Source organism: Bacillus rossius, chromosome 1, assembly GCF_032445375.1.
Source record: "Bacillus rossius redtenbacheri isolate Brsri chromosome 1, Brsri_v3, whole genome shotgun sequence".
NCBI classification, from domain to species: Eukaryota; Metazoa; Arthropoda; class Insecta; order Phasmatodea; family Bacillidae; genus Bacillus; species Bacillus rossius.
The window spans coordinates 13,130,145-13,257,503 of NC_086330.1; the positions used below are offsets into that span (position 1 = coordinate 13,130,145).

Here is a 127,359-nt window from a genome sequence, read left to right on the forward strand (position 1 = left end):
TCACCCAACCTCTGATTAAGGCCTGGGAGGTACCTGACGGGCGCTCCGGGCGTCGTGGTGCTGCTGATGTCCGGGGGGCGCCAGGCTAGTGCGATACTAGGCCATTGATGGTGGGTCGTGGGTACTCTGCCCTCGCGTGCCCCGCCAAGTACGCGGCTTGAAACCTATCCTGAGTTGCGGCGCTCGGCCGTGTGGTGGACGGAAGGGTGCAGAATGAAAATAGACGACACAGTTTATATTAAACGGTGTTTAATTCACGTATTTTCCGGTGGTACGCGTGGGTATCTGGTAGGCCCTACACGTACACTACGCGGTACAAAGTCGCTACATAAACCACGCTAATGTGCTGTGCGGCATCTACGCCGTATTACATTTACACTACAACAACCCTAGGATTTTACCGCAGCACTCTCGCGGGAACGTGATTAACGTTACCTGGACACTGCCAGCACCGAGAGGTAATGAGTCTGGGAGGGCTCGACGAGCGTGACCCTAAATTAGCTGTAACATTTACGTGACGTTGGAGCCGGCAGGCGTATGCGCCGCGAATTAATTAAAAAACACTGCGTCTGGAGGCGGCCAGTACCGTAAGTGGTGTGATCCGCGACGCGATGTGGAATCACTAAAAAGACGGTCGGGATAGGCCCGGTTACGCGTAATACACGTCGAGTCGACGTGAGCAGCAGCGAATTAGAATGTTACGTGATTACATTACTTACAGAAGGAGCGATCGGTGAGCACAAAGGTGAAAGCTGCTCACGGACGAACACGTCTTGACCCGGCGCGGAGTGGTTCGAGACTGCCGAACATGACCGTCTCGCGTGTGATTGGGGGGGTGGGGGGAACTTTCACTTCCCTTGTGAGACGGTGCCAAAAACTTATATTATATTAATTGCTTGAATTATAAAAAAAAAAAAACAAATTCCAGGAGCATAGATAAAATCTAGCACCTGGTAATTGGGTGCTTAAGGCTTGACAGCTGTTTTGTATTATTTAATGATTTGAAATGTCGCACCAAGTTGGCGACTGTCAATATAGTGACAAATTGTCTCAATGTAAATTGTTTAGGTTGGATTTCCCCTAACCTGACTTGATCAGGTTCACGGATACTGTAATTAAGTCCAGTGGCCACGGCGACTGGAAATGAGGTTCGTTGCTCACTCTGTGCGTGTGGTGCTCGCATGGATTACCTACAATGCACTTGCTTAATGCTTATGGATAATTACTATTGTTCTAGTGTCTCATTCATTGATTGTTATTTTATGAAATCGAGTCTCCGGGGTCTCGTGTCGTGAAGTTTATTCGAGTTTATTGAGGTCACGCCCGAGGTGCTCGTTTGACTCATTCCGGATGGGCTAGGGGCGAGCTCCGAAAATGGGATCCGGTACTGGCGGTGCGGAGCACAGGCTAAGAGGCCATGGTCGGTACGACGTCAAGGCATTTGGGATATGCCTGGCTCGGCAGAAATGAGCCAGGGATGTGTGGGGAGCTAAAAAGAGAAGGTTCAGGTTAGTCGAATATAGTTACCAGAATGAAGAAATCAGTGAATATTAAAATGCAGGCTTTCCAAGGGACAGCACTGCTGCCCTGGAACTTGGCCTGAAGGAAGAATGCTGGTTGCTGGAATGGTCATGGGGGAGTGGGTAAAATCACCCCACGCAAAAAAAAAAGTATAAGGCCGATATTCCGAGACAAAAAATTTCAATGCTACAATTACTGACATTACTGACATTAGTAAACACAATTAGTCGACACTATGAATTAAAACAGGCTCAAGACATAAATTTATTATTGGCGTTCGTTACTCACGATGCCTTAAGGGGCCAACACACATGTCTCATGGTGCACTTCCCTTTATGTGTGCTATGGAGAAGAAATTACATTACTTTAACTCTTGTGAGAATTATTTAAGAACACATGATATAGGGAATAATACTGACGCCGTCCACGCTGCCTGTCCTGAAATTATGCTAATTAAATTACGTGAAAGTATTTTTGGTCTCGAGGGCGGGGTTCTTTGCCTCGATACTGCATGTAGGGACGCGTCTTCAAAGGGCCCCCCGGGCTGTTAAGGCCACCTAGGATGTCGTGCTATTAAAATGACACACGTGAACTTAACTGATTTATTACTGAAACACACGTTACAATACTTCACGTCGCATAATACACTTTCACGCGACTGGCCGTATCGTCATCGACCTCCTCTCGGCCTACATGGCCCTCAAATGGCGGTACTGGTTAGCGTCTGGCGGTATTCCGGGAGAATACCACATCGAGGGGTGCAGGCTACCCTGAGAGCTATGGTGACGATGATTCGAGTGAGTGGCAAGGCTAGTGCTTAGCACGTGGCAGTCTGTACGGTGCTTAACACAGAAGGTATGCTAATAACTGAATGGTGAATTACACATAGCACTGAAATGGACACGTACGTAAGATTGATGGCGAACACTAACCCTAACACTGAAATCCAACACTAAAGTCACTACGAGCAAGTCCCGGGCTCGGGGTGGTTTCAGGCCCCTCGTTCAGGGGAATTACGTAAATCGAGGCTCGTCCTCGTGGTGGCGTGGGCCACGTAAAGCTGGGTACGGGCGCGACGGAACCCTTTGTGGTATCTCGTCCGCGACAGTAGCACATCCCAGGAAATGATGCGTTCTGAATTTCACTTTAGCGTTAGGCTCAATGCCGCCCCGCGTGGGCTATGTACAAGTTCTCCGTAGAGAGTTAAAGAGGCGTGAAGCGCAGGCACCTCGGCGGGCTGCCTAAAAACACTATCATTTACTGTTCCAAGGATAACTCGGCGTTGACGATTTCACGAGCATCTTTTATTGACGTTTTAGAGCCTGCCGCAGCCTGGCGGAACCGTCGCGGAGCAAGCGCCCTTCCCGCGGCGACCCGGACTTCCGTAAGACCGCACTGTCCGTTAAGACGTCCTGACACGGATTGGGAATTTTCCAACGTAATACTGACCCTGTTTAAGGTTATTCCGCGAAGAAGCGCAATGCGTGCGAGGCCCGTTACGTAACGTTTCGTAAAGACGACGTAAGTTCAGAGACCCGTAATTGCACGTCCGCGTTCTGGAACTCTCGACTGGTAACGCCCCTCGAAAGACTCGTAAATTCAGTAAGATGACGAATGACTCGCGGAGGCAGCTCGGCTGCCACGACAATCCATGAACTAAAACGTACGACTGGCCACGAGCTCAAGGTACGCGCCTCGCGAGCAGCGCGGAGCGGCGTACACGACTGTCTTGGTTCGAGCACTGAACACGACTGACTCTCCCCACCCGCCAGCGGGCCGGAGCCCGCGGGCTGCGGGGGAGGGGAGGAGAAATCAGCCGGCGTGGGAGAGGTCCCACCCCGCGGCGCGCCAGGCTGCAATTACATACTAGCACACTTGAGAACACAGAATATTTACACAGCTAAACGAAACATTAATCACAAGCAAATTTACAGAATTAATAAATTATGATTACATTATTTACATCCTCGTTGAGGCCCGTGACCATTTGGGAAAAATATACAAACACAAAATTATCAATTGCAAAAAAAGGCTCACTGGCACGCTAGGGCGCACGCGGGTGTGTCCCTGGCCGTCGCACTTCACCGATATTGCACTGGGGAAAACACACTACCTCAGGCCCACGTCGGTGGCCAGGTACGGCCTCTGCACCTGGGAGGGTACGACGACTGTCCTCAGGCTCATTAAGAGTTTTAGTTTGTGTTTGTTAATTGAATTACATATGCAATGGATTCTCTGTGCTCATTGCCACACCCGGCCGGGTACTTTGTACACCTAGCCGGCCGTGACTGACGTCACGCCGTTCGAGGCACTGCACTATGCTACATGCGCGGGCGTGTTCGGCGCACTGACACTGGTTCAGGTGTTGAGAACACATAACGGCCTGTGCTCTCAGAGGGAGCACCGACGGCGGCGTCAATACATGCACCATTTATACATTACTTGCATGTTGACACTATTATTCATTAGACTCATGCGGGCTTGATGGGAGGGTGCCTACCTGGAGGAGGTGGGGACTTGCAGTAACTGCCACAAGTGGTCTGACAACATTTATAAAAATTAAGCATGAAGAAAACTGGAAATTCCTGGTAGTTTTTTTCTTGCATGTAAATTATATATTACTAATGTCCATTTTATCAATCATAAATACCTTGGCAAATAAAAGTTCTGTGACAAAACCCACAAATTATTATTAGTAAATTTAAAAAGTTGAGAAATATGTTTGACTAGTAATATTTTTGTTTTGCTAAATGATAATTTACAGCTTTCATGTAGTTCGTAAAATTCGTATTTTTAGTACAGGATTTTCAAAATTGGCAAGTAAGCTCGTCTAATGTTTTTCTTACATAGTCAACTCGTTTTTCGATTTAGAATAAAATTGGAATGTTATTTTATTGAATTTAAATAGATTTTGCAATAAATATTTATTTATATAGATGAAAAGTTTTCTCTTCAAAAATATTATATATTTTTCATATATTATTAATCGTTTTCAATAACTAATGTTTGTCTTCTTCATACTTTATTTTGTATATTGTATTAAATAACTCTATTGATAAATATTGTAATTTTCATCTAATTAAAAAATATTTCTGTTATATTTAAATTTAATAATACTATTCTTTGCTTTTTATTTTAAATTGGCGGCTATACCGCGGTAAAAATGAAATGACCAATAAAATCAGTACATTTTATTTTTAAATTACAATACACAATTTTATATCTAAAACAGCTTGTTATTGTTATGTGACAGATGCAGTTAACTTTAACGATGTATTTTGATAAAATATTGTGAAATACTTAAGCCAAGAATTTTCTTAAAGACCATGAAATTTCCTCAAAAGCTTTGGGAGATTATCAATAGTTGTGAGACAAATGCAATTCAATGGAGTGACAAAGGATCAACTATTCTTATCGATTATAGTAATTTCCAAGATCAGTATCTTAGATCTGGTAGTTCTATCTTCAAGACAAGAAATATTAATAGTTTTGTGAGACAGCTAAATATGTATGGTTTTCGCAAAGTAACATCAGCTTATCGAGATCCTGTATGGAACTTGCATAATCCCAATATTCATGAATTTTATCACAAAAATTTTTGTGCCACCAGAAAACATTTGTTGGTTGATGTTGTAAGGAAAGCTAAGCATTCCAAAAAACTTAGCAAACATTTCATGATTGACCATCATTCATCTTCACATGCAGAAAATAAATTTTCTGCTGTATCAAGTGACCTTTTGTTCCAAAACAAGCCTGGTGAATCAATCGCTGCAAAATACTATTTAAGTGTAAAACAGAACAAACCTGAAGAGATGTGCTTTGTTCACACATCTGAAACATCAAATGCAAGATTAGCAGTAGCACGGGTAAATTACCTAGTGTAATATTAACAGTAAGGTTATCATATGTTGTTGCCATAGGTCTATCACATTTATTTACCTACTCTCTAATTGATTCTGTTTTTTTTTCCATTTATTATATCCTTCTCAGTTAATGTTTTCAAAAATGTTATGATCCTCATAGCTAAGGCAAGCCTTGTTACGCAAGGCTAATACCAATAGTAACCTTTCAAGCTTTTGCATAAGTCAAGGCCTATAGTAATGGTTACTTCATAAGCTCAAGTACGAGTTGTATAAAATTATTAACACAGTGAAAGGAACAAATCAAAGTGGTTCAAAACCCTTTTTATTTATTTTGTAAGGCACTTTAACCAAACTACTATGTTATTGGTTATTTTTGATCATTATTGTCCTATAGGATATAGCAAAACAATAGCCAGTACCTAACTAAATGATTTGCAGCTCAGAAACCAATTCATTTTCTAGCCTCATCATTGTTGGTTCTGTTGGGTAGTACAGAAATATTTCTGCATCCATACTTCATTATTATTAAAAATAGCATTTAAGTGTATCTTTTATGGAATGTTGTGCAACTGAAGATTGCACATGTGAATTTGACAGAATTAAAAAAAAGTTCTTACAGCTACCTATTAAAACTGTGACACCTTTGTTAAAAATAATTTTGTATCTAGAGAATCATACAATTAAAATGCTTAAAAATTATTAGGTGTTTGGGTCCTTTACAACAAAGTCTTAATGAACCACTAAAAGGGTTTACAAAACTAACTACTTTTACTTCGGTATGATTAACAGCTAAATGAAACTATTCAAATTTTATTATAAAAGTTTATACAACCAATCAGAAATGTATAAAATAATTTAACAAGTTATTGTCAAATTTGAAATAACATATCTCTCCAATCATTTATAGGCAATATGTATGTCTAGTAATTATATTTAAAAAATAATGAGAACTAGCTAATGTTATTTTACCACACCTGCTTTCCCCAGTTGTTATGCCACTGACCATAATTACATTAACTAGTAGAGACAACCACAGTGACATTATACTGAAGCAATTGTGAAAACATTGAATATATTTTCTTAATGAAACTTTAACCAAAGAGGAGAGTAAAAATCTTAAAACCACACTCAATTAGGAGAACTTGCTGACAATGGTATCTCTGAATCAGGAGTCATCGGAGGAAATATTCTAGTTGTAATAATTTCTTAATGTTAGCAAAACACTTTTCAAGGAATCAAAATTTCATGTTTTATTTACAGACTGCATTACGAAAAGCATTAGAGGATGCATCAGCAAAGAGTTTACCTTACATATCTTCCTATATTAAAGAAGAATTCTGTGAAGACAATGGTAACTATTGTTGCATTTAATAACATCATTTAAATGATTCAGATGATATCAATAGCTTACAATGTATTTACTTTGATGTAGTACAAACAAATAGATGTGTGTAGGTGTGTACATGTAGACCACACATCTATTACCAATATAATGAGAGGATAAACAGCACACACAATCATAATACTGTCTACTATCATGTAAAGAGAATAAAAGGAAAAATGTTGAACTCATTCACTCCACATTGCTTGCTGGTAGTTAATTTGTGCTTGCAATCAGATGAACAATGCTGCAACCAGTGAAGACCATGTTGAAATGAAAACAGGCCACAAATAATTTCTGACGTAATCAAAAAACATTGTTACGAGCTTCACTAATTCAGAGCAAACAATATTTCCAACAATTCAGACTAAACAAGCTTCTACAAAAATAGTTAGTAGTTTAAGATGTACATGATGATTTTGGAAGCACTTTTAGGACAAAGTAGAAATACTCTGAATTGTTTTAAAGTTGGGTGAAACAGTTCAAGTTTAGTTTGTTCTGAACTATTAGAAGTTTATTATTAGATAAATATGCAGTATTTATTTACATATTTTATTTATTTATTTGTAGAGATGTGCGAATCCTTGATTTTCAGTTCGGTTTGAATCCAATTCGAATCCCTGGCAATATTTGAGATATGAATCCGATTCCGAATATGAAGCACAGAATAATTAAAAATAACTTATTAATTTAAAAATAATTTGCGTTCTCTTTGTCTAACTGTAACTACTGGCAATTATTTATTACACTGAGATTGAAACATTTATAATTATGTAAACTTAATTAATAAACACTTTAAAATATGAAAACCAAAACATATTCGATTCTCCAACTCAATCGTAATAAATTGCACGCCACAGGGAAATCTCAGTTTTATAAACGTTTCAGCAAACGAAACCATTTTTTCTCCAATATATAGCCAAGATGTTTTTTTCTTGTAGGTATGTAATTGTTTTTAGTTTATAGTTTGCTATACGAGGAAATTCGTACTTATAGTTTAAGCTCTCGAAATCTCGAAATTCTTTTAATGTCACTGTGTTAATTATTTAATTTATATATCTTTCTTGGATACATCATATTATAAATACTTACGTAATAGTAGCCTAATTTTATTTGTCACTGCTAGTATTTTCGAGCCGTATTAAATTAATTTATAACTTTTGTGAATATTCGTAATACTGTTCGAATCCATGTACGTACAACGATTCCGGGTTCGGGTATTTGTGGATTCGAACCTTACCCGAAAATATTGGGTACTCGCACATCCCTATTTATTTGAATGCCAGCCATACAGAATGAAATGTCTAAACCAGTAATGTAACGAAGAAAAAATTTAACTGTGTTGTGTCTCAGGGAGGAACTACCTAAAAAATTAAGATGAAGTACACGTCAACTATTCACATCATAGGCTCATGGTACACATCCCCAAGCACAGTTTCATTCAGATTCATTGCGTCGTGGAGGCGTGATTGGGTTATGGAGTACAGTGAGTGCTCTTTCATCTGGTATTCATTTGCTGAGCACATCCTGCAATCCAGCAACGATGAAGCTACTGGTGTTTGGATTCAGACATTTGAAATCCCATCAAAAACTGAAGTTTGATTGAACAAATTTTTCCTAGCTAACAATAACTGTAGGGGTCACTAGAGTGGTTAAAATTAAAGTTCTTTTTTATTTTATTGTAAATTTCCATCTCAGAACATGTTCAAATAATTTTTCCATTTGAAGCTTATGAAAATGTATTTTACGCAATCATTTCACTAAAACCTAATTTTCATTCGGTGCATACTTTTAGTTTTTTGGAACAATTCTTTGAATATTACCATCTGTGTAACCTTTTTGTTGAATATGCTAGCGGTTAGTACAATAAATTTACTCATTTTCTTGTAACAGGCTACTGAAAATGCACTTTGTGCTGGCTACTCTAGAAACATTTTGCACAACTCATGTTCATGCCCTTATATACTCACTCCTAAAGAAATTATTAATTTGGAACAAGTGCTGTATTTAAATAACTTAATGTTTCAGTAACAAACCATCTAACTTTTCTGTGTGGAAATCTTAACAATTTAACTGAGTGAGTTTACATGCTTTATTAGCCTTAGTATTGCAAGCACATTTTCTTTGTAAGTTTAATATTCCTGATAATCCAGCAAAATTGTGTTCCCAAACATGTTGGAGTAGAGTCCTTTCACTATATCTGTTTTATATAGTAATACTTTTGAATTACAGCAAAGAGAAGTATTTAGCTGCCACACCACAGATAGCCAAACTTCCTGTTTAGTCTGTGGAAATGCTCCCTACCTTTATGGATAATTAACCATACAGTAGAGATTCATCCCCAATAGGGCCGAGGTCTGTGGTCTGAACCCTCCTTCCAGGATTCAAAATGGGTATAAAAGCAGGCAAAGACGGTTAAAAAAAATTAAAGCTACTTTGCTACATAAGGTTACAGAGAGATTATTTTAGAAGATAGTTACTTGCTCCCAATTTCAGCCCAACGTCCTCAAACTTGACATGTGTGTTTCTTGTATTAAATAGCGTGTTGTAATGCCAATAGGCATAAGGACGGGGTAGGACGCCATAGCATGGCAGGGATTGAGAACAGGTATTTGTAACACAACAACAGAATTCACCTTTAATACATACTGCTTTAATTAGGCCAAAAAAAATAACAAACAACAAATTGATTAACAAAGACCAATATGGTCCACATTATTAGAGTGGTTGTACACAAAAGTTCAAGTGAACGAGCCATCATCAAGGCCACAAAAAATAGAAGTTATGCCGGCACAACGTGGTGCGAAACATGCGCTGTCCCATTACGGGCCATCAAAAGGGGGCGTCACAAGGTAGACGCATTGAAACTGCTAAATTACAATATTGTCAATATGCAGAGAGAACCCACTACATTATGCGCATTACATGCGTTGCAAAAGTAAGTTACATTTTCTTAAAACATTTTAATTATAGTACGTTTTACGTACGTCGACGTCTCAGGGGAGAACAGTTACCAACTGAAGTTAAATTAAATTAAGTTAAATCAAATTAAATCCAAACAAGATTTTTTTAGGTGGCGATCGAAAGGGAATTTAGACAAAATAATCAAACATTAACAAACGTTTACATTATGGCAAGGGCCACCGCCTCACTCCAACTTACATTTTCTTTTCCCCCGAGGTCGCGCACGTCGCACAAATTTAAGCCTAACTTACTGACTACATGCCAGATTACAAACTACTCGAGCTCTCGAAAGAGACTAAGACGAACAAGACCGAATTTAGGCTTTACAGCCATATATAAGGCATAGGTTTGGTGCAGCGCGCATGCGCCGACCGGAGGAGGGGAGGCGGGGAGCAAGCAAGCACACACTAGGAGGGGGAAGGAAGGAGGGGACGACGTGCCATCGCCAGCGCTGACGCGCGGATTTTGAACGAAGCAGCGATCCTGACGCTTCAGTGTATATGTCTTGTTTTAATGAAACCATCAAACAGTTTACTTAAAAAAAAAAGGATTAAAAGCAATAAAATAAATATTCTAAATATAAAATATTCAGTTTTCTTTTCTCAAGCAAAATCATTATTTAAATTTACATGTGTAAATAATGGAGTTCAAACAGTCTACTATTCCCTGAGATTTTAGTGTGGCTATCAATTTTCTTTTGAAATTCAATTATTAAGAACATTTGGTAATCATCAAAAAATATACATCATGGCTATACTTGCTACAAAGTCCTAGCTACAGCCGTGACTTGACAGTTTCTTTTCCACCTGATACTGAAACAAACATGATTACTTGTCATGCACACAGAAATGTTGCGTCAGCCCACCTGCCAGGAATGTGCACGGTGTGTTTATATTGAGGTAATGATGATGTATCACAATAGGCCCTCAATTCTGATAGCATGAATAATGTACAAACTATTTTTTAAATGGTCAAAAACTACCTTTTAAACGCATTTTAAAATCCGTGTTTAAGTTCACGTATGTTCATTTATATTTAACAAAAAAAAATATAGTGGTTATAAATTTTGCCTTCATTCCTTTTGAATTTCACATGGGTGGTTTACATCTATATCCCCAGTACCTTCTGCAGTGTTCGTTATCTGCAAACAACTATTCTACACCAGAGAAGCACAAGTAAGCACTTCAGTGACAATTTATTTTACAATTCCATACGTATCCTAATCTGACAAATTAGTTTATACATTTGAATGCTCCAAACCACTTTTTTTTTATTCCAAAGCCTTCAACTACACACCTAACAGTACTGTGTATGTGTGATTTCAGCTCCTTAATGAAATAAAACCACTGCTAAGACTGTATCCCGGATCCTGTCCCGCTGTCTCTCCTCACAAACCCTCCTTCCAGAGTTCCTTCCGGGCGAGGCGTCCCCGGAGCTGACAGAGCCGGGCCTGGACAGCGACGCGACCGTCAACTGGGGAGAGAAGAGTGCCTTTCCTCTGCTGCTGAACAATGCTGAAGACCCGACTTTCCAGATACCCACCGCAGGTCATGGTACACGTACACTCTTCTTCTTACTCTGTAAACTTGTCCTCCTTAAATCTTAATATGTATAAATCCAGTGTCCTGATGTTTGTTTCCAGTGAACTCTTCACCAAGTTAACCGATTTCCATGAAAATTGGCATTTATATGCAATTTTTTCCAACTTGAGAGAGAGGATGGTTTTTATTTCGATTAATGGTCATAATAGTTTATAATTAATAATAAATAACCGATCGCCATGGGTAAAAAAAAATCATAGATCATAAACATACAAACCGTAATTGTGTGACAACACACTGTCATATAGCGCTATCCATTTTGCTTTAATTCGCAGACAATAAAGCTCCATGTGTTTAGCCCGGGCAACGCCGGGTACTGCAGCTAGTACCTCTTTATATTTCTATCTTTTTTTCTTTGGGCAAGTTGTGACACGAAGCTGATGGTTTGAATTTCTGCTATTCATAGTTTTGCAGCTCACGTTTCTTTTTATGCACAGCCTTGGCTCATGAGAGATCAAAATGTTGTGCAATAAGCTATTATTGCAAAAATAACTATTATGTTTTAAGATTATTCAGCTTCTTATCATGGAAATAAAGTTCTGTGATATAATGTACCCAGTATGTCAGACCAAGTAATATTTTATTCACACACAGAAATTTCATTCAAACCCTTGGCGACATTAACGCATAATTGAGTACACAAATAAATTTCCTCATTTACTTAAAATTATATGGAAAGCCAATAACATAAAGAACCAAAAATCAAATTTTTTAAGTGCGCTACAACGTGATATTTTTTTAAAATTAATGATTGAAAAAGGCTTGTAAAAAATAGTAAGTTGTTTCATCAAAACGTAGACACGTAAAATATAAATAATTAGGGAAACTGGTTACAGAAATAATTTAATGTAAAACATTAAACAACTGCAGAGCTTTGTAGTAATTTGCCATAGTTTCTGCAACAAAATATTAGCAGTGCAATGGATGTTGAATGTTAAAATTTGGTTACTCCATCACTTACCCAATCATAAAAACCATTTAAAACCAGTGGCGTAGCCAGGATTTGTGTATGGGGGGTGTTAAGAAGCATCCCCCCCCCCCCAAAGCAGGGGGTCCGGGGGTCCTCCCCCGGAAAATTTGGATTTTAAGGTGTAAAATAGTGCTATTTTAGCAGTTTTTGGTACTTGAATTTAAATATTGTAATGGTAAAAATTTTATTAATTTTAATATGAAATTTGTTTGAGTGATGAATAAGAAATTAATTAAAGATTTGGTGCTAGAGGGAGGGGGGGAGGGGGGGGGGGGGTTGAAAGTGAAAAACAAACCCCTGGCTGCGCCCCTGTTTAAAACAAACATGATTGGCTGAGATCTACTGTGATGCTCAACAATCAGTAAAGCAGTAGTAGTAGGGTCACACTTCATGAAATTTAACTAAGGTGACCCTGGTTTGAATTTTCAAAAAAAAAATATTCATAGATTGATAATCAGCACAGTAAAGAAATTCCTGGCAATTTTAAATGGGTTTATTAAAAATTTAAAATAAATTAAATTAAATTTTTCCAAGCTTTTTTTAAAGCCTTTTGATTTTTTATATTATCTATCACCACACTATTACATTAAATCAAAGTAAAATTTATTTTTAAGATTCTCGCAAGCCAATTGCAAATCACAAGTGTTAAAGCTCAATAAATAGTTTTAACTAAACACAGTGAAACATATATAACATTCCCCTTTATGAAAATTTCATGTTTAATTACGATTTTATCTGCACAAATGAAGTAGTACATCAGTACAACTTAATTTTTTTTCTTAACTTTTTAAAATAATTTCTTAGTACTACTGTGAAAGGTCTTTCATATGAAACATTAGACACACACCCATGTTGGATTAGTGATTTTTCCTGATTATCAATAAAGTTCTAACAGGAATGCCAAAGTAAAATTAAAATGCAGTACAATTGTATTTTAAACCAGTAATAATAACCTGCTCTATAGAAAAAATAATACAGACTAGCGTTAGGTATAAAAAGTTTATATCATAGCTTCTTCGCAAAATCATTACATAAATGTGCCCATGAATTGAAATTTAACCTGCTACAAATAGAAAAAACTGTTTTTAAATGAAAAAAAAAAAAACAGTAATGATAAAATCTTGAGCAAACTAAAAATGCAGGCAGCGCAAATATGCAACCTGGTGACCATGGTCAAAAGATTGAATCCACCCGAAAAAATCTGAACGCGGGCATCTCGTTTGTTGCTAGTTTAAATAATGTGAGGAACCATAGAATACCAGATAAAGACCTTTCACAATACTTATGTTTGTACATCGACAGTGGACTTGACAATTCTTGATGTCTGTTGCTCCTGAACAATCAGCCACGACGTTCGACAAACTGCAAGGAACAGCAGCGTGGACTGCCGAAGACTTGCCCCTGCCCGCCGACTTCTCGTTCAACGACATCGGCCAACACGCGGAGCTGCTGCTGCAGAGCACGTAAGTGTACGTAAGTGCAGTTAGCGCAAGGCGCACGGCACGTAGCTAGCGCAACGTACTGCCCACGACCCCTGTAGCCTGGAATGCCTCTTCAAACACTTTTCATTAAAAACGCTCTCATTGTGACGAGTCACGTACTTGGAAATGTTTTAATTCAGATGCATGAACTTTCTGTGCGCCTGGAACTAGTGAGACAGAATTAGAACTACTTGTGTAATCCAATGGGAACACACAACCTTAGCAGATACTTGTATAGTGGCTGCTTACTTGGCTCCACACATTAACAGAAGAAAAATTATAGTTTAAATTTTTCCAAAAGGAAGGTTTGCATTAAATAAGCTATGAACAGTAACATTGATGTAACATTGATATATTTTTCTTCAAAACAACTAAACCATTACTTTGGTTATTTTGCTTCACCAACATTTTTAGGAAATGACTTGATTTTAAAAACATTGAAACCATTAAAAATAATAATACAGATGTAGTCATTAAAAAAATTAAATACTAAATGCCAATGACTCCACAAGGTAAACTATTTGGTAACAGCCAGAAATTATTAACATAGCCATTCCACTAATTATATACTATGCCGTAGCAAAGCCAAATTTTGTAAATTAAATGAATCATGCAAACATAAAGAACACTTATCTTAATCCGTAAGAGTCCCGGCCATCTCTCCTTCCGCAACAAGCCCCTGTTTACATTTGCTTCCAATGGCAACACCCCTCTTCTGGCACTCCCACCAACATGGCGTGCAGTCAACCTTCGCGTCGCCGCCACCCGGCGCTACTGAAACCTTCAGGAGTCGACACTCCACGGTGCATCGTGTTTCTGCGGCCAACCGTCAGCAGTTACACGCAGTGTTGTGATGCAGCCGATACCAGAACTTTGTGATGACGACAAATACAAGGTAGGAGAAATCAGTCCGGGCAGACCTCAAATGAGACAACCGTCGTACTTTCATCTCTATGTCGTGGCTCCCAGATCAACAACTAACAGCCGGTAAGAGCGGAACTCGATCATCGGTCACAGAGAGGCGGGTGAGTCGCAATCAACTGCTGAATCATTGTCTTGATAGGGATTATCTGCGAGCGTTCACAGGGGCAGCTGTCTCGTCTCGAGCAATAGTTGCTCGCAGTTGCTCTTCTTTCAGTCGCCTGCCACAGCCGACAACCACTGTTCCAGTCGGAGCTTTCACACGGGCAACTGTCTCTCGTCAACTTTCCTAATTTTCTACTGCAAAACATTTGTACTACGTTAGATACAAACAACACATATTAGTATCTTCTACTTCAATACCAGTTTCAAAATTTGGCACAGTTCATTCAACGTTACAAAGTAGTTTAAAAAATGGAGTTAAAAAGAAAATATGAAAGAAAAGGCTCGCTCCTTCCTTCAGTCTGACAGCGTTGATAGAATGCGTCCCTAACTCCCTTTTTCGTGAGTACTTTTTGATGTGTAACACCTGAGCTCTCGGTACACATCATTTGGTAGGAGTAATTTCGCGAATGTAGCAGAAGTCACATGGAACGGGAATATGTAACCACAGTGCTGCCATCTGTGGCAGATGGCATGTACAAAAGTTCACAGAGACAAAGAGAAACTTCATAGTTTTAACTTTTCAGTGAGTTTTAACAAGATGGGCAGTATTTAAAAAAAAAATCCTTGCCGAAAATAATGTTGAAAGCTGGGAATAAACATTTTTTCAGGTACTTTTCACTTTTATCGGAGCCATTTCAATAAATAGTTTAAATTTCCCTCTGCAAATCGATTTCATTCAATAGTTGAAGTTGCTGCTGCGGCCAACAAACTCTAGCGGCGGACGCAGAAATGTAGTTGAAAACACAATTTTTGTATGTTTATGATGCTCAGCAATATTTAAAAGAATTCTACATTAAATTTTGTGTCAGAGTGTCATCATAAGTATATTTACTACATGAGAACACATGAATTTGCTCCTTACTGAGGTTAGATTTTACACATCACTGGGGAGTACTCTAAGACTCGTTTACATTTTCTTCTTACGGACACATTCACCCACTATCAATGTTCAACCCCACAGCACAAGTGAACAGTTGAACACTGGATAAAGTCGACTGGAAACTCCTCTGCAATCGGGCAACCATCGTTGAAAAGTTTCCAGCGCTGCAACTGCAGTTGCCATGTCTCTGCAACTTGTGAGCGATCGATCGATCGTCGGCAACTCAGTTGCCAATGTGAAAGGGCTTTGAGACCTGATAAGTTGCAACTGTCGTTTTAATGAGGATTCAATTATCTGTCGCATTTGATTAGTAATTTCTGTTCACAGCAGGTTCCGTCACATGTACCGTAAAGGGAAATTAGAGCCTCAATTGAATTCAAACTGATGCTTAGTAGGCATGGCTATTTTATTGAGCTCAAAGTTGTACATTTAGGTGGAAAAAAACCATATTTTTGAGTAATATTTTTTGTCTTGATACATGTACAAGGATAGCTGAAAAGAGAAAATCCATAACTTTATCTCAACATGTATACATATGCAGATTTTGTAGCACAATATTTAAGCAGATCAGCAAGTTACTTAAACAGTATCATGTGCTCTTGTTAACTGAATAATGTACAACAGGATGAATTTTCCTACTGATACTGTCAACAATGACCAGCAGTTTGGGCAACAGGACGGCAGCACAATCGCTCACAACTTCATGGATCTGATCGACTTGCCAACTTTCACACTAGCAAACAAGGTAAATAACTTCTTACGCTCCCATCTTTGAAATTAGAATAAACTTTATAAAGAAGTTCTTGCTAAGTCATTTCTTGCAGTTAGAGATGACAGGGGCATGTGAAACCAAGAACGCACTCACCCTAATTCGTGGTCTGTCAGCTCAAAAACAAGACAGGATATTTTTCAGTCTAATTTTGTGAAATCATTGCCAGAAATGACTATCTGAAGTTTAATCCAAAATGTTATAATAAGCTAGAATACATTTGGCCTTAGAATGTATTATGTCCTATAACTATAAGACACTACATACAAGCAACAAATTAATTATCTTATGTTTATTGTCAACAATTTTCTTTTGTAGAACAATCACAAGAATAATTATAACTATACTCACAAATAGATGAAGTGATGTATTGCTGAACGGCATTAAGCTGAAAAAGGATTTTCCATCAATGTGATGTTTAACTAAAGTAATTTAAAAAGATGTTTAATACATATAACAACAAGCTCAATTAATAATTACGTAATTGCACTTGTAAGGCAATAATTTAATACCATACAGTAAAACTCACTTAAGATGTTCCTACATAACATATTTTCCCGTTCATAACGTTTAAATAATTATTTCCCTGATCACTTCCATGTACCCCTATGTTAATTTTTTCCATATTCAAAACATTTGCATTTTATAGATGCTTCCAACATATAACGTTCTTCATTTAAGGAAAAAAAATAATGTAATAAAGTTTATCTTTACACTCTTAAACTACATTTATGGTTTAACTATTAACAATTGTTTCAAAACAATAACAAACATGACCGTCAAAACCTTTGCCACACGTTATCCGAGAATTTGTAGCATGTGCTTTCTCAGTAATTTCACAATATATTTTGTTTATAATCCCTCTAACATGGCATTGACTTTGGTTATCTGTGACCCAATATGTTCATGGCGCTTCATTGCTGTGTAAAAAACAACTGTGGTCAGTAGCCATTACATTCATGTTTTTTTTAGTCCCATCACGGCACACATGTTATGCACAGGTAATCCATAAATAAAATATTTATAAATTTTGTAATACTTTTGAAGCAAAATCAAACAATGCTGGGAAAAAAAATAACTGCAGAGGTTAACACCGGTACCAGTGTACTGTGTTGCAGTTACCTCTATCCACTGGATCTTGGGACAGCAGCCTACGTAATTGAACTCGTAATTGAATTCGTAATTGAAGGCAAATTCTGTCCCAGTTTTTATTCTTTTACATCAAAATGTGCAGCGATGCCGATAGACCTGAAACATAAGGTCCTTCCTACAGATGTCTATTACCAAAAAAAAAAAAAAAATAATAAAAAAAATCAAATTTGAGAGGCAACCACCATACAGGTTGCACCAGTCTCTGAGGGCCTCCGATGTGTGGTTTTCATTGTAACTTAAGATGTAATTCATAAATTTTAATAATTACATAAGTCTAATAATAAACATTTAAAAGTTAAATGCAAGGCTTATTTTAAACCACAAATATTCGTGGTGGTGGAATCCCCACAAACGGACCAATTGTAAAAGAGAAAGCTGAGCAAATAGCACACAGTATGCATAAGTATGTCATTTGAGTGATTTTTTTATGTGCAAATGATCTGTATCATTTTCCTTTCAAGACGTTTTCCCTGTTAATAAGGCTTTAACATACAGTCCCTTGAAAAATGTTTTAACATGGTTTTACTGTATTTGTTGTTGCAGTCTCAAGACTACCTGCAGACTTACACAGCCAGCTAGATCTACTCTTCATGTTAGGAAGCCTGTTTAATATTCCTCACGACTACAAGTATCTTCGAAGAATGTTACGTATTAGAGCTGAAGAATTAAGTTTTCTTCACAATGTATGCATGTGAACACTTATTGCCTCAAAGGTTAATGTTAACTAAGAATTTATAAATTTTTTTTTGAAAAATTACAAATTTAGTAAAAAATAATAAGTTGGCTAGTAAATGGAAGATTAAACAAAATAATAAAATATTAACACAGATTAGTGATCAACTTTGAAATGTAATGATTGTTACAAATAATTTTTAAGTATTAAAATATTTGCACCAGTAAACAGTGTGTACATTTAATATATATGCTGTATCTTGTAAGTGCAAACCATCAAACATATAAAATAAAGTTGTGTGTATATTTCAATGCATTAATGCCAATTAAACATTATTTTAAGGCCTGTTTAGAATCAGTATAAGGCTAATATATAAACCACAAGTTTTGTGAAATAAAACATTTTCTAGCTTAAAAACAAAGCAATTTATTTTAATGTACATAAAAATTACATTGTTAACAACCACCCTGTTTTCATTTTTATTTCTTTTGCTTTTTCTTCTCTGCTTCCTCTTCTTTCTCCTTCTCTATTTCGGACACATACTCCTCAATCTTATCCCCATCCAGCATCTAGGAGAACACATTCCGGAGAATGCAACAGTGTTGTCAATGATCTGGATTTTCTAACACAACAGCACATCACAATCAGACAAATGCATTGATTCACACAATTAATAACCAGATTAAATTAATTGCAACTGGCAATTATTGAAAACCCTTATTAATGCTGAATACAATGTTCACTACAACTTCACAAACGTTTCCCTGCCAATAGCGCCAGTATGTATTCTACTGGCATAAAAAAAATGGTTCCGCTATCTTTCTGTTTAAATTTTCTATGTTTTATTTCTCGACTAGACTATGTATTTTTTTGTTCTGCAGCAATAAATGAGACGAGATAAATTTTTTCATGTCATGCAAATTCGGAAGCAGAGATTAAAACCAAACAACTACAGTTAAAGCAAATGGTGGCAAGATCCACGGACGGCACAGACAGTCAGCTACGCAGGGGCCGGAGGGGCGAGGATCACCTGCATGGGCTCCCCGCGACGCATCACCGCAATCTCCAGGTTCTTGCGTCCCGACTGCACCACCTCCAGCAGGGCCCTGATCGCCAGCTTCACCGTCCCCTTCTCCGAGCTCACCACCTCCGGCGTGTAGTACTTCTCCAGGAACTCCCGCACCGTCTTGGCGCTGCGCCCCGTCGCGTTCGCCTGCGAGCACGCAACGCTGTTCCTCCCGGCCCACTCGCTCCCTCGCGCGGGGGCTCTGGCTGCACTGTGCTCACCTTCCACTCGTAGTAGATGCCGGAGGGCTCCGTCTGGTACAGGTGGGGCACCCCGTCGTAGTCGAAACCGGTGAGAAGGCAAGATATGCCAAAGGGCCTCCTGCCATTACTTTGGGTGTATTTCTGCTTCAGGCCTAAAAAGATGATGATGATCCAATGAAAAGTGTTTCAAATACATGATTTCAGGCTTATTATAACATGCACAAATTGACATTACCTAAGATGTTATAGTAGAAAATTACAAACTTAACCAGTTTTCTTTGTGCATTACATAAGGTTTCAAAAGCCAACATTAGGAAGATTAAGGGGCAAGAATGGAATTACATTCATGGCTTGAAACACACCTCAAGGCAGGCTTGACCAAGGCCATCATTTTAATTCCACCCAGTGATAAGGACAAAATCTCCGTGAAGGCAGCATGCCATGTGAGAAAAATAACTTAAATAAAAGTCCGGACAATAAAAGAGTTTTACATGGCCAGGCAAAGAAATAATATCAGGGTTCAGTGAAGTTGAAGTCTTTTGACGTGACGTCTAATCGATGAACATCGGCTGCACGCATGAAAAATTGTCCCGTAACGCATATTGTCCCACTACGGATGTGTCCTGTTATGCTCATTGTACGCATGCGTGGCATCTCTCTTCCACTCGATTGGAACAACCATCAATTTGACTTTTCAATCATATTTTCGTCGTTTGAATTATTAATATTATGTAATTTAACGATCATCCACCGATTTTCAGCACAATCGGTACGGTTATTTAAAAGTAATGTTGAATATTCAAATACGTTTTTAACGAACAACGGTGTTTTACAGTTACACATAATAATACAAATTACACCCGGGATCTATTGCACAATGTTTTAGTTTGGTGTATTTGGGATGCGTATTTGTTATAAAATTGTGTTATAAAAACAAAATAATATTATTCCCCTATTGTGAACAAAAATTTTATAAATAAATATATATATATATAAAACATCTGAAACTATTATTTCTAATATGGCCTCCTGGCCAAGCGGTTAGCATCGCTGACTACCAATCCAAAGGTTGACGAATCGAATCCCCACCGTCGCTATACCTTCATTTTTGTACTTGTAAAAATAAATACGGTGCACGCGACACTACAAAAGTAATAAATATATTTGAATTAATTAGTGCAAATAAATGTAAATTTATCAATTAAATTGTAGATTTCATTTCACTCTTTCTTTGTATCCATACAAAATAGTGATAATTCAATAAAAATTAATCAATTCTATTCATAAAAGTATGCAGAAGTAGATTTTATCATACAAAAGATAGAAAAATTAAAAAAAATTACTTCCTCAAAGAATAACATATTTTTAATGCCTAAATGGTTTGGTTGCAAAAACCTATTACGGCTCAGTCTCAGGCCGAATTGGATATATCATTTTCTTCTGGATCAATCATTTCATCAATGTTTTGTTATGACGTCACGTTAAACTATCGTCTGTAAACTGACTTTACAGACAACCAATTTTTTTTTGTTTTTACCGAAGCAGTTTATAATAGTTTTAAATTTCCGTCTGCTAATTGAATGTTTCAATAGTTACCGTAGTGAACGTGCTGTTACCTGGGTGTGATTGTGGCAAACCACATTTACCATTCAGGGAGCGAATTCTAGCAGCGGGTGTGGAAAGTATGTGTCATTCGCATCCAGAAATGTACATGAAAACATATTTTGTGAATATTTATCACTCAGCACTGAAGAGCGTAACACACCGCCATACGGCTTTTCTAATGTCTGGATTCTAAACTACACAGTAAACACAAAAACCCAAAATGCAAAAAGTTCAGCAGCCAAATTCTGGAGCACCGGTTTATATACTACGCAAGGCACAATAACGCAACACAACTATTGTTCAACTTCCAACTTTCTTGCGTTTTGGCTTGTGTTTTCAATGGCAATATCTGAAGTGAAGTGCTCCAAAAACTTTTAAAGATGAAGACGTTATGGGCATAGAAAGCTATTATATTGTTTTTATTACAAACATGACATTTACATTTGTTGAACTTTTACATAGTGAAAGAAATAGAATTGAATATCATTGTAAATTTAATATGTTTTCATAATAAACATGACAATGAAAGAAGCCCAGAAAAGAAATTAGATTTTAACTGTTTTACAATATCAAGTTGTCGGGTTGGTTACGTCTTGCAATTTGCAAGCTTATAATAAATGCAGCGATTTTCTTGCATTCATGGCGTATTGCATTATTGTGTCATTACATTCCTTGGATATTTTAATATATATATTTATAAACCCAGTCTAATACGTTATAAAAATATAGTTAGTGATACAAATTTATTCCTAGAAGTTATTTGCATAAAGTGAGTATTATTAAATAAGTTCCTTAATTGATATAATAATGTTATTTCCAAATTTCTGGTTCATTCCTTTTGATGACTGTTAATTTATCCTTTTAATATTGGTACATACAAAATTAACAAATTAATTATTTAAAAAAAAAAAAAAAGAAATAACTCAATAATAATAACTTCCTGAATCTATAAAATTATGTTCATTTTTAGGTAAATTTCAAAGAAATACTACCTATTGTAGCCAATACCAGTGTGTGACTTTCAGAAAATTTATACGTAGCTTTTTGGTTCATGGTCCCTAAACCCCAAAACCATGGGTAACCCAAATCGCACACCCCCAAAGACTCATGAACTTTTTTTTAACATCATTAGCTTAGAGATCTGTAGTTTATTTACTATATATTGTCTAATTTGAATACACAATAACTTTGTGTGATAAAAACATTAAAACTAGTGCAAGTTGTTGAATATCTTAATCTCTAATGAATTAAAGCCATGTAGATAAATCAACTACTGTAAAAAAGTTTCTGAATACTAATTTTAGATCAATCACTCAAATTCCATACATTTTAAATGTATCTTTTAGTTAAAACCATTAAAAATATATTATTTCACTGCAATGATTTATTATTTAAACATTTTAAAGGAGTCACTAACAAGATTAGTAACAACAATAACCATTAGTAAGTGTACTTCAACTCACCTGCGATGTAGCGCGTTATGTACTCCAAGGTGACAGGATCCTCTACAGTTAGTTTGTGGCTCTGGCATTCAATCTGAGCTCGGTTTATCAGAATTCGAGCATCAGCAGTCAAACCTAAAAGCAACAATTTTTAGCTACACACATATTTAATATGCTTGAGACCATTTTAATTACTCTGAAGACACAGGGCTACATACCTACATGAATATAGGCGAAGTACATGACATATTTTGCAATCACAACAGCAGTAAAATACTATTTGACACACGAGTGTAGCTCAAAAGTGTTTCAGCAACGTAATCACAAATACCTGCGAATGCCATTACTACATGATCATCTAGAAGGCATATTTTGCGAACTGTTCGTTCTTCCTGCAGCTTCGCGACGGACTTCTTCTCGACCCCCAGGACCACGACGTCCGTGCCTCTAACGCCCACCTGCATGCACAAAACAAAACTCTGCAAACACTACCGAGATTGATAAATGAATGCATAGGGCTTAACGTCCCGACATCAAGATCATTAGGTACGGAAGAGGGGTGAAACAGCTGGAAAGAGCAGCCCTTGAACGCGTTGATGGGAAAAACAAAGAGTACTCTGGAAAAAAAAAATGGCTCACAGCAACACCACCAATTTTCCCCACTTGTGAAAAAAATACAGGTTTTTGACCCTTCTTAGAATCAAACCCAGATTGTCTTAGTGGGAAGAGAGTGATCAATAAAGATGTATTTTCTCACACAAACTACCTACGTAGATCAACTGCAACATAGCATAATATTGATATGTAAATATTTTATGTTCAATATTCTATGTATCAAGATAATCTATCCACTCTTGTCAGCTCAGCTTTGAATTTTTTTTTATTACATTCTTTACTATCTCAATTTTTCTACATACATTTTTGATCACTATGTACTCTTATAAAATTGTGCAATATAGTACACAAAGTATTATAAAAGAATCACGTTTGTAAAACTAGCCAATTGCAATGGATATTAAATCCACGACAATATACCCCAATAGTGCTTTTTTTATTCTAAAGAGATAAATGTCTTACTGATAGTGCAGGACTGGAATTCCATAATAGGTCCTATTAAACATGTATCAATTGTTTGAAACCACTTCTAAAAATGAATAGAACTCCAAAATACCAACAAAATGAGCAATATAAGTCAAAATAAGTGCATGTTAATAAAGGCATGTAGAGAGACTTTTTCATGACCAGTCCTTCAGTTTTGTTACATTTTTTGTAACTTTAATGTAGTCCCGTGTTCGGTGACCTGAAGATTGGAAGACGTCCAGTTGCAATTTCTGTGGCACATTGTTTCCTCCTAGGTTTCCCAGTCTCCAGCCTCCAATTCTGTTTGCAGTACCCTCTCTTTTTATTGCTACTTCACTTTTCATGTGTAGAAGGTGTGACACGACAGAGGCCATGACTGTTTCCACCCTAATTGGTTATCCACTCTAATGGTCTTAATTTTACACCTATGCATGTGGCTGGACTGGTAGTAGCATTCACGTTTACCTGGAATCTAGCCAAGAGGCAGCCCAGTTACCGCAAAGGTGAACGTAAACTGGTTAATTAATTGTGAAGTTATAGAAAATATCTGAATGCTCAGTAATTGTTCCATATCACGTATCCAAGTTTATCTCTGATCTTAATGGCATGAACCTGTACGATTGATCCTGTGGTACATGCTGCTTGCTGTTTTAATTTAGTGTCAAAATATCCTTGACATAACAAAAATATTACAATGAAACAATGTTAGGAAGTAAAAACACAATCATTTTCAGATTTTTATTTAATCTGATAATACAATCATAATTCATTTTTACATCACAAATTTTTTTGTATCCAGGATCTTTCGGTGTACTAAATTAAAACAACAAGCATCTTGTACCACAGGATCAATGTATTCACGATTATGACATTAGGATCAAAGGATAGGCTTGGATATGCGAAAAAAAAAACTTATACCGAATGCCCTCTACAGAATCATTAGAAATAAACAAGGAAATGAATGAATCCAATTTTCGGTATTTCCATTCTTTTTTTAGACAGGCACCCCTGCACTAGACAATTACTAAAGTTGCAGTATTCAACACTTATCCAAGGCTACATGTTACGATTATCTGTACAAATCTGCCAAAACCCTTACCTAAGATCATGATCGAACATAAAATTATTCTTAAGTAAACAAAATGTTTAAAATCGGCATTTTATGGGATTGTGGTTCGTTGACTAGTTCCTATGTACAAGAGCTGCATACGGTTGGGTACTATTACTTATGAAAGTCTATGTCAAAAGTTTTGCAATGGCTACCTTAACCTAACTTTCATTTTTCACACATCATAGCGTAGTTCTAATAGTATACAAATAAAAGTAAGAATAGTATAAAAATAAAAGTAAGCTAATCAAATATTACTATCAGCTTCGTAAGGCATTTAATTACTCATGTCGGTGCTGTTGGCATGACACTACATAATAATATTAATAACGACATTATTTAATTTCACACTTACTGCAGTGGAACCTTTCCTAACAGCTTCCTGGGCGTATTCAACTTGAAGTAAATGACCGTCTGGAGAAAATACTGTAATAGCTCTATCATATCTTGAACTCATGTTTAACACTTTCTGATAGAATCGTCAACAATTTTAAAAATTGTTTTTACGCTTTGTAACGTTCATAGACATGTAATATTAACCGTATAGCAACACTATGAAAACTACTACATCGTCATTACTAGAAATTACTAGAAATAGTTATAACTAAAACAACCATAGATATGAAAAACACACAACTTGAGAAATAATTATTTAAATTAAAACCAATTATGTGTAATTGAAGTTTTTTAACACCTGTAAAAATGTTATATCTGAATTTAATTTAAGCTATTGTTTCTAGAGATTTAATGCAGTTTCGAGAAAGGTTTTATTACCGTTAGGTATTGTGGCTGTTTCTTTTGATGATTATAATCAGATCTCTATAACTTTTATGCTACGAAATTTTTTTTACTTCAGTTTTTATTTTAAATTTTATTCTTTATGATTTGAACATTTTATGTAAAATAACCACCTATTTTTTTTAATTCTTTTTTATTTGTCACCATCTGTTCTTTTATTTAGAGATTATATGATTTGCAATTTTGACTGGTGTTAATAATCGTTATGTTACTAAAGACGTGATCTGTGATTGGCTAAAGAAGAAGGCACGTTATTTAGATGGGTCATGCATCTCAAGAAGAGAGTGACTTCATGTTGGATCAGGAACTAAATTTTATATTTCTGGCCAGCATTTACCACCTAATAATTTATGTATTGGCGACTTATCATCATATTAATCATAGCACATTGTTTTTGTACACCAAAGTAAATTAAAACATCCAAGTGTTAAATAATTATGCTTTTCATCCTTTTTAAAAATTGACGCCGTCCCCGCTACCTCTGATTATTTAAACGTAATTTTTGTCCAGTTCGTGTTCTCAGGGAGGGTTCGGCCTTGTGGCTAGAGGTAGGGGTCAACGCAGTAGGGCCCCCCGAGCTGTTGAGGCCACTCGGGACGCCTGAATAATAACACAAAACCTCTTCAGATAGTTGGTGAATTTAATACAGCACAGCCCAATACATGGTGCTGCCCGTTCTGGCCGTAACGGTTTGCCCGACGCGACTAGTCACACGCGCAGCTCACTTCCTCAGTGGTGGCTCACGATTCTTATGCGCGTGAGGGGCAGACTCGTATACGTGACGCGAAAGTTACAAAAGACACTGACATGGCACACGATATTTTGAAGCACAATACACTACACTAATACCTAGCTCTGGATAAACTGGGCTAGCAACACGTAGGCCCGTGTCTCCGGCGACTCTACGTGGTGACTAGGTGTGTCCCAGGGACTGAATCGTTATTAAGTTGGATGGCACGTGTTGCCTGCTGGCTGCCCCGTGCGGGCCAAAACTAAGTAGCCTGTAGGCTAGGTTGGGCGTGAAGCGCCGACGTAAAAACACATACTCTCCCCACAGTACTTACGTATGACGTAACACACTCATCTCGGAGCACTGATTGAATTAAGTTAAGTACCTCATGGTAAATTTAGGCCGACCGCGGAACTGTACAAAAGGTTGAAAAGAAATTACACTATGGAAAACTACATGTCGGTGAATGCAAAGGTTGAAGGTGCCGCGTTGCGCGCAGGCTGCCGGCCTGGTTGAGCTCTCGAAGGACACTAGCGGTGTCGCCGCGCGCGACCCCCCTCCCCCGCCAGCCCTCCCGCGGAAACGTGTGAATTTCGCGGGAAACTGAACCGGCCAGGTTCGGGACAAATCGCACATTGAAACATGATTTTGCAAAGACTTAATTATTAATTAATAAAAAACAATGTTTAATAAAATCCTGTGGAAAAACATAATTATAACAATTTGTTGTAGTGCGGCGGAAGGATATGCCACACCCGGCCGGATCCTTGCGCCGGTGTAGCACTCGTTGTATGGCGTTCGCCTCGTCGCACGAACTGCACTTTGCTGCGCGCACGGGCGCGTTCGGTGCACACGCTTTTGCGAGACGTTGATGAGGCATAGCGGTCTATGCGACAGAGGAGCATTGGCGGTCGGCGTCAAATGCCCCCCCTTCTCTGAGACCGCTATGTGCATCAACGCCTCGCTTCACACGCTGAGCACTTCACTGACGTTCGCCGCACTGCGAGCCCTACACTACGCGGCGGAGTGGATGGTGTGTTGTGATGTAAACATTCTGCCCTGAATACCTCTCCCACTCAATGAATGCTAAGGGGTTACGCCCTGACCCGTGTCCTTTCCCACCCTGGGACTGGGCAGCGACGTGCGCCGCTTCTAGCTCAATATGGTGACAAGTGGGTGGGGGGGTCAGTGTGGTCGGGGTGTGGCAGGGTGGTGGAATGGATGACGTGGGCGGGGGGAATGATAGGGGTCCGGCCACGAGTGTTGGCACACCTGGATCGCCCCTTACAGGCCGCGCCCGGGTGGAGTAGCTCGACGGGGACCTGGACCACTCGTAATCCGCCAGGTAGGCCGGGGGTCGGCGGGCCCTCTGTGGTCGTGTGGTGGGGACTGTGCTGGTAGGGGTCTCCACTGTGCAGAGTGTGGTAGGTCCCCTCGTGTCCGGTTGGGTGGTCGGGCAGCTCGCCTCCACGGCGGGGACAGGAGCGAACTCTACCGGCTCGCTGTCGTCCGCGCAGCACGTCCTGACCGGGGCCCGACGTCTGCGGGTGGGGCGCCTATCCCTACTGTCCGGCTCCTCCTCCCCCTCCTCGGGCTCGTCCACGGACACCCGGAACGTGGCGTCCGCCAGGCTGAGGTCCAGCGGCCACAGTGGCTCGTCGTCCTCCTCCTCACAGACCTCCTCCCCCTCCTCGTCAGGAAACCAGACCAACGGATTCCCCACCTCCTCGGGGACGTGCGGAACTGTGGCCAGCGGCACCGGGGACCTGCTCGGGGTGTCCCGGAGGTCGGGTTGGTTGCACTCATGTGCCTGATCAGGGCTACCCACGTCTGTGTCGCCCGTGTGCATGTCCCCCCGGGTGGTGGGTTCAGGTGCTGCTCCTTCCCGCGGCGTATCTGTGGCTTCCTGGAGTGTGGGGGATGGTGAAGAGGGGGTCGTTGGGCCAACTCTGACCCCGTGCGCGACTACGCGCAGGTCGTCCCGGTGCACTTTAGCAAGCCGCCCCCTTGGCATTCGGACCGCATAGGATAAGGGGCCCGTCCTCCACAGGACCTCCCGCGGCTCCGACCATCGGGGCGCCAACCCCGCACAAAAGTTACGCGCCCCGGACGACAAGTGGTGCTGCCTGACATATACCAGCTGACCTGGCTGGATGGGGGGTGGGGGGTGACTAGTCATGGGCGTGTGGGCCGCCAGGAATTTGGGCCTGCCGTTGTCTGGCGTGCTCCCTCCCCTCCTCATGATTGGGGCGCGCCACCGTGCCCATGGCAACATCGGCCACCCTGCTTTCCCCGGGCAAAGCCAAGTTCTTCCCGTACAGAAGCTCGGCAGGGGAATGACCGGTGACAGCGTTGGTGCGGCGCCGGAGGCAATACAACAGCTTCGGCAGGTGGACGTCCCATTTGGAGTGGTCGTCCCCCAACCTCAGCCGCAGCTGCGCCTTGACCTCCTGGTTCCGCCTCTCAGTGGGGTTGGCCTGGGGATGGTAAATGGGGGTGGTGTGGTGGTCGAGACCCCAACGGCGACAGTCAGCTCTCCAGCGCCTCCCGCTGAACTGACAGCCGTTGTCCGTCAACAGCACGCGCGCGAAACCATACCGCGGGAATATCTCGTGGTCCAGCAGGGCGGCTATGGTTCCGGCGCGCACGTTGGACACCGGGAAGGCCTCGACCCACCGGGTGAAAATGTCTGTGATGACGACCAAGAACCTCCTTCCCCGGGTGGTCCGCGGGTAGGGCCCCATTATGTCCAGGGCCAGGGTGTGAAACAGGTCGCGGGGCCGTCGGGGGCGCTGCTGCTCCACCCCGTCAGACCGCCTCGTCTTCCTCTGCTGGCACTGCTGGCAGCGCCGCACCAGGTCCCGTACGTCCCGCGTCACCCCCGGCCAATGGAAGGTCTTACGGATGTCTAACTGGGTTTGGTGCGCACCTGGGTGTCCCGCCAGCTCGTGCGTGTGGTGGAAGCCCATGACCTGCTCGCGGGCACCGAGCGGCACATGAAGGCGCCAGGCGTCCATGTCCCCTGGTACCCGGGTCTCCAACACCCCGTCCACGCACCTGTGGTAGGGGTGAACCTGCTCCCCACATGACCGCACCTCGGCCTGTGTGGGGTCGTCTGTCCGCTGGGCCTGTTTCACGAATTCCACTAATCCGCTCAGGGTCTCCACAGGCAAGACGGCGGGATGATCGGGGGCCCTTAGGATGTGGAATAAAGTTGCGGGCGCCTCCCCTGGAGTGACCGGCGGCGCGACTCCCCCTGGCGGCAACAGCCCCTCCCAGTCCTGGTCATCCTAAAACGTGTTGTGTGGGTCGGGATGGCGCGACAACTCGTCGGCGAACTGGTTGTCCCGTCCAGGGACGTGCTCGACCGCGAAGTCGAAGTTCTGGAGCATCAACGCCCACCTCGTGAACTTCGACTTGCGGCCCTGGGCGGAGTCCAGCCAGCGGAGACACTGGCTGTCCGTCCGCAGCGTGAACCGGCGGCCCTCCAGGTGGTGGCGGTAGCGGCGCATAGCCCAAACGACGGCCATGCACTCCTGCTCGTTCACATGGTACCGCCGTTCGGGCTGGCCGAACTTGGCGCTGGCGTACTCCACCACCCGGCGCACGCCTTTGTCCCCCACCTGGTATAGGACGGCCCCCATCCCCTCCTGACTGGCGTCTGTCTGAAGGAACAGGGGAAGGTCAGGCTGCAGACGGGCGAGCTGGTGGCACTCGCGGAACTGCCGTTTCACCGCATCCAGGGCGGCGTCCGCTTCGCTGGTCCACTGAAACCGGAGCTTGGGTGACAGCAAGTCCGTCATCGGGGCGGTGACGCTGGCAAAATGCGGAATGAACGAGCGCAGCCAGTTGAGAAGGCCCATCAACTTCTGCAGCTGCTTGCGGGTTCGAGGGGCGGGTTTGGACTCAATAAGGTTCAGGTGCTTTGGCAGAGGGCGGCAACCCTCCGCGTCCACCATGTGCCCTAGGTACTCCAGTTCAGCCGCGCCCACGTGGCATTTCTGGGGGGCACACGTAAGGCCGTGTCTGGCCAGCCGCTCAAGGACCAGGCCGAGGTGCCGGGCGTGGTCCTCCCACGACTGTGACCAGATGATGACGTCATCCAAGTACGCGGTGGCGAACTCGCCCGCGTAACCGTCTAACACACGCACCATCATGGCCTGGAAGGTCGCGGGGGCGTCCATCAGCCCGAACGGCATGGCACAGAACTGGAAACGCCGGCCGTCAGGGGCAGTGAACGCGGTCTTCGGGCGGTCCTCTGGACGTACCGGCACCTGCCAGTACCCGGACTTGAGGTCCAGGGACGTGAAGATGCGGACGTCGCCCAGCCCTGCCAAAGTGTCTGTTATGTTGATGAGCGGTGGTGGGGCGGGTATGGTTACTGAATTGACTGGTTTGAAATTCACACAAAAACGCATGGAGCCATCTTTCTTGTTCGCCATGACAATCTGGCAGTTGTATGGCGACTCACTGGGTTCGATGACTCCATCGCGTAGCATTTCCGTGATCTGGGTCTGGATGACGTGCCTCTCAGTGGGTCCGAACCCGTACGGTTTTACGAACTGGGGTTGGTGAGGTCGGGTGGGGATGGTGTGTTCCGTATTTTTGGTACGGCGGAGCATGTCTGTGGCCGCAAACACCTGTGGCTGTTGGGACAAGACATTGTTTATGAGTTCTACATGGGCAGCGGGCACACCATTCCTCAGGTCCGCGAGCGTGATGGGTGTCCCCTGCTCGGCGGGTGACCGATAGCCGAGGCTGTAAACTGTGCGCCGCTCGTGATGGCCAACGTGCAATCTCCCCTCCCTGACCTCCACAGTGGCGTCCTCCTGCGCCAGCCAAGGCAGTCCTAGGATCAGCGTCTCCCGTAGCCCCTCTACTACTAGTGCTGTTGTGTGGCTAACATGGTCCCTGATGGAGAGGGTGATGTTCGCGCGACCGACAATACGAGCTGTCGCCCCCTTCGTCGCTAACTGTACCTCCTCTGCACTTGAGTCAATATCCCGTACGCTCGAGCATTGAGCCGACACATACGTGTGGCTGGTGGCCCTGTCGACAAGGGCATGCACTGGCTGTCCATCCATCCTGACGGGAATCCTGAGTAAATGCCCCGCCCCAGGTTCCAACTGCCCTAATTGGAACGACTCACCGCACTGCTCCCGGGGCGCTGCCGCTGCCGTCAGGCGGTCCGCAGGTGCTGCCGATGTCGTCGGGGCCACCTGGTGTCCGGTGCGGCTCGCCGACGACCCGTTGCAGGCCGCTGACGAGTCGGGTGAGCCGCGCCCGTCCGTCCTGACGAGGCGTGCCGGTGTGTCAGCGGACACCGCAGGTGCTGCCGATGTCGCCGGGGCCACCTTGGGTACGGTGCGGCTCGCCGACGACCCGGTGCGGGCCGTTGACGGGCGGTGTGAGCCGCGCCCGTCCGTCCTGACGGGGCGCCATGGTGCGTACGTGGGGACCGCATATCGAGCAAGCCTGTCCCGGTATCACTGTAGGAATTTTACGGGGTCTTCGTGCTCCTGCCCTCCAAACTCCGGTAGTTTGAGAGTGCCGCCGGGGTGCGGTGCGATAGGAGGCGACGGCATCGCTGACGGTCTGTCCAGCGCGAGCTCGCACGCGCGGCACCTGAACAGCCCATTCCTTAAGTTGAGGAACTCCCGGGCCTCGGTGCACGAGCGGTGCCTCACGGTGCGGCACTGATGGCAGAACGCCACCTCATCGGGCCGCCGATGACACCCCCTCGCGCCGCACTTAAATGTAGAAGTCGGCCCTGGTTTTCCGCCGTCAAAGTCTGTTTTGTGCTTCTTCTCCGTGTCGCAGGTACAGGTGGCGAAAATCCCTGCCGCGGCATAATTTATCGGCAACCCTGGCAGAAGGCATGCGTGGCATACCCCATCCATGTCTATGCTTACCGCTCTGTCACGGCTCATGTTCATGCGCATAGCAGCTGCGCAGCTGCGCCACCCGATCCCTGTGTGAGGCGCGCGGACTTCCGCTCCCACAGCCGTTATCGCGCCTGGCGGGTAACTTGATGCGCGTCTGGCGCGTAACTCGACGCGCGCCTATCGCCAGGTGCCCGCTCCTTTGGCTGTCTGCGCGTCGCGTCGGTTTCCGCGCGATTCCTTTATTCCTACGCGAGCCCTTACTGGTACACTAATTTGAAACACAAAAAATTTGAAAAGTTTAGTTGGTGAATTTAATACAGCACAGCCCAATACATGGTGCTGCCGTTCTGGCCGTAACGGTTTGCCCGACGCGACTAGTCACACGCGCAGCTCACTTCCTCAGTGGCGGCTCGCGATTATAATGCGCGTGAGGGGCGGACTTGTACACGTGATGATAAAGTTACAAAATACACTCTGACATGGCGCACGATATCTTGACGAACAATACACTTCACTATTACCTAGCTCTTAATAAACTGGGCTAGCAACACGTAGGCCCGTATCTCTGGTGACTCTACGTGATGTCTAGTTGTGTCCCAGGGACTGAATCGTTATTGTTTGGCGGCTCAATGCCGTACGACGATGATACATATACCCTGACGTGACAGATAACATTTGGACAAACAACTATTTCACTAATACATTACACTTAATAAACTGGGCTAGCGACACGTAGGCCCGTGTCTCCGGCGACTCTACGTGATATCTAGACGTGTCCCAGGGACTGAATCGTTATTATGTTCGATAGCATGCGTCGCCTGCTGGCTGCCCCGTGCGGGCCAAAACTATGTAGCCGGTAGGCTAGGTTGGGGCGTGAAGCGCCGACGCAAATTCACAAAAACTCCCCACAGTACTTACGTATGACGTAGAACACTCATCTCGGAGCACTGATTTAATTAAATTAAGTACCTCATGGTAAATTTAGGCCGACCGCGGAACTGTACGTGAAAGGTTGAAAAGAAATTACACTATTGAAAACTACATGTCGGTGAAAGCAAAGGTTGAAGGTTCCGCGTTGCACGCAGGCTGCCGGCCCGGTTGAGTTCTCGAAGGACACTGCCGGTGTCGCCGCGCGTGACCCCCCCTCCCCCGCCAGCCCTCCCGCGGAAACGTGTGAATTTCGCGGGAAACTGAACCGGCCAGGTTCGGGACAAATCGCACAGTGAAACATGATTTTGCAAGGACTGAATTATTAATTAATGAAAAATAATGTTTAATAAAAACCTGTGGAAAACATAATTATAATAATCTGTTGTAGTGCGGCGGAAGGATATGCCACACCCGGCCGGATCCTTCCGCCGGCGCAGCACTCGTTGCACGGCGTTCGCCTCGACGCACGCACTACCCTTTGCTGCGCGCACGGGCGCGTTCGGTGCACACGCTTTTGCGAGGCTCTGATGAGGCATAGCGGTCTATGCGACAGAGGAGCATTGGCGGTCGGCGTCAACTTGTATGAAGTGTTTTGATATGTTATTCAAGCAAGTTTGTCCTCAAATATCCATTTAATTCAAGATAATACATTAATAATTACATGAAATCATTTTTTTTAACAAAACATATATGTACATGTTTATTAATGTAACAAAGTGTAAAAAAAAAAATTGAATCCTAGGTCAGTTTTAAAATGGTAGCGGAAAGTAATTGTAATATTACTGATTACTTCTATGTAAAGTAATTTTTACTTGTAGTTAGTTACATTATCACCACAGTAATTGTAATTGAGCCCAATTACTTTTTCCGAGTACTTTTAACAACATCACTGGAGATTACACACAATACTGATTAGTTTTTTTTTAGTCAATTAAAAATACAAAACATCTATTGTTGATAACATGGACTGGTTTACAAAACTTTCTGTAAGCACTCACAATCATCCCATCTATTAGAATTGTTGATTGTAACAACACTAAGGCCAGGATAAAGGCGAAGTTAAAAGGAATTAGAATGTGTATGCAGCAGGCAACCAAAAAATAGTGTTAATTTCTGGCAATAAGTGAGATTAAAAGCAATTTTAAAAATTTAGTAGTTGGCTTCAACATGTTTAGATTTTAATGGAAAAAAGTATGTAGGTATTACCCGAAAATGTTCTAAGCTTATAGTCTAGATATTGTTTTAGGTTATGATTATCATTAATGATACAATAAATCATCTCCTGATTTGTGCACATTTGTGCTAGTTGGACAGGGTTCACACTGGGTCACATTATAACATCTTGTGATTTGATAACTTTAAAAGCCAAGTATACTTTCCCAGCCACTTTTACAGTAATTAATATGGAAATAATAATTTTACAACTATTAATTTGAAACCATTGCCGCTAAAAAACACTCACTTGATCCTTGCACACGTTTGAAATCCACAGTCATTAATGAACCATGATGTAGTGAATGAATGGACTACTTCGACGTGAGGCTCATTAGATATGACGGATGATGTGTCTGTGGAGCATTGCTGGAATGAATGCGTGGGGAGAAATGGGAGTACGAGTGAAAAATCCAGGTTCGACCTCGCAAGTGGTATCACTAGATCACTGTAACTATTTTATGTCATTATAATTACAAACACACATTGTGTTTATCATACAGACCATATCCATAATCTTACATCAGTATTGCTTAGGTATACATATAATTTATAATTTGATATTGTTGCTGCCAAGTATCTCTTTAATAATGAAAATGCTCTACCAAACCATTTTTTTTTATTTGCAAAATAACAAAAAATTTAAATTGGTGCTTTTTTGCAGACCGTGTTATCAACAATTAGCATACGCAGGAGGGGAGGTGGTTCAGAAACAAACTGCACCGTATCACAGCGTTGTCATCCTTTACCTGTGTATGCCTCACTTTGTTCACTGAAGGGAAGCTATGCTGTACGAGAGAGGGGAACCCCCCCCCCCCCCCCTTCCACACACAAAAAAAGAGCCTGAGCACGCTGCCATTTGTAGACGTAGTAGAGAGTTCTCCCGCTAGATGGGGTTAGTAGACACCTTCACAGACAGCATCAGTTTGTAGATTAACGTTTGATCATAGTATTGTTTTTTGGTTCCTTTACAGTGAACTGCTATTTGGCCTCTCAGGAGTGGTCTGTGTTCCTCACCCTCCATATTGGCCAGGTCTAGCCCCATGCGACTTTTTCCTGTTCCTAAGAATGAAGAAAAATATAAAAGGGAAACGTTTTGATGATGTGGAGGTGGTAAAAACAGCTTCACAAAGGGCACTGGAGGATACCAAAGTTGAGTTCCAGAGGTGCTTAAAACAGTGGAAAAAAAGACTTGACAAGTGCATAGCATCTAATGGAGAGTAATTTGAAGGTGACTAAAGGAATTTTGTAAAAAAAGTTAATAAATAATTTTTTTATACAAAAATCCAGTTTTTTTGGGTTCCCCCTCATACATTTCAGTTACATACCTTGAAAAGCTCGTGTTACATCATTTATGCACAAATGATGGAAAAATCATAAATGCCCACTGCCAAACAAAATTGATGAATTAATTTTTCAATATCAAAATACCGGCAGAAGGAAGCTGTGAAATAGGAATCAAATAGTAACAAGTTTTTTCAACATTTTATTTTTGTTTTGTTGCCAAAAAATTTCTTATAATATACAGAATCATAATCAATAAATATAAATCATGATGTACGACCAAGTACAGTATATTTGAAATCAGTTATCGATAAAATCTAACACAATGTGTGTGTAAACACAGCCACCAAAAATGGGTATTTCGGAACAACACCCATTATGTTTTTCATGTGGTGATAAAATTCTAAAAGTTATCAGAGGTCACATGGCACATTCACAGCAGCTACAGCTCTCAACAAATAAAATTAAAACACATTCATAATTTATACACCCCACCAACAAACTGCAAAATAACGATTTTTATACAGGCAGTACTGTTAGCCAGTTTTTCTCATGTACAAGAACAAATAGAAAAAAATGTTAATATGACGATTTCGGTGATTAAATAAACTATACTTGATTCACAAAAAAAAATTACATTGCCTACAGCAAAAATACTGCAAACTATTTACATTAACAATTCATTCCTACAAAATTCATAAACACTTAGTACTATGATATAGTTTTGTAAATGCAAAACTCAAAGGAAATTCCACAGAGCTGGGATAAGTTTTGCCTCCTTCTGTGACATACACACATCTACATTGATCATAACAAAATATACACCATTCAGTTATCATTTTTTGGTCTCTCGTATGTTGCGCCATACTTTGTCATGTATTTTTTCACAAAATCCCTAGCTTTGTGTTTCACATTCTCGTTGCACTCGAGATCTTCAACACTGTGGCAGTGTTTCAACTCCTTCACCATCACAAAATGTGTCAGCTGCAAACAAATAAAGTAAACATAGTGAAAAACATGAGGACAGAGTCGAGAAGGGATCACACAAACGAGCACATACAAATGACTACGTATGTAATTAAATTTGTCTTGTGTCATGTGACAAGCAAAAGTTAACTGTGATTGGGTACAAGGATAAAGTTTCAAGAAGATTCAAACAGAGCAAGAATAAGACATCCAGAGTTTTTAATATTATAACAATGTGTGCAATCAATAATTATCAAGCATGTTAAGAATGTCATCCTAAGAGCGAGATGAAGCAGCAAGGGGATATATGAGCGAGCCAGGAGCTTTCAGGGCTAGTTCACCTCGCCACTACCAGGCTGCGCTAGAGCAAGTCACGTGGTGTGGGATTCCAGTGTTGCAGTTGGCAGACACGCATTTAGTAAACAGAGGTGGGAATTAAGTTAACGTTAAATAATCTTTCTTATTAATACAAAAATGCAAAGTTTATGCTGATTTAATCAAATAAAACACTGAATCAGAGCTTCTATATTAATAAAATAATGATTTCATATCTCCGAAATGTTGTTAGCTCCAACACAGTAAAGAAATGTTATGCCTAAAGGCCTATTTTACTACGTAAAAAAAAGTGACCTGTGAATTTAATATTATATTTGTGTTTTACAATGTTTATTCTTCAAATGTAGTTTAAACATTAAAAAAAAAGTACTACAAATGCATTAAACATATCATTATTACTGTACATGACTGAAATGATAGTCAACAAACAACTTCAATAGTTGGAAAAAAAAAAATATTTTGACAAACATGATTTTTTAAGGAAGAAAGTGTTTGTTTAGCACTCTATTTTCTTGGGACAAATCAGGTCAATTCTTGGAGGGGCAGGTGTACTAGCTTTTCTACACATGATCAACGTCATGAATAAATCTAGTAGTAACAAAAAATATATGAAAACCACTACAGTAATTATTCACAGTATCTAAGAATATGCAACCAATAAGCTAAATACTAAAAATTATTTGATGCAAATAAATACCAACCTTTCTCGCCAAATGCTTGAAATCTTCGGTGTTGGTGATGCGGCCGCGCGCACAGTCGGGCTTGCGATACGGGTTCAAGTACTGCACTATGACGCTGGCCATTTGCAACCGGAACTGGTCTTTGATCTTGCGAGCGGAGTCACTGGACGTGTCGGCGGCCATCGAGAGAGTCTTCTCGGAGCCGCTCCGGCTGGAGCGCTGTCGGCCCGAGCGGTGATGCCGCCTCTTGTCGTGCTCCCTCGAACGAGACTGCTCCCTCTCCTTCTTGCGACGCAGCTTCTCTTTTATCTCGCGGAAATTTATCGCGTCTGCTTTGTCCTCTTCTCGCCGAGGCTGAAACAGAAACACACAAGTGAACGCACAGAAAAAAGTACATTTACATCTGCATTTAAGCACTGTCTCTGAATACTTTGTGATTATAAACAGTTTGTAAAATATTTTTAATGTAACTGAATATGTTTAAGCTTTACGTAAGAAGGCATGAATACATGGAAGGTAAACCTTTACAAACTATTTGGTAAGATTTGTACTATCACCACACTACAGTACATTAGATCTAATCTGATCATTTTGACATACCTGTCAACAAATGCAAAAAGTGACTTCAACATGGCCTATCTTACACTCTATTCGACTGACAACATAAAAAGGCCAGGTACAGTTCCCTAATTTAACGCCTTCTTAACCGATGGGAAAACCACGGCAAGAGTTTAAAAGTGTTCAGGTCAACTGGGAAGTGCTTTTATTATGCTTATGGTGCTAGATGATCAGTGTTGTTAAGTAACGAATTACAAGTAATCGCATTACTTGTAACGATTACTTTTCAAGTAATTTGTACTTGTAACGAAATACATTTAAAAAATGTAATTCGTACTTGTAATCGGAATACATAACATTAATTGTAATCGATACATTAAGGTAATCAATACTTTATATTTATTTGCCGTTACTTTTATTCTCGGAACCTATAATGAATACAATTAAGAACAAGATCATACACTTTTGTATTAGTAAAGTTTATAATTTTACGCTTGTAGTGCTACGATCGTATGCACATCTATGGTCAAAAATAGTGACTTGCAGTGTCTCCAACATTACCCTATCCTAAAATCTGCTTTTTTAAAATTTTACACATCGCTGCTGTCAAGTGCTCCCGTTGAGCGTCTTTTTAGTGTTGGTAAAGATGTTTTTGCCATTAAGAGAGGGAATCTACCTGATGAGAACTTTAAAATGCAATTGTTTTGTAAGGTCAATTCCAAAATTTAAAGAGTGTTACTTTTATTACAGGTAGCTACTTGTATGAAGTCTTTTGATGTTATTCAAGCAAGTTTGTCCTCAAATATTATTCATTTAATTAAAGATAATAAATTTAATCATTACATGAAATAATTTTTTTAACAAAACATTTATGTTTGTATGTTTATTAATGTAACAAAGTGTAAAAAAATTGAACCGTAGGTCAGTTTTAAAATGGTAGCGGAAAGTAATTGTAATTTTACTGATTACTTCTATGTAAAGTAATTTTTACTTGTAATTAGTTACATTATCATCACAGTAATTGTAATTGAGCCCAATTACTTTTTCAGAGTACTTTTAAGAACACTGTAGATGATGTGGCAGAAATTTTAGTTCTATGTAATTAGGTTCATTTCCTAAGCACCCAAACAAGCCTGGATGCTAGATCCTGAACTAAAAGTCCAATGTATAACATAGCTGAATTTTGCAATCAGTAATATAAGATCACTTTATTGTATCACAAATACTTGCTAAAAATTTATTTTGTGGAAGTTAAATTCAAAAGAAGAGTTTGAAATACAGACAAGTTTTGCAGCAGATACAAAATACTTCCGTTCACCTCTGCAGAACAAAATACTAATGGAATAATTTTTTTAATTAAATAAAGTAAACTTGAAACTGTAGAAATGAAAGTAAGCATTCTAATTCTAAGTACAAGTACATATCTTGTTTAGTTCTTTTATTTATAACATTATCTGTAAGTTTTTACAAACACATGAATTATTGTCCGGATGTGATGTAAGTTACAACTCGGTGAACCCTACTAGAACCTGGGAAACACAGTTCATAGAAAATTAGTAGTTTTGTCATAAAGTCAACTCTACACAGTGTCTATCCTAGAAAAGACCAGCAGAGTTGCACACAACACACAATTATACTTCGATGCAGTGCGTGCAGACTTGTGATTAATGATAAAAAAACTGTAAAAAATAAAACAAAAACTTAAAACTTCAGGTGAAATTTAACTTAGTCATTAAATTTGCAACTTATTACCTGTCAACTTTGAATATTCAAAATTTTGATTAGCAAATCAAACTTCTGAAGGTACATTGGTTTTGGTGTTGAAAGGAGGCAATATGTCTTGAAAACTGTGATGACTTCACACGGTCAAGCACTGATATGCAACTACCTCTGGCCAGATGGAAAAGTTTGTTATTTACAGGAGAATCTTGCAAGAGGGAAGTAACAAATTGTAATCAGAATAGTCGGTTTCACAACACAACAAAATCACGGAAAAAAATATATTTTGCAGTTTCTCCTAACTGATCATTTTCTTCAATCCCGCAACGCGTAGCTGCTTCCATCACTACGTTATTTCATATTTGTGGTATGTCTACTGCAGTGCAATATAACTGATCAATTGGTTTTTGCATCACAAAAATAATTTTAATTTATATTTTTCAGATTTCTTTTCAGCAACTACATTTACACACCTTTTTAAGTTTTTTTTTAAATAGTATAAATGTATGTTTTGTGAATCCAAACTAAATTTTTTCACTGAAATTGTAAATTATGGACTGCTAATAACCTATGCATTATAAGTTTTCAGCTTCATGTACTAGACATGTGGCAAAAAGTCAGGAAAACGAAGCAGGTCATTAAAGAAGACTCCAAACGGCATGTGACCTAATTGTCCACTTTATATCTGTTTGGTAATTTAGCCAAAGTTTGCAGGCCATAAGATTTGTCATGCTCTACACTTTTTGCCATACAGGCTACTGCAGTAAGATACTGCTGCTTCTCTGTACTAGTCTTCCGAGTTTTTAATATTGTTATTATATATTAATAACAGTACTAAAAAAAAAAACTTTGGCAAAAATTTTTTTAGTAAATAAAATTTGGTATGCATGCAAACAAAAATTATGAAACAAATGATGACAATTATAAACACGTGTTTGGTAAATGTGTTTCTTAAAGCAAAAGAGCATGTTTCAGGATTGGTAGGTCTTGTTATTTTAATTATGTCCTATTCCTTTTTTTGCTTAAGCTTTCACAGGGAAGTATAAATGCATCATAAAGAAAGTTTTAAAGGTATACATGTTCTATAAAGGATTTATAAAATTTCCCCACAGGTGCGAACATACATGCTAAAAACCAACATTATCAGGATGGAAAAAGAAAGTACACCACACGTAAGACAAAGAGACTAAATTATAAAATGACAAATCATATTCATGTGAACAGTGTTTAATGTTTTTGCTTTTTATATAAAGATATTGAAATTCTTTTAATAATGATTTAATTCAATGAAGATAATGTATTAATTATGCTCTTTAATAACTTTTAACATTCATTACTTAACTTTTTCAGACTCTTAACTTTAACCAAATACAGTGTAAACTCTTTATAACATCACAAATGCTTGACTTTGGTTGGTTTACCTTGTTTTATATACAATAATACACTCAATATAGTGTCACGCTCACTCTATTTAACGACAACAATTTTGCATTATAAATCACTAAGCAGTACTTTCTAAGATGCCGAATTTGAATAGAACTGCAGCTGTGTATGTTCTTTTGTTTGCTGTTTTGTTGTTGTATTATCTAGCACGTGTTTACTTCAACTGACGCACCGGAGATTCTAAGAAATTTTGTCTGTTTTTGTATGATGAACTTGCACATGTTTACCTCGGTCACTAGACTTTTGTCAAGTTGATACACGTTATCATTATCGTAGTTCCTTACAGACTTTCGAACTGTAAACATGGCAAGTAAACGAAAATCTTTGTGTATTGACAAAAAAGTTTTATTAAAATGCTAAATAGCGGCGGGAGAAAAGATCAGTGATGTTGGAAGACGTTTTGGATTTAGCCGCTCTACCGTGTCTACAATATATATATATATATATATATATATATATATATATATATATATATAAATATAAATATATATATATATATATATATATATATATATATATATATATATATATAAATATATAAAGAAGAAGAAGACTATATATACGCAATAAGTGTTACTTGTACGAATATTAATGTACATGTGTAAATTATGTACTATATTAGAAAATACATTTTATTATAGAATAGTAAAATGATATATTTTATTTCTCTCCATTTAACGACCACTCTCTATAACGCCGAAAAATACTCAGTCCGTTAAGTGTCGTTTTATAGAGTTTACACTGTATATATTTTTGTTAACTTTCCAAATGACACATTTAACTTGTGAAGTTGTTTCTTGTGAGTTATGAACTGCATGCTTGTAACACTAAGTATACTGAATGTCTGCCTTCTAGAATTTTATTTATACACCCTTCTTAAGTTATATTTTTGTTAATAAACCACAATTATTAAAGTGGTAGACAACAAAAGTTATTAAAAAAAATTTTTTCTGTTAAATTTTAGTTAAGTATTTCTAGTATGTAAAAAAGTAATATATAAAAATATTCTTTTTTTAAAATTATTTTACAGTCAATTATATATATTACTTACCACATTAATCCAGTTACTAATACCTATTTAGTAAGATTTTATGTAATTAATAAAACCATTAACATTCTAATTATTTTTTGTACTGTAAATTTTTTTCATTCATGAGAAAATTATGAAAAAGCAATATTAACATGATTAACAAGTTCTGAGCAATAATTAATTTAAGTAGTTAACTTGGAAAGAAACACATCAAAAGTATAAGGTAAGAAAGAAGAAGCGAAAAAAAAACTTCAACTGCTGAACAATGAAATGTCTTTAAGCCAGCATGCTCAGGACCATAACCATGCTGCGTTATCAGGCGTAAATATACCTTTAACAGGGATACCAAACACTAAAACAAAATCTGATATGTAACCACCTAGAAAATTAAACTGAAATGAGAACTGATGGTAACAATATACGAACCTCCATAATACAAACCTGAAGAGACCATAATTTTGACACTTTGCAGTGACGATGTTTGTATTAACTAAACTATTACAAAATTTAATCAAACCTTTTATGTCACATCTAAATTCAATTAAAATAAAGTTAAAAATAATTTTTCTCATTTAGTAAATGCTTAACATAAATACAATTTCAAAGAAAACCTGCCCACAATTTTATTCAATGCCAATGTACTTTTTTTTTAAAGGAATTGTAACATACAATTTTAGGATGGCTAAACCTGTGGCTAAAAAAAAATCTCGTACTTCTACTAAGTTTTAAAATAATTCTGGAAAAATATGAAATCTATAAGCATTTTCCCCCAACCTATACTAAACCAAACAATGCATTGCTGAGCTAATCCGTATGCATGCCATTATAGATACTACGCTCCCAGAGCTCAATCTCCGTTTACATGATTCACCTTTGTTTCACGTCAATTGTAGAACGGGCCTAGGTGACACAGTTTTTAGGCAGAGTGCAGTTTTTCAACTAAGCTGTTTTCTTTTGCTAGGCAAACAGATAATTCCTGATGGTTTTAATAAATTCACGGGAATCTTAAGAATTTCCCGGTGCCAAAAAAGTTCTGTCTGATTCAAGTATTCCTAATTTTCCAGGTCGGGTGTTGTATATTTACATATGTAATTTTCTTACATTAAAACCTTCATATATGGCTTGTTACATTCACTTTTGTCTTTGATGGGAAAAGAAAATTTTGCATTTTTTGGTCAAAGCTTGAAAAAGTAACTAGTTGCTCAGACATCTTGCCTCAGAGTGTGATGATGTAAATATGTCAAAGACTATAGAATCTCTCAACTGAAGTATTAACTAAAACATGGGTATACTAAATGTAAAAAGTCTTATAAATATTTCACAAAAAATATTAATACCGAAACAATTCTTTAACAGAAAACCAAAACTGGTCATAATAGTATTAGGTAATACTTCATTGAAAAATATATTTGTGCAAAATATTTACACATGGGTAAAGATAATCTATCAGACTCCCCAAAAAATCCATCTTTAAAAAAAAAATAACGCAAAAAAATAGCAGAACTGCCAAACATGTACAAGACTGGCATGCAGTAAATAAACAGCATATAGTAATACATCACAAGCTCAACTTATTTGAATAATTTTTTTGACGTGATAACGTCTTATAAATCGATGAACGCCGGCTGCACGCACAAAAAATTGTCACGTTCTGCCTGAGCAGAGCGTGCAAGAACCGGACAACCACCGTGCGAGAAAATCTTCTACAATATCAAACAGGTTAAGGCGGGCTTTTTTAACTAATTGTTCATGATTATATTTAAACAAATTATTTAAATTAAATTTGCAAAAAACTGTAAATAATATTTTGAAAATTAAAAAGTATGCAATTTTTTCATCAATGTTTTCTTCTTATGACGTTATCACGTAAAATTATCGTCCGTAAACCGACTTTACAGACAAACACCCCCCCCCCCCCCCCCTCTTTTTTTAAACGTGACATGTGGAACATTTAGGGCTTCAAGCAGAAGAGAACTGAAGGTGTTCAGTTGCCAAGAGCTGCTTGTACCAGAATCGCTAACGGGTCAAGTGCTTCTCTACGACGGAAGTGACGGTGCGACTGGGAAACATCCGCGTGCCGGTCGTGAGGGCAGAAGGGCCTGTGACGGCCCGGGTGCAGGGGGGCAGCCAGTTCTGTTCTGCGGGCCAGCAACGCCTACAGGGGAGGCATGGGCAGGGACCACTTGCCTGTTTAAGAGCGTCAGAAGGGAGCGTGGGTGGACAGACGTCTCCCGGGCCTGGCTCCAGGCTCCTGGGCATCTCTTTCTGCAAAAGGAGGGACGCCTGCCACGGCTGCTCGGCTATTGCACAACTACACCACCAACTAACTACCTGCTGCTAACACTGCTTCCCGAACAAGTGCTCGCCCCTCAAACAAACCACTACACACGGTTAACATTACTTCAATTATTTATTTCTTACTTCACTTTTAACACATGCTTCAAAAAAAAAAATCCTACATGAAAATACTATGCTTGCTTGCCAACACAGCCTGTGGAACTTCAACACCGGAGAGAATAGGTTAAGATGCTCCCTCGCATGATCTTTCTTCAGTTATACTGTTAATAGCCTTTCTTTAACCATGAAACTATCCTAAAAGACAATGGAAGAGTAAAGACCAGTAAAGTATTTATAATACCTGCCTTACTTCATACTTCTGAGTTACCTTGCCCGCTCTTTACCTTCGTGTATCCACTGTCTGCATGTGAGCCCTTATCACACCCCATTTTTAACATCCCCGGGTAGCGGTACTGGCAAAACCTCCAACCATTTAAAATATTTGCTTCACTCTTAATCAGTTACCAGAGGCCTCTGTCCCAGCTTCCCTCACGTAACTTCAGTCAGCCATGCAAACTTGCCTACACATATTTTTTCAAGTCTACATTACATACATGTTATTTTGATTAGATCATAAATGCAGGTGGTACTGTTTGTCACATAATAACCCCTGATACTGCTATGTTATTACATAGGTAAAAAGCCAAAACTAACAAACTGCTCTGACTGCTTTCTCATGGTTCCTTAACAACCTTTATGGAAAGAACAAATCAAAACCATGCAAGATTTCTTGGGCACACATGTTTAGTGGTGTAACTTATTCTTCTGAAAATAGTAAACTAAATTGTGCAGGTATAAACAAAACATAATTAATTGGGGGTCTGTTACTACCATGGGGAAGATTTAAAATCCTACCCTTAAAATTGTACAAATTCAGATTTGTTCGCATTATTCCTGTCATTACAAATCATATAATTTTTACTTCTTACAGTAATTAATATTAATGTTTTAGTTTTACTAAAGCATTAAAGACCTACTAAGCATTTCTTTAAATAAAAGTTTATTTTCCTGTTTTTTATTTTTATTTTATTAATGTACACTTTAGGCAGGCAAGGGCTAAACAGGAAACAACTAACAGCAATCACATTGTTCACCAGGTATATCAGACAAGTAAAAGGAAGGTTAAAGTGAGCCCTGAGTCATTTGCATACTAACTCAAAGCTCATAAACGACAGTCAAGATCTAATCCATGACCCTCACTCACTAAACGAGTGTGATGCACTGTTCATATTCACCAAATACCATATCAGGTAATTAATTATGACAGAGGAGTTTTACTCAAAATACAGGGTAATTATAAAGTCCGTGAAACATTTCATATAATCGGTACAGCGAAATGGAAAAGAATAACGTAACAAATTATATACCGCGTGAAAGAACAACTCTCAAAGTTTTTTTGAATGTAGCGCCAAAAAGCTATTTTAAAAAACAACCGACAGGGGCGCTAGTGCATGTAGTTGCTGAAAATGGCTGCGAACCAGGCAGAGAAAGCCTTTTGTGTGCTTGAATACGTCCGTAACGAATCGGTAGTGAGTGTTCAAAGAGCTTTCCTTGGTAAGTTTAACAAAACACCACCAGTTTACAATAGCATAATGAAGTAGTAAAAGAAATTCGAGGAAGACGGCTGTTTGTGCGACGCAAAACGGTTGGGTCGGCCAGGCGTGTCACTACAGACAGTGGATTGTGTACGGAACGTGATGGTGCGGAGTCCCACGAAGTCAACTTATCGGGCTAGTGCAGAATTGAACATCCCTCAGCCAACAGTGTGGAAAATTTTTCGTAAGCGATTAAGAGTGAAGCCGTACAAATTGCAGCTTCTGCAAGCCATCAGCCTCGATGACAAATTGCTCCGACTGCAGTTCTGCATTGCCATGCAGAACCGTCTTGAAGACAATGACTTTGCAAGCAAATTAATCTTCAGTGACGAAGCAACTTTTCATCTCTCAGGAAGAGTCAACCGACATAACACACACATATGAGGGACACAGAATCCACATGCAACTCTCGAACACATCCGAGATTCGCCAAAAGTTAACGTGTTCTGTGCCATGTCAAACAAGACAGTTTATGGCCCCTTCTTCTTCGCTAAGAGAACTGTCACTGGTATCACCTACCTCGACATGCTGCAATTGTGGCTTATGCCACAACTTGAAGCTGATAGCAGGGTCTTCATCTTCCAACAAGATGGTGCTCCAACTCATTACCACAATGTGGTATGAGATTATCTGAATGAGACGTTGCCACATCGCTGGATGGGCCGTGGGGCGGCCGCTGACCAAGTGCTATTCCCGTGGCCACCACGATCACCGGACTTGACACCTTGCGATTTTTACTTGTGGGGATACATCAAGGATAGTGTTTATGTTCCACCTCTACCACAGAACCTTGACGAATTGAGACACCGCATCGTAGCAGCTGCTCTTACCATCACTCCTGATATTCTGGGTGGGGTATGGGCAGAATTGGACTATCGATTAGATGTGTGTCGTGTGACGCAAGGTGGACACATAGAACATTTATAACTAGTGGGGAAAAAAAAAAACTGAGAGTTTTTCTTTCACGTGGCATATAATTTGTAACATAATTCTTAGCCATTTCACTGTACCGATTTTTTGAAATGTTTCACAGACTTTATAATTACCCTGTACTAATAAGGTTAAGTATAATGCAATAGTGTCACTGTTAATGAAACTTATTGTTCAATAAACACCTTCTGCTCTTATGTCAAAGAGTTGACATTTATCTAAAGTCACATAGATCAATAAATGTACTAATTGTAGAACAATAAATTAAGCTTAAATTTTCAATACTGATAATCACACGCAGGTCTTGCTTTTAAAATGAAGTATGTATGTAAATATTATATTTATTGGTTTAATTTAACTGTAAAAAAAGACCTTTCTTTTAAAAATGTGAATTACAAAATAACAAAAAAAAGTTGTATTAAAAATAGGGCAGTGCGAACATTTTTATAAATAAAATAGGTGAACAACATAATGCCCGAGACATAGTATGTACTTTATGACTTAATTGCCAAAGCAGTTAAAACACTACAATCTGCATGCTGAAGAAGAAAGATTGAGAGAGTTGTGCACTCAGAGATACACACAGTGTGTATTTCCTTGGCACGGCTCTGCACACTGACACCTGGTCGGTGCAGTGCGCATCGTTACAACGCAAACGGAGGCCAAGTCTGCACAACAACACTCAAAGGACCAGTCAGAAAAGGTGTAAGCCAGCCAGAAATGGTAATGAGGAAAAAAGAAATGCTCCACTGCCAACTAAAATAGCACGCCCAAGTTAACAGATCATTACAGCTAGCACCTTGCATATTCAGTTTGATCACAGACATTTTGTAAGGGAGCCTGCCATCTTTTGCCGCAATACCACTGCAGACAATCATGGACAAGCACCAACAATCGTTGTCTGAATATTTAGAACAATAAGCAAACGTGTGTTAGTCTGCACCCTTAAAAAACAAGCAAATAGCTTTCCGTTGATTACAGTAAAACCTTTTTGTTGCGACCCCATTTATTGCGACCACCTCTCTATTACAACCCGATTTCGAGGAACCGTGAAAAAATTGCCGAAAATCCGAAGATAAACAGACAGAAAATAAGTTTCTTGTGGTGAGTAACGTGTTGCTGCGTTTCTCTTGCCGAGTGCTTCCTGTCGACCGCTGTCAGCGCTTAACAACCCCCATTCCACGTCCCTTTGTCGGCAGGGTGCAGATAAAGGTTTTTGTGGCAACGTGTTTACGTTTAGCTTATTGCGAGTGTCTAGTGTGGTACGCAGTTAAGGCAAAGCTACCTGCTGGATTTCTCTTGATTTTGATTACTATCGGTTGACAATACACAGCGACCGACTGGATGCACGCCCGCCTCGACTTGTTTTAACTGCCGCAGCGATGTTTATTTTGACAGCTCAAGCAATTAATTTTTCCCGTGGGTTGATAGAAAAAGGTCGCTTCACCCAGCATAAAAAAAAAGGCTACGCCACTTATTCCCCGCGCAGGAAACACACTGGCTGCCGTCTGTCTACCCCGCATTTATCTTTCTTCTAACATTCCACGTTCTCCTCTCGCGCGAGCAATAACTAGGGCCACGATTATATGGTGAATCGCGAAATCGCGAAATTTTCCGCGAATTTATATGGAAAATGCGAAAAAAGCGATTTTTAAGAAAAACCGCTAATAAACACCGAAATTACACAATACAAGTCTCTTATATTTTAATGTGAAAAGCTTAATAGTCAAGACTTGCCCGGGTCCTGGTTGATAAGCTGGAAAAATTTCCTGCCTTGCATTTCTACATGCTTCCTCTAATCAGCTTTAGGGCGCCGTCTGGTCAGCGTGTGTGTTAGTGAAGCGGGATGATAAGATCGACGCTCAATGGTAGTTCTAGCGCGGTAAAACCTCTAAGTGCAAGGCTTCTGAACTGGCGCGCAGTCATCTCGTTCCCGTCAGATAACAGTGAAATTTGAGCGGTGACCATAACATTATATGGCGGAAAAATAAAGATAAAGGTGTAATGCATTTCCCTATGATACTTTCAAGAAATTTGTAACGGGTTTTTTACACCTAAAACTTCGAAAACATGTCTTTTAGCCATTTTATCTCAAAAGAACCATTAACAAATTCTTAAATGCTTTTCGTAAACAGACTCCAGTCGGATATATAGTATAGTTTGGAAATTGCGTAGGTTTTTCGTGGCTGTGCGCGGCACACGACTGTAGTTGCCATGCGTCACGCGCCGAGAATGTTGTCCGGCAGGAAGGGCGAGTATAGTTCATTTGCGGCAAAAATGAATACTTTTACGGCCCTGCTAAATTTTTCCATTAAATAAATTTTGAAGTTTCAGTGATTTTCCTTCAGAAATAATGTTGTGTAACTAACAAACAATTTGTATCAAAACAATTAACGGTAAATGGCTGTCGCGGGGGCCCTTAAAAATTTTTCATTTTACCAGAACTGGACTATACAAACCTGGCTTTAGTCGCACACAGTTTGGTGAAGGTGAGGAAGGATGTTGACAGTTTCACATGCCAAAGGACGTTGAAGTAGGAGGGGGAGAGAGACACGATGGTTTGTATGCCTGGGAGGGATGAACCTTGAAGTCTAGACAAGGGAAGGAGAGGTAAGCCGTATGACGTCATGCATCCGCCGCCTGTGCTGCCGCCAGCCTGTCTAGACGATATTCCCGCGCTCCCACTTACGTTGCACAAGCTACTGCTGCCGTATTTTTAAAGGAAATGTCCCATTATTTTTTTGTTATTCTCACATGAACATTATTGGAAATATTAAAGCCGACACAAAAAATACGCTGTGTGTTAAAGTTAACAGATTTTAATAATCTTTCATTTTGTTTTGTTTTAAATTTTTTTTCTTCTGATTTTCACATTTTGGTCAAAATGTCCAATTTTTTGACGGTTCTCGAGAATGTATTCGTAAAATCACTGCTTCGTTAAATCCGGGGTTCGTGACATCGGGGTTCTAGTGTATTTAACTACGGCAAGCAAGAAATCGTACATGTAATCTAACCAGTAAAAATAAACTGTCTATTGACATATTTTCTTTAGAGGTGGCCTGTAGGGCGACGGACTTGTCATGAAGGTTTAAAGCACAGCCGTCTAGCATTGTGAGTGACAGCATCCTGCCATTGTATGGCTGGTTTCTTAGCGAGTAGCGGTTTGGGAAAAGGGGTTGGGGGGGGGGGGGGGGGGGGGGGGGTTGAAATCAACTGAAAATTTCGGAAAACATCTATTACGACCCCCCCTCTATTCCGACCCTATTCCTGGGAACCGTGAGGGGTCGTTTCAGAGAGGTTTGACTGTAGTTAATTATATTAAAATTTCAAATATGCATTTTAAGTCTTTTACTTACACTTATGATTCGCTCCTGTACCAATCCTTCACGCTTTTTCTCCCTGCTTTTTTCATCGGTTTGCTCTACAACTTTCTCAGTTTGTTCAGGAAGTGGTAACTGAGGCGATTCCTCAGTGGGAGCACAAACATTTGTTTCCTCTTCTAATCTCTCTTCACACAAGTCTTCCATTTCCTCATCTTCTATTTCTTCTTCATCACCACCAACCTAAGCACATGAAAAATAAATACAGTAAACTGAAAGAATGATAATTACATTTCACAAAACACAAAACAAAGTGTATAAACCAAAATACAAACATTCACTACTGACTGCCTTTGGGATGCAGAAAATTCTATAAACCCAAACATATGAAGTTCCAAATTAAGAGTTTGTCTTCATTATCATTAATAAAAAAAAAGTTGGCTATATGGACAACAATATATGTATTTAAAACAACTTACAACACTTAACAATGACTAGTTAAAAAAAAAAAAAAAAAACTTTGACATGTAGATTTGCATGTATTACCTAATTTTTCATTTCAGTAATGGTCTTTATTCCCTATCCTATTTTAACTTATATTTCCATTCAAAGTGTTATTTTATCAGAGAATCCAACTAGAGCTGAGCTGGGCAGTTAACCAATACGAAAGCCACACATGCTGATTCTCCATTTGTTTGAATCATGTTTGAAGAGCTTAAAGATGCTACTTTATCTCACATATTGGGTTGTTTTACACAACAGTAGTGACTACTTTATGTTGCTGCTGCACGGAGTTCGCACATCTGGTAGCAAGTTGCACAGAGCTCGCAAAACAGTAGCTTTAAAAGGAAAAAAAATACAGCTTGAACCTGTTATTTTTTTTTTTTTTAATTTTCACAGAGTCCAGCCAACCTTACACCTGAGTCTATGGGTGTGTGCATTTCCAGTGCTTTATCTGTAGAGCTATGTTTTTATAAAGATGTGCTGCAGAATTTAAAAACAAGATATGTAGTAGTTAAAACAAGACTTCATCCTTTATGTTTATGAAATTGCAATTTGACAAATGCCGGCCATCTTTCTGCAGTTGTGAAGCTTATTCTTAACTTGCTAATTACGTAGCGACACAGACACATTAACACGTTTGAAAGTGAGGCGCGTAAGGATAATCAGTACCCTTTCGTTCCCCTTCCTCATTATCACAGAAGCCAACGAACTCTACACTGTGTCACAGTCTGACAGTAAGTAAAACAAGAGCAGTCTCTTGTTAAAAGCTTATGGGCTTTGGACAGTTCTAGGATTACCACAGAAAGCAGCGCCTCTTCAGTCATATATTTTCCTCACAGAATGCCACCCTAATTGCATGTGTATAAACAAGTATGAGTTAGTACTTCCATGTCCAGGATCAAGAGGCCTCAGGTCTTGCAAGTCGTATGCTGGGTGTTTTGGCGTGATCACCTACTTCTGTATCGTTCAGTACATCGTGATTTTAAAATGAATAAATTATGTATCACACTACATATAACAATTATAATTGTGTATTTATAAATGATGATTGTTTTAATAAACTATTTTTATTGACATGTATTAATTTATTTACTACAAGTTATGATCTTATGTTCAAACACATACAAGCTAATTTAATTTAGCTCTCATTATTTGTGACATGATATTACCTTCAGATGAAACTTAATTTGCAATGAAATTTTTCTAGATGTCTGCTTTCGAGTCAAGTTTAAAAAAAAAATTTCTTAAGTCATTCTCTTTGTTTTTAAGAGAGTTACCAACTCTTTCTGACCTAAGTTAATTTGTGCCTTACGGTACATCCATATTACTGTAAAATAATTTTTTTTCTAACAAAAATATTAAACAAAGCCAGGCTTCAGGTGATCGGCTGATAATTATTCTTTACAATTTTCATCTTTTATGGCCACAATCATCTTGAGGAGCCGTTATGGCTGAGTGCTCCGACCACTCGCTACCCAACCAGGCAATCTGGGCTTGAATGTTTTTAAAGTGGCAGAGATTGCCATGGGCCGGTGGCTTTCCAAACCAATTCATTCTATCAATGCTCCACTCTTGTCTCATCATCCCTCGTCGCTTCCAAGTACCCCTATGGCGAGATGTTGAGTACCCTCATTCATTTTCCAATTATATTGACAAATTACTTTTTTCTTTTCTTTTAATCAAGCATTGACTTAAAGTAACACTTCCATAAAAAAAAGTAACCTACACATTTTCAGAGCTAAATACTGAACAAGAACAAATGCAAATATATTTAACCTATTGTTTGTTATTTATATAGGCAGTAAAAACATGAAATAAAATAACATTAACTAAAAAAATACATCCATTTTTGAGAAAAAAAAATTCTATGAAATAAAAATATATTTTAACAAATAGCACAAGAACACCTTTCCCAATAAATTATAACGTATACTAGCAAACCTTTTCTAGTAAACGGAAAACAAGATATTGTAAAATATTAACACAACCATCAATCTCTGTCTGTTACTGATGTACGTAAATTCAGAAACACCACACACTTCATTCAACAATAGGATTTTTTACAAACTTTGTATCATCATAAGACTTTAAAATACCACAAGCAGAAAAAATTCATAAGATATGCGGTTATTTTCTAGGGGTGTGCGAAGCTTTGGAAAATTGAAGTCAAACTGAAGACTAATTTTCTTTGTCTTAGTCTCCAGGAAGATTAAAAAACTTTGAGGATTCCGAAGATCTTTTCTTAGAGTAGTATATAGTAATAGCAGGTATTAACGCTGTTGCTTGAAGCTGCAAATAACATCACTGGTGTCCGACTAGCTGTGTTTTAACCGCGAAGAGGATCAGTCACGTTGTTAAACATGGATAAGAACTATCAGCATGATTTTCGCCGGCGATGTTTGTATTTACAGCTCTGGGAATTACCGTATATACTCGTGTATAGCGCGCCCTTTTTTCCCCTCAAGTAAAGGAAAAAAATAAGGATGCGCGCTATACACGGGAAAAAAAAAAGTCAGGCGGGGAGGAGGAGTGGAAGTCGTTAACTGCCCGGTGACGGGTGACGTTTCTGGCCAGCCCCCACACATACGCACAAGCAACAAGGCCTCTGTTTCACACACACACACACGTACGTGCGCACGCAAGCTCGCACATCATGGTCTCTTGTTTATTTTTAGACCTCCCCCTTTACAGAAAGCCAGCTCAGAAGCTAGTAAAAAAAAGAGACAGAGAGAGAGAATGTTGTCACCAGTTCCCCCCACCCCCCTCCTCTGATCGCTTTCTTCGCTTCCACCATTCCTCGTCCCAGCAGCGACCGGTGAGTCATCTAGTTCTCCGAGCCAGCTTAGCAACGTAGCGCGGCACGCCTCCCTCCCTCCCTTCCACATACCAGTTGTGACGATACAGCGCTTCATTATCTTCCATCTACACAGCAGAGTTTAAGTATTTTCCTGACGCATCACCACACATAAATTTAAATAATCAGGTACCACAAAATGTTAGTAAAATTTATTTATGGGAAAAAAAAATTTCAATTTTTTTTTCTTTGGAATTTGTTGCAAAAATCATGGTGCGCGCTATACACGAGTAAATACGGTACCTCTGCCCCCTCCGCAATTACCGGCAGGTTGACATACAAGACTGTAAGAAAACATTGGCTCGAATTACCACACCATGCATACACTGGACAGATCAAGAGGAAGTATGCTAAAGCTTCTCCTGTTTTCCTACACTGTAATTAAAACAAAAAAATAATCCATGTGTTACACTGAAAATTCTTTTAAAAGGAATTAATTTTCAGAGGATAAATAAAAAAAAAATTAAAATTAAAAAAAAAAATTAATAAATATTAGAGGTGTACAGCGTACATTATATTTTAACCATTCTCCAAATGTTTTACCATTCTGAAGGAACAGAGGAATATGAATTGCATTCTACTACTTATAATTTCGGCCATTATTTCCTTATTTGCTTAACATATTATAGTCTGTAACTGCTTTCAAAGATTTCCTTGCAAACTGAGTCTTAAATTTTTACATCTTCCTCAAAACTTAGCTTTATCTTCAAAAATTTAAGATTTTGACCCAAACAGTGTAAACTTAGAACACCTTAAAGACTCGATTTAATGGCTTCGCAACTACCCAAGCCTTAATTTTATGAAGGACATTTAAGGAAATATCTTGATTATACAGAATTAGAACTGTATGTCCCACTAATTTTTTTTTGCCGATCCTGTCCTAATTCCCAAAGGAAATAATTCTTTTCAACCCGAAAATTTTTCCATCTAAAAAATTAATCCCAGCACAACCATAAAATGTAACAAAATAAATAAAAATTAAACACCATTAGCTAACCTGGTAACAATAGTCTGACAGTTTGCTGAAAATCAAACCTTATTGTGAAAAGAGTTTATATTTTCTTTTCATGCATGAGAGAAAAATATAAAAATAAAACCAATAAATTTTGGATGTACTGGCTTTTGTATAACTTTTCCATTTTATAACTTAAACAAGAAGTTTATGTTTCCACGACCCAGCAAAATAAATACCGTATTGGCCCGAATATAAGGCGACCCCGAATATAAGGCGACCTGCAGTTTTAGGAGGCCAAACAAATGTAAAAATAATGTTTGGTAGAAATTAATGTGAAAATTCATTAGACATACATTTTGTGTTGATAAATCGTTTTTGCATGTATGTATAACAATTAATTTATATTTATCACATTACTTATTTAAAATAAGTTTGAATGGCCTACCCTAAAAGTCAAAAGAAAACAATTAGAAAATATTTACATTTTTAAGTATTACACTAGAAATTTTTTTGTATGTTTACTCTAATGAAGCTGCATAATAATTGTCATCTTCAGAGCTGTTTATTTGTCTAGAGCTCATTCCCCGCCGTTCCACCGATGTGTGATTGTTCATTTTTCACAGTTTACTGTATCTACGAATTTAAAATTTTTACAATGGCTATTAATCACTCTTAAAATACAGCATTTAACTATCCGTTTGACTTAAGCTACGTATTACCACAGAACAAGGCGTATTACTATTTAGTAGTGTGTTAAACGTAAAAAAAGCAAACAAAGAATGCATCTTGCCGGAACAAAACAAGTGGTTAGCTGACATGATGAAGCTTACGGCCATGAATAACTTCGGTTACGTGACCGCGTATATTTGTCCATATTACTCTCTGACAGAGAGAGTCTGTTCTATGAATTTGAAAGAATAATCTATCATAATTATAAAAGGTTTTTACATAAATAAAGAGTGGATTATTAAAATAGCTTTTGAAGCAACGTACCAAATTCCTGTTAATATGGCGTCTTCGTGCGTGTTCGGCAATGTTCGTTTTACAACAAAGAAATATTGTGGAAAGACAGTTGGCAGCCGTGAATTTCCAAACATTACATCCGAAATGTTTGTAAACGTAAACAATCGTTCTGAAAATAACTGTGATATTTTAGTACTAAAATTTCCATTAAAAATCTGAAGATAAATTACCGTAAATGTTAACACGCGATTGTACACAAAGTACAAATATGAATTGTGAAATAAAAGGTTGCCATTTTGAGATGCTTCAACATTCACGTTTTTACTCAAGAACAAATATTTTAATTTTCAACTTCAAACAATTGTAAATTACTGCAATATTAGGTGGATTTATCGTTTTTCCCCGTGTGAGGTAACAAAGTTTTAGTTAATATAAAAAATGTGAACGTTTTGTTAAACAATGTTTCTACTGTAGCTTTCAGCTTGGAACTAATGTTTGCGGTTCTGACGTCTTGGGTGCGAAAATAAGGCGACTTCCAATTTTTGCATCTCTCGTTTATGTAAAAATGGTCGCCTTATATTCGGACCAATACGGTAAATAAATAAATAAATAAATAAATAAATATATGCACTAAATGTTTCCTACGTTGTTCTTATTTAGTGTGCGATATGCCCATTAAACACTTACGCTAGTAACCCAAAGTTGTATTTATAGATTTTTATAAATGTATCTTCATATTTAGGTAAGTTATATTTGCCTTCAACTTCATCTTTGGCAAAAATTTAAATCTTCATTTTCAACTACAATTAAAATTTAAAAAGTCATCTTCGCACACTCCTATAATTTTTAAGCAATAATTTTATGCCATAAAACCATCTTATAGAAAGCTGATGTACCCCTGTTACCACATGCAAATTATTAGAAGTCCAAGCAATATTTAGTTCCAAAAATCCACACAAATTGATTTCACTCATTAAATTAATTACCAATACGTACAATAACATATGTTAGTTGTATATAAAGATAGCATTCAGTGCTTCTAGCCTGCAAATATGGAATTGTAGTGCATAAAGTAAAAAGTACTTACAGGTGGCATTAAACACAAATTAGCATCAAGTTACATCAAACCACAGTAATTCCATTTAAGGAAATTTAAATTAAAAAACAAACTACAGTAAAATCCAGTTGTTACAACCTCGTTTATTATGAACACCTTTCCACTACGACCATTTTTCAAGGACCTGTGAAACAAATTATTGTGTTAATATTCAATAATTTGAAGGAAATCAGCCCAAAATTCTTTTGAAGTGTATATTGTACTGCATTTCTCTTGGCGAGCACTGTACTACACATGGTGCGGTAGACAACTCCTCCCTTATCTATTCCTCTCCACCATCCTATCACAGATAATGGCACCCTGGTGCCGGGATGTCTTCCCGCTGCCCAGTCATCTATTGTGATAAGCTTGCTCTCAACATGCTACCTCTCTGTTTGCTTCTGTTATTACGACTTGGAGCTCTCCTGGTTTTGATTATTGTTTTTGGATGGATTACTGTACATTTTTCCACCCAGATTCAGTAATATTTTTGGTTTGATTTGGTGAACAATTGTGGGCGACCCACACATTTTCTTGGACTCCAATGAGACTGTACTTCAGGCTTTATTTATAGAGCTGTTTTTTTTTCTCACATCACTTAGAAATAATTTCCAAAATTTTTGGGATTATTTATGGTTATTTATGTGGAGTGTGTGTGATTTAAAATACATTTATCAATGTAAATCGAGAGAAAACTAATAACACAGTTTTACAGACATAACAATCATTGTCGGCTCACTTTATTCTACCAAGAAGAAAAGTTAAAAATATACAAGAACTGTAGGAAAACTGATAAGACTTTATACGTGTCCATAAGCTGTGTGCCCCTGATGGTTCAAATTATGGTGAAGGAAATGTGTATAGATCCAATAGAAAACATCTGGCTATAAACACAGGGATGACACTGCTTTCCTAACATTCTACGAAATGTCTTATATGTCTTTTGAGAAGATATACACAACAACCTTATGGATGAACGCCCACCCTTAACCCCCCCCCCCCCCCCCCCCCCCCGTAGTTTTATCTGCTGCCCTTAATGTTAAACTCAAGGAGCTCAGTTAATTACCCCCTACCCCAGATGTGTTGTCAAAGAAAAGTTGCTGTCACAGCACAACAAAAAAAAGTTTGTCAATTTTACCCAAGCATGACACACTGCACAGCTGCCGTCCTTCCTAACATTCCACATCTTGCCCGCTGGCGCGAGGGACAGCAAACAATGTCACAACACTTAATCTTCTTGACCCCTATGGCATGGTATAAAGTTACGGCCCTAACCTAATATATTAAAATTTTAATGATAGTTCAAATAAACTTATCGCTTGTTAAAAGATACAGTTACACTGCAAATTGCTCCTAGATTATGCTCACTTTGGTGACCGTGTCCAATATGCTTTTCTTGGGTATCTTTTCTTTTCGGAAGATGTCTGCTATTAACATAAATTTATATTTAATTTTTAAAACTTGTTACTTTCCTGCCAAAGACAACTAATCGCAGAGTGTGTGCAAAAAAAAAAGGCATATTTTACTGGATAAGGGTCGGGAGTAGGTCAATCTTTCCAAAATGTTTATTACGACCCTATTACTGGGAACCCTAAGGGTTCATAACAACAGGGTTTTATTGTACCTTGGTTAAAATCTGATTTTAATTGAAATCGTCCACTATAGACTTCCAAGTTACTCTTTCAATAACTATGTGTTTCCAGCCATCTTAAATTTGAAGAAGTCGCAAAGACTTATAGAAGATTTATGTTTCAAGCCAAAGAAGAGTGTGTTTGTGTATGCAACCTGAAAACACCACATACCTCCTCCACAGTGTTAGTAAAAGCTAGCGAAAGTCAACACATGACAAGCGGAGATGGCCAGTACTACTCTGCTTAATTACCACCTTGTCCTCTTGCTCATTCTCTTCTTCCTCCTCCTCCTCGTCAGACGAGCTCTGTTCCTCGTCTTCGTCCTCCTCGTCGTCGTCGTCCTCGTCCTCGTCGTCCTCGCTGGTCTCCGAGGAGGAGTCCGTCTCCACCTGCCGAATGGCGTCGGGCCAGGGGGGCGGCTCCCACTGCGAGACACGCTCCCTCACGTGGTAGTAATACACACGGCCCTCCGAGTCCTTGGCCGACTTCCACTTGGGAGGCAGCCTGGCGGGGACGAGTTGCTGCCGGGGCAGGGGCAGGAGGTGGGGGCGGGGTTGCGGGCCGGTGGGCAGGGGGATGAACTCTGGCAGCAGGGGCTCCGCGGGCGGCAGGGCTGGCCTCACCTCCACATACGCTCCGTGGCTCCCGCCATCGTAGGGCAGCGAGTGCCCGTGAGGGTAGTGGGGGCTATTGGGGTCGTACGCGGGCTGCAGAAGAGGTGGGGCCGGCATGTGAGGATTGCCCGGTTTGTAAATAGGAGAGGGTCGAATTTCCGGTGGCGTTAGCGAGTTTGGATCTGCAACATATTCAATCAATAAAAAAACCAGTGTTTTAAACATATTTGTAATTACTAGAGACCTGCAAAATTTGCGGATTCATCCGGTGATAGGCTAGAATTCAAACACATATACCTCTTAGATAATTTTGCTATTGGCTTACTGTTCATCTGGACGAATCTCAACCAGTTATAAACCCTCAACCAAAAAAGGATCGAATCACAGACAAACCAGATGAGATGACTTGTCGGCAGCCAATGAACTTGCATTATTTGCCTGAGTGTACAAGGGTACAGTCTATCCTGAAAATCATCGAAACCGCGAATTTTGCAGGTCTCTAGTAATTACAAGGAAACTATAAGAGAAGGATATCAACTAGTTAAGTAAAGATACTGGAACTATTCTGCTGTAACACAAAAAACATTTAAAAAGTAAGGTTTGATAGCCAGTAACAAACTAAGCTAATGGCAATCTTTGAAGCAATTTTTCAAGCATCCTCTTAAAGGAAATGACAAGCTCTGGCTTACATTTTGCAGTGTCGTGTAGTTTTTGTTAGGGATTAAATGTGAAGTGCTTTACAGTCTGGTTTTTATACCAAAAAAATATTTTAATCATGTATTTTGTTTACATGGCTTAATGTTTTTCTGACAGCTAGGTCACACTAAATAAAAAGCATCAGGGATTGGGATTGAATTAACAGTAATTAACGATCTCAGCATTGACTGCAATGATTCCTGCGTACCTTGCAAAGGCAAAACCAGATAAATTAAACGTTCTTTTAATTTAAGCACTTAATTTTATTATAAAAACTAGCTACTGCCCAGCATGCATTGCAATGCCTCTGTAATTTTTTTTTTGAAGTTTATAAACACATTCCAAGCCTCTCTATCTATCACTCTCTTTATCCCTATGTAACTCTACATATCTCTATATGTATCTTCATATCTCTCTATATCACTATATGTATCTTCATATCACTCTAAATATCTTTTTAGCTCTGTATAAATATAGCTGTAAATCTCTATACCTCTAACCCTTTATTTTTTATCTCTTTATATATCTATCTATATGTAAATATTTATATTTCTCTTAACCTATACATCTATATAAATCTCTCTCCATCACTCTGTATTTCTCTATCTCTCTATCTCTATCTCTATCCATCTCTCACTCCATCACTAATTGGAAAAACGATGCGCGAGCACATAGAAGACAAACACACAAAACATTCATTTTTATGTACAAGATTGCAGAAATGCTCTTCCAAATACATTTGCCAGTACGAAAAGAACTCCACCTACTGTAAGTCAATTGTACTATGCCTATAACCTTCGCGTAAGTGCAAGCAATAAGTTGACAAAGTTTTATCGCAAACGGATAAACGATATGGCAGCGCATAGAATACAAACAAACAAACATTCATTTTTATACATAAGACTAGCTGCCCGACCCGGCTTCGCACAGTTGTATTAATGGGGGAAAAAATGAGACCAAATTTCTTATTTACAGTTATAATAAACAAAATAAAATGAAAATTAATTAATTTTGACAAAAATTTAATACAATGCTTTGTAATGTACCGAAGAAAAAACCAATAGCACCGATAGTTTCCCGACTCTCGAGCACGCAACGTTGCCATGGAGACGAAGTACCCACTGTTTCCTAGGCTTAAACACCAATCAACATTGATAATCAGTTTATTATTAATTATTAATTATTAAGACCATTAATCGAAATAAAAACTATCCTATCTCTCAAGTTGGAAAAAATTACACATAAATGCAAATTTTCATCGAAATCGGTTGACTTGGTGAAGAGTTCACTGGAAACAAACATCAGGACACTGGATTTATATATATGTATTAAGATAACCACAGCAACACTACTCAAACTACAGTAAAACCACTATAAGAAGTTTCTCAAGATACTTAGAAATTTAGACACAATTAGGGAAATTTTATTGAAAGGGTACAAGTTGTATGTATTTATAGATGCAGTGCTAAATTTTCTAAACTTATGAAGCAGGAAATTTTCTCTAGAGGGTGTTAGTACATACATGTACATTAAAACTACTTTAAAACTCTATACTAGAGACCGGAAAAATTCGCGAATTCATTTCGCGATAGGCTAAAATACAAATGGTTATACCTCAGTGCTGCCTCTGCTATTGGCTCACAACTCACCTGGACCTAAGACTATCGAATCACAGGCTGCTACGTTGGGACGTCTCACAAGACAGCAGCCAACGAGTGGGTCACATTTGACCGAGTGTACGTAGAACTATGGAGTTCATCCTACATGTCATTGAACCCGCGAATTTTTCCGGTCCCTACTCATTACCCACGTCATGTTGCACCGACCTTGCGACGGAGGGTACGGCTGCCACATGTTGGTGCCGGGGTCGTAGAAGCAGGGGTAGCCCGTGCCGGGGTCGAAGGCGGACGTGACGCGGGGGTCCATGCCCAGAGCCATGCAGCGCTGCTCGTGCTGCTGCCACATCTCCTGCTGCTGCCTGCGCTGCCGCTCCTCTTCCTCCCGCCGCGCCACCTTCATCGCAAACAGCTGCCGGTGCTCCTCCTTGGATATGCGAGGCAGCGGCACAATCACCCTGCAACCACGCCCGACACCCACCACTCACTCTACGCTGGGGTGCATCTTGGGTCAGTCATAATACTCCAAGAACCTAAACCAGCGGTTCCCAAACGGTGGGTCGCGACCCACTAGTTGGTCACAGGTGGGTCGCAACTCAATCCTAAAAAAACTATCAGAAACCATCGAATAAACCACCAGAAAAAATTAAGAAAAATCGAAGCAAATCAAATTGTGTGCAAACACATATCTACTGTTAAATAAATGTTTTGCTACAAAATGCTTATATTCTGTCAACCATTTTAAAATCATAACACAAATTGTATATCAATAACCAATCGGTATCTTAAAAAAAGGATATATAATGGTAAATAAGGAAGGGATACGATACAAATAAGATTTTTTGCTCCACCACGGACCGATAGACACTGGAGGTATTCCTATTAGGGAAAGGTGGGTCGCCAGATGAAAAAGTTTGGGAACCACTGATCTAAACCATTTAATATATGATGAAATATTATAATTGAATCGGCACATGCTAAAAGTGCCTCAGTCACAAAAAAATGGCAAAGCGAGTTAAGCATGAAAATCGCATGTTATAGGATAGCTTCAACTATCTATGCTAAAAAGGGATTGAGTCAAAAGTGCGGGTTAGCTCATATTAGCTAGGAAAATACTGAATGTACGCTTACGCTAAAAAGGTTGCTTAAGAGACAGATTTATTCATTTTCTTCCAAACTGGGTTGCTTGGACTGAGGCCCTTTTAGCATGTGCTGATTCAATTAGGGGTGCACCAGTACCATATCTTAATGTCGAGTCAAGCAGTTACAAAAAAATTGAATATTTTCAAGTCGAGTAGTAAATTTGTTATTATTTTGTATTTCCCTTTAAAGCTCAACAGGAAATAGTGGGGAGAAAGTACACACTGAAATGGTATCTCATGATGGTTTCTGAATCACTATCATAGGGCTAACTGCATAATAGTCTACAGTCTCTAGCTACAGCATTTAGATTTACAAAGAATTTTACAACTGTTTCCATGTAATTAGCTACTTGAATTTTTTTTTATTACAAAATTTGTAAGCAACTATTATTTATTAATAAAAAAATAGAATTAACTATTTCAAAATATAATATGAAGTGAAAGGAAACTAAAATATGTTTGTCCAGTAGCACTGCAGTTACTTTGAAATTAGGATGTTATTTGAAACATTAAAATGAAAACAGTTTTTCATACTAACACTATAATTTTTATACTTTAAATATTTGCAAGTTTGTTATTGCCCAGTACAAGAATTTTCAGGGTTTATGTAAAATAATATTAAGTTAATGCTCCATGGTTGGAGTAGTGCTTTAACATTTAATATTTCCAATATATATCAGGTTCCCGTAACTATGGTACATCTGTGGTAGTTATTGTGCTTCCAGCATAACTATGGTGCTTCATCCATCTTTATTAATCACCTATATGCCATTATGTATTATTGTCAACTTGGTGGACGTAAAGTAGACATTTATTTTCTATGTTTATTACTTATGCATGGTATAAATAATATTTAAGTGAAAAAAGGATATGTCAAGATCATTTTAAGAAACAAATTTTGAGTATGGTGCTTGCTTAGTAGTTATATACACATTTTTTTTTACTATAGGTTAAAGTAAACAAAATTATGAAGATGGTACGTTAAATGAAATGTCCACACAAATATGAAAATCATAAATAGCGTGAAAATGATGTAAAATTAGCTACCAAAGCTAGCAATTTCAATACTTAACTATCTACATTGTTCATAATAATGAAACAGCAGGAGGAAACTGAAGTTACTTACATTGTAACAAATATCTTATTAATCAGTTTTACATCATCAAAACACATTTCCTACTTAACTGAATTGTATGAGGTTTACAATTACTAGCTATATAATTATTCTAAGATTACTCCAGGTTTGTATTATTGATGGTTCATGAGCATTTTATTATTTCCTTAGACCAAACAGTGAACTACTTACATTTTTGAGCTTAAAAATTAGGCTCGAATCAAGTACTTAAAACTAGACTATTTTTTTTTTTTTTTAATACTTATGCACCCCTAATTATAATCAAGAGCATCTTACATTTGAAGTATTTCTATATGAGTTTAAAAATCAAGTTTCTTTCCTTAAAGAATATTATTGACTTGAAACCAGTAAGTTATTTTCATACAAGCTACATGAAAGTTCATTAAGTGCTCAAATGTTAATTTAAGATATCTCTGAATTTTTCCATAACAATACCATGAATGAATAATCATATAACCCTATTTTTGACACATTGATTTAAATGGAGCACCATCAGTTGATGATCAACACACTCATAATGATGCACATAGTATCACAAGCCACTAGGACACTTTCATTACCAGTCCTGTCTTAGCCACTACCTTTCCTCCAGTTGAAAATGAAACAAAAAAAAAATTTGGATAGGAATGAAATGAATGACAGGCTGGCTTGTATTTCAACACATATCAATCTATCAGCAGAGGCAGTAATATATAGTGATAAAACAAAAAATAACAGAGAAATGGGAGTCAATATGCAGCTAAATTTACAAGAATTACCTGGTTGTGACCAGAAGATTACACAAAATTTTATTTGGTGATGAGGGTGGAGGAGAGGGGATAGAACCACTTTGATTGCTGTCTTAAGTTTGCATTTTGCCACCTGCATTGGCCCCTTGTGTCTATTACAATATATAATTCAATTAATAAATCTTTAGTTTAGTTTTTTTGTTTTAACTTAAATTTATTAATTTTTATATAGTTTTTTAAAATTAATTAAAAGCAGTCCAGATCTGATACCAGACAGATATCACTGAAGGTCCACACAGAAACATCACAAGGAATTATATAATGATTTAGGGCTTTTGACATTGCATACTGATTTTTGATTCATATGAATAGTATCATAATTAAGACAGCAACAGAAAGTAAAATTAATAAATTAGAAACTACGATGGTCCAAGAAATAAACTTAAAACATGCAATTAAATATTTCTTCCTGCTACTAAAAGATTATTTATACTTAAACCATTTCCTGTTTTGATACATTAAAAGTAAAACAGACCACAATTTAAGTAAATTTATATATTAATGCACAATACTGCGGGTACAGACACACAGAAATAACACCATAGAGAAACTTGTCATGGCTCCAAAACATTACACAAAAAAATGTTTAGCTGTACTATTTATTTTTATATTTATAACTTTCTACGGAACTAAGGATTATTATCGAAGCATACTGAATGCTTTAGTAGCAGTTTTTCTGTATACTATTACTGTTTCATGTAAAAATTTTAAGTGCCGTACCTCCATTTGTTGAAACAGTTGATAAATGCAATTGTGCCTAAGTAGTACTCATTATTTATCGCATTGTTTTATTTTTTAATGATAAAGATGAAATCTTCTATTTTGAAAGATTAAATATACTATTTACAACACTATAAAATCTTGGCTCTATCCCTTGCGTAATCATATTTGTTTTTTTATTTTATATAAATGCTTATTTTCAACCAATTCAATTGAACATTCATATGAAAATTATTTATGGCTGGCAGTACAAGATGATAGACATATCAAGTTCCTAAAAAGTGCACTGTACAACCCAAATCTTCTTCCTGACATCATCCATATAATATTGCAAATTAATCATGAAGAAAAAATTACACAATTAGTGTGATACATAGTCAGCCATTGAATGTACCTGTCTTCATATCTAGAGATTTTTCGACTTCTCTCCGAATCGGGGGAATCCTTAGATCTCTTTGATCTGTCGCGTGGCCTCTCATATTCACCTCGCTTCCGATGCCTGCAACAAGAGCAATGAACCAAAAATTACATCCATCTGAAAAATAATCTATGCCATAAAACTACTGATGGATTGAATCCAATTTTTCTCAAATCTGAACTCAAATTTCATTCTTAAAAGAATGCCTTGAACCCGAAGCTAAATCTTGAATGTCAGGAATAAAATAATATATGAGCAAAAACAAATAAACTTAAATTTTGAAGAAACATTCAGTCCATAAAAAATTTATTTTTAAAATAAAGTAAAAAGATACCTAAATAGGATACAATAATTTTATTTCTCATAAATGTTTCCTGAAGTGCCAAACAACACACTTCCAGAGCATTATCGTCGTTCAAAGAACAATTATTCAATATATTCTGAGATAAATAATTCAGCCATTGTCAACTGCACAGATGATAAAAATTTTATTTCTGAATTTCTTTACTCAATATATTTTCCTTTGAACTTTTTTTCCTACAAAATACCTAATTATATTAGGTGATAATTGTTCTTGGTTTTATCCACTCTGCAAAAATACACACTTCCAACTGTAACTTGCAGTATGGCAGAAACAGACCTGCCAACATTCAAATTAAAAAAATCATGAGGTCCTCGATAAAAATTTTCAGGCCCATAAATACAGGTTAGATATAAAAAACAACAAATGAGAATCTTTAAATTTAAGTGACTTACCTGTACATATGTTACATGGTCTCTGCTTCAAAATTTATTTCAACAAATTATAGGTTGCAGATTTAATTTAGTTGAACATAATTTAGCGCTTTCGTGTAGTGATCATGCAGGGCCACAAATAAAAAAAGATGTAAAATAACATTCTGCTTGTGTAACACTATTATCACTGTTCACAGCAAAATTAATTTTTTTTAATTGGAAGCAATACACTTTACGTGTTAGTTGTGTTTTTTTGTAGCGACATGTTTCACAAAGTCTCCTCTTCCACTATGCGAGATAGAAAAATCAGCACGGCACATGTTACAAAACGCAAAATTGCTTCCTTTACGTGACTCGAGTATTGATGGAAACTCGTTACTGTAAGCTACCGTAAAACTTGTTTTGTAACTTTTAAAAACAAAATCTTGGGGCCCCAAAAAATCGTGAGGAAACACTATTTTGGCTTGAGGGCGTGAGATGGACCTTAAAATCGTGAGCCTCATACCAAAATCGTGAGAGTTGGCAGGTCTGCAGAAATGTATTTGAGCAAGGAAAATTTTTAAGAACTGTATCTTCAACATTTATTATTACCTACTGCTTGAACTTTTTAATTTATTTCCAAGTAGTAATTGCATTAAAATATTTCAAATATTTACTACAGCTCCTTGAACTTAACAAATGACAGTGAATCCCAAAAGTTTATTTTAGTCAGTATCTGATAGCTCTGTCATAGAAACATTTTTTGATTAATATATACTTTGATTGACAATAGAGAACTTTTTTGATTCACCCAAAACCAGCTTGTTTGCTACGATACAATTAATTTTTCCCTGTAGTAAACATGTATGAATATGTAGGTGTTTATGTGTCTGTGTATAACTGAGGGGTTCTTAAAAACTCTTAAATTTCCAACTAAGAAGTTTCCCTTCTTTGCAAGTTAAAATAATTTTACACCTATTCTATATATTCATAATATTTAATTCTTAAAGAAATGTTTATACAGTAAGTAATAAAAAAAACACTGGAAAGACATCACAGATGGAACACATCATTGGTTTCTATTACTAATGCACAGACTTGACTTTACCAAACTTTGTAAAACTTATAGCCGGTAATTGCCAATTCTGTAACCATCACCACAGCATATTTTTGACAAGTAAATAAAAAGCAGGTGTCTCATCTATAAATGATACTGATGTATACTGCAATAGTTTACTCAAAAACACCAGTAACATCCCAGACAGGAAGAGAGTTGTTAAAATCATTTCATGGTAGTGCTAATACGGTAATTCAGCACTGGCAAGTTGTTATTCAGAAAGACAAGTCTCAAATTCTGCAATCAACATTCTATGGATACTCTGATAAATAAATAAATAAATACACACACAACATATTTTGTGTGTGTGTGTGTGTTATTTATGGTGAAAATAGTTTACCAACATAATTTCTAATATGGTAGGTGTTTGGACTTGTGTATGTTTGGACTTGTGATGTTTTTAAATTTGTGTAAATATGTTGGGACTTTGAGATATTCCTTATATCAAGACTGTGTTTGAACTTCCCGCGCTACTGGCTGCGGTAGCGCCACTAGCTGGCAGTGCCGGCAACTAGTCAGTCTTTGTTATCGCGCCGCCGCGGTAAGTCGTTCCGTCAGGAAGATGGTGTTATCAGTCCACAGTCAAAACATTTGGTCCTCCGGGCCGGATCTTGCCGGCGTGTTTAGTCTCTCAAGAAATAGTTTCGTAGGTGTTTAGTTTACTTCGTCGGCGTGCGTCGATATGCATCGTTCAGTTCGAGTGTGGTCCGTTGACGTCTGAAGTGCATTGATCATATTTGTTTTGTACTTGATGAAATTAACTTGCTCGTGTAAATGTATCAGACGTGAAGCACCCTATTGTTGTGTTTGTCACGGATTTGGAAATTATCGTATTTGTCCTGAGTGCGCAGCGCCGCGCCGTGACTTTAACCTCTCCTTTGTATTACGTCGCCGTCCTTTATCATTGTTCAGGGTCCGTGACCTTTCCCTTGTTCTCGTCTCCTTTGTCCATAGTGTCTCGTCGCTGCCTTTGTCCTTTAGTATCCTGTCGCTGCCTTTGTCCTTTAGTGTCCTGTCGCTGCCTTGTTCGCCGTATCCCGCAGTTGCCTTTGTCCGTTGCGTGACGTCACAGTTCTTTGTGTCAATGAATAAAGATTACGTGTTTTGACACAATAACAGTACATCATGGCAGACGTTCGGTCGGCGTTATTGCGCCTTAGACTTGCTGAAGACCGGGTTAAACGTGCGGCGGACCTTGCACACACTGCGGCGGGGGACCCGAATAAAAGGGGCCTATTTCTTGCAACGGCTCGTGATCTTGCTTCAGTGAAAACTGGTTTTGATGCAGACTATCTCGCTGTGGAGGCTGCAGCGGACCCAGCTACGGGTTTCGATCCTGAAGCCCATGTAGCTCGCATAATCTCATTTGAAAATTACTATTATTCAGCGATGGCCGCCGTGGAGTCCTTCACTATTGAAGAGAGGGCTAGAGACTTAAAGGAGCAAACAAAGAGTATTTCATCCGGGAATTCTCACGTTGCTCTACCAAAAATAGTGCTGCCACATTTCAATGGCAACCCTAGGGAGTGGATGAATTTTGCCAACCTGTTCACCACTCTTGTGACAACGAATGCCAACCTTACTGAGGTTGAGAGACTAGTGTATCTCAAAACCGCACTAAGTGATGAGCCACTTCAGTTGATTCAGTCGTTGACAATCACAGACGTGAATTTTAAAGTAGCCTGGAAATTACTCACTGATCGGTATGACAACAAACGCTTAATCATATCTGTTCATGTTGAAGCCCTTCTGCAGGCACCTTTTGCATCTGCTGATGCACCAGCATCACTTCGACATCTTTTAACGGTTATCACGGAAAATGTGGCAGCATTGGCCGCACTCGATGTCCCAGTCAGTCAGTGGGATTTAATATTGCTTCCTATTCTCTGCAAGAGATTAGATGTGGTACTTCAAACCCAGTGGGAAATGACACTCACCGGTCAAGACCTACCATCCTTGGCCAAGTTCACCGAATACCTGGAAAAGCACTGTCGTGCTCAAGAGGCTGTGATATCATCCAGGGGAAAGGTACCCACAACACAGATCACTCGGCAGAAAAATTTCCCCTCTTTTGCACCTGTTCGTAAGTCTGTTCTGCCTAAATACCAAAGTGCAAATACCTTCCTTGCTAAATCAGAGACACACTCCTGCCAAATGTGCAGCAGTGCTCACTCATTGTTTAAGTGCTCTAAATTCAATCAGCTTAGCCCAACAGAGAGATACTCTGTAGTCAGACAACACAGACTATGTTTGAACTGCCTTAGATCATCACATCAAGCAAAAAACTGCCTCGTGGGTTCATCTTGTCGCCATTGTGGTTCGCGTCATCATTCACTTTTACATTTTGAGGACGAAACTTGTGAGGATGAACAAGGTGATGCTGCTCCCGACTCTGCAGAGGGACAGTCGACTGTACACGATGTAAATCCAACCTCAACATTATCCACTGTCACCTCTTGTAGTGCTGTGCACTCAGTGTCAACAGTCCTGTTGTCGACAGCCCAGGTTCAGATTCATGACGTGCGTGGAAACCCACATACGTTTCGGGCCCTGCTAGACTCTGCCAGCCAGGCCAGTTTTATCAGTGAAAGATGTTTTCAGTGTTTGAGTCTGCCTCGCAAAAATGCTCACCTACCCATAGAGGGTTTATCCAATACACCAGTGAATGTTGCCAAGTCTTACACTTCTTTGGTAATTAGTCCAGTTGGTGAAGACAGTCCTCGGTTTGCTCTCGATGCCTTCATCCTTCCACGAATTGCTAATAGCTTGCCCAGTGTTCAGTTGCCTTCTGACACTCGTCAGTCTGTTGTTCACCTCAAGCTAGCGGATCCCTCATTTGATATCCCTGGTGCTGTAGATTTGCTTCTTGGAGCCGACTTGTTTCCACAATTATTGACCGGTGGTAAGTTAGAAGGCTCTCCCATGGCCCTCAACTCAGTACTGGGATGGGTCCTTATGGGAAAAGTGGAGACAGCATCTTGTAGAACTGCAACCTTTGTCACATCCATGGTGACCACCATTTCCCCCTTGGAGGAAGTAATGAAAAGGTTTTGGGAGCTGGAGGAATTTCCACACACACACTACCTCTCCCAAGATGACACTGTATGTGAAGAACTGTTCAAGAAAACACATTGTAGAAGTGCTGAGGGGGGTATAGTGTTGCCCTGCCGTTCAGGAATCCTGAACCCGAATTGGGAACCTCTCGATCCCTTGCACTGAGCAGGTTTGAGCGTTTGGAGAGGCGACTGAGTGACAATGTTCCACTTCATGGAATGTATTCAGATTTCATGAAGGATTATTTGATGGCAGGCCACATGGAAAAGGTTCCAAAGTCACAGATTGATTGCTCTACTTCCTTTTACATTCCTCATCACTGCATAATCAAGCCAGACAGTTCAACCACCAAACTTCGTGTAGTCTTCGATGCGTCAGCCAAAGGTTCAACTGGAGTATCTCTCAATGATGAACTGCTCACGGGACCCAAGCTGCAGCAAGACATTGTTAAGGTACTAAGTAACTTCCGCCTTCACCCAGTGGTGTTTACCGCTGACATAAAGCAAATGTACAGGCAGATACGTGTGCACAGAGAGCATCAAGATTTTCAACGAATTGTGTGGCGGTTCAATAAATCGGAACCAGTTGAAGATTATCGACTGAAAACCGTGACGTATGGAGTGTCCTCAGCACCTTACTTAGCAATTCGCACCCTGCATCAACTTGCTGCTGATGAGCGGGAACAGTTTCCTACTGCTTCAAGGACACTCTTGTCAGATATCTATGTGGATGATGTTGTGACGGGAGCTGACTCAGTAGATGCAGCCTTGGAACTTCAGCGAGAACTCATGACACTTCTCGATAAAGGTGGGTTCATGTTACGCAAATTCATGAGTAATAATCCTGTGCTCCTGGAGTGGCTCCCTCCCGATGCTGTTCAACTGCCAAGGCCATTCTCCATGGACCAAGACAGTGAAGTAATAGTAAAGGTACTTGGGCTGCAATGGAACCCACTCTCGGACACCTACTCGTACAATGTCCAGGCTAGCTCTGAATCACCAACTAAACGTTCTATCTTGTCTAATTTGGCTCGCGTATTTGATCCTCTTAGTTTCCTGACACCCTTGACCATGTTCGCGAAGAGCCTCATCCAGGAATTATGGCTGAAGAAACTGGATTGGGATACAGTTCCACCGCCTGAGATTGTAAGAGTGTGGGAATGTTTCAGTAAAGACTTGCCACACTTGTCGTCCCTTACAGTTCCCAGACATGTCAAAGGCTGTTCAGATTGCTCTTATGAACTTCATGGATTCTGTGACAGCTCTGAGAAGGGTTATGCAGCTGTTGTGTACCTGCGTGTGAGTTGTAAGGGTGATGTGAAAGTACATCTCTTGGTCGCGAAGTCAAAGGTCGCACCTGTCAAGGTAGTTTCATTGCCTCGTTTAGAGTTATGTGGTGCTTTAGTGTTGGCTCGGTTGCTGCAGCATACTCTGGCAATTTACAAACACCATATTAAGCTTCAGTCCATAACTGCCTGGACTGACTCCCAAGTTGTTCTGGCCTGGGTCAATACTGCGCCACATCAGTTGAAGACTTTTGTGGCAAACAGAGTAAGCGAAATTCAAGACTGCACTGAAACCTCCTGGTGGCGACATGTACGTTCCGAATACAACCCAGCAGACTGTGCCTCTCGAGGCTTGCTTCCTGTAGACTTGCTGAACCACTCGTTGTGGTGGTGTGGTCCACAGTGGCTAAGACATCAACCCTCTCAGTGGCCTGTCCAAATAGCATTTGATGACATGGCACCTGATTCAGTAGTGCTAGAGAAAAGGAACCTCACTCTCATCAGTGTTGTAACACCTCATCAGTGTGATCAACTGCTGGAACGATGTAGTCGTCTGTCAAGACTGCTTCATGTAACGTGCTACGTGTTGCGATTCATTCACAACTGCCGTGCCAAGCAGGCGAAGTTAGTAGGTCAGATTGGTACTCATGAGATAAAAGGGGCAATGATGTTTTGGGTCAAACGAGTGCAAGCTATTGTTTTTGAGGGTGATATTACAGCTCTAAAAACTGATAAGTGTACATCCCCACAGCTTCGTAAACTGGTCCCATTCCTCGATCCCTCTGGAACGGTCAGGGTGGGCGGTCGATTGCCTCAGTCTAGTTTGCCCTTTGAGCACTAACATCCCATTCTGTTGCCAAAAACTCATCGATTCACAGATCTCATCATTAGTCATTACCACGAACTTAACCAGCACCCTGGACTACAAACTCTGCAAGGCATTCTCAGAGAAACCTTCTGGATCATCGCAGACAAGCAAGCAATACGTCGTCGTTTAGGTCGTTGCCTTAAATGTTTCAAGGCTAGACCCTCTACTCAAGCCCCATTAATGGGTGATCTCCCAGCCATGAGAGTTCAACAGGTGAAGCCCTTTTCCAAGGCAGGAGTGGACTATGCCGGTCCCTTCACCATAAAAATGGCACGTATTCGTCGACCTACCCTATTAAAGGCCTACATGTGCATCTTTGTATGCTGTAAAACTAAGGCAGTGCATGTGGAACTGGCATCAGATCTGTCCACTGAAGTTTTCATTGGAGCTTACAAGCGCTTTCTTGCTCGCTGGGGCCGATCATCAGACATTTATAGTGACTGTGGGACAAATTTTGTCGGAGCTCGCAATCATTTGCAAGAATTACAGCAGCTGTTGACGTCATCAGAACACCAGAAAGGTGTTACAGAATCTCTGCAGCCACTTGGAGTGACATGGTATTTCAACCCCCCGTCTGCCCCGCACTTTGGTGGGCTATGGGAGGCAGGGGTGAAGTCCTTCAAGACACACCTCAGGCGAGTTATTGGCGAGCAGGTACTGACGTACGAGGAACTGTACACGGCCTTGGTGCAAGTGGAAGCGATCCTAAATTCAAGACCACTATGCCCACTGAGTTCAGATCCAAATGATCTGAAGGCTCTCACTCCAGGCCATTTTCTAACCCTTGAACCCTTGGTCACGCTGCCTGAACCCACCTTGGAAGCCATCCCCATTGGCCGTCTGCAGCGTTTTCAGCTGGTGGAACGTCTGCACCAAGACTTTTGGAAGCGTTGGCACCAAGACTACCTCCACACGCTGCAGCAGCGTGGCAAGTGGTCTCGACAAGACAGACCTATGGTACCAGATCAACTAGTGCTGCTCAAGGATGACAGGATCCCCCCCTTGCAGTGGCGTTTAGGACGCATCATTCAACTGCATCCAGGAAATGACAATATTCCTCGTGTTGCGACTGTCCGCACCTCTAATGGGATGGTCAAGCGTCCTGCTGTAAAACTTTGCCCCCTACCAGTTGAATTTTGAAAACAGTGTTTCAAGGTGGGCGGTTATGTTTGGACTTGTGATGTTTTTAAATTTGTGTAAATATGTTGGGACTTTGAGATATTCCTTATATCAAGACTGTGTTTGAACTTCCCGCGCTACTGGCTGCGGTAGCGCCACTAGCTGGCAGTGCCGGCAACTAGTCAGTCTTTGTTATCGCGCCGCCGCGGTAAGTCGTTCCGTCAGAAAGATGGTGTTATCAGTCCACAGTCAAAACAGTAGGAATCAATTCATCATCAATACGAGTACCTCAGTGATCTTTTGATTTTTACTAACAATTTTTGTAACAGTTTTAAACCTGTAGGCCTTATGCTAATAAATATAAGACCTTCCTGCAACTGAATATTGGAGGTAGCCTAAGTATTTTTTGGTTGCTAATTTCTTTGCAATATTCAATTTCAGGTTTTAGTATAGTCTAGAATAAAGAAGAAAACAAAGTATTGCTTCTTCTTTGATTGGCACTCTTAGGTGCCTCTAAACTGCACATCTACAGTTAATGCAAGATACTTGTCAAAGTCTGGTACAGTCACTCTCACTAAAAAGTGTGACCAGCTAGAGGTCTGGAAAAATAACTACCGTAAGTTTTGGGAATAAAAACAAATTCAGTAAAACAATGTTTTCATCACGCTTTAATGAATGATATTTAATGAGGTTTTTATAGTGATTTAATTCCTTCAGTCCTATTAAATCTGTGTTGCTACTGCAGTATTTTACAGTGGGTGAGAAAACTGGACGCAAAAAAAGAAGCTAAGAGAAAAATAAAACATAGGCAAGCATGTGTTATCAGTAGGGCCTGGAAAATTCTGGTGTTTTCAGTATGCAAAAAGCGGCACTTTCAAATTAGAAAAGCGGTGGTTTAAAGTTGGTATTTTCGTTATGCAATGGAAATTTTACCGGTATTTTAAATGTTGACTAAATTGTTCAGTTATTGAATATAATAGTTTACATATTTAATAAACAATCCATGTATACTAGGAATAAGACTAATATGCATAATAACAGCCAATTAAATCCAAAACAGTTACACAAAACAGACACCCTATAGATGTTTGCAACTACAAATTTTCTTTTTTTTCGGCTGCCGATGCCACATGCTTAGCCGACTTTAGGTGTTTGTCAATGGAATCTTTTCTTTCCCATGAAACTTTACATACAGTTGCAAAATTTGCACATCACTGTGCTATTGTCAGTACAATAAAACCCATGTTTCTGATACTTATATGCTCGGTCTCGAGCACTCAAAGTATTATTCGGCATTTTCAAACCCTAGACAGAAATATGTTGCAACATACTACATACAGGCTGTTACGAAAACAATCAACTAAACTTGGCGCGCGAATAAATATCAGCAGTGGTATGCCACTACGTTGGGAATGCTGTCGCGGCTCGTGACGTCAACAGATGCTGGCTGCATGATAGTCACGCATGCCCGCACACTACCAGTCTCGATGTGCAGACTAATTTCTATCTGCAAAATCATTATTTGCTTATTCTCTTGCTATTTACGAAGTTACATAAAATAAACAACTACGGTAAGATAAATTCATTAGCCGCTAACATACGTGTTAGCTTTACACAAAACAAAACTTCTCACAGTCTGGGAAATGTATGATCTTCGTTAAGGAAGCATTCGCTTACGTGAGAAGTTAGTAGAAGCTATGTTGGCTAACCTGGACAAACCAGGTTTGTTTTGTTTACATTTTACCGTATATGACGCAACTTGGATAAATACAAGATATTAGGTTATTCTTTTGCTTTGATATAATATTTTATACACATTTTGCAAAATACAATAAACGCGTTCTCATATCCGGCCAAGTGTGCACGGTAGTTTAGAATTCGGCATCATTATTTTTATTTTTCGTAGAGTGCAAAAGTTTGAGTTTGCTTGCATTCAATAAATACAGTATTGGCATAATGGAGTGGAGGAACATGGGGTTGCCACTTGACAAACCCTGGCGCACAAATGAGAAGAAACTTAGTGCGAACTATACCCGAGATCAATTTTGAGCATCAAAACCATACACGAACACGGCTTATGTAAAAATAAGGTAATTATGCTGAAACACAAGACTTGGGTTAAAGGATACTTTAACCTTGCGTGAGTATTAGTGATCTGCAAATACATGGTACTTTTCGGGGATATATTCGCAGTGTAATATAGAAATGTGGTTTTCGCGTATGTACTTACTTTTCGCGTTTTCATGCAAAATTCGCGTGAATTTTCGCAAACTTCGTGATCACGAAAAATTCCAGGCCCTAGTTATCAGCATCCCATCAATCATGTCTATGCAGTAAACAACTGTGGTTGAAAGAGGAACGTGTGACATAGTTTGTAGACGAGAGAGAGTAGAGTTTCAAAACCTGAGAATTTCCACACAAAAAAATCACTGCTCATTTCCAACTTTTCAATGCTTTCAGTCTGTGGCCACAGTTTTTTTTACTTAAAAGGTTATCAGTGTTGAAATTCCTTTACATAATCATTAGTTATTATTAATTTGTACATGATATTAAACATTGGTAACGATAGTAACCTATATTTGTACACTAGTACTAGTGATGGCCCGATATTCGATATCCGATATCGGAGATCAGTAATATGGGCACATTTTTCAATATCGGACATCGGTAAATACTTGCGATATTTTGATAACCGATGTTTGCTCTCGCCAATAATACTTCTCACATAACCTTAACCGTAATTCCAAGCTTATTTTCCGCGGGCGTAATTTATCTATCTTCACGTCACCATATTACCTAGTAATTTCAAGCATATTTTTCACAGAAACAATTTCAAGATTTCAAGCCTATTTCTTCTTTCTGATACTCCAATGCATCCCGACGGTACAATTCTTCCATGTGTACACAAATCCCAGTCATTAGTGCATATTTATTCGTTTCAGATATTCGCAAAATGTTTTCGCTTGATGAATTTTCGAAGTTCACTATGTGTACATAAATTGAAAACATAAACGAAAATAATTACGATATTTAATTTAATAAGTGGTGTAGCCGTAAGTAAACATGAAGAAGAATAAAGTTGCTGCTTGATATAACAGACATTTTCTTTCCGTGTCGTTTCATGGTCGCCAACTGCTGTTCTATACAAAAACATTACGTAAGTTTTTACAAAAGCTAAAATATGAAACGTGTTTACGTAGGGCAAGTTGCAGCAAAGGTATTATGTTGGCTATATTGAGTGCATTGAAAACAACATAAATAAAGATGTGTGGTTTTATAAACTCTGCAGTACGTTTCAAAGTTGTATTGAAATTACTTTTCACGTACCTATTTTTAACGTGTTTTCGCACCAATAAATGGAGTGATACACTTGAACAATGGTCACAAAATTTACTACTTGAAGACCTTCCTTTCTAGTGTGTCATTAACCGTGATGAAATTTTACAAAGGGTACAAAAGTTTGATGTTTTTCAGCGGTAGCCTACAACTCACGTAGTTTAGGTTCCCTACCACGTTCGTGCAACTTCGGATTTCTCTCAAAAATTGAAATTAAAAAAAAAATCAAAGTGTTAGGTTAGGTTATGTCAGTCACAACATGCTTGAACCTCTGATTTAGCGGCTGAAGTGGCGTTAATAAACTTCGGAAATCTTCGGAAATTCTTGCAGGGAACCGAAACTACGTGAGTTGTGGGCTTCCCGTTTTTCGGACGGTATTTTTCGTAGATTACAGTTGAGACACTGGACTCAGTACATGCAGTGGCTTGTAATTCATACATTATAAGCAAATACACTAGAGACTAATACCGGACAGCTACAATATTTCTCAACATTTCTCCACAAAAATCTGAAATTTGTTTCCTTGTAGTTACAATATGTTTTTTTTTTGCATACTTTAGGTAATACCTACACCAGAATATTGCTTTATCTGGCCTTGAAAAATAATTTAAATTTTTAAGACCTTGAATTTAGAGAGCTTATTTGTAGGCCATTATGATAAATTCATTATTAGCTTTCATTTAATGTGAATTTACTATATTTTACATTTAATAAAAATAATATACATTCACATATGTATGTTTTATTAATATTTAACATTTTTCATTATTGTCTCTAACAATACTCCAGAACCACAATTTTATAGAATCAGTGTTAGAAATGAGATAGGCCTATTATCAGAATATCGGAATATCGGGTATCGGTTATCGGATCGGTAAATTTGGAAATATCGGAATCGGTATCAGGTTTTTGGATATCGGGCCATCACTAACTAGTACTATAATTTTTTATACCTAAAGAGCACTTTGGCAATTTCTATTCATCTAATAAGCTCTTACAATAAATTATTGGAAGAAAAAAATACACATACCTGTCATATGTCTTTTGGTTATGGACTTCTTCCCGATCCAAATATTCTTTATAACCTCGATCTGAAAGCGAATCGTGTCACTGTGAGAATTCCCCAAAATCACAGTTACACCAATATCATCGTGTACAGGATAAAATTTTTGCCAATGATTTCCTAGTCTACATTTAAGTAAGTTTTGCATGTAAAAAGATTAAAAAATTTATAGTATACCTCCTAATAACCAAGCATTTTTAGAAGATGAGCCTAAGAGTTTTCCGTAACAAATAAGGTTTCAAAATTGTATGAAACAGAGTTATTTTCAATCAGCAGTATAATTTAGTAGTGGCAAAAACAATAATAGAACACATTGTAATAGCATGTTTCTGTTTAGGTTACAATGTTGTTCATGTCGTTCAATGATTATGGGATTTATTTATAATAAATTTAATCATGCATGTAGAACAAAGACAAAGCATTAAGTTTACACGTGAGAATGATTATTAAAAATGAATTTATTTTACTTAATATTCAAATCATAATTATCATACACTTAAAATTAAATAATAATGTGGTAGTAAAAGTTATCACTATCCTCTAATTAACCGAGATATACTAAATTTCTATTGTCCACACAGGGAATCGAATATAACACCCATCCTGTACGACTAAGCCAAACCTCTCAAAAAAGCAAAAAGTTAAGCTCTTAAAACTTTCTAGCTATGTCAAATATTAAAATGTTAGTGCCACTTAACTCACTGTCTCCATTAAAAACTCATTTCCAGTTGTGAGGAGAAGAAATCTAGGAGCAAACTTAAGTTTAAAAAAAGTAAAACTATGAAGTAAACTAACTTCAAACAGTTACAGCAAATCCATTCCATTTATAGCTTATTTCCAACTTGGAGTGATACATACATCCTCAAAATCCAAAACACGGAAACTCAAAATTCAGTTGTGTACAACTAAATCAACTCACCACTCCAGTTTGCAAAAAAAGGCATACTTTTCAAAATAGCTTAACCGATTTTCACAACACATTTATTTTTTGAAAGCCTAATGTTTTGACTTTACAATACACCATTATCATAAACATATCTTCAGTATTTTTTTAATTTATAATGCATTATGAATAGAAATGCAAGCAAAATGCAGGATTATGGAAGAAAAAAAAAAAAAATTGGGGATATTTAAAATTATATTACAACAAAACATTCAAGCAAAACAAACAATACTTTATTAATCAATACTTGGTATTAGAGTACTTCCCCTTGCCTTTACATCAGCTCTCATGCGGTTCCTCATAGATCTTATTAAGGTTTTGACAAATCATGGGGGATCCACTCCACTCCCCTCCAGTGCAATCTTGAGCTTGATGTTAGATGGTACCGGATTTATGGCTCGGACCCTCCGTTTGAGCTTGTCCCATAAATGCTTAATCGGATTCACATTGGGACTGAGGACTGGCTACAGTGGTATGTGCTTTATGACACCGGGCATTGTCATGCATCAACATGAAATCTTCCCCTACATATCCTGCATAGGGGGCACAACATGATCCAGGAGAATCTCTTTGATATATCGTTCGTCAGAACCCCCCCCGGCCACCACAAGGTATAAAAACAAAATCTCTTTATCCCTCAAGGAATATGCCAGCCCACAAAATGCATGAACTGCTGCCGTACAAGACTGTTTCAGAGGAACAGCACCGTAAACATCGCTCTCCTGGACGCCCATATCACCACCATGGACACACATTCTGCTCTCGTCAGTGAACACGATGGACCGCCATTGCTTGATGTTCCAATTGACGTGTTTCTGAAAAAATTCCAGTCGCGCTCTGCGGTGACACAGTCAATTCTAGGCCTCTAGCATGCCATTTTGAAGTGAGGTCGGCTATCTTCAAGCAACTTCTGACTTTCCATAGACTAACAGCTACTCCTCCAACTTGTCTCAGTTCCTGTTACACACTGACGCCCATGAGATGAGGATTTTAAGTGAAGTTAAGACGATAAAGCGGTAGTCCCTCGCAGATGTGTACCGGCGCATACCTGGCTGGTATCTGGTCTCCGAGTGAAGGTACCAGTTTCCTGAAACCTGAATACTATTGAGACAGCAGATTAGCCCCCAAGGTCAGTTGATGAGCGAGTTCTCGTGACTGCAGCCTGCTTGCAACAAAGCAACAACTTGTGACGCTTCTTCTGTCAAAGTATCCATGGTTTTGCGAAAACAATGAATGAAACTTGCAGAGATGTTTTAAGGCCATCTGAAAGTGACTGATGAGAAATATTGGTCGAATTGGCAATTGCGACGCGCAACTCGTGGTTACAGACAGAGCAGATTTTGCTATGCTTACGTTCAGATCATGTTAATTTAAATAATATTGTACAGATTTTATTGAAAAAGGAGTCCTTGTAAAGATAAAAGAATGGGCAGTCAAAAATAAAATATTCTGTGAAAATCGTAAAAGCCATTTTAAAATAATACCGTAATCACTCGCGTAATGTCCGCAGTAATTTAAACCTTTATTGGCCAAAAAATGGGGTGCGGACATTATGCGAGGAAAAATACAAAAATACAAAATTTTGTGTCTTAATTATTACTAAAAAGGCACAAAACGTATCTAAAATCAATTTGGATTTCACTAGCTATTTTAAAAGAATATTGCTGCGGGATCGCTTGCAAACAACACGGCTTAGACCATGTTTACTTTGCTGTAATTGCCACCTGTAACTGTCTCGCACCCGCCGGAACATTAAAAAAAATTACACGCTACACTGAAATAAGTGTAGTTACGTGTGTCTTATTAATTTGATTAATATGTGATGGATTAAAACGGCTATTAACGGCACGGCTGCAATATTTTAGCCGTACCATATCCTTACGTGCAGCGCGTAGGGGACCAGCAAGCTGGCAACAGCGCAGTGACTCACCAGTTCCACATCTGCTGTGCACTGTACTCCCCCCCCCCTTCTCCTAAATCTGATGGCCTTCATGACGTAGAGAAGGAGGAAGGAGGAAGGAAACATTTAGAGCGTGAGAATGGCCAAGGGAGGGATTCCAACCAAATGTAAACAAAGAGGGGTTCTGTTCTGTCCTGACACGTAAAACAGGGTACACACTAATTAAAGTTGACGTTTCTTTTACGCTGCGCTGCGTGTCTTACCTCAACAGAAAACAAGACTGATCCATGTCAGCAAATGTGATGTTAATTTTTTTTTATAAATATAACATAACATTAAAACAGTTCAAATAATGAACTTACTTACCCAAAAAAACTGATACTGCAACAGCACTCAAAATATTAATTTAGTCTGCATTTTAGTAACTGCAATTTCAAATAGGTAAATGTCACGAAAACCTAATTTAAAAGAAAATTATACACTTAAGAGTTTAAAAAAATGTAAGTCTTTCTCAACCCATCACTTTCTAATCTGCTACCGACGCGTCGCTATCATCTTCCTCGGCGTTACTGCTTTCTGCGTCAGCATCGCTCCTGTCGTTGTATCTTCCCAGATTACATCGTCTTCAGTTCCATCAAGAGCGACGGTGATGCCAGTCTCTTTGAAGCTTTTTACCACCATAGCTTCGGTGATGAGTGCCCAGCCGCGAAACTCATGCCTTGAACTTGCGTGCGTGTTGGTCAGCTGTGTTTACCGTTACCGTGCTTTGTTCAGTTCAACGAATTTCCCCACCCTTTCAGGACAGGAGAGAAAGGACAGCTCAAGGTCACGGCTTTATTTACAGAGCCGTCAACTTTCCATTCGTACTACGTCCTTTAGGGGTGGCCATAGTTGTGTTGCCCGCCGTAGACGACTGGTGGGACATTATGCGATTTTTTAATTTTTTCTTTTAAGGATATATAAATAAAGGGTGCAGACATTATGCGAGGGCGGACATTACGCGAGTGAATACGGTATGCCTTTATGTGCTCACTGGAGCGGTGAGATCATTTAGTTGCACGCAAGTAAACTAAAAAACAAAAAATTTAAACAAAAAAACTATAAATTTTCCAAACACCAATATATGCACTTTGATGCAAAATAAAATAATCCCTAACATTACATTTATGACAAAGTTCATTTAAGAATTTGCGCTTCACAATTTTATAGGTTCCCTACTAATTATTCATATACTGTAACACATCTACTTATTAACATGTTAACATTTCCCAGTTAACAGTGATATATTCCTCTGTCAGGTGCAGCATGTTTGATGAATTGCAACCATGATTAAGCTCATTCTTAAGTTATTTTAGTGAAAAATAAAATACAGGATGGTGCATTGGTTCAGCTGAGGAACTACGATACAACCTGACACTTACCTGCTTCCCGCTCGTGTTCTTTCATCTGTTCGAGTCTCTCTTTCTTTGGTATCCTGAACACCTCCTTTAAGCTTGCCCACTCGGCCAGCAAACTGGACGCAAGCTCCAAGCAGCTACTATGCTCCCCGGAATCACAGTTTCCCTCGTCACTGGCTTTCACATGTTCTTCCTTGTCGAGATCCTCTGGTTGGTCGCTCTTCACCAGCGCACTCTCTGCGCCGACCTCGTCGTCTAGATCCGCATCCAACGTCTTCACTGGCAGGTTGTTTGGCCTCTTCTCTTTGGTGACACTATCCACAAGCTGTTTCTCATTCTCGATGTCCTGTGCTGTATCCTCATCGGGAAGCTCTACGTCCGTCGGTAGGACCTGATCAAAACGGGGCTTGCTGTACGAAACGATACTTCCATCTCCACTATCTTCCTCCACGGATGACCTAAATAAGAGAATGAAAACACCTATGTGTAAAATTAACAAAAATAGGTCACTTGGCTAGATGCTAAGAGGCAATGTAAACAAGCCTAGAGGATTAGTATACTGACCAATAGTCATTTAACAGCACACTCCTAAAACAATATTTTCGAACTTTTTTTTTAACAAGTGTAACGACTTTCTACAAACCTGCAGCTATAAAGGCAACCAGTCCAGAGTATTTTGGAACAGCCAGGAAAAAGTTTATATCCAAAGAGAACAGAATGGCAATTTTAGTAGTTTGCCAATATAAAAAATTAGTGATGGGCCGAGACTCGAAAATTCGAGTCGAGTCGAGCGAGTAGCATCAGCTCGGCTCGGCTCGGCATTCGAGTTTATTTTACTCGACGGGGCGAAACTCGAAAGGAAATTCGGGTAAAACTCTATGATAAAATAAAATAAAATTGAATTACAATAAATTCTTAATATCTCCTTACGTGACTTCGGCCGACACTAAAAATTACGTACGTAAGACGGAAACACGTACTTACAAACAATGACGACAATCGGCCATATTATTTATATTTTAGTTTTACATATTGCCAACTTAACAGGTGTGACCACATAGCAAAGAAGACGAACACATTTTTAATAAACAAAACACGAATTAAATTTTATAATCACAATATCGGCAGAAATATTACTTTTTTTTTTTTTTTTTAGTAAATCCGTACTACAATCGGCGCAACGTTACAATAATAAATTAACGGTAGCGTTATATTTGTGCGCATGTTTGCGACTGATACGCCACCAATCACGAAATGGCATTTAAAAAAAACTTTGCTCCACTAATTTTAGGAAGTATAGGTTGGCGAACATGAATTTTTTTTCCGTGTTTGTTTACACTATTACGTTCGGCGAGATTGCGTTTTGTATAATTGTTTGCTATCCAAGTTAAGTGGCAAGTTAAAATTAATTATGAAGTATAAAGTATTTTATAAAGTGTAACTATTCAATACAAATACAAAAGCATGTATTTTTTGGAAGTGCCAGCTTGCGATTGGCCGGCAACGTAACGGCGTTAGTGTTGTAGCAATAATCTTTAAATGTATTATATTTGTTATGGGAACGTTTATTGTAATGTTGCGCCAATTGTAGCACAGCCTTACACTTCCCATAAGTGAAAGTTTTCAAAAATGTTCTAATGATTGTGTGAATCTTACCCTAACCTTCGCGCCAACAAGCCTAAATTAAATTCAATGTTTTTTATTGACTCGTGAATGCTACAGGCCGCAGCTAACTCGTTCGGTTCAAAATAAGATAAATATGTAGTTGAGCGGTATTTGCGAAACAAAAATGTTAAAAATCTGAAAATACTTTTATTACATGCTCTTTAAATTCCTCTTTTCATTAAAGCCGGCGAATATAAGAAATTTCAAATACTTTAGGAGATATCGAATTTTTTAATTTTCACAGTTGGGCGATATTTGTTAAATAAAATTTAAAAATTTCGAAAATACTTTTATTCTATGCTCTATACCTCATTTATTGAATTGTATTATATCAGTTAAGAATTTAACCTAAATGAATTATTTGTATTAATAAGTACTTGTATTTTAAATATATTTGATTAAGTGGGCCATGATATAACAAGACAACCATCTAAGGACTCCTAGCAATAAAGTGCAAATATTCAAGCTCGACTTAAGTGTCAAAGATTCAAATAAAAATTCAGACTCGAATCGACTCGACTTGAATTTATGATCTACAAACTCGACTCGAATCGACTCGAACTAATTATTGTAAAATTCGACTCGACTCGACTTAAAAATTTGCAGGTTCGTACATCTCTATAAAAAATGTATAACAACCCGTTTTGTCATTATTCTTTGCAAGTTGAAGGCCTTCTCGTACTATCAACATTTTTCTTAAATAGCTTGTTTGAACACTCAATAGTGGTACTGTTTTAGGAAAATGTGGAACATTTGATTCAATTTCGATCAAAAATACTCTTGAAAAGCCAATAAAACCAAAATATTAGAGTCAAATAAATCTTCAGTGCCTGTCAAATATTTATTTTGTTTGTATGCAATAACTGCACTACTTAAGAATCAATTACTAAGGACTGGAAAAAGTATAATCTACTGTTAACAGCTATTATTAGAATCTATTAATGCAAAATTAGCAGTTTTGATGCAACTTATTCGAAACAGATTGTAGGCTTTTGCCACAATTGTTTAATGAATAAGGACAAGATTATATAAGCATAAAATCTCAATAACACCGAAAAGCAAGCCAAACACTGCATAACACCGAAATGCATCATCACTCAATTGACTTATCCTTTTTTTGTTATGTAAGTACGATAGTGTGTACTTTTTATGAGTAAATAATAATGCTTTGGATAAAAGTATACTTTGGATAAAAATTACTCACTAAAAAACACATACATAAAAATTACTTTAAAGTAATCATTTTTAGATAAAATACACAAAAAGCCTCATAGTTGTGGCCAAAATCTATAGAACATTAAAAAATAATCTTCAATAAAACATTTTATGGTACAACCTGTTAAAAACAATTACAAGCTGACGTGAATAAGTGTTGTTTGTACACGTCACCTGTGTTTCCCGATGGGACCGAGATGAGCAGCATTGGGGTGGTTGTCCGAGGGACCACACAGCTTCACGGCCCACTTCTCCACCACACTGAGCACTTTGCTCTCCTGCAGAACCGTCTTGTTTGGAACTGGCAGGTTCAACAACGTCTTCAGGATCTAAACAAACACGTTTGCCGGAGTAGACACATCCACCACAGGCTACATCACAAATATCACAACTTTATTTAACTAAAACTGTGAGCAACTATTGTTAACAATTATAAAATGCATCGTTAATTAAATTATTTAATTTTATTTACCAACTTGTAAGGTCTTTAACCCGACAGACTTGGGACTCCGGCCATGCTGAATTAACAATTTTACCGACTTATTGAGCGTCAATATAGTTTTAACAGGAATATTAAAGAAAAATTAATAGACATTACAATGGCATTTGAAACAACTGGGGTCAGGACCCTTTTAAGAGGGGTGCTGGCACATTTTCAAATGTTACAACCTTTATGTATCCATCACCGTTGTGTAGTGTGTATGGAAAAGTAGTCAGTGCTAGTTGGCATCATTCATGATTGGTAACATTGATGACTGCATAGTCGAATATTGATAGCTCGCCAATTGCATGCAACGTGCAAGGTGTGCTTCGTGCCGAGTAAACCACGTTCGACAGTCAGCACTCGACGATTGTTATCGGTACATAGCGTCAGTTCCTTCTCACGTACAGGTCGCAGTTTTGGTTTAATATTTTAAGTTGATATGAAAAATGCTTTTGTAGAATGACTAATTAAATTTGCATACTATGCGTTTTAATTATATGTACTTTTCATGCACAACAAATTATAATGGTATGAAAAAATTGGCCTAAAAAAAATAATTCTTTTCAATCATACGTCGCACCCCTACTTTTCAAAATGTGCGAAACAGGGTAGGCAATGCACACCTCCATCTTCAGCGAGATGCCGTTGTCCTGATTGCCCTGACCCACGCTCATCATCCAGCTCCAGATGAGCCGCAGACCGTGGTAGTCGATGAACAGGCGCCTGCACGCCGGCTCGCCCGTCTGCAGCAGCTTCAGCAGCTGCTTGCGAGAGACGCAGTCCTCCGCCCGCACCATCAGGCGACTCAGCGTCAGGGTGTGGTTGCGGTTCTTCAGGCCGGAGGCGCACAGCTTCTCTATCTCCTCCTCCAACTGCAATACACAACACCACTCGCACCACTAGTGAGACAGCACAGTTCAACATGCCGTATTTTTCGACATATTACTCCAATTTTTTTTTTAATTTTTAGTAAACTTATCTCAATCCCGCATATTAGTATGCTACATGGTTAGAATGCTTGAAATTTATTTTCGGGCATATATTACAAAATACATCTCAGAACAGTTGACATTTGTATGCAATGCAAGTAAATGTATTTAAGAAAAAGAAAAATATATTGCCAGGATAGTATATTGTCACGTTTCAGAATTTTTCAGTATACCTAGCTGTCTTTCTTGGCTCGGTCTGGTTGGGTGTCGCCACAGCTGCGCGGTGGGCAACTCGGAAACGGGAGCACTTGGAGGGGGGCAGGCTGTGGTTGTGCTGGCTCCAGCACATTCATGTGTGTGGCTTCAGCTCGGCCGTGCATCCAGCGCTGCCTCGTGCCGATGTTTCTGGGTCACTCTGAGGTGAAACGGGGGCTTTGGCCCTCGGAGGGCGAGTGACGTGGGTCCCACTCAGCGAGTCTGTACCCCGATTGTGAAATTTGGGGACAGCGGGTCGAAACCTTTTGGAAGGGGGAGCTAGACTTTTAATTACGAGTGAGTGGAAGCCTCGGGGCTCACTCCGGCGGACGTTGGTGGAAACGAGTTCTGGAGTTCGAGATGTAGGGCCTACTAGATGGGTTGTGGCCCGTAATCAAGAATTCAAAGACTTGGAAGCGAACCGGAATCGTAGATACAAGGGACCCCCTTGTTGAAGTAAGTCTCTCTAGTTTAAGATTATTGCAGTAGGCAATGTGTCCGTTTAAGCGAATGTTAATGCTAGTAACAGTTACAGTGAGTAAAGGTGTTGATACACTCTCTTGTCCATTGGTCGTAAGGGTAAGTGTAGTAAGTGTAGTGAGTTAATGATGAAGAAATGTTAGGTCCCCTAATTTTAACTTTTCTTTATGTAAAGACTGACTGGAAACATTTTATAATTTTGGGTTGAAACCTAGTGTTAAATGATTATTTTTATGTACAGACCTTAGCTCTCATCTCTCTCCAGACATCCTGCATGGGATGTAGAAACTAGATCTGTAGAGCCGGGTATTAAAAGTATTTAGCTAATTAAGCTAGATTATGATGAGTAGATACCTCTTGCCAAGCGAGTGCAGAAAGAGTAAAGGAAAATTTAACGGAAACCCCCATCCCCTCCAGTTCTGATTTTACAGTTATTTGATCCCAAACTTCTATAGTACCTGTCTTCTATTTACCTCTATTTATTTGACTAATATTTTTGATTAAATAATTTAAACCGCGGCGTGGGACGCCCGGCTGAGCTCGCGCCACACATTGGTATTGGTATGTGTGGCGCCAGCACAATCACAACCCGTACCCGCCAAGTGCTCCCGTTTCAGAGTTGCACCACCGTGCAGCTGTGGCGACACCCAACCAGCCTGAGCCAAGAAAGACAGAAATTTACAGGCGGCTATATCGAAAAATTCTGAAACGTGACATCATAAGTAGGAACCCCAAAATTTTTTTTTACTATGTTGTACATATGTGCATAAAAAAAATAATAGTTTAGTTAATTTAGTTAATACGCATACAAACTGGTTTAAACAACTGTGTGTCATTAGGTTTTATGTACAGTAGAATCCCGCCGATGCGACCCCCCTCTGATGCGTCCATTCCGTTTATACGACCGTTTTTTGAGAAACCGTGGAAAATTTGAGCAGAGAAAGTCGAAAATTTGAGTAAAATTGGCTGAAAAACAAGTCTGTTACACTTTGTTGGGCGCTGTGTGTTCACGTTTATCTTGGCGAGCGCTGTACTGTAAGCAGGCAGACAAATGACGGCTAAAAATAGATACCACCCCTCTAGACTGTCCATGCTAGCCAATACCGGTAAACTGCGCGCATTTCCTGATAGCATCTACGTGCGCGTCTATTGCGGTCCAGGTCCCGGACCCGGTCCCGTTTGACGATTGTGACTCGTTTTTCAATTTACACGGACTCGTGGATTCGTGAAAATGAGTATAAAGCGAGCCAGTTTGTCGCTAATGAAAAATTATGAGATTATCCAGCAAGTGGATAAGAAGACAATTTCCAAGACGAAGATAGCACAGAAATATGGCATTCCGAAGTCTACTCTCTTCACGAGAGAAGAAATTATAAATGCAGTACAGAAGGAAGGCAGCAATTTGAAATTGAAAAATTTGAGGGGCGCGACGTATTAGGTGCTTCAAGTGTGCGTGAGAGATAAGATAAAGAAGGTGAAGAGGGGAGACCTGCCAGCCAATATATTTGTGGGAGGGGGAGACCGATAAAAGAGAGCGAGCCCTGCAGTAAGCGGAAGTGGTCAAGGTCGACATTTACCGTCACACTCTCGCTAGCTAACGATGCTGCTGGTCGCCATCCTCACACGCCCCCACGCACATACACACGCGCGCGCCGCCAGACGGTGGCGACTGGCGAGTAGATGCGTGCGCAGCCAGCAGTTCCGCTCTCCTTCCCCTCACTTACCCGTCCACACGTGTTTTTTTTTCCTTTTTTTTTTTTGTTTACGCTGTGAAGGGACGTGGAAAAGATAATTGCTTGAGCTGTCAAAATAAACATCGCTGACGGCAAGGACGGGAGCGCATCCTGTCGGTCTGTCGCTGTGATTATCTACTTCAAAAACATGTCACAGCATTTCAGGATAGCATTGTTCTTATATCTTTCGTTTATAGCCTAATGTTTTCTACCTGATCCACACAAGTTCCTTCGCCACGTTTTGAAACGAAAATAATCACCAGCCGGCTAACATAGCCGAACTCGCATGACGCAAATTCACTTTATAATTGGTGGTGGTGGTGGTGGTGGTGGTGGTGGTGGGGGGTGGGGGGTGGGTGATGGGGGGGGGAGGGGGTAAAATTGGCCCGAATTCTCTATTGCGACCATTCCGTTTATAAGTCCGTTTTTCCTGAAACCGTGAGGGGTCGCATCAGCGGGATTCTACTGTAGTTTGTTTAATACAAACCTCATTTTATATTGTGCCAAACTCCCTTACTGAACTGGAACAATTTTACTAGTGGTGCACCGATGCGGATACCGATGAATCGTAATCGGCGATTATGGGTACTTACCGATTAATCGTAATCGGCGATTATCTTAACGATTACTTTGCCGATTATTTACGTCCCGGCGTAATTAAGTAGGTTTTTACCGTGTAATATTTGTTACACATTTTAGGACGAAATACTGTAATATTTGTACATATTACAAAATTCTTCTAACTCCGTCATATCATAATTACAGATATTTCGTTCAGTTTAATAAATCTCGTTGCCTCGAACAATAAAAAATACATTTTTCCTACATGTTTATTTACGTTTAGTCTTTTGTTTAGTGGCCTTGTACATTACCTATAGTCAGAGACGTAAAATAGATGGCACGCAATCAAAATACCACAAACAGTTGCAGTGGATTCTATGACAATCAATCTTTTCGAGTCGTAGTAGCGGTTCAAAATCGTGGTCCCGATACCTTATAGTTTTTATCACTGTGTTTTACAAACTCGTTATGGGCGTCTTTGGTAACATTATCAGTTTGTTATTTGTATGTGACGTGAAAAGTGAAAAAGTATTTATAATTTTATATATTCAGTGAACATAAATAAAACCACATGTGCTAGAATTGGTTTTTAGTCATTTTTATATAATTATAGTGAGATGGCGAGTAGGGAGAAAAAAAGTGAAGTGTGGAAACATTTTTCTATAAACTCAAGTGAACAAAATAAAGCAGCATGTTTACATTGTTAAACGGTAATTTCTTGATGCAACCTTATGTGATAGTCGATAATAATGCTAGTTTTCCGCAACAAAAACTTACCCATTGTAAATTACAATTATTACTGTAGTTCAAGTTGTTTACAATAACAAATATAAATAGAAGTTAATTTAATTTACACTTTGCAATGACTTAATAGTGTATTTTATATATTATACTGTTGTTATGGCTGTATTCTCAATTTTACCTAATCTTGTTATTAAATTCACATGGGAATAAAATTTTTTGTGTGCATTATTATTATTACACTTAAAAAAATGTCTTCATTATAATCGGTAACTGAATCGGTATCTGCCGATTATTGCTCTCATAATCGGTAATCGGTAAAGTCATATCGGTGCACCACTAAATTTTACCATGATAAAATGTGACAGAGACAAACCAAACTCCGGGATCTAAAGATGGAACAGATGATTTTGAAAAAATGTAAAATAAGCACCAAAGCTACATAGTAAAATCCTGTAACAAAGTTTCTCAAAGGGCTAAAAATTTTATATTTACAAAAAAAGGGTTAAATAATTTGTGTTCACAGATGACAGGAAATTTATTTTGAACTTATTAAGCAGGAATATTGCTACACTGAGAACTTCTTAAAAAAGGTTTACTGTATTAGTTCAAGCATGAATATTTCAAGTTTCCGGAAGAAAATTCAAGGTACGCCAAAATAAACTACTCACGTCCATGTCGTCTAGGAACTCCCTGACTTCCTTCCTCTTCTCTTCCTTCTTTTTCTTCTCTTTCCTCTCCTTGCGCACTTGCTTCTCCTTCTCCGGGTCGCCCCCGATCCAGCCCCGACACACGGCGGCTTCGCAGTAGCAGCGCTGCGCCTCCTTGCCGTAGCGCTGCAGCTGGTAGTCGAACGTGACCTCCTCCCTGGCCGCCACGGGCCGCGTGCTGAAGAACCCGATCCTCAGCTCTCCGTTCACCGTCCACTGCAACCAACACGACAGGCCCGCTGCTGCTGCACCCGCACACACCTGCACAGCCTTCGAGTCCTCGCTCTTCCCGGCAACACGAAACATACCCATACCTCCTCTTCCAATACCAGGGCACAATCCACTAATCTATGCATACGGTATTATGAGCGATTATACAATAGCCATAAATGAATGCATTGGTTTTAAATACATATTTAAAATTTAAAATTTTCCACAAGGGTTATAGTAAAGATAGTAAAAGTATATTCTTACCAAAAAAAAATTGCTAATCAAAATAACGGCCTTATCAGATTTATGTTTGACATTTGGAGCATTTAATTTTTTTTAAAATATATTATACTGTTTTCAATCAGACTGTACATCTCAAGCATTAGGAAAACACGGGTATTTTATGTTTAAGGAAAAAACATTCAACTGATAATTTTTTTATTTAAAAATATAAAAAAAAAATAATATAAACTATTAATTTTTGTGACAAAAATTTTCCCTGAAGTGCTAAACAGCTGGTGGCAAATAAAAAAAAATTCTCCAATAGCTTTTGTCAGCAATAAACAATATATTCCTTGTCAACTAAACAGGTGCTAGGGCTTGAATATCTGAATTTCCCTTCCTCCAATATTTTACTCAGAATCCTTTTTTCCTTGAATATTTTTTTTCTTTCCAATACTTAAGAGTTGATGGCATTTTAGGGTTTTATTAGCTCACCTCTAATCTGAATACTTAAAAAAACTCATTTTCAGGTTGAGACTTTTTTCTGGCAACTATGGTATACAGCTATAGACTGTCTCACACTTAGATTGTAGTACAGAGAAAATGGTGCCAGGTTGATACTACACAGCTTGTTAGCAATACAATTCTTATTTTGTATATTATAGTATTTGGAATTTCTTATCTCCGCCAGGTTTAATGAAAAGAGGAAGTTAAAGAGCATATAACAAAAGTATTTTCGGATTTTTAACATTTTTTCCCCTCGCAAATACCACCCAATTACATATTTATCGAAAATTCTAATTTGGTTTTAATTAAAGCAAAATTAAGTGATAGGATTGATTCTGAATGATTAGCATAAAAAGTAATGTTTTATTTGAGCCAAGATTCTACGGGAGGAAGAATATAAATAGAAAACATGTTTAAGAAAATATAATTTAGAGTAGAATGATTCCAAGATTTTTAATGTAGGAGATTTTAGAGATTTTCAAGTTGTTTAGATTATAGTCATAATTAACTGGATGAAGTTTTCTACAGAAGGTAATTAATTATCTTAGTTTTATTTGTATTGAGAGTAACCAGACATCCCATCACTTGTTTTTACAGTTCTATGCATAAATTTATTTTTGTTTCCAGAGCTTCTGCACAAAGTAAAAGTTTTATGTTCACTCTCACATTTTATGACATTATTGTTATAAAGTGATTTCTTTGTAAATAGTCTTTGATGTAGCCAGTGGTCTCCAACATGCACTTAAAACAATCAGGGAGCCGGGAATTGATCCCACCCCCTCCAAGATATAGCACAGGCTAGCACACTGAACCTCCTCTGTTTCTGAGCACGTGAGCAGGGACAGTTTTAATTCCGATCAACACAAACTTATATTCCCTTTCTGTATCACATAAACTCAAGCACCTCTTGCATGACGTACATGTTTTCAAAAAATTCCACGTCTCAAGGCAAGGAAAAATAGACCAAATGAATTACTTTTTTTTTTGTTTCTGGCACAACACAAGTGCTTTTCCTATTCGTGTTCTTACCATACCGTGGTTCCATTATCAGCTGTTTACACAAGCTGTCATGCATTGACCTAGATTAAAATCTGAGCAACCCAGTACAAGTCTGTATGCTGAAACCATGATGAATAAAATGTTAATGCATAGAAAGTGTCATTTTTAGTTTTCTATAATCAAAGAAATTAAATTTCTAGCATTTAACACAGTATTGTAAATAAAAAATTTGATTATGTCTAAGAATACCAACAGTGGCTGAATAAATATGTTTAAATTTATGTTATGGTCTAACCAAATGCAACTTCCAATGAAATTATAGGATTTATAAGCACATTCAGCTAAATTTTTACATTTTATGCTGGTGAGTTCCACACCAAAAAACACAAATCAAAAATACTCAATAAAGAATTAATTAAAAAACTTCATTTCACAAAAACAATGTTATCAATACCTTTTGTGTTTCTGCATTCGGATCACAACTATGGTTGATGAAGCGGGAGATGTTTCCCCGCATAGTTGCATCAATTATAGCATCAGACTTGAGTGCCATGAAGTAATAATGACGGTTCTTGTCTTTCGAGTATTCCTTAGCTCTGCGACGAAACTCTTTAGGATCCAGAACTTCACCCACGTATTCCATAATAAACGTCCCACTGACGATAAAGAAAAGACACATCATCATTAACAACTTTCACCAAACAAAAATATATCAAAAATTATATCCAACACATCTGGTATGGGATGGCATACGATAGTTTTACCAAGCATTCATGACATTTTTCATATTCCCATAATAATTCCTACCCCCACCCTCCCTAATATACATATTTTTTTAAATTACTCTCTCTTATCTATCTGTACTATAAAGCTTATTTTCAATCTTTATCTTGAAAAAAAAAAGTTTAATAGATATTTATTTTAATTATATTCATCACATGCCCACTGACCGTTACAGAACTTTAATTGTTGACATGAACATAGAAACAATCAAATAATACATACGTACATATGGTAAACAAATACACAACAGAAATGAAAGTGCTACAAGTGGCTAAGCACTGAAAGCAAAGAAGAAACAAATACAGTAAAACCTAGTTTATCCAGCTTTTGTTGATCCAGATCTCGGGATAATCGGATTCAGATTTGTACACATTTTATCAAAGTAAAATATTTTCTAGAATTGTTTTTTTCTTTTTCTTTTATTAACTGTGCCAGAGTCTGATCTCTTTTAGCCGGGTGGTTTGACCTGTTACAAAATTCTTCAGCACCGCAAGAAAGCAGCTATGGCAAGTTCACTTTCCTGATGGAAAAAAGTTATAATAATTTTGAGTGAATAGAAAAAAAGTAAATGCTAAATACCAAAACATTATTGTACTTTTTAAATTGAGCTCCTATCAATCACTTGTAAATACGCATGGCAAATGCCTCTTCGACAATTAAGCCACCGTGAGTGGAAAGTAACTTTTGAATAAAACTTAAAACTATTTATTTACCTTGGCACATTCTGCAGAGCACGTAAACCAAATCCCTTCTTTTCTGTTTTAAATACTTCACACTTTGTGTATTGCTGTTTCTGGAAACGTTTATTCGCACAGCGGTCTCCGACTGGACAACGAGACCCACTGCACAACAGGAACAATAACGATTAAAAAAAAACTAATTTCACAAATGTTAACATAGCTACACAGTTAATCAGTAAGCACCTTTGCTGAATGTTGAAACCTCTGGGATTTTCACCAGTCCAATTTAATTACCACAATGCAGATAATTTAATAAACTTAAAAGAATTGCAATTTTAAGGTTTTAAAGCAAATACTTAGCTGTTCCTCAGAAAAGTGTTTTACAAAAAATTAGGTAGTGTTATAATGTTAAAATGACAAACTATAGTTAACTAGTGACCCGCCCCGGCTTTGCATGGATGCAATCTACTGTGATATTTGTTAAGATAGTAATTTAAATTACACGGTGTAAAATACAATTTTAATCCAAATTGATTGCCTAATGTAACTATTATATTTAATTGGATAAGGATTTTTATTATGTCAGTTAAAATAACTTCACAAATAACTAACTATTTTTGAACCAATTTTTAAAAAGATAATAATGGTTACTGTACACATATGCTATCGCTGACTTTTCTGTGGTTTTTTTTTTTTAAGACCTACAATTCTGTAGTACATTAATTTGATGTATAGGTCACGTATGTCGAGACAAGCCATGTAAGTACCCTAGAAACGTCTTTTTACAAGTTGTGCATGTTAGGTAGGCCATTAACTTTGGATGGCAATTATTACGGAGGGAAGATGAATTTTTAATATTTTTTGTCAGGTATTAAATAACAATTCAACTTATAAACACAATGTTTTTTTTATTTTAAATTATATTTTAAATACCTACATTTGTGTATTAACTTGCATGTATTTAATTTTTTTAAATTAAGTACAAACATAAAGAATTTCTTCCACACCTAGTGGTTAAACTCACCATTTTATTTCATACTAAGGTGATTTAAACTGCTTGGAAACATAATATATTAGACAATGAATCAACATTATACTCAATTTTATTACTGGATTTAATTCTAACATTCAAAGTAGTTGTTGTTTTTCATTTTACCTTAAAGGAATTAGTTGCAGATCATTAAATACTTCATTTTTTTTTAGCTTTAATATAGTTTATGAAGATAAAATAATGTGCTAATACCGATATTAGTTAAATGACGTCATTATAATGCTTTCGCTTTGCAGTAGGATTTTTGAGCAAATTGAATAGCACATATTCTTTCTGTGACATAAGCATTTGAAATATAAAATATACAAATTTGTAATTATGTTTGCATGTTTTTTTTTTTCAATTAAATACATATGACTACACTGCTAAGCATTTTAAATTACACACAGTACATACGTGCCAGGAATAACATGGGGGAAAAAAAAATTTTTTTACTAGACAAATTATTACACGAATAAAATATATTGGCTGAAAAAAATATAATTCAGGATAGAGTGGAAATCATTAAAATAATTACTCACCACTCAATCATGAGCAGACTGTTGAGACAATCTTCACCACATCCCATTTCCCCACGAACCATTTCCTCTTGAGAAAGAAAGCAGTCACAAATCATTCGCTTAGCCTCTTTACTTGTATGCCTGCAATAAGACCTTTACATGTTAACTGGAAGTATCTATCTCAGATGGTAATAAACAAACAAAACATATGTCACATCCATGTGTCAGAATTAGAAATTTGATTTGAGCATATAATGTAAAAACCCCAATGACATTTTTTTAACATTTAAAATTAAAATTATACTATATTATTATACTTTCAAATCATACAATGTTGAAAACATCCATTTTGATTAAAATACTTTTGGTTGGTACCTAAAATTTCTAATAATTTAATTTGAAGAGAAATGAAATAAAGACTTATAAATGTGAAAATTTCATGCCCAAGTACTTAAACTATTAATAAGAGGAAGGCGTAACCAAAACAAACTTAAAAATATATGTAATATCTAAGTAAGAATAAAAGGGTACTTCTAAGTAATATAATTTTAAAACTTTAACTAACCATTAACAATATCATTATAAGTTGCTAAAAAAATCAAAACATTGAAAGGAAAATAGATGACCATTGCATATAAAAACATTTTCTAGAAAATATTTAACGAACCACATGAACCAAATAAATGTTTTATTGGTTGCCAACGTCATCTTAAATTTTTTTGTGATTTAGAAACCACAATAATTTTTTAAAAAATAATTTCAAAAAAAACTTTTCTAATGTCGAGAAATTGATACTATTATTCATTAAAAAACAGCTTAAGAATGATTTTTACTAAAATTGTTAAGTCTTTTTAATCTTTAGTAGGGCCTATAGATTAAGTGTCTGACTTTATAACAGACTTTAGCCCGTGACTTTCTCTCTGTGGACTTCAGATTTGGATCCAGAGGGGAATGAATAAAGAGGCAAAATGAATTATTAAAAAGATAGAGGAGTAATTTGTACTGCAGTTTTGCAATTCATTGACATTATAGAGTTGCAGAACTTATATTGTTTATTAACACTCATAATTTAACGCAATATATTTCTCTATAAAACAATATAGCCTATGATTTATTATTTTCTGCCAGTAAGTATAAGTTTTGGGCACTCAATACTCTTGAACAACCAAAATATAATTTACCATGCACGCATGGAGCGCCCAAATGAATTACAAGTTTGGCCCCGGGACTTACTGTAATTGCAAATGCTGACTTTAGCAGGAATTATATGCAGCCTCTTAAATTGTACTGGAAAATTATTGGGAATCAACATAGTCCTCCTTTAGCTGCTGCGGTGAGAAGCCACCTCAATAAAGTTTCTCCCCGGCTCTGTGATCAGCCTGACACCGTTGCACAATCTCGGTAAATATGTAGTTAGGTGGTATTTGCGGAAAAAAATTTTAAAAATCCGAAAATACCTTTATTTTATGCTCTTCAACTTCCTCTTTTCATTAAAAGCGGCGGAGATAAGAAATTCCAACTAATTTAGGAGATATCGAATTTTTTTAATTTTGCAATACAAGACCTGTGGAACCATTCCAGCAACGCCATTTTTGTTATTTTGCCGTGTGTTCGTGAACACGTGAATCGTCAATGCGTAATTAATAAAATGGTTTATTAGGTCAGGTCAGTTACATTATTAATACTTTCAAACTAAGCCGACATTAAAAATAATGTAAATTAATTTTAATTATTCTTTAGTTTTAAATTATTTATAATGTAACTGACCTTACCTAACAAACCCGTAACAAAGGATGCACAGTAAGAACTCACGTAAATTTTTTTTGTTACTTATTACTTGCGCAACAATATCAAAATAACAAATAAGACTTTAAAATTAGAAACGTTAAAAACTCACCTAAATTGGAGGCGGTAATTAAACACCGTTTTAAACAATAAATGAACTAAATAATCACGTATTGGTTCGTTTGAATTCTGGCCTATCACGAACAATCACGTGACATCATTATCCAATAAAAAAAGTAGATACTCGTACCTCGTACGTAAACAAGAAACAATGTTAACCGCCACATCACGGCACTGGTATTGTGATGAAATTTAAAAATTCGATATCTCCTAAAGTATTTAGAATTTCTTATCTCCGCCGCTTTTAATGAAAAGAGGAAGTTGAAGAGCATATAATAAAGGTATTTTCGGATTTTTAACATTTTTTTCCGCAAACACCGCTCAACTACATATGATGAAATTTAAAAATTCGATATCTCCTAAAGTATTTGGAATTTCTTACCTCCGCCACTTTTAATGAAAAGAGGACGTTGAAGAGCATAAAATAAAGGTATTTTCGGATTTTTAACATTTATTTTCGCAAATACCGCCCAACTACATATTTACCCGGTGCATCAAGGTTGCACACCAGCAAAACCGGGATGCCAAGACTAACCGCCTCTGATTTTCTAATATAAAACTCAATTCACCCCTCTTTCATTCCACCGCAAAACAAGTGAATACCACAGGTACTGAGTAGATATGGTAGCGAACTCACCTGTCCGTGAGATACATGTTCTCGACGAGCGGTACGAACTGGCGCAGCTTCTCCTCGGTGTCGGTGGAGGGGTCAGGGGAGGGAGGGGCGGCAGGGGAGGGGAGGGGCGTGGGCGGGGCAGCGGGGGGGCCCTGGCGAGGGGACAGGCTGGGCGTGGGCGGACTGTCGCTGCTCCTGCTGCTGCCTCCCATCTCCAGCTCGCTGGACCGCCGCCAGCGGGACTTCACCTTCACCGGCTTCAGGCAGTCCGGGTCGGGGCCGGGCGCCGCCGGCGGCAGGCTCGCGGGCACGGGGACGCTCTCCCTCGGGGACGCCTTCCCGCCGTCCGGCAGCCCGGAGCCGGACACCTCCCCCTTGGGGCACCTCTGCTTGGACACCTCGATGGAGCGGATGCGAGAGCTGCGCCGGACGCCGTTGCTGCAGCTCGAGCTGCTCTCGGAGCTGGTGGTGTCGGTGCTGCCGCTGCGACTGCGGAACGCCGGCGCCTGCTGCTTCCTGTCCGCCAACTCCCCTTCCTCGTGACACTGGTCTCCTCTCGCTTCCAGCTCGTCGTCACCTTTAACTGCCGCCGGCTTCGATTTGTCCACGACTATTTCACCCACTTTCAGTTCATCCCTATCTTCTGCCTGCATTAACTCGTTTGTTTTTTTGTTCACGCAACTCGTAATACACTGGTTGTCACTATCCTCCGTTTCGTCAACATTACATTTAATTGTTATTTCCTGGCAAACCCCATCTTTTGGTTCATAAACCACTTCTTCAATTTCTCTTACGCTAACGTGGGCTTTTCCCACATCGTCAAAGTTTTTTTCATCTATTCCTTCGTCAAAAATTTTTTCAAATTTTTCTTCCACTGTTTGGTTTCCCATTTCTTCTTCTTCACAATCTGTCTCTTTTATTAGTTGTTTGCCAGTCATTGTTTCTCCAGACATATCAGTCTCATCATCATGCTTTTCTCTATTCTCATCATAACCATTCACTGCCAGATTTAATTTAATAACAGTCTCACTCTCATTTGTCTCGTCTTTACCACAGACATCTTCGACTTCAGACTGAAGGCTATTTTCGTTACAGTTAGTGAAAGGAACATCATCTTTATTTTCTATTTCATAACAACCAACATTTGTACTTTGAGTACAATTTTCTTCAATTTTTAATTTACAAACATTGTTTACCACATGCTCAATACTAGTAACAGGTATTGGATTTTCTAAACACTCTCCCCTATCTTTATGTTCTGAAATTTTTCTCTCGCCAACTGGTTCTTCATACAACTGAACAATATCACTACCGACAGTTACAGTTCCACCTAGGCTATCATATTCTATTCCTAAAACACGTGCCATTTCACTACGCTCCATGTTTGATGAAAACTGAGGGGCATCATCTCTAGGACCTACGTCATCACTACAAGTATTGCTAGTGTCTTGTTCCTTCATTTCACAATCTTGAAGCCTGTTCATCAAAACATCCTGACTGTCACACGCTGGTTCTGATTCTATTTCTAGTTCTACACCCCTCACAATAACACTATCATTACTAGCATCATCCGACACACTACGCATTGTACTAGAAATACACTCTAATCTATCTAGGCCTATCTGACTTACGTGAATCACCTCCGGAAACGTTTTCACCTCTATGATCTTTTCGCCGCCAGAAATGGAATCTGCTTCAAAATTACGAGTGGCTGCCACGTGAACTTTATCACAAAATGAATTTGGGAAAATTATGCTACCTGTTGCAGGCCTGTCGTAACAGCTATCTTGACACGTGACCTGAAAATGATCTCTGCACGCTTCTCTAAGATTGTTATTGGAACAACTATTTTTACTCGCACTAACTTTCACTACGTCGTCACAGGAGACTTGCATCACGCTTTTAACGTTAACATCGCCGGATGCGTCACGGTGATCGGCGACCCCCGACACGTCGCCGCCCACGACCACCTGCGACTCAACGTCCTCGATGCGGATCACCTCTATCTCCTCCTCCCGCATCACCACCACCTGCTCCTCCTCCAAGTACTCTATGACGCTGCCCACCTCCATCTCCTCGCACACCACCGTCTCCTCCACCACCTCCTCCCCCTCGCCCCACGACACACGCTCCTCGGCCGGCTCCACCGCGCACCTCTTGTGCACGAGCTCCGGGAACACCTCGATGGTGGTGTTGCGCAGCACCAGCTGCTTGCTGCTGCTCTCCCCTGCCCCCCGCAGCACCCTGGACCGCAGCACCAGCCCGTTCATCTTGCCGGAGTCGCGGCCCTTCCTGGGCGGCTTGGGCGCCTTCTTGCCGGCTGCCTTGGCCGCCGCCGCCTTCCTCCTGCGAGCCATGCTGCCGGCTGCTCATCCGACGCCCCTCTACAGGTCCCGGCCTCCCGTCATGCCTCCTGCAAGCAACACCCGTACTCCTCCTCTAGACAACCTCTTTGTCTCCGCAAGTTTCATCTGTATTTCTTTCCACAAGAACAAACAAAGCACCCATAACATGCCTGTGGGACCGACATGTGCACGAAAGTACACTTCACTAATCACCAAAGAAACTTACCATTCTTCATCTTTATTCCCAAAAAAAATATATTTATTTTTGTAATTAGTGCTGGAACTGGCCCACTTGCCACCAGTAGTAGACATGAAACACATCTAAAAGCATGTGTCACAACATAAAAAAAAACAGTATTTTGTGCTATCCCCCTGCAACTATCCACAGGATATTTAAAAATAACTGGTGAACCAGTTTAAGAACTTTTTTCAGTATTCTGATAATAATCTTTGTCAATGAGGCGGGATGATAAGTGCAATTCTCGCTGGTGCTTCTAGCATGGTGTCGTTCTGAACTGGTGCCCTTTCTTCTCATTGTGCAAATCACAACTATTAGTTCTGTGTGATAACCATAATATTATAATGCATAGAAATAAAGATAAAGGTGAAATTGAGTCCCTTGAGTGCTTTCATGAATTTTTACTGCATGTTTCATGCCTGAACAATACTCTGAAAGGTAATTGTTCGGTATCACGTATCCAAGTTCATCCATTGATCCTGATGGCATGATCCTGTATGATTTATCCTGTGGTACTGTTTGAATTTAGTACATCGAAAGATTCTGGACATAAAAATATTACAATACAAACAAGGTTAGGAAGTATAAAAAAAAAACCATTTTCGGGTTTTATTTGACCCGATAATACGATTATTATTCATTGTTACAACACAACTTTTGTTGTATCCAGGATCTTTAGATTTACTAAATCAAAATAGCAAGCATTATGTACCACAGGATCAATTTATTCAGGATCATGCCATTAAGATTAAGGGATGGTCTTGGATACGTGATACAAAACTTTAACCCTCTGAAAACACTACTAGTTATAGGCATTTTCACAATTCTAAAAACACAGTTTAAAAACAAAATAAAAAAATCTACTCAAACACCCTCCAGGGAATTCTTAAATGTTTTTTCATGTACAGACATCAACCTGATATCTTGAGCAGTTTTGAAACTGCATGGTTTCTTCTGAAGCTATGCACACCATAAGTGTATACAGGCATAAGTGTATACAGGTACACTGGTTCTTAATGATTGGCTTTAGCCCCAATGTTCGAGGAACATTTGAAAGTTATTTCATTAATAAGTTTTTCGACAAATCTGTCACCACATATATTTAGGTATGCTTGAATCGCAGTACAGAGTAAATTGTGACCACTACTACCCGGTGAGGAAGATAAATTGTGGATAATATTTGCATGTATTTGTAACCACGAATTTGGTTAGATATTTACTGTATTTAATACTAATGTAATTTTAATGTGTTACATATTTTAATAATAGTATCAGTTACTATCTATATGAACTTTTGTGTAAACCGCACCGACTTGGCGGAACGTTTATCGTTCATTTGCCGTGCGCACGTTACGTGTGACAGCACGAGTCGGCTGCAGCGCTGTGGACAGCTGTGCAGCGGCACAAGGCAGTGACCAGGCAGTCGTGAGCAGCCAGCGTGACGAGGAGGAAGCGATCTGCGGCGCGAGTGGTCAGGGAGAAAACGGCCGGTGGGAGCTGCAGTGACTCTGCCAGGATGTGTGGCTGGTGGTGTGTCCGGGACAAGACGACGCAAGGACAGCATCTAACTATATACTGAAGGGCATCAGGGTCTAAACTTGCTTCACGAACCCCAAGAGTGTTTACTGCACCAGTGAAGAGAGACCATTAAAAAGTAAGCAAGATCGCCTACTATTGAGTCAACTGGTACCTATGTGATATACACATGCGTGCATATTTAAATACTTTTAATAGAATTAACCTTTAATGTAACATACTTAGATATTTATTTTAAGTGAACAAAACTATGTGTTTTATGAATATTTTATCTCTGCAAAAATCTTATTAAATATTTTGCACTCAAAAACCAACCTTCTCCTTAAGCACTATCTTTTTGCAAGTTAAAACTAAGACCAGAGAAATGACTTCTACATTCCTCACGGGCTTGTTAATATTAAGTCTTATTTACATGGCATCTTAAATTATAAAAGATTTTAATATTATTTAAATTTTAAGTACCTACTGTGTGTTGATTTTTCTAAGACCATAAATTACTGTGTATTGACAATATTATTACAGTTGTAGTCATTCTGAAAGAAAAAAAAATGCAATGTTAAAACACCAATTAATATTTCACAGGAGAAAGTATTTTCAGCAGTCACTCACTATTAGTAACAATTAATTACATTAAATTATGTGCTATGCTCAAAAGAACAAAGTTGATAAAAAAGTTGACAAAAAAGTTGAAACCAAGATGGTGTCTTTCAATTAAATCTTCTTAAAAATAAAAACGGAATATTATCAGATCATGCTCTTGATAAAATACAACAGGAAAATGTACATACTTTCGAAATTCTAATTCCAAAATTTTCCTTTACAGAATACCATGTTTCAGATAGCTATATCAAGATCTTTTTCACTACTATACATTATGAAGTTGTGCCCAACACTTTTATTTGGCTATCTGGCAACAAAGTAGACAAACAAGAAGAGAGATCATCAGAAATAGTGCACTGAAACCAGAGTGTAAATGTCCATTAAAAAGAACACTGCAAACTCAGGATGAGACATGCTATAACTGAATGTGATCAATCATGGTATCCACACAAAACTGTAAAAAATTTCCCTGCCTTTCTCATGAACAAAATTATAAATTTCCCTGATAATTTCTTTAAAATAATTTGACATATATTGCAACTTCCTGAAAAATTAAAGACAATACAGCCTCTACCATCCTAATAGCTGTACTAATTCAAACAGAACTTTGCATATGCCCTTTTATAGTGTATGACTATGCACTAGATCTCCATCTGAAAAAAAAAAGTGTTCAAAGTCTGGGTCATGGCCTACATTTCCCCCTCAAATTATTATCACCAACGAATTTCCATGACTTTTCTAGGTTTTTAAGTAAATTCCCCGACTTTCCATAATCACTTTGAATTTCCCTGACTTTCCAGAATGTGGACATCCTGTCACTCCTTAGAAATGAACTGGATCCAGCTTAAGATCTTGTTGAATTTGAAGGAAAATGAAAGGTGACGAGATGGAATGAAAATACCCACAGGCGTACAGCAACATCTGTTAAGTTTCCCACTGGAGAAATATCCGGGTTCAACCCAGTTTAGGAATCAAACTCGGATCGCCTTGATGGGGAGCGAGTGATCCGACCTCTCAACCACCGTGACCCTGTCACTCTCCAAAAGTTCAATTTAACTTCTAAAGTTTGCTATTTGCAAACTGCAAATAGCAAAAAAAATATTGACATCAAACATAAACAAAGCAGAGCCTTAACCAACCGAACTACTTCATAAAATTTGTAATCAATGTGTATTGAATACTTATACAGCCGCCAAAATTATAATCAATCAAGTTTTAAGTGCATTAAGTATGTTGCAGTGTGTACAGCCATAATGCTTTATCCCAAACTCTGTGATGCAGTGAGCTTTAGTCGGAACAATTTGTCTAGTGTAAGTCGTTTAAGGTACTGACAGTTGGGACGCAGCGACAAGCAGTGAACAACAGCTGATGTCACAGCAGCTCCGCAGGTGTGTAAACCGACGAGCTAGCCTAGACAGGGGAGACCAACAGCGGTCAGACTACAGGTCACTGGACTACAGAAGCTCTGCCTGATCAAGTACTGATTCGAAAGGCTACTCGCAGGAGCGAGACTACCGAGCGAGTAGGAGAACTCGCTGCCTTCACCGCACCACTGAGCATACAGGGGTCTGGCTGGCCACTGACAAACTATTGAGCAAGTAGGATGACTCCCTGCCCCCCTGACGGACATTGAGCGAGTAGGACGACTTGCTACTGTCGGACCACTAAGAGGACTCATTGCCCACCAATGAACCACTGAGCGAGAAGGACGACTCGCTACTCGCTGATGAACAGTGAGCGAGTAGGATAACTCACTGCCCCTCAACGGACCACTGAATGAGTAGGAGACTCGCTGGGTGCTAAGGAACCACTGGGTGAGCAGCAGACTCACTGCTTTTGCTGGGTTCGTTGATCGGGTGCTGACGCGATGGACCAGTACTGCCAGTGCCAGAGCGAGTACCAATAAGACACTGGAACCAGAGCAAGTGATACGCTGCCAAACATGAAGAAATGAGGCAAGTACCAGCAGTAGTAGAGACTCTTGAATATTAAATGGTTTTGAATATTCACCCTTCAGGCTGGACCAATCATAGCTTTTACCAAAGACAACACACAATGAAAACTAATAAGAAGTTTAAATGATCTTTCATACTTCAGAAAAATTTGGTACAACGAAAGCCTTAATGTTTAAAGATTGTTAGATTGCTTGAAACAAAAATCTGGAGTGAGTTTCATGCACTCGGCTCACATGATTATGAAGACTGAAGTCAATGTTAATTCTTGGTAAATGTCTAATTTCCAACGTATATATGTGCATAGTACACGTTGGCTTGCTGTCGACTGCTGGGAAAGGAAGAAGCAGCCTACTTCAAGTTCTAAACAGAAACAGAGTATCTTTGTGATTGTTAATTATAATACTTTATTATGAATAAACCGTTTAAATTTAAAGGTGTCTTAATTTACTGGTACCCCTGTCTTCATCCAAACTTGTTTAACACCCCAACAAGTAGCTGGTTTTGTTAAGTACACTAAAATGTTACATACTTTTAATATAATATTTAATTTATCTATAATTGGTAAATATGTACAGTTACCTATGTCTCCAGATATGCACTTTTATTAAAAATAACTGCAATTACTGATCAGAGTGGCTTTCCAAGAAAAAAATGTTACATCTACTTATATATTTATAAAAATGGCATTTTCAAGAATATTTCAAGTTTTATGATAATGTAAAGGGAGTTTTTTTGCCTGAGATTATTTTTGAGTAAATTGTTTTTATTATGTGTACCATTATCTCCATGTTGAAATCAGTAAATTATATTTGTGCCACTGTTACACTAGACGCAACATAACTCCGAGCCTGGGTGACGGTTAGAAAATCGTTGTGTGTATGTGAGTCCCGACACTGGAGAAGGCAGACGTGGCGCGGCGAGCGATAATGCGTAACTTGATAACAGGGGCTACACGCTACTGCACAGAGTGAAAACTTAGTCCTTCGGTGAAATCCGACGAATATGTTGGTACTTACTAAACGTTTTCGTTTACAGTTTGGATCTGAGGTTTGTATGCATGTAGTGTATCACTTTTGTTCAGAGCCAGTGTTGCATATGTAGTGCATTACTTCAGTAAAGTACAACTTTATACATAAAATGCCTCCAGTGTTGTCAAAAGTTAAGAGTAAAAAACTGCACTCGCAGGCGCGGGAAATCGTCTATAACGTTCTGCAGTTTATGGAAAATGAAGCGCGATTTTAGGAACCCTCCATTTCACTAGAGAAAGCACAGCTGAGAACAGCTAATGCGACGGGTGTGTCTCGCACGACTGTACAAACAATATGAAAAATGGCTCACCGAACAATTAATACAAAATCTTCCACCGAACAGTGTTGTTGTGATAGATAATGCTCCCTATCACAATGTAAAAATAAATAAAACGCCTACCTCCAACTCGACAAAATTGGAAATGCAGCAGTGGTTAAGTAAGGAGAATATTTCCTTTACTAGCGACATGCTCAAACCAAACTTGTATAACCTCATAAAGAAGCACAAACCTTCGCAAGTGCAGTACTCGGCAGACAGACTATTGGTAAATAGTGGCCACACATTACTTCGTCTGCCCCCTTATCATCCGGATTTGAATCCGATAGCATATGGGCTAAAGTTAAAGGAGAAGTCGCTTCAGAAATGTTACTTGCAATTTGGCAAATGTAAAAAAACTTTGCGATGAGATATTTAACCGAATGGGTCCAGAAGATTGGATACCGATTTGCAATCACGTCAAGACACTCGAGAAAGGATGTGCGTTTTGACATTGAAATTGATAAAGTGATTGTTCAGTTAGGTGATGCAAACAGTGACAGCAGTGACATTTACACATCAGACTCTTCGGATGGAACAGTCAGTGGTGTTGAAGAACTGAGGTAGTGCTAGGAACGTCAGTGGTAAGTGGTCAATGTTTTCTGCTTTTCTCTACCTGCTGTGCAAGGTCGCCGTATCTGCTTATACCCCCTCCTCATCCACCCGACCCCCCACACGTGTTGCAGTCAACACTCCTCGTGTGTGACGTAGCTCAAGCTCGGAGTTATATTGCGCCTAGTGTATATGTAGGTATTGTGAGAATGATAAAAAAAAATAGGCGCCAATAGAACTGGTAAGAAATAATTATTCATATAGGTATTTAAAATTAATAAAATAGAGGTAGTCAATTATGTGTTTATTAGTCAATATTCTTAGGTGTGCAATATTTTAGATGTTTTCTATATGTCTAAATATTGTTTATTTAATTTAATTTGTCATTTTAAAGAATTGTTTTGTGTTTTCCAAAGTGATATGTTGGAATCAGAACCACTAAAGCTAAGACCATCAAGTTAATATTGCAATAGACATTTGTAAATTCTTTTTGTCTTTTAAAGGTTGTGAAAGAGTTTGAAGTAGGCACTGGCATGTTTAATGATTTTACAGAGCAGTTATTGTGTAGATTGTGTGATTGGGAGCATATTTATTTTAATACTTCATCGAATTAATGGTGCAATACATTTATTTGTCTAATGTTAAATGTCTAAACCAGCAAAGCTACATTAATAATGACTTTAAAAAATATATATTTTTTGGTGTATTTTTATAGTATTTTACACTGCAATCAGTTGTCTATTTTTTTAAGTTGCTGAAAATGTATTAATTAATTCTCACAATTTTTTATTTGAAATGTATTCTGGGAGTTGTGAAGGGCCTTGGAGTCTAGGAAAATTGTGTGCATTAGCACATTAAAGATGAATAAATTTTGATGTAAAATTATTGAAATTGCTACATCACTGACTCTCTCTACAACAGATTATTTCAGAATCCAGTAGGAATTCAAAAATGCCTATTTGCACGACAATTGAGCAACATTAGTAATCAAAACAATTTCATTTTTTTTTTAATTTTAAAAAAGGTAAATCCAATCTGTGAAAGCATTACAGTTTGTATAAAATACTTTTTTGGCCTAAAATGTTCAGTTACTCGTTAACAGATATGATTTTGTAAATAAAACATTATAATAATAAGTCACAATTACCTGGTTAATGTGAATGCAACATTTTCTTCATTTTAATCATGTTACAATTTGTTACCAAAAGGCTGCAGGATTTGTTACCAAACTTATATTTGGAGATTGTTTTTGAAGGAAAACCAACCACAAATACATAATTTTACAGCTCTAAATCGTAAACAAAACACATTTTTATGTAATTATTACACACAAACTACACAATGGGCGACAAATTTATGACTAAACTGAAATTAAATAGTTACCTAACAAACTACGACTAACACATCACTTAAAAAAAACGAAATATGTTAAAAATATAAGTATCAAAATAGGACGACGAGTAAGATTACGTTACTGCTCCAGCGAAGAATATCGCTAAAAAGGAATCTTAATGGCATGTGTAAATTTGAGGTTTAATGAAACCATTCGAATGCACCCCGAGCAAAAGGGATGTTATGTGTGAAAGCAGCGCGCCGCCCATATTTAGGAAAACAGCTTATGGTATATGAGAATTTTTTACTCAGCACAAACATTTAGGTATTTTCTATTTATTAGCAATTGCTATTGGGTCTATAAATGTGTTAAGACATCAATACAAAGCTAAAGGATAGTCAACAATTCCATTTAAGTCCAAGAACTAAAATATTCTTAAAGTAGTAGAACACTATTGACACCTATAAATACTTCCCATCACTATTAAAAATACAAATGGCCAATCACCTTTTATACTGTATTAATGCTCATAAAAATGGTCTAGAAACACAAAACAGACTTATCCTGCATTCACCACAATACGAGTTTTGCATTTTGTGATGATTCTGAGATCCACGCACACCTACAATCGCCATTTCTTAAACATTGTTTAACACCAAAGCCGCGGTACATTTGCGTGCAGCCATACATTCAAATACAAGTAAAAAAAAAAAAAAAGTTTTCATCCAGTATCGTTTGTATCTCCCTGGCTACATCAAAGAAAAAATAAATAAACAATCGCTTTAACCTGTAACCTATCCTCAAAAATATCAAAGTATTGAAAAAGAAAAATATATATATTAGTTCATTTAGCAATTATACAAATTACGCCGAGAATAAATTTTTCTCACATTTAAGATATACAATTGAATATCTGTATATTTCTTAATGGATATTCCTTATTTCGGGATACCTCCAAAAATGCATATTTATTTAAATATACACATGGAATATTTACACAATGGGCTCAAAGGCCGACAAGGTGACATGTTTCAAGTCAAATTATCAGGACCCTCCAGCGATTTCGTCTTTGGGGATCAGTTGCTTGTTAGTTTGCATCTTTGTCGGGTGCTTGGGGGATCAGCTCTGGACAGGTGGTGCCTTTCTGCAGATGGGGAGGCATGGAGGTTCGGAGTTGGCTATCTTGATGCGATAACATATTCTGGTGGTATCTGGAATGTGAAGGTATCTGAGTGGTGATTACTGTTGTCATACATCAGGTCCAACAGCCACAGGTATGTCATTGGCATCTTAGATGTTGTTGCCACTTAAATGGTTGAAGCTTAACAGTGGTCGTCTTGGGTAAGGTGCTTCAGGAAAAGGATAGTGAGTTGTCTGATAAAGAGGTTTGTGCTTCTTCGGCATTGTCGCATAAATTTGTCTGTGGTTTTTCAGAGTGTTTTTTGATGTTGGGTAATCCAGTCATGTCTAGGAGAGTCTGTCTCAGAGTTACTCGAGAGAGACCGAGGATTAGCCGCCTCCAAGGAAGTAGGAGCATGTGAAGGGACGGAGTTTAAAGTGGAATGAGAGGACCCAGGTAGGGTATGAGTATGTGAAATCTAAAATGGCATGTGAGATGTATATTGTGAGGTGGATATGCAGTGGGGTGCTGGATGTAGGTATTAGGATGGTGGCCAGTTGCCCAATGATGGCTCAGGATTTGGTTTGTAAGGTGGAGGGATGTGAGAGGAAGGTGAAGGAGCGATCTAGGGTAACTCTTAGTGGAGATGACTGGAGAGTGGTCTTGGTGGGGATATAAGTGGGAGAAGAGCATGGATTTTTATTTGTGTGATTAAACCCGATGCCATGGGCGATAAACAGGTTGCTGAGAAAGATGATTCCACAGCTCAGGTGGTCGCTGAGCATCAGCTCGGAGACAGAGGAGACTAGGAGACAGGTTCCATCTGAGTACTGGACTAGGTAGGTGCCAGGAGGAATTTTGAGGTCGGATATGTGTCAAGGGTGAAAAGGAAGAGGAGATGATTACCCCTTGAGATGAATCGAGGGGTTAAGAGGTTTCCCTCCACTCGAATACAGAAGGAGCGACCACCCAGGAAGGAGCAGAGGAGGCACACGGGGTTGGGTGAGAGGTCGGTATAGGAGAGTCGCTGGATCAGTTAGGAGTGGGGGACGGAGTCGAAGGCTTTGGCTAGATCGAGGAGCACCATGCTTGTGTGTTGTCTCCTGATGAATCCTTGGACCACCAGGAGTTCCACCTGGGCAATGGCATTGGTAATGGACAGACTTCAGTGGGGGTGACAAGTGGGAAGAGTGGGTTGTCGGGGATGGAGGAAGGTTACATGATGGGATAAGGAGGAAGTCTTGTCATCATCATCTGAGCACTTGGAAGGCAGGGTGGGTTGCTGGGTGGTGGTAGGCAGCGTCTGCCTCGGATCTCTCAGAAGTTATCCCGCCACTCTGGTGTTGAGAGGAGTAGTGGAGGTCGGGACTGATTAGAGGCATCTGATGTAGGACCATAGGGAGCCAGAAGTGGTGCTGAGTGATTGGAAGCACCGGGTCTCCAGTTGGGCCTTCCACTCTGCGACCATCCTTCAGCACCATCCCGCAGAAGGAAGTAGATCCTCCAATTTGACGGGGAGCAGTTTGCCTGCCAGAGGCCGTGGAAGCGGTTCCGCAGGGAAATGGTGTGCTTTCAGGGGTGAAAGGGTTGATGAGGGGTCGGGGGTTAGTTAGGGGGATGTGAGTGGAGACAGCCACAGATTTCGTCTCGGAAAAGGTGATAACATTGACATCGAACTGGGCAGAAGGTTCAAAATGGAGTGTTAGGTCCAGGGAGCCGGAGAGTGACTGTTCGAAACCACCCTAGTCGGCTTTGAAGAAGTTGTAGTGGGTAGGTTGGGGTTGGTGGGAGGTGGAAGTGGAGGGAATCTACAACAGGCAGGTGGTCAGAGGTACAGGTGGTGATGATGGAGAGGTCAAAGATTAAAAGGAGGGGGTGGAGAGGGAAAGGTCTATGATTATGAGGTGGCGATTGTGTGGATAGGGTAGATGGTGGGGATGGGAAGGGCATGGGATGAGAGGTTAGTATTCCAGAGGAGCTGAAGTAAGGAACTGCTTCGGTGGTTAATGGTGATACAGCCCCAGTGGGAGTGGGTGGTATTGAAGTCCCCGGCCAGCATGACATGGGCATTGAGCTGCCCGAAGGCCACAATGTCCATAGTGGGGAAGGCGAATTGAGATGGTAGGTAGAGTAAGACCAAGGTAAAGGTGTAAGGTAGTCTGTATAGGCGCACGGCTACAGTCTCGGCTTTGGGGTAGTGAGGAACTCGGTGGCGATGATGCGATAAGGTGTTGTGGATGAGTAGTTAAGAAGTTCTTCCTTGACTTGGTCTGGTGTTGAGGTTATTGGTAGTCATTTGATTATAATGTGGTCAGTTTTATCGTCGGTACGTAGGTGTGTGTATGGGTTGAATCCCAGCTGGTCAACTTGTCGAACAGGTACTGGTAGTCATGTGCATTTGAGGTATTTGAGGTGTAGAAGCTAGTTCTATTGTCAGTTGAAGTCAAGGTCAGCTTTCCTGTCAGTTATTTTTGCCATTGGGTAGCAGTGGAGAAATGATTCAGTGCTTGATGGAGCACGCAGCCAATAGGTGGCATGCGAGAGGGCTGAGCAGAAGGATTAGCTTTGTTGGATGCTGTTGATAAAGATGTAGCCTGGCTGTTTGAAGGTACTGTATTATTGTTCTTGGTCGCAGTTTGAAATGAAGAGGATAATTGGTGCACTTTGAAGCACTCTGTGCGGGTGGCGAGGTCTCTGGGGAGGCAGCTCTGCTGTAGTTGTCAGTGTCTGGCAAGCTGGCCAAGATTCCAACCATATTTTTAGTTGGCAAGGCGTCGGCGAAGGAGGATATTGTTACAATTTACTGCAGATAGCAGGATACAGGGGACTATATAGGATACATATATCTATTTTATGAAACAAGCACATGCGCACACTCTGCCTTATTCTTTGGTTCATCTATCTCTTTCAGTTCTAATTTTTTTTGTGGTGGACGAATTATCGCACAAAGAGGATAGTGAAACGAGCCCAGAAAAATTTATAGCATAGAGCTCTCTTTATATCTCTTTGGCCCAGTACATTTTCTCTGTCCTTTTCGCCCCAGAAAAATTTCACAACAATGTTTCACGAAACCTTGCATTAAATTCGGCCTTGAAATTTTAATCTCATCATACCCAGAGAAGATTCACTTCAAAAACGTAACCAGCTGTAGCCCAAACAAGATCGTTTCGAATAATGTTTGATGTTTCTTGACAGTTATAGACACAATCAGAAATCTGATAACTGGAGAAGGTAGCGAGGGAATGTCTTTCTTGAAGATGGAAATGTGCACTAGGCTTTGACATAGGCAACTTTCTTTTTCCGACTGTCAGAAGATGAAATCACTAATATTGTTTCTTTATATTCCGAGCCAAATATATTTAAAACCAATTATGATGGGTTCTTGCTGCAGATTATGGTTCAAATTAGTTCTAGTAAAACAATATATTTATACTTATTCTGAGAAAAAAATAGTTTTACAACTCTTATAAATTTTTGAATATAATTCAAGGGTTTAAAACTGATATGCAAATCTTCAAATCCTTTGTTCCTTCAATACCTGTTTTTAATCATTATCTTGAGCCATGGTGTTTTATTTTTAACTTAAACACTTTGTGTATCTGCTATATATAGTGCCCTGTTATGCGAATTGTACTAGTGAATTGGTCCTAACATTAATGGGTCTCAGGTTATGGTTTGCAGATCACTGATCACCACATGAAAGGAGTTCTGGTTTAAGTTTGTTTCTGCACATCATGGAGTTTCCTGAAAAAATGTTCTTTAAAGAAATGTGATAGTTTGGATTGCCATTTTGTCAGGACATCTGCAGAAAAAGGAAAGTGTTCTCTCACTCTCAAGAACTATTCAGAAGTAGAAAGATCGTTCATGCTGTGACGTAGGGTAATAGGAAACCACTGCACATTGGCATCATTCTGCCTTCTGCCACGCTGATGATGCTGTTGTTATTGCTGAGATTGCCACAGGGATATCATGAACACTTACTCGGGGCATGAATTCGCCATGGCCAGCAGGCAGCACGTGTTGGTCCGACAGAAATACACCTGGCTGTTATAGCCCTCAGTGATCCTATGCTAACTGAATGGTTACAACTATTCTGTACACAATTAAGAATAAATTAATTCTAGTTAAACTTTTTTGTTCTGCATATATCTCTCATACAAGGAGCTACTCACCAAGTGGCCAAATTAGTATTTGAGCTTTATCTCGGCATGTCATGCCTTAATAGATTACTTGGTATTATTTATGAGAGGATATTGAAATAGTAAATTACTTAAAGGACTTCTGGTTTATGGTGCAAATACTAATTGGACAAGCATCGCCAATGCGCTGCAATGAATTGAAACCGCTGCGGTGGGAGGTAGAATTTCACAAAGGCATGAATCATGGTAAATGACCTGACAGAGTTTACATTTGTTACCCTGACACCAACCACTGTTGCTCCCTCTGGTTGCACTGGTTGTTATGCCTCATCGGCGCCTCAGGCAGGCGTGTGCAACGAGCACGTTCCCAGTGCAGTGCACAGATTCGAACAGCCCCAGCTGTCGATACATCGATAGCCATCCACGCAGATACCGACTAATTAATGTGTGTATTCGTCCCCCGATTGTCAAGTGTGTATATTTATTCTTCTGCCGTTCACCTGCATGTAAAGTTCATTCAAATACTTACTATTTAAAAGACAGTTGTATGTCAACAGTCTTTACTTATAAAGAGATAATTATTATTCACATTACGAAACGATTCTAAATCATAGCCGATCTTTATTCTGCACTCTGTGCTCTTTATGCGCAATACACGACCCCAGGCGGCACAGTGCCTCCAGAGGCTGCGTTGGTCGTCATTCATCTGTAGACATGTCAAGATGTGTTCGAGCACCACAGAGCATTCGTCACCTTGCCTTCTATGAACTAGCATAAATAGTGTAGGTTTTTCTAATCGTTTTCAATCCACTTGATGGCCGGCCTTTTCCAGCTTGGACCAAAACGTCTAGCTGCTTAATTTCACTATCTGCTGGGATGTGTGTTTCGTTAGGTATACATAATTTCATTTGTTTCCAGACGGTCTAGAAGGCATAGACCCATCCTCAGGTAGCTTAAACTCGCCACATGGCTCTTCTAGCTTCGACCGCACAGGTCTGCCTATGGGCTGAAAGTGTTAAACAGTTTATAAAACACTATGTAATATGGGACATTGCAGTGGCAGTGTATTGGCAACGTGGGATGTATGCCTATAGGGGCTCTCTGCCCAAGATTCAACCAGTTCGCTGGATCTTCAGACTCTCTTTCGAGCCAAACATTTAGTGTGACACACTACCTTCAACTGTGTCGTTTGTGTGTAACTTGCATTTGTAACTCGTGCCCTGCATGAAAACATAATTTTGGGGACTGTAACTTTTTGTAACCGTCTAAAATCGCCACCTGTTATCATTGTATATTTCGCACCACTCAGTGAACCCTAATTTGAGTTTAACTTCTGACACTTATTTTTTAAATCATTATATATTTTTATTTTTGTTTTTTGGTACCATGTCACGGAAAACCCCGTCTTCCCGAGGGGCACAAAACGTCTCAGTAGCCTCCACATGACATGGGCTAAGACGCAGAACAGCACCTTGCCGTCGCCCGAGTTCTCGAGTACGAGACTCGGCGGTGTTCCTAGCGGGAAGGCTGTTTTCTTGCGGGGAAACGTGTCCGGGAGGGCGCCAGGCTAACGCGGTGGTTAGCCACGAGGTGGGTCGTGAGGTCCGAAGGCCCCTGCATGGCCCACTAGGAACGACGGCAGTTGTGGTGATGTTAGGGGTCCCTAATGCCTGCTGTACTATTGGCCCTACACAGCATAGGACGCTGATCCCTAACTGGATTGTTGAAGGGGGGGGGGGGGGGGTTTGCAAATAACGTACACGGTTTTTCACTATCGTTTACACGTCGCGCAAGGAGTGTGCGGAGTGGACATTTAATTACATAGTAGTTACACTTGCAATTACATTCCCACAATTTCCCTACATAAAGTACACTATCATTATACACTGGGCACTCTGACGCACCATCACTAAAATTACGTCTTCACACCAGTCGAGGTTGAGTGAGAGAGTTTGATTTGAGTCGCCGTATGCTGCACTGCCCCGCGAGATGTGCTGTGCGGGGAGTGTGATATTTACGCGGCTGGGATAGGCCCTACACCGGAAAAAGGACCGGGCGCACACGGGGAGTGATTAAAAAAGGTTTCGAAGTTGGACTATAGTTACCAGAAGGAAGTTCAGTTAAGACAAAGAGATGATGGCTCCCCGTGGGACGTGCGTCCGTCCCTGTCCGCGAGTCGCGCTGTACTGGCGTCTGGCCCTGGCGCGAGGGGAGGGGTGAGCATCCTGTCTCGCCAGTTTCTAAAGTTCCGTTATTCGTAAAAAATTATATTAGTAACAAAATGTAAGTGGCTCTAAATTCACACAATAAAACTTAGTAATTAACTTAATATAAATATGTTTTAGAAGTTAGATGTAACAAGTTTATATAAAATAAGTTTGAATTATCAGAGTCACACTGGAGACTGTTCGTCGCTTGATGACTGCTCCAGTGGCACATGATAAATGATAATTTGGGGCGGTTTTAAATAAGTCACATATTACGCTATTGAAATCAGGCTGAAGGCCGCAAGGGGAGCACACACAGCTGTTTTACTAAAAAACCACACGTGAGTGACCCGGGCACTCCTACGTCGCACTTGTGTTGCACTGTGTTGTTAATTTAAAGTGGCGTATTCTTTAATGTGTATTGAATTTACCATGTACGTGACTCGGTTAGTCTTGCCGATTAAGTCAAGGGCGTTGATTATACCTATGTTCCGCGGCGTTCGCCTGACTCGGGTGGGCCATGGCTAGGGGCACGTTTCATTAGCGGGGCGGATACTGGTGGTTGCAGGTCGGGCTTTAGGGTGGCCTTCGGTCGGACGACGTAAAACGCCCCCCCCCCCCTTGAGAGGCCCGACTTTGTGCCGCTAGTGACCCCGCCACATGGGGGCGCCCCTAGCTTCGGCAGCAGCTCCGTCCAGGTGGTGCTCGCGGTGGCAGCAGCTGGTAGGCTCTGCGCTCCGGTCTCAGGTTGTCCCACGTCGAACACCCGAGTGTTGGCCTGTTGGCGTGGTCCCTCGGTCTCTGCTACGGTGTGGATGGGTACAGTCTCCTCTCCCGTTCTGGTATGCCGGGCGGGTTTGGTGTAGAGGCCTCCTCGTCCTCGTCGTCCAGTTCCGTCACCATGGGGGTGGTGTCGGCGTGGTCGTTCTACAGTTGTGCCCTAAGCACCTCCCCAGACTCATTCTCGGGGGGTGACAGTTGCTCCGAGTGTGGCTGCAGTGTCTCGCAATGTGCGGCGGTGTGGTGGTGGCCAGTGTGCAGGCCGGCAGGGGCGGCGACGACCAAGGTCAGGTGGCTCTCGGCAGGCGAGCAGCAAGCAGGGGCGGCGCTCGGCACGGCCCAGCTCAGCCTCGCCGACATGCGGGCGTTTCGCGGCCCGTCGTGCCAGACGGATGACAGGTGTCATCGTCTGGGTGACGGTCATGTGCGGTGGTGGGGCGGTCAAGCGTCCAGGTGCCGTGGCATCGATCTGCATTGCGTCAGGCGGATGCAGGGAGCTCAGGCGACCCGGTAGCTGCGGTGTTGTCCAGGGGTGGCATCGTGGCACCTGTGGAGCACAGAGTGCGCGTCGCCTCGGTGGCTGCTGTGGCAGGCTGGCCGAGGGGCGGCGTCGTGGCGCCTGTGGAGCGCAGAGTGCGTGTCGCCTCGGCGGCTGCTGTGGCAGGACGGCCGAGGGGCGGCGTCGTGGCGCCTGTGGAGCGCAGAGTGCGCGTCGCCTCGGCGGCTGCTGTGGCAGGCCGGCCGAGGGGTGGCGTCGTGGCGCCTGTGGAGCACAGAGTGCGCGTCGCCTCGGTGGCTGCTGTGGCAGGCTGGCCGAGGGGCGGTGTCGTGGCGCCTGTGGAGCGCAGAGTGCGTGTCGCCTCGGCGGCTGCTGTGGCAGGACGGCCGAAAGGCGGCGTCGTGGCGCCTGTGGAGCGCAGAGTGCGCGTCGCCTCGGCGGCTGCTGTGGCAGGCCGGCCGAGGGGTGGCATTGTGGTGCCTCGGGCAGTCCTGATGTCGCCTCAGGTGGCGACGAAGACGCCGTCGGCGTCGTGCGCGTCTGTTCCATTCTGGTGGGTTGAATCGACTGTGCCTCGAAGCCAGGCGGGCACCGCGGAACAAATCCCGGCGGCGGGGCCTTGGTCAGGCGTCTCGGCATCGTGGCCCTGGGCATTGCGTTGTCCAGTGTCCCCTTTGAGACTATGTACTCATGTGGCAGTGACGACGGCTGCATTACATTGAAGCTAGGCGGTGGCGACGATGTGGCGCGACGTGTTGGTGTTGAGTCTGGTGGCGTCCTGGATGAGGTGTGTGTCGGTGACGACGTGGGTTGTGTCGGAATGGTCCTTCGCAGCACTGTGACGGTGGTCAGGTGCGGTGGTGAGGCCATCCCGGCGTCGTGAGGTGTCTCCGACATGAGGCCGGCTCGGGACGGCGTGGCAGACAGCAGTGGGACGGTCGGCATCGTGCATCGTTTGTTCGGCTTCGGCTTGTCAAGTGTTGTCACAGTCATATTGAGTGGTGTTTGGTCTGCGAGGGGTTTTGAGGCTGGTGGCTTTGGGCCCGGAGACAGAGGGAGCGGGATTGGCGGCGGGAGGGTGACGAGCGTCGGGGTCGGGACGGCAGGCGTCCTTGGTACGTAGTGCATCGGCGTGAGTGGCGTCAGGTCGATGAAGCATGGTCTCGCTGGTGACAGTGTTTCTGGGCTTGTGGCGGGAGATGTCAGGTCTACGAGCGATTCAGAGACGAGTGGCTCCGGAATAGGAGGCGACGGGAGACAGGAACAGGATTGTTGGCGTCAGGATGACAGTCATCGACGTCGGGATGGTAGGCGTCGGGAACATTGTACGTGACGGTGCGGATGTCGTCGGGACGTGCGTTTGTGATGCTGGCGCCCATGATACGTCATGCGTCGGTGTGAGTGGTGTCTGGATGTCGTGAATCGTCGCGGAGTGTCGTAGGGGAGGAATTGTTAGCATCGCTGCCGGATACCGCACCTGGGTGGCAGGCTTTGTGGTACATAGCGCGCACGTGAAGGTAAAGGTCTCGCGCCGCAAAGTCCCTTCACACTCGTTGGTACAGTCACGATGCCATAGGCCGGCACACTCGTCGCAGTGGTAGCCCAAGCTACTTCCTCCGGGACACGACGGGTTTCCACACATCGTCACCCTGTATAGGCGGTATTATTTACAATAGCCGCACTCGTGCCCCGCGGAGGTCCTGCCATATAAGTACCAACTCGGGCAGGGGTGGTAACACCCGATGCATTCGTCTGCATACATCTCTTGTTATGGTGCGTGTTCAGCTGTGTCGATTCGTGATTCTCATTCGTGGCGTTGTGCGCCGGGTAAGTCTGCGCGTGGGGTAAGTTTGCGCGCAGGTTCGCGATCGCCGGCTGGGCAGGTGCTCGGATAGCCGCACAAAGCGGAGGCCGAGAATGTCCGCGGCAGAGGAGGGGGTGCGGATGGGCGTGCGAGGCGATAGCCGAGAGCGGCCGGACAATCGCACAAAGCGGATGACGGAAACGGGCGCAGTGGCGGAGGGGTGTGGAGGGGTGCTGGTGGTGACGTCGGTGGTCCGCATCACGAGCTGGGCCGGAATGTTCGCTGAAGGAGGGGGGGGTTGTTGTAGCCCCTTTGTCTACTTGCTGTGTCGCTCCCGGATTGTCTGACCCTAATCCCCTTTTCTGCGCAAAATAGCCGTCCTGTGTCCGCGTTGTGGCCGGAGAAAAAAAAATGGACAGAAAGATGGCTAAAAAAAATGTTTTTCGGGGAAGTTTTCTGTAACGAACGTGAAGGAAATCTTGAATCTTCTGTTTTCGCCCCACGCAGCGGGCGCCAAATTCCGTCGCCCAGGTTCTCGAGTTCGAGACTCGGCGGTGTTCCTAGCGGGAAGGCTGTTTTCTTGCGGGGAAACATGTCAGGGAGGGCGTCAGGCTAACGCGGTGGTCAGCGACGAGGTGGGTCGTGAGGTCCGAAGGCCCCTGTGTGGCCCACTAGGAACGACGGCGGTTGTGGTGATATTAGGGGTCCCTAATGCCTGCTGTACTATTGGCCATACACAGCATAGGACGCTGATCCCTAACTGGATTGGAGAAGGGGGGGGTTTGTAAATAACTTACACGGTTTTTCACTATCGTTTACACGTCGCGCACGAAGTGTGCGGAGTGGACGTTTAATTACGTAGTAGTTACACTTGCAATTACATTCACACGATTTCTCTACATAAAGTACACTATCATTATACACTGGACACTCTGACTCACCATCAATAAAATTACGCCTCACACCAGTCGAGGTTGAGGGAGAGAGTTTGATTTGAGTCGCCGTATGCTGCACTGCCCCGCGCAATGTGTTGTGCGGGGAGTGTGATATTTACACGGCTGGAATAGGCCCTACACCGGAAAAAGGACCGGGCGCATACGGGGAGTGATTAAAAAAGGTTGCGAAGTTGGACTATAGTTACCAGAAGGAAGTTCAGTGAAGACAAAGAGATGATGGCTCCCCGTGGGATGTGCATCCGGCGCTGTACTGGCGTCTGGCCCTGGCGCGAGGGGAGGGGTGAGCATCCTGTCTCGCCAGTTTATAAAGTTCCGTTATTCGTAAAAAATTATATTAGTAACAAAATATAAGTGGCTCTAAATTTACACAATAAAACTTAGTAATTAACTTAATATAAATATGTTTTAGAAGTTAGATGTAACAAGTTTATATAAAATAAGTTTGAATTATCAGAGTCACACTGGAGACTGTTCGTCGCTTGATGACTGCTCCAGTGGCACATGATAAATGATAATTTGGGGCGGTTTTAAATAAGTCACATATTACGCTATTGAAATCAGGCTGAAGGCCGCAAGGGGAGCACACACAGCTGTTTTACTAAAAAACCACACGTGAGTGACCCGGGCACTCCTACGTCGCACTTGTGTTGCACAGTGTTGTTAATTTAAAGTGGCATATTCTTTAATGTGTATTGAATTTACCATGTACGTGACTTAGTTTGTCTTGCCGATTAAGTCAAGGACTTTTATTATACCTATGTTCCGCGGCGCTCGCCTGACTTAGGTGGGCCATGGCTAGGGGCGCGTTCCGTTAGCGGGTTGGATACTGGCGGTTGCAGGTCGGGCTTTAGGGTGGCCTTCTGTTGGACGACGTCAACCTTGTAAAGTGTATGTGATGTGCAATAAAACTAACGTCACATCTACCAGTTTTGTACTGATTTCGTAAGGAGTCCTATGTGTGCGACAAAAATAGGTAGTTATTGCTCACATAGTTCTGCTGCCTCCAGCCTTTAAGGATTCTTGTGCACTAGCGCAATTATTTCGCTTATTGGCATTTAATTTACAGATCAAACTCACCAGGGAGGCAGACAGACCCACGTCAACCCTAACATTAAGATGCAGTGATCATCCTCAAATGGTTACACTACAAACAAGACCCTTAAATACAAACCTGCAAACATACAATCAAACCAAATATGCATGGGTGAATGATTACGTAATAAACATAAAGTAAGTGGCATTAGATCTTAAACTATTTAAGGGCTATATGGACGGAACAAAGGGCAGGCCCTTAAAGTTCTCGGGCCATATTAATTAAAGAAACGAGTTCGTTGCACTTACCGTCTGATGTGATGGCCCTGTGCGGGCGAAATGGCCAAATTTATTGACGACTATTGTCCATTATGTGACGTCTTGGACACAATTCATGTTCAGACTAAGAAAATTAAATTTATGTTTTGACGTCGACCGGGGCTACGCCCTCCCTAAGCCCGATGTGCCTCACACCGTCGCCACCCCTCTCCTCCCACCACCACCCTCTATTTCTAACCTCCCACCCCGTGTGCAGGTGTGTGTGTGTACGTGTGAGGCTGCCGATAAGAGGCGAGAGTAGAGTCTATGCCACAAACCCTTTTATTTTATTATTCATTTTTTATGTTTACGTAATAGCTACCTGTCTTTTCTTAAATAATATTCCCTAAGGATTATGTTTGCAGTGCTAGTGGTAAGGACGGCGCAGCGCCCCACACGGCAGGCAATGGAAGTGCCCGCAACCTGTTTGAACCATATTCCTAATTAAAATAATCAAACCTCAACATAAATAATTAAGGAAACTTTGGTATAAGTTTATTATAGAATTTTTAGTGTATTTGTTTTAGTTAAATAAGTGGTAATAAATAACAGGAGAGGCTAAAGGTAAATCCAGCGCTATCCGGCCGCCATGCTGCTCTGGCCTCTTCAGTCGCTTTCGTTCGTCACCTGGGGTAGGATGCTTGGTGAGCACCCCGCAACTTCATATTCTTCTTAATCAACTGATCTTTTAACATCCGCCGGACTTTTTATAATTCTTAAACCTTTTTTGTATCTGCGAGGCCTACTCCGGGTTGCCGACTCGTTTTAATAAATATTTAAGTTCAATTCGAACATTTAATCACGAACCGCGTCCTAAACTCACGAGGCCAGGCCAGGCCACGAGGTGAACTGGTCAGCCTGTAAACTGATTCTCTCCCGCCGTTGGCATTATTAACAGTTTCATTGAGTGTTTGTAGGTGTAGCGCAATTGGAGACGTGTTGTAACATTGCTGAAATAAAAGGAGTACGTCGAACGTGTGATTTTTAGTCAAGTGACCACGTGTCCCTGCTCCTGAACCTCGAGGCATGTGGGACGCCTTAAGAGCCCACTGGAGCGATATCGCGTGCTAAGGGAACCGGGCCTAGCCCTACATGGGTCACGTCATGCCCTGAAGGGAGTCTCCGCCGGGTCCACGTGCCCAAATCACGTGGTGGCGCCCATTCCGACAATTAATTTGTTCGTTCCCTTACCCCCTAGTATGACAGTATAAAGCAAAATGTCCCTTAGATTGGCACACATTATTAAGTGGAACGACTGGTAAGTTTATACCAAGCTAAGTGGGGCTAGCCATAAGGCTGATGAACGAGGATTAGAAAAAGAGCTTACACTATTGCTGAGAACATGATAAAAAAAATGTTGAGGGACCCCACGGTGTAGAACACACAAAACCCTGGTGAATTAACAGAGCTCCTAGTCGCCGCACGCCACCAAAGCTCACTTTGCTCATTTATTAATATAACAACTTTAATGTAGAGAAAAAACACTGGTCGAGTGCCATTCGGGTGACAATAGATATCCTGGCCATGCTGACCGTTCGTGGCACTGCACTCTACTGCACCACACTGCATTTGTGGTGAATTACAATTGCACACGCTGACATACATGCCTTAGGGAGGCACCGATGTGCCATAGCCGTCTGTGAGGATCGAAGTGTTGTCAACATGAACATCACAGCCCGACCTCGGTATTTCCATACCCTCTGTTACCTTAGAGGCTATTATGGTGTGCTACCACTCAACCCACGAGTGAAGTGTAACGAACAATTTAAGTGTGATGTAAAACTGCATTGCTCTCGATATTATTTGAGGCAAAAATGGAACATCGCTTCTCAACTATCCTAACAAAGTCCTAATCTAAGACCAGGGAAATCAGATGGCCATCATACTGGTTCAAAGATCTAAAACACAGCCCTCTCGCTGCTCCAGTAAGGTTAGACGGCAGTCTCAGCTGGTCCAGGGTCCTCTGCATGGTCCTCATGCTGGCCCAGAGATTGCAGACAGCCCTCTCGCTGGTTCAGATGCTTAAGATGACCCTCTCACTGGTCCGGGATTCTCATATGCTGTCCTACTGATTAAAGGACCAAGCACAGTCGTTTTTCTGGTTCAAGGACCACAGATTGCCATTTCTGTCAGAGACAGCATGGCTCTCGCGCTTGCCCAGGAATACCAGACGGCTCTCTCGCTTAAACAAGGTTCTAAGCATAGTTATCTTGATGGCCCAGGGACCTCAGCACATCCATCTCACTTCTCCTGGGTCCTAGCTACGGCCATCTGGCAGGTCTACGGACCCAAGCATGGTCAATACACTGCTTTAGGAATCTTAGACTGTCAATTTTCTGGACCACAAAGCGCCCTCTTGCTGGTCCAGGGTCCTCAGACGACTGTCTTCCTGGTGATAGGATTTGAGATGGCACTCTAGCTAGTCCAGGGACCTCAGAAAGGCCCTGTCAATGTTCCAGGGAAATAAACACAGCCTTCCAGCTGGTCCGAGACCTAATATTGCCCTCTTGTTAGTCCAGAGACTTCAGGCGGTCATCTCGCTTGTCCAAGGACCTCAGCACGGTCATTTTGCTGGACCAGGAATCTAAACAAAGCCATCTTGTTGATCCAGGGTCCACAAGGCTTGTTTCATTGATCCAGGGTCCCCAGCACAGACCTCTTGCTGGTCCAGGGAACTCAGTCGGCCACCTCACTGATACAAAGATATCAGTACAGATTTTTTGTTGATACACGAACCACAGATGCCATATCACTGGTCCAAGAAACTTACAGTTGCTTTTTCTGGTCCAGGGAACCTAGACAGAGTGGTTTCGCTGGTCCAGAGGTCTCTGCGTGGCTCTTTCGCTGATACAGAGATCTTAGATGGCACTCTTGATGGTCCAGGAATCTCAGAAGGCTGTTCTCGCTGAACCAGGGATTTTAGAAGGCAGTTCTTAGTGGACCAGGGATCTAAGATAGCCGTCGTTCTGTTTGCCTGACCACAGTTTGGCCGTCTCGCTGGCCCAGGACATCTGGCGGGTTTAGAGAACTTAGCACGGCCGGTTCGCTGGTCCATCTGTTTCAGGCGGCAATCTTACTGGTTCAGGGATATTAGATTGCCATCCCGTTGGCAAGGGATTTCAACACGACATTCATGCTGGTATAGGGACCTCACATTGTCCTCTCGCTGAAACAGGGACATCAGACTGGTAACTAGGTGAACCAGGGATTTCATCACAGGCCTCTCCTTGGTTCAGGTACCTCTGACGACCATTTTGCTGGTATAGGGACCTCAGAACGGGCCCTTCGCTGGTACAGGGGCTTTAGACGGCCGTCTCGTTGATCTACGGTCCTCAACACAGGGGCGTAGCCAGGGGGGGGGGGGGGTTAGGGGTTCAACCCCCCCCCCCCCCCCCCCCCCCTTAGCAACAAATCTTTAATTAATTTCTTATTCATCACTCAAACAAATTTCATATTAAAATTAATAAAATTTTTACCATTACAATATTTAAATTTAAGTACCGAAAACTGCTAAAATAGCACTATTTTACACCTTAAAATCAAAATTTTCCCGGGGGAGGACCCCCGGACCCCCCCATTTGATATGTGGGGGGGGGGGGGGGGCATGCTTCTTAAAACCCCCCATACACAAATCCTGGCTACGCCACTGCCTCAACAGGCTCAGTTTTATAGTCTAGGGACATCAGACGGACCTTTTTGCTGGGTGAGATTCTTGCTAAACTACCCATGTAAAGGCAATACCTACTCTGTATTGCTTTAAATTTATTCTGATTCAAGTATTTTATTCTCTATGTTTCATGTAATCTTTGCTGTGGAAAAGTTTAATATTTACAACTAAAAATGAGAAGTTTTATTTCAAAATTGAAATAACTGTAATAACCAATTTCAGCTAAACAATTTATTTTATCTCACTAAAATCTATTTGTTAAAAAAAAAAATGTAAACAACCAGTTCGGCTGGATAGTACCATTTGAATAAGTCAAACATCGAAACCGTCATTCGTCAAGTATGCCACAAGGGAAAATGAATTATACAAGGTCGCAAGTGCACGATTCTATACTTGACTGAGGAAATGCAAACCGAGTGCAATAATTTACGTCCGGAGCTCCAGAATCAGTGTGGCTGTTTTAGTGCAATAATGCAAGCGACATATGTAATGGAATAAATGGAATATGGAGCAAAGAAAGAAATAATTCTAAATATTGGTCTGAAGATGCTGTAAGAGCATAACACATATGCGCTTTAAAGTTAATTTTAACTGTAAAAAAATGAAATTAAAATATCAATGATATATTTAACATTATGACTACAAAAATCGAGTTGTGCATACGAAAAACAAGCTTTAAAAAAATATTCACTTAAGGAAATGTAACTTACAAATGTTACGCTCCCATAACTATGTTGAGTTATTCATCTGTTTCGGGAAGTCATGTGACACAGGTTTGGTACTGGTATTTGGGACACACAGAATGTTTATTCAGTGTAGTCAGTTGAAAAACACATGCAAGATATGATGTAATAGTGTACAGAAATAAAGTATTACACTTTTAACTTGTGTTTTATTTTACCACAGAGGCTTAAATTACATCTTAAAAAAATAATTATACAAATATTGAAAGAAAAAAATAATTGATTAAATACTTTCGGCCTTGTCTGCAAAGACAAAATAACCAATTAGAGTTTGAATACATAGTTATTATTAAGTGTTGTTACAGTCTATTTGTTATTTATTATTTAGATAGCGAAATTGAACATATGCATAGCAAAAGCACTGAACACAGGATTTGTGAAAATAAAAATAATAAAATCTTAACCTGTTTACTAGGAACAACTAGAAAAGCAAGAAAATGAAAAATGATTTCCGTTTAGTTGTTTCTTATTATTTTACGGGCCCATAGACCCGCCTGCCCCATGAAAGAGGTTTACTTCCGGAAAATTTCCCCTTCTGTTTTGAGCTTGGTACAGGCTCGGTTACCAAATTCCGAAATAATTGCTGCCCGGGATTGAATGCAAGCACAATACACTTCAAAGCTTCCGCGATATTAGTTTATGCTACTTGTATATTGCATTAATTATGGTAATTTGTATTTAGTTTTGTTATAAAATAAAAATATTTTCAATAATTTTTTTGCATAATAATGTTATATTTCAACAGATCACAATGTTTGGTATTCAAAAATACTATTAATACTCTACCGACTTAGAACCACCAAACAACTAATCATTTGGTCGGAAAAATTTCTCACATTGTAGGAAACCTTCCATAAAATAATGTACTCGACAAAAAACTAAAATTTCCTATTATAACGGCCAGAGGACAAATAAAACTTCCATCAATCTTTCCATACCAGCTGCCATGGAAGCAACTTCAATGGAATAGTCGAAGACAACTTCTATTGAGGAACACTGGTACTCGACAGGGGCTGAGCCAGTAATGAGTCTATCGGAAAAAAAAAGTGGGAGGAAGGGGTGGCCCTTCAGCTAGTCACAAAAAAACATTACCAGATACGGAAGTCAGGGACTTACTTCCTAAAACATAGAAAAATATTGAAAAAACCCTGCTTATGAAACTCGGGCATAGAATATCCAATATCAAATAAACATATTGTATTAACCTAAAAGATTAAATAATATTAGAAAGCTGATTTAATCATTTTTAAAACAATTCAGATTAAGTACAATGCAATACTCGGGGCATTAAGAAGGTGTTGGGCAAATAAACTGAGAGTAATTTCAACTTATTCACAAAAAAAAAAATATATTCTCATCGATTGCTTTGAAACAGGATAATTACAACATATAGGTAACCTAGAAATACTAAAATACTGA

General features: G+C 39.8%; 3 protein-coding genes across 8 annotated transcripts; 1 reads left to right on the top strand and 2 right to left on the bottom strand.

The window, feature by feature from the left end:
* Positions 1-4,707: 4,707 nt before the first annotated feature.
* Positions 4,708-18,569, top strand: LOC134532226 (heat shock factor protein 2-like). The gene is made up of 6 exons (XM_063368649.1): positions 4,708-5,387; positions 6,645-6,735; positions 11,136-11,282; positions 13,646-13,763; positions 16,372-16,492; positions 18,212-18,569. Exons 1-6 carry the CDS (start codon positions 4,848-4,850, stop codon positions 18,245-18,247), a joined length of 1,053 nt encoding a protein of 350 aa, XP_063224719.1. The 5' UTR covers positions 4,708-4,847; the 3' UTR covers positions 18,248-18,569.
* A 173-nt stretch (positions 18,570-18,742) lies between these two features.
* On the bottom strand, positions 18,743-25,393 carry LOC134532235 (proteasome subunit alpha type-7). The gene is made up of 6 exons (XM_063368658.1): positions 25,201-25,393; positions 22,989-23,115; positions 22,679-22,792; positions 19,629-19,762; positions 19,372-19,554; positions 18,743-18,910 (listed from the first exon to the last, which is right to left on the bottom strand). The coding sequence occupies exons 1-6, from the start codon at positions 25,300-25,302 to the stop codon at positions 18,821-18,823; spliced, it is 750 nt and encodes a 249-aa protein (XP_063224728.1). The 5' UTR covers positions 25,303-25,393; the 3' UTR covers positions 18,743-18,820.
* Positions 25,394-35,873: 10,480 nt separating this feature from the next.
* LOC134532381 (histone-lysine N-methyltransferase SETD2) lies at positions 35,874-109,341 on the bottom strand. 6 transcript variants are annotated; one of them, XM_063368827.1, is made up of 18 exons: positions 109,183-109,341; positions 103,354-103,424; positions 98,794-101,185; positions 96,273-96,392; positions 94,734-94,862; positions 93,692-93,893; positions 91,261-91,515; positions 86,514-86,762; positions 85,581-85,735; positions 82,551-82,984; positions 78,254-78,314; positions 65,707-65,811; positions 61,738-61,985; positions 58,853-59,397; positions 50,635-50,841; positions 44,604-44,681; positions 37,688-38,020; positions 35,874-36,668 (listed from the first exon to the last, which is right to left on the bottom strand). In XM_063368827.1, the coding sequence occupies exons 3-18, from the start codon at positions 101,127-101,129 to the stop codon at positions 36,513-36,515; spliced, it is 5,613 nt and encodes a 1,870-aa protein (XP_063224897.1). In that variant the 5' UTR covers positions 101,130-101,185; positions 103,354-103,424; positions 109,183-109,341; the 3' UTR covers positions 35,874-36,512. The 6 variants fall into 6 exon arrangements, with proteins under 6 accessions (XP_063224897.1, XP_063224904.1, XP_063224912.1 ...); XM_063368834.1 differs by having other exon boundaries at positions 103,358-103,424; positions 109,183-109,335; XM_063368842.1 differs by lacking the exon at positions 103,354-103,424 and having other exon boundaries at positions 58,856-59,397; positions 109,183-109,335.
* Between the last annotated feature and the right edge of the window lie 18,018 nt (positions 109,342-127,359).

Excerpts from the sequence above, each read along its gene's own strand:
- LOC134532226 (XM_063368649.1), top strand. The coding sequence starts at position 4,848 with ATGAAATTTCCTCAAAAGCTTTGGGAGATTATCAATAGTTGTGAGACA. Across the intron at positions 5,388-6,644 it reads CAAGATTAGCAGTAGCACGG|ACTGCATTACGAAAAGCATT; the intron begins GTAAATTACCTA and ends TTTTATTTACAG. Across the intron at positions 11,283-13,645 it reads GATACCCACCGCAGGTCATG|CCACGACGTTCGACAAACTG; the intron begins GTACACGTACAC and ends CTGAACAATCAG.
- LOC134532235 (XM_063368658.1), bottom strand. The coding sequence starts at position 25,302 with ATGAGTTCAAGATATGATAGAGCTATTACAGTATTTTCTCCAGACGGT. Across the intron at positions 23,116-25,200 it reads TTAGGAAAGGTTCCACTGCA|GTGGGCGTTAGAGGCACGGA; the intron begins GTAAGTGTGAAA and ends TTGTGCATGCAG. Across the intron at positions 19,763-22,678 it reads CATAACGCGCTACATCGCAG|GCCTGAAGCAGAAATACACC; the intron begins GTGAGTTGAAGT and ends TCATCTTTTTAG.
- LOC134532381 (XM_063368827.1), bottom strand. The coding sequence starts at position 101,129 with ATGGCTCGCAGGAGGAAGGCGGCGGCGGCCAAGGCAGCCGGCAAGAAG. Across the intron at positions 82,985-85,580 it reads GGTCCCATCGGGAAACACAG|GTCATCCGTGGAGGAAGATA; the intron begins GTGACGTGTACA and ends TCTCTTATTTAG. Across the intron at positions 61,986-65,706 it reads ATCTCTAGATATGAAGACAG|GGTGATTGTGCCGCTGCCTC; the intron begins GTACATTCAATG and ends GCGTGGTTGCAG.